This window comes from Salarias fasciatus, chromosome 23, assembly GCF_902148845.1.
Source record: "Salarias fasciatus chromosome 23, fSalaFa1.1, whole genome shotgun sequence".
In the NCBI taxonomy this organism is placed as follows: Eukaryota; Metazoa; Chordata; class Actinopteri; order Blenniiformes; family Blenniidae; genus Salarias; species Salarias fasciatus.
This window is the reverse complement of record NC_043766.1, coordinates 32,387,531-32,519,817: the sequence shown is the minus strand read 5'-3', so window position 1 is coordinate 32,519,817 and position 132,287 is coordinate 32,387,531. Positions and strand designations below refer to the sequence as shown.

General features: G+C 43.3%; 5 protein-coding genes, 1 long non-coding RNA gene and 3 pseudogenes across 9 annotated transcripts in view; 2 read left to right on the top strand and 7 right to left on the bottom strand.

Moving 5' to 3' along the window:
- The window catches only part of sirt5 (sirtuin 5), a 10,344-nt gene extending 612 nt beyond the window's left edge, over positions 1-9,732 (bottom strand). Inside the window, exons 1-10 of one of the 3 annotated variants that reach the window (XM_030082475.1) lie at positions 9,606-9,648; positions 8,393-8,477; positions 8,148-8,252; positions 7,900-8,033; positions 6,535-6,760; positions 5,274-5,361; positions 3,547-3,600; positions 3,328-3,451; positions 1,029-1,144; positions 1-957 (exon numbers count right to left, since the gene is read on the bottom strand). The exon at positions 1-957 is cut by the window's left edge and continues 612 nt beyond it. In XM_030082475.1, coding sequence (XP_029938335.1) covers positions 885-957; positions 1,029-1,144; positions 3,328-3,451; positions 3,547-3,600; positions 5,274-5,361; positions 6,535-6,760; positions 7,900-8,033; positions 8,148-8,238 — 906 coding nt within the window. In that variant the 5' untranslated portion in view covers positions 8,239-8,252; positions 8,393-8,477; positions 9,606-9,648 and the 3' untranslated portion in view covers positions 1-884. Of the gene's footprint in view, positions 958-1,028; positions 1,145-3,327; positions 3,452-3,546; positions 3,601-5,273; positions 5,362-6,534; positions 6,761-7,899; positions 8,034-8,147; positions 8,253-8,392; positions 8,478-9,605 lie in introns of all 3 variants that reach the window. The other 2 variants (XM_030082473.1, XM_030082474.1) reach the window with 2 other exon arrangements.
- Positions 9,733-13,422: 3,690 nt separating this feature from the next.
- On the top strand, positions 13,423-66,172 carry phactr1 (phosphatase and actin regulator 1). Its single transcript, XM_030082466.1, has 13 exons — positions 13,423-13,601; positions 39,698-39,862; positions 43,535-43,615; positions 44,211-44,339; positions 44,409-44,612; positions 44,690-44,951; positions 57,195-57,400; positions 58,027-58,183; positions 58,673-58,728; positions 58,851-58,912; positions 59,111-59,251; positions 60,065-60,141; positions 66,088-66,172. Exons 1-13 carry the CDS (start codon positions 13,490-13,492, stop codon positions 66,101-66,103), a joined length of 1,668 nt encoding a protein of 555 aa, XP_029938326.1. The 5' UTR covers positions 13,423-13,489; the 3' UTR covers positions 66,104-66,172.
- LOC115381217 (uncharacterized) lies at positions 25,060-48,847 on the bottom strand. Its single transcript, XR_003930406.1, has 3 exons — positions 48,722-48,847; positions 28,828-28,833; positions 25,060-25,076 (listed from the first exon to the last, which is right to left on the bottom strand). It is a non-coding gene; the product is annotated as an uncharacterized LOC115381217 (long non-coding RNA).
- On the top strand, positions 36,707-51,095 carry LOC115381212 (creatine kinase, testis isozyme-like; annotated as a pseudogene).
- Positions 66,173-67,021: 849 nt separating the features above from the next.
- Positions 67,022-73,790, bottom strand: tbc1d7 (TBC1 domain family, member 7). Of its 2 annotated transcripts, none has more exons than XM_030082471.1 (8): positions 73,527-73,790; positions 72,530-72,663; positions 71,577-71,657; positions 70,993-71,207; positions 69,241-69,378; positions 67,890-68,035; positions 67,651-67,780; positions 67,022-67,584 (listed from the first exon to the last, which is right to left on the bottom strand). In XM_030082471.1, exons 2-8 carry the CDS (start codon positions 72,639-72,641, stop codon positions 67,498-67,500), a joined length of 909 nt encoding a protein of 302 aa, XP_029938331.1. In that variant the 5' UTR covers positions 72,642-72,663; positions 73,527-73,790; the 3' UTR covers positions 67,022-67,497. The 2 variants fall into 2 exon arrangements, with proteins under 2 accessions (XP_029938331.1, XP_029938332.1); XM_030082472.1 differs by having other exon boundaries at positions 67,023-67,584; positions 70,993-71,183.
- A 4,472-nt stretch (positions 73,791-78,262) lies between these two features.
- On the bottom strand, positions 78,263-83,515 carry LOC115381202 (desmoplakin-like). Its single transcript, XM_030082470.1, has one exon. The coding sequence runs from the start codon at positions 79,792-79,794 to the stop codon at positions 78,877-78,879; it is 918 nt and encodes a 305-aa protein (XP_029938330.1). The 5' UTR covers positions 79,795-83,515; the 3' UTR covers positions 78,263-78,876.
- On the bottom strand, positions 79,817-81,012 carry LOC115381296 (desmoplakin-like; annotated as a pseudogene).
- Positions 83,516-84,545: 1,030 nt separating the features above from the next.
- On the bottom strand, positions 84,546-87,300 carry LOC115381295 (desmoplakin-like). The gene is made up of 2 exons (XM_030082574.1): positions 87,144-87,300; positions 84,546-86,340 (listed from the first exon to the last, which is right to left on the bottom strand). Exons 1-2 carry the CDS (start codon positions 87,298-87,300, stop codon positions 84,875-84,877), a joined length of 1,623 nt encoding a protein of 540 aa, XP_029938434.1. The 3' UTR covers positions 84,546-84,874.
- LOC115381294 (desmoplakin-like) lies at positions 87,087-113,119 on the bottom strand (annotated as a pseudogene).
- Positions 113,120-132,287: the final 19,168 nt, after the last annotated feature.

The window sequence follows — 132,287 nt, the reverse complement described above, 5'->3', positions numbered from 1 at the left end:
AAGACAAAAGCACATCGCAATGTGCAGAAAATGATGCTGACTTCTGTTCACATTTCACCGAATTGTTCAGCAAACGGAGCAGGATCACATCACGCCACTTTCAAATTTTAAGGCCCTTTCAAAGGTTTTTAAAGGTCTCACACATTCTGATCTTACAGATTTATTTTAATCTCATGAACCATGGTAAAGTCTCAGGTCCTCTGGCACCGGCATTTAAATCATTCCTGCTTCCCAGCTGATGGATCAGCCTGCAGAGAATCTTCACGTTTTAGCAGCACACTCAAGACCTTTCTTTTTAATAAGGCTTTTAACTAATTTCCCTTTTTTACCTGTTGTAATATTTTCAAATTTATATTTCTTCATTTTTCACATGTATACAAGAGCAGAAGGGGGGGGGTTTCACTCTTTTTATTTACTTTTTACCCTGTGAAGCACTTTCTTGCTGCATTTTTTTGTATTAAAAGTGCGATATAAATAAAGTTTGATTTGACTGATTGAAAAGGCTGCAGTGTTTCAATAACAGTTTTTAGCTGTAATTCCCAGACAAAATGAAAAAAGCTCAGAGATTTAAGCGTTCACAGTCTCTCTGAAGGCTAAAACACAGACGTAAAGTCAGAAAAGACGACGTGACGAGAATCACTTCTGTGGTATTTGATTCAAATGCAGGAAAAAAAAACCCAACAAAACATAACAAATTGAGAACCAACAACAAATGGATCATCATAATTATTATCGTCATGTTGATAGAGTCACGTTTATTTCTTCATTCAGCAGCAGATAGGCTTGATCTCGGTCTGCAGAGGGACGGCGGACCTGCAGAGTCCCGGTGTTACGGTGTGGCCTGTGTGTGCAGCACCTGCGGTCCTGCTCGCCGCACGCCCCCCTCACTTCCGTTCGGCGTCGTGCGGAGCCAGCGCCGGGGGTAAGGTGGTCCCGCAGGGGCCATGGAAGTGGAACCTGGAACCACAGCGAGTGTTAGGAGGTGCCGGCGGCCAACCCGCCGCTGGAGGAAAGAGAGCGAGACGTACTGGAAGCGCATGGTGGCCGGCGTGTTCTCCATGTTGAACTCGGCCACGGGGACGCCTCTGGCCGCCACCTGGGGCGCAAACATGGCCGCCGGGTACACAACTGAGGAGGTGCCGACCTGCGGACGCAGATTTAAAGGGACAGTTCAGGTTTTTGGTCTGAAACAGGAGAAACTGTCCGGTGAGCGGCGGCTCTCCAGGTCAACATGACGCCAGAGGACGAAGACGACAGGAAGACAACAGGAAGTCAATGACCGCCAGCTACAATCAAGGTGTGAAGAAGAAGATCCAGCAGCTGATGAAGACCACAGCGGGTGTCCCTGGTGTCAGCGGAGAGCAGGAAACTGAGGTCCGGTTTACTCCACAACATTCCAAGTGAAAACACATCGTTTCTGCGTTTTCGTTTTGCAGCGGTTTTCACGTTTACACCGCCACGTTTCCAAAACGCCAGTTTTCCCCAGAAATGGCAGAAACAATGAAAACTGTGATTTTCATGTTGGTCCACAAGCCGCTGCTGTTGACTGAAGTTGAAGATTTCCTGCTTTCATTGTAATATTATCTTTATTGTGTTTGCAGTGTTTGTTTTATCTGGTGTCCTTCGATTGACCAAAAGTCAAATATGGTAATCTATCTTTTTCTAACCTCTAACCTCTACTTTCATTAATTTATGCTACCGTATTCTGTTAAAATGATTTTCTATGTAATTTAAAGTCATTACTGCGTCACGACGTATGAAGGCATTAATAAAAGTGACTAATTTTTACTGCATGCTGCTCCCAAGGAACATATAATTTTTATTAATTTGAAACGTTATCATGGCTTTAGCGTAACATTAGTTGTCACTAAAATGCCCGATAAGAAAGCAGTTGTAGCGGCGAGTGTTTCCACTGTTGACCGTTTATTTTTCAGAGAGGCGGCAGGCTCTGAAGAGATAATGGAACAATGCCTCATCCCTTTGTCATAAAAGCCCATAAAGCAGTGGAAATAATCCCAATATAGCAAACACCTAAATTGATATTGATTTTTTAAGTGGGTCTTCTTTAAGGCGGCCGCATTATGCTATCTGACGTCACGTTTAACAGCGTGTGAGCTGACATCGCCATCGGCCTCTCAAAACTGAATACCCTCTAATGATGAGCGACTCGTATTGATACGAATCCACGCGAAAAAATACATATTACACCGAGTGTGTGAAAAATCTATCATTTCTACACACTTGCAGTCAAACCGAAGTGTCAGATTACTGTCGCTTTATGCTGTTCCTTATATACGAATCAATATAACTGTGTTTATCTATTTACACACTTCATACGGATTCCTCATTTACGGATTCAGCAAACAGGACTTGAGTGAAACAGTTAGGGAGCTTTTGTGCACCGATGTAAAAAGCTTTGGATTATGCCAGTCTATATGGAGAAGAGGGTAAAAAAAATATTTCTACTCCAGTAAACAGGAGAACGGCAAAATAGTAACAGCGCAGCTGCTTATTTACGCTCCATGACACAAGTGAAAGCGGGAAATTTTCATGTGTTTTGGGAGTCTTGGAGCCACTGAAAACACAACTTTTCGACGCGTTTTCTGAAAACACTCCCTGTAGATGTAGACGGACATCGATTTCAAAATGTTGAAAGTTAAAGAAAAAACTTCTCTGAAACGAAAACACAAAGAAATGTTGTCACTCATCTATAATGTGAGCGTGTTTCTGTAATTCTGACTCCTCCGTGACGCTTTTTTTTTTTTTAACATCTGTAACAGGAACACTGCTCCAAAATCCTGAGAAAGCATCGAAACGTGAGGCGTCGAGCACGGTTACACGGCGACGAGCTGCACGGCGGACAGAAGGCGGATGAATTCCTCTGTACAGGTGAGACGCTGTCAGACTGGCCTGAGACACGGAGCCGTCCACATCTATTTAAATCTGCTGCTCTTGGTTTTACTATCGGACACTTTGAGCAGATTTAAAACAGCCGCAAATACATTTAGGGAGGATTTGGTCGCACAAGTGCAGGCACACACACACACACACACACACACACACACACACACACACACACACAAATAAATCAAACACAAGGTCGGGATGGCAGCCATCCATGTTTGTGTTTATATACCACAAACACACACACCCAAAAAATAAAATACACACACATGCCAACAAATACACAAACGTGCCGCACACTAACCAACCAAAAGCACTGCAGTCCAGGTTCCTGGTTTTGTGCCACCCACACACACACACACACACCACACACACACACACACACACACACACACACACACACACACACACACACACACGTACCACGAGACAGAGATCACAGCTGTCTAGCGCTTTCTCTGCAGAGGTGAGGATGTCGGCGTCCAGAGTCTCTCCAAACCAAACCACAGCTGGTCTCAGGAGGCCACGACAGCCCGTCTGTTCACACCTGACACACACACACACACACACACACACACACACCCAGAGTCAAAGCAAATAAGCTCATTTGACAACTAAAGAGTGTGAGCACGGCCTACCTACCTCGGTAGGTCCTGGACGGGGATCCGGGCGTCGTCTGTGTTCGGGTCCGGCGCTCTGAGGAGAAAAATAACATGTTAAGTGTCGCAAAAAAAAAACTGAGAAGAGAGAACATATCTGCTGAAATAATCTAATCACGGGGAGGCAGACATGACTTCTACAGTCTGTTCATGATCATGGTCTGGAAAACTGAAGTTCTCCCAACAAGGATTCACATCAGAAACATGTTTCTAGTTTTATTTTGAACAACTGTCCTTCAACACCTGCCTCCATCTGGAAATCATCTCTCCATGAAGACATTAAAAAGCACTGCAGGCTGGAGGGGATATGAACACTTCAGTGTCTCAAGGTTCAAGTTTACAAATGAAAATGATGAAAAAACCACGTCCACTGACAACGGGATTGCGGTTGTAACAACACATCATCAGTCGGGTAAAACTGGTCTTGTGACGGTCTAAACCCAGCTACTATTAAAAGCTATTCGAAGCTCCTGCTTAAAACCCAGAAAGTCAGAAAGATTGTGAGGCCCCGCTTTCACTGTCTGGATTCTTAGCACCTAGCTGGTGCTGCTGTTAGGTTTTGAAAGGAAACCACACACTCATGAAACCACACACTCAGATAACGCTATAAACATTAACATTAAAAACATTATGTTGTGCATAGTAGTCAGGTTGCTCTATGGACTGGGAGTCGTGACGCTCTGGAGGCCGCCATTGTTGTTATCCTCCTCTACTGAGCATGTCCAGAACAATTATCTCCTGCAGCCACGGTGTGCAAGCTCAGCAGCGGCTCTGCTTCCGTCAACAAGAAGACGGGCCCTGAAAGCCGTCTGAGAGCGTTGTTTCGACGAAGATGAGGCATTTTTTCAAAAACGTTGCACATTTGGAAAAGTTCTCTGTGGCTCTGATCCTTGCTGTCATGTAACAAACATCCAAAACGCAACAAAAGATGTGTGTTTGCACTTGAAACCGGTGCCGTCATGCACTGGTTAGAGGTGTCAGGTAGAAGAGCTGTTTGACCCGTGCCTCACAGCCGGCACACCTAACCCTAATGCTTTCTGTTAAACTTCACATATACTGGAAACGTGTCTGTTGTTGCTTTTCTGGGATCCCATTTCCACTTGTAGTCCTTCTTAGTGAAATGAATTTGCTTGTTTCTGCTAAGAAAAGAGCTGTTTTATTTGGAAGTTAATTCTGCAAATGTAGAAACTGAATGGATAGTTTGTCTTATTTTTAAATTTTATCTTATCCTTTATTTTCAAACATATATTTAAAATGACTGGAGTCGAACTCGTGACAATGGCCATTGGTAGGCTTCCTCCCCATATCCATAGAAAGATGTTTAATAAAATTAATTCAATTAATCAATTTGATTTTTACTCCCAGTCCTGAAGAAACAAAAGCCCATTTTTCATGTGAGCCGATCGGACTTTAGCGATTTCATTTGTGTATTCAGCAGCGAAGCAGGAATGTAACGAGGGCACGTATCTCCGCTTCCCGTTTCAAATGTCAGCGAAGTGACAAAGTGGCGTTTAAAGTGACATTTGATATCAGTCATTGTTTGTCGTCAGGTGTTATTCGGCCGTCTGACATTTGACTGACTAAAAGAGTTTGTTTTCTCTGGCATTTGGAGCTGAAACAATGGAGATCGATATCTTTCCTGAACACGTTTTCCTGCTGTCGAGGGAAAACAATGAAATTTGGTAAAATGGCAACAAATGAGGCTCTCACCCTTTGCCCTCCAGCGCGGCGCAAATGGGGCTCTTGTAATTGGCCGCTTCGTGACTGCAGGTCATGCAGCGCGTTTTAAACAAGTTTCCTGCATTTAGGAGGGAAAAAAGAGAGAAGTTAACAAGAAAACCAAATATTTTTTCAATAAACTTTACATGTCAAAGTTTCATTACGGAATTAAAGCTGAATTTTAACCTTCATATCAAAATCCCTCTCAGGCCAGTACGGAGGTGCCAGTGCATGCTTTAGTCTCCTGTCGTTTAGAGTACCGCAATGTAACCTTACTTTTGCCCGTTTTTAAATGTCTTAACCTTAACGGCCTCGCGCCCTCTTATATATCTGATCTGTTTTTACCACATGGCCCCTCGGGGCCCTGAGGTCCTGCTGGCCTGCTGTGCGTCCCAAAAGCCAGAACCAAGACCCACGGTGAGGCGGCCTTGAGCCGCTACGGCCCCCGCCTGCGGAACAGCCTGCCGGACAACCTCGGGACCACGCAGACTGCTGATGTTTTTAAAAGGAGGTTAAAAACACACCTTTTTAATCATTTTAATCAGGCTTTTAACTGACCTTTCATAATTTTCTTCGTTCTTATCATTATCTATTTCTTTCAATATGTATTTTTGCTTGTGCAACTTTTCATTTTTATTGTAACTTGAAATGTTTTAAAATGGTGTAAAACACTGTGTATTGGTTTTAGTTGTGTGAAAAGTGCTACATTTATTTAAAGAATGAACCCATGACATAAAGCATCATTCATGAGTTCACTCCTCTGAGATCTGTTTGTTGCACTGAAGCTTTTGAAAACTACAGGTTAAAAAAAAACAACCTGCCAAAACTCACCGGTGACTCTCTACTGCCACCTCGTGCACAGAGTTGGTGTTTGTTGAATTTAACATACTGCAGCTTTAAACCAGTTGTTCCCCACCTTTATTCTCTTGAATTCAATTTAATTGAAAGTGTAATCCAAGTATTCATACTACATGTTAAATAGTTGCTATGTATAATTTTCTTCCTGATATTTAATCTAAACAGAAGCTTGAAATAATTTTTTAAAAAATCTGGTCAAACTTACAGCAAAGCTATAAGCCTTGTAGATCACTTTTTTTTTATCAGCTTTCAGAAATATGTCACAGAGATTTAAAAAGCTCTGTTTCCATTTCTGGAAGTTTCTGTTTCTGCTTCTCTCTGAGTAAATGTAGAGTTAAACTGCTGAAACTCATGTTTCTTGAGGTTCACAGTGTTCTCCCTGCTTTCTGCTCACCGTGGATTTCCAGGATGTTCTTGGATCCGGCTCGCCGGTGGAGCTCGTCGATGTTCTGTGTGATGACTGTCACCTCACGACCTTGTTTGCTCAGGCGCTCCTCGCACTCGGCGATGGCCTGGTGGGCGGGGTTGGGGTTTTTGGTGAGCATGACCTCCCGGCGGTAGTGGTAAAACTCCCACACGCGGGATGGATTCCTGGAGAAGGCCTCTGGTGTGGCCAGCTCCTAAAAGACAGAACATATAACAAACCTTATGATGTAGTGAGCTGATGAAAGTAGGGATGCATCGATATCAGCCTCAAGGACGGGGTAACAGGTCCGACACTGCACAGGGTACTCGCGAGTGTTACCTGACATCATGATACTGCAGCGTCAGCAGCTGGTAGATAAGAGAGCACAATGTCTGCAGTTTGGAGATTCTCCAGTATTAATGAGAAGGACGAAAGTGAGACAAACTGCACATTATGTTCTGCTAAAATATCAAGAGGAGGAGAAAGATGGTTGGTCCAACACCAGAAACTTAACCAGCAGAGACATTTGGAGCAGCAGAGTTAGAAAAATGCTGTTCAATAGCTTGACTGCTCCAGGAGGATTTTCACTCTGAGCCATGCTACAAGCTACATGCTAAAGGGTTTTGGGGCTCACTCACCATTAATGCTACACGCTTAACATGATTAAAGTATGACTGATACATTCATTAACAGCAAGCTGGAGCTTGTGTGTGTGTGTGCGTGTGTGTGTGTGTGTGTGTGTGTGTGTGTGTGTGTGTGTGTGTGTGTGTGTGTGTGTGTGTGTGTGTGTGTGGGGCGCACAGTGAGCACGGTCCACAGTCTACAGTCCTCATACTGCAGTGCGTAACTAAACTAATCATACTTTATTAATCCCACTGGGGAAATTCCTTATTTTCCACATTGGCCATTCCTATTTCTGGAGTGCAGAGGTACAGTTACTTACACTGGGGCACTCCAGGGAGCTGGAGGGGGTTAAGGGTCTTGCTCTGTGAGCCACAGTGGTGACATGACAGCTGAAGGATTAAAACACATGAACTCAGGTCCGCTTCTCTAACCTCTGAGCCACCGCTGCCCCTAAGTGCAGACAGACGCTATGCACGGCTCTATTCGTGCTGTAGGCTGTACGGGTGTTAGGGGTGTGTGTAGCAGCGACGCAGAGAGTGGTTCACAGCAATATATAGCATATGGAGTATGACAGTATGGCATTTAAAGCGTACTTGTATGCATACTCTGTATCAGCAAGTAGCTTAAGGTTGGTTCTCGTACTCGTACTCGTACTTGTCATTTAGAAAAGTGGTATCGGTGCACCCCTCGATAAAAGATATTTCATATGCACATCTGCCGACGCCCCACCTGAGCTTGCCACTTCCTCCAGTAGCCTCCTGCTCCTCTGAAGGTGGGCACCCCACTCTCAGCACTCACTCCTGCTCCGGTGAGGATGGCAATGCTTTTGGCCTTGGAGAAAATCTCCCTGAACGCTGCCAAGTCTGAGAAGAAAATGTAGAAAATGAAGACACTGTATGTATATGGTACATACAATTCCCTTATGTAATGCTTTTATGAATCAATGGATGACTCCATGAATGGATTGAAGACATTACCTGAACTGGGTCTGGCCATGTCTGGGACGCCCCGGGGCTTCTTTAGGAGGGCATGTGTATAAAATCTACAGGTGAGCTGTCGCACAATCATCTGGCTTTTGGCAGCTATAAAAACACACAATACAAGCTAAAAGTAAGAGTCAGATCCCATTAATATAACCTGAAATCGAGAAAGAATCCAAGATGAGAGGTACAAGAAACATAAGACAACAAACACATGATTAATTCTAGTACTTATTACTTACTTCAATTCTGCTTTTACTTTAAATCTTTATAATTTCTTCTTTGTATGATTATTTCTTGAAAATGAACCTGTTTCAATCAGATAAACTACGTAAAAACAAACAAAAAAGTGAAAATTTTCAATTACATATTTTTGAATTACATAAAATATATGCAGAGTTATTATATTATATTATGAATAAAACAACACACTTTAGGAAATAACTTTGGCCTTCCAATGACATGACAGTCCCTGGATGCTCTCAGTTCATAATAAAGGATAATTGTGTGTGTGTGTGTGTGTGTGTGTGTGTGTGTGTGTGTGTGTGTAATCCTATATTGCATATTTACATCCTCATATTATGTATATACTGTCTTCTTCAACCTGGAACAGTGGAAATAATGAAAGAATGTCTGAAGTGATCTAATGTGCAACTAATGAGATGACAATGATTCACTGCACTGTAACTTATGCACATCTGAACACATACTATAAAGAAATCTCTGCTTCTGCAAAACAAAGCATAGCATTCTCATTTATAATACACGTTATTACAGCATATGTCAGCTTCCTGCTTGATTTCAGGGCTCAATCAGTTGATTATTCGGATTTACCAACTGGAAAAAAAGACATGCCTCATTGCATGTTGCCTGTTTTCGTGCAGCACTTTGTTTGAGCTGTGGATGTTTTTAAAGTGCTATATAAATAAAGCTGAGCTGAGCTGACAGGTGGAAACAGCTGATCGGGTTTCTCACTGTTATACAAGATATCAAGGCTGACATGCGCTTCAATGCAACATCATTGTGTCCAGGTGGTTTATTTTCAGGATTAAAAGAACTACAATGAGTGGTTACCCACAGCGGCAAACATTTTTAAAAGCCGTGTTTTATTATTTGTCAGATTTTTGTATTTACGTAGCGTTATAAGTCTCATTTAAGGCACACATAAGCGCAAAGCTACCTGCTGTACAATTTCCTGTACTCTGTAACGTTAACACGAGCAAGCGCGTTGACAGAAGACAGTGAAATATTCATTTTATGACGGATTTTGGGCCAGCTACCCATTTTACCAGCTAACAGCCTGGAATCGAGCATGCTAGCTGGCTAACGCTAACAGTCTGGTGGACAAATGGCTAACTTAGCATCCCATTAGCTCGCCAACAGCGGGCAGAGTTGTGTTTTTCCTCTGAAAATCTGTGTGTTTCGTCTGATCTGGGCCGTGTTAGCGCTGACTACCTGTCTCACCGGAGCAGAGAGCATCAGCGGTGACACTCGAGAGCTGAACCGGAGTTTGTTTAGCCGCTGGTCGGGGGGCTCATCGCCCGCGGTGGATTGGCTCGGCAGTGAAGACAAGAGCCAATCGTTGAGGAGAGTGATGTGAAAAACAACCGGAAGTGACCTCATCGAGGCGGACAGCGATGTGAAAAATCACTACCGGTGGGCTCATCGAAGAGAACAGCGATGTGGAAAACAACCCGCAGACGACCAGCAGATGGAGCGCTTGCACCACACTTTGTCTGCTTTCCGCCACAGTTGTTTGACCCCCGAAGGCTGGAGAAATTTACCATTTTAGTCTCACTTCTGCAGTTCTTATGTTTTATGTTCATTGTTGACAGGTTTGCTTATTTCAGTTTTTTTGTTTGTTTTTGCATTATTTGTACACATAGTGGGAGTAGTTGGACACCAATTGCATGAGTTAGAGGGAGGAATACACAGCAGTATCAGTTATTGGTCAGCAGTATCAGTTAAACTAGAGTATTATTGTGAAAGCTCCCCAATATCAGTCGCTGAGCATTACGAGGCGTCATGGATTAGCGGCATCGCCCACGGAGAGGACAAGTTATGTCCGTGGTACTGAGATTCTTTAATATTAATGAGAATGACAAATGCAAAGCCTCTTCCATGCTTTCATAGTCATACAGTATGCAGTGCACAGTGCGTATTTAGATGCAATGCACTGTCCTCTAGAAAGTAAGGTCATTGAAATGCACAGAGCATTGAACAGTTGTGCGGAAGCGGTTTGCAGTGATGCATGGCCGTAAACATATTGTTTGTGTGCAGAGAACAAATTAGGCTTTGTGGCATAAGAACTTGTATTGGTACTCAGTATTGGCAAGTAGTAAAAACGTCTTATTCGTATTAATAGTCCTCCTTTCAAAAATTGCCATCAGTGCTTCTCTAAAATGGTAGCAGAATGAGGAGGATACAGGTATGGGGAAAGCAAAAAGTTCTTACTTAGACCCCATTTACCCAGTAACGAAACAAAAACTTTAGTCACATTTTGCGAGTGCAATTTACATGACAGCAGTCACTTTCAGATCAGTCTTCTTGTTGTTGAGCTGATGGTTTATTTTTCGAAAAAGCAAATGATGAACATGCAGAAAGCTGGTGAGAAGAGTTTGCTCTTCCCCTTCCTGTGACCTATGCCCTTTAACATATTGTAGTGGTAGTTTGGTGTGGCCCTAAAAGTGAAGGAAGATCACGTTAAAGCACTTAATGATACAAATCCTTCTGTAAATCTCTGAGACATAGATTTACATCAATATTTGTTCTTTCTGTAAAAAAATACACAGAACAAAAGAGCTTCAGTTTTTTGACTGTAAAATTGTAAACTGCAGTAGATTAATTCCAATGTACAGAGAAAACTTTTTTCACCTAATCTAATCTTACGGTACCATATACATTTTGTAAATTGTTTTTTTTAAATTTATCTATTTATGTTTTTTTCAATCAAAAATCACAGGAAGACTTCTTGCATCTGTGACTCTATTGAGAAACCTGACCGGACGCCACTGCAGACAGCTGCCCGGATTTGATTGGGAAATTCTAACTATGCCCGTCTGATTGTTCATATCATCACACGTAAACTTTGTGAAGATGAAGTACCTGGAGATTTGGTTAAAACTGAGCAACCTCAGCAAATGAAGTTTTAAAGTTGTTTAATAATGTTAGAGATGGACTAAATGAAGATTCAGAAATTAAGCAGTTACAAACTAAAACACTACTAATACTTCTTAAAATCAGATCGTGACATTGATATGTTTTTAAAACTTAGCAAAGTAAGTAGATTTGACATAAAATAGAAAAATAGATGAAACATTTGTTGAAACAGTGCATGACTTGACTTGACTTGAGTTGCTCAAGAACAAATGACTTTAGACTTACTTGAGAGTTTAACTTTTGTGACTTGTTCCCATGTACTGATTCCATCAGAATCAGATTTACAAATATATTTCCCCGCAGCAGAGAAAGTGATTAATCATTTTGCTGGCAGCAGTTGGGAGTTACTGTGTGTTTCAGATCTCTTAAAACCAAATATATGGAAAACACTTCAATTAATTCTTCCATGTTCTACACCACTTTATCCTGAGCAGCATTAGCCAATCCCAGCTGAGGACAGGGGCCGTCCTGGACAGGTCTCCAGAGACCACATGACTGACAGGGTATTGATCCAATCATAACACCATCTGAAAGCTGCTATCATATCAGTCATATTTGATGTTGATTGTAAATTTATGCTACAACTGAAAAAATGAAATCAGTTACACTCAAGTCATTCAAGTCTTTGTGTCTCAAGCCAAATCAAGTTCCAAGTCGAGTCTCAAGTCATCAAAACAGACTCAAGTCAACTAGAGTACAAGTCACATGACTCGAGTCGCCATCTCTGCCACATAAACCAAACACTGAATGCATTTTCCAGCTAAAGCAGTACCTCAATCTGTCAATCAAGTTTTATTTACAAAGCACTTTTCAAACAAAAAATAATTCAAAGCAATTGCCTGCAGTGTCCACCCACACCCCGCTGACCCCCCCCCCCCCCCCCATTCTATCCAGGCTCATATACACACAACCACATCCACATAAACGAACAATCAAACAGTAAATAATAAACATGAACATGACGAGGAAAACACCATCAGAGAGCAAGAAAACTAAACAAATCAGCTCAAAATAAAGATTAAAAATGTGGGTCTGGAGCCTTGTCTTCAAAAGCCTGAACGTCCTCTTTGGCCCTGAGGTCCCCTGGCAACTGCTTCTATAGGTGAGGGCTGCAATACTGAAAAGACGCCTTGAGAGAGAGAGCCAGAGGACCACTTCTGTTCTTCTGTGTTGCAGAGAGAGAAGATGGAAGTGACACACGGACCCGTTGACAACGCAACAGTGGTCAAAACAATCCATGTGCTGAGTTTAAAAATCTGTGTTGGGTCTGATGGACTCGAATCCAACACAAGAGTTGCAATAAATAACTCCAAATGTATCATAATAGCCCAAATTGGGTTGCTGATTTCATAACCCAGCGATTGGGTTAACAAAATTACCCAACATTTTTTAGTGTGTTTGTTTAGGATGAAAATAGTGAGTTGGTGGACTGGTTGATTTCTCCGTTGGATGCTCACAGCTCCTCCGCTCATGCAGAAATGTGTTATTTCTATGTTGGATGTACAAAGTGAGTTGGTTGTTTGCGATGGTACCTGGAACAGGGTGACATGTGCGGTTCTCTGACAAGAGGACATGATGAAATACCAATAAGGGAAAATCCCATAGGTCCACAATTTTAAATGCATTTTCATTTGCTTCATTTGCTGTAACTGTTTATTGTAGTGTCTCAAATGGCCTTTTGTCTTTTGTTTTCTCATGTCTTCTTCTCACGTTTGATGTGATCTTGTGTGTTTCTTTGTGAAGCAGTTTGAGTTGTCTGGTGTGGGAATGGTGCGATACAAACCTGTCCAGCCTCTCTCTCTCTCTCTCTCCCTCACAGAATCAGTCTCTCTCTCTCTCTCTCTCCCTCACAGAATCAGTCTCTCTCTCTCTCTCTCTCCCTCACAGAATCAGTCTCTCTCTCTCTCTCTCTCCCTCACAGAATCAGTCTCTCTCTCTCTCTCTCTCTCTCTCTCTCTCTCTCTCTCTCTCTCTCTCTCTCTCTCTCTCTCTCTCTCTCTCTCTACCCCCTCCCCCTCCCCCTCCCTCCTCCCTCATTACCATACCCCGCCCCCCTCCTCCGCCGTCTGCCCGGGCGGGTGCTGGACTGGCTGCTGCCGCTGCTGCTGCTGCTGCTGCGGCGCCGTGTCTCTCGCAGTCCCGCCGGTCTGCCAGTGGACGCTGCCCCCGGCCGGCCGATCATGGCGGCGGCCCCGGAGGAGGAGGTGGACCGCAGGCCGATCCGGAGGGTCCGCTCCAAGAGCGACACGCCGTACATCAACGAGGCGAGGATCTCCCTGCACCTGGAGACAGGTAGGCTGGGCTGCGAGCCGGCGGCAGGCGGGGAGGCGGCGGAGGCTCTGCGGTGTGTGTGAGTGTGTGTGTGTGTGAGAGAGAGAGAGAGAGGGGGTGGGGGAGCTGGTTGGGAAGCGGTCGGAAGCTCTTCCATCAGTTCCCACGCACCAGGCATGACTCCGGGCTTCCATTGTGCAGGATGATGAGACGGTGCCCGCGGTGCTCCCGTGCCGCGCTGCAGCCCGGCGCACCGCGGCCACGCTGTGACTCACGCGCCGGGGAGATGAGCGTCTCCCCGCGCGGCGCGCGGACGGACTGGACCATCGATCCGCGCACACTCCGCCTCGGCTGTCGGAGGCTGCGGCGACATGTGGAACTTGGTCCGCTCGGTGTGAAAATGCAGTTGTTATTTAACGCGCGCGGAGAGGCGTGCCAGACGCGCACCATGCGCCCGCGGACGGAGCGTGCGCGGCGCGTCTGAGCATGAACCTGGGGTTGGTGTTGGGGGCGAGGGGCTGGGGGGGCTGATAAGTGATTGTTGATGGCGTGATGGTGTCTTGATACGGACTCGCGGATGGATGCGGGAATCGAGCGCTTCCTCCCCCCCCCCTGCCTGAACAGCGGCCGCCCGGAGCTGTCCACTGCTCCCCGGTGCTGAAAATGCCACCGTGCACGAGGGGCGAGGGCATTTCTCCACACATGAAAGTACCCTTCTACCCCCCCTTTTCTTCATCAAGGAGCTCCTGCTGGAGCCCGACCCTCCCCCAGAATTGGTGACAAATCTCAGTCACATGGTGCGTGTAGCGTACAGCCTGGCAGTGAAGCCCACATCTCTCCTCTCAGACAACTCTATTCTTGGCTATTGTTCCCACTTTTTCTTTTTTTTGAGTTCATTACTAATACAGGTAGCTGAACAATTGTAAGCAATATATTAAAACCCATTTCTTATATTGCAAATTTAATGTTTGCAATGCTTAAAGCCATTATAATACAATAAAAGCAAGGGCAAGACAACAGTCAATACAAGAAAACAATGAAAAAATCAAAAAGGTCTGTCCATCTTCTATACTGCTTCAGCCTGTCAGGGTCACAGGACGCTGGATCTAGTCCCAGTATACTGTGGATGAAGACAGGATGTACCTGGACAGATCTCCAGTCCATCACAGGACAAACGCAGAGAGACAGACACTCACGTTCACACCTAGGACTTCAGTTCAGGGTTCACCGGTTAACCTCACATGCCTGTTCTTAGACTGTGGGAGGAAACCGGAGTGGCGTGGAGGAAATCCACGTGCACACGGAGAGAACATGCAAACTCCACGCAAAAAGACCCCAGCTGTTACAAAAAATTCACAGGGAGCATCATTAAAGAGGACAGTTCAGACTAACTAAATAACAAAAGTAAGATAGAACTGCTGCTTAAAACCAGATGGTTGAATTTAATGAGGCAGAAGTTAGGCACAAAGTTAGAATAAAAATGCATTCTTAAAATGTTAAATAATAGACAAATACCATCGTCCTGCATTCTGCTGGCAAAAATTCATTATTACACCGTGAAGAATACCACATCACTGTCAAAGAATACCGTGTTGCACTGCATTGCACAGAATACCATAGTCAGAAATACCACATTACTATCAACAACGCACACGATGCTGCATTCTTTTGTAAAAACTGTCATCTTATACAGCATCATACCATCAAAAATACCCAAGTCACAGCAAAAATACCACATTCATGTTTAAATCACAATGCCATACTCCAAAGATGCCATGCAAAGCTGCATTGTACTGTGAAAAAATGTGGTCGTGCTCCCAAGAAAACATAGAATATTCATTAAACTGTTGAACAGACCATGCATTATAATGCCAAACACATCACTGTAGTGACCAAAATGAAATGTTGTTTTGCATTATACTGTCAAAAATGCCATAAACATGACAAAAACCATGATGTTGTGAATAAATGTGGTATTATACTCTTCAACCTAATTAAATATACCTTGCTATACTAAAGCATACTGTGATAAATACCACAGTCTCATCAAGACTGCCACAGCAGGCTGATGAAATACTATTTTATGGTATTTAGCTTTGTTATGCTTCCATAGTAATGTTAGTGTAGAGCAAAATAGCTAACTGAAAATTAAGATACAGAACTAATGAAAGGTCTGAATCAGACAATAATAAATAAATGTGTACATCTGTTTTAGTTAGCACTTATCCTGGTGTTAAGTTTTCATTTCTATGCCTAGACACTTCGAGCAGACTGTGTTTAAGATACCAAACAGCAAATCCAAATTGGTTTTTCTGAAGAAAACGTGAGAAATATAGTTGTTTAATAAAAAAAAACAAAAAAAAAAAAACTGCCCTTGTAAATCTTAATGAGATCAGGAATTACTCACACCCTCTCCTTGTGATATGCCCCCTTTTAGCCTGCTCAGACCTTCATGACTCAGTGGTGTTCAGACCCTCCTACTCATAATCTCTCTCAGCCAGCTCTCAGCAGCCCTCCTTTCTCGTTCGCCTACCGTTAAAGACAGCACCTCCTCAGATTACCCCAATATCGCTGTGGTTTTAATCTTTGTGTCATTACTGAAACCGTCTGCCCACCCGGTCCCTTAATTTCGCCTGGTGCTCCATGTTTTTGTGTGTTTGGCTGCTCCTGTTCAGCGTGCGCCCGGCCCACTGGCTCCTCTTTGAAGTGTGTCACACTCATGCCATCTCCAGCATGCATGTGTTGAGCTCCTTGTCTGGGGTGCATATGTGTGTGTGGGAGGTTGAGTGTGTTTATCACTGTGGTTTTTGCCAGAAGGCCTGTTGTTACTCGCTTCACTCCGGCCTTGTACAACCTCGTTTATTGCAGAACCAGGCTCAGATAATCATCACAGTGCCACTCCGGGCCTGTATTGACCTGATTTGTTTGGATCTAAAGGTGACTCGTTGAGAGTAATTGACCACTTTTAAACACTGAACCCATATGCTGGTCATCAAGTCCAGAAAACTGGATCCAATGTCCAATATAATTTAAAGGTTTACACAGTAGTGTGGAAAATAAAATATTTTACTACAGCATTATAATACGAACATACCATAATAGGGTAAAAAATTGCACGTTTTACTGCTGTATAGCTTAAAAATGCCATAGTTGGGTTTAAAGATACCATGTTATATTACAATATAATACAAAAAATAAATGCCATAGTAGGGTTTAAAGATACCATGTTATATTACAATATAATACAAAAAATAAATGCCATAGTAGGGTAAATATTCCATGTTTTACTGAAATGTAATTTAAAAACACAGGTATCGTTTTAAAAATGACATTTCATTTAGCAATATGATATATATTAACGTGCCATCTTTTGCTGCAATGTAGCTTAAAAATGCTATAGTTGTATTAAAAATACCACATTAAAATATGATTTTTAAAAAGGCCATTGTGGTTTAAACATACATTGTTTTACTGCAATGTGCTTAGAAAAGCCATAGTAGGAAAAAAATGTTTTACTGCTGTATATGGTGTCATATGCCATTGTAGTGTGAAAAATACCTCGTCATCTTTCATTATATTAAAAATGAAACACAGGAGAAGAGTCAAAACATCATATTTTACTGCCACTCAAAATACATTAGCATTATTAACAATACCACGTAATATTATATTAAAATAAAAGGTAGTGTTGAGAATGCATTGCATTGTACTATCAAAAATAAAATTGTTTAAGCCATGTTAAGCTGCAGAAGTACCACAGTACTATCAGCATATCCATGCTTTATTTTGTGCATTAAAAAATACCATATTATGCTTTTTTTTAACTAATCAGTTTGTCCTATTTAATAAATTGATATAACTGGATAAAGTGGTGTTAACAGACGTTTCATTAGTCATTATTTGGGTGTTTCAAGACTTTATGTGAGCTCACGGCCATCAAAACAATGACAGGATCCAGGGAAAAGAAAAGCATATATTATGAAAACATGGTCATATTGACTTGTCTAAAGTGAAAAGGTTTATTATTGATTTCTGATTTTACAAGTGATCATTTAAACGTGTCGTCTGTTATTTAATCCGATGTTAAAAAAATGAACCTCAGCAGGTTAAGACAGTGATTTCAGTCAAGATTTCATGAGGCTTGTACAGAAACTGCAGCTGCTGTCGTGCTCCAACAATGAGAAAAGACTTGGAGACAGTGACTAATGATCCGTGGAGGTGTTTATTTATGGAAAGGGTTCGAAGCGGCACCCGTTTGGACTGGAAAGGGCACATAATTTTGAAGCAATTGAGCAGACAAACAGCTCTGATGTGTTGTAGCCTTTGGAAGTTGTTGCAGGTAATGTGCTTGGCAAACATTTGCCGACTCATGCTTCCAGCGACGCAGGCAGCATCAGCATTTATGCAGGTGTTGTTTGTGCTCCCTTGATGAATTCAAATCAAATATCTACTCCCTCCTCTTGGTAAACATTGTGTTGGTTGATCGGTTCACCACGGCCTCTCTTTGCCAGGTGCAGAGTTTGTGTGTGATCGCGCCGCTTGGTGCCGGTTGGGAGGGATTTTCTGCGCTGAGCTTCAGCGTGTTCACCGTGCACGACAGACTGTCTGTGTTCCTATCCCACCATTCAAGTTGATGCAGTTCAGGATGAGCGGAAAACACACAGCGCACAGCGAGGAAAATGTAACCAGAATTTGTATAAAATGTTAAATAGATTGTAAAGATAATGAAGAATAATTGAGGCCGGTTCAAGAGAAAAAACATCGTTTTGAAAACAATATCTGTTTACACGGAAACTGCAGAAACACTGAAAACAATGTAGCCTGGATGTAGGGCCACTAGTTGGTGCTGTTGAGTGTTTTTATAATGAAATCACACATACTCTATGTGCAGAGAACAATACACTGTAAGCATTAAAAATGGGAGAACAATCCAGGAGAATGTGCACTGGGACCGGGACCAGGACCAGCAGAATCTGGACTGGGAGTCGTGACACTCTGGAGGGAAACATTGCTCTTACTCTTCATCCACTGAGCATGTGCAGAGCAGTTGTTTTCTACAGCCGTGATGCTCGGAGTATCAGTAGCGGCACTTTCCCCATCAACCCAGGGTCGGAGCCCAAGCTTTTCCGAAAGGCTGCAATTTACACAACGAATGAGTGGGAGCATTTTCGAAACGTTCCCCCTTGGAATCCATTTTCAAAAAGTTGCATTTTCAGTGAGCCCTGGTGCCATTGTCATGTGAACGGACCCCTGAAACTCAGCGACAGTTTTCTGTTTTTATCCTTCTCTGTGGCAGCAGTTTTTTAAGGGTGAAGTACAAATACGAATACTAACCTTCAGCTACTTGCCGACAACAACTCCCACCAAATTCCATCCATCCACCTCTGCAAAGCCTCAGCGTTGACACTAGGGGGCCCTCCAACAGCCTTACAGTTTACAGTACACATAAACCAGCATAGGCTGCAGAATGAGGGCACAAACTCGATGTTAACGAGTCAGCGATTTAGTCATGTGTAGCATGTAGCGTCACTGGCGTGTGAGCTCTGAAGCTCTTTAGCGTGTAGCATGTAGCACGACTTGGAGTTACACGCTGATCAGTTAAACTAATAATGAGAGACATCGTTCTAACTCTGCTGGTCCAAATGTCTCTGGTGATTGAAGTTTCTGGTGTTGTACCAACCGTCTTTCTCCTCCTCTTGATACTTTGTCAGAACGTCATTTACAGTCTGTCTTGCTTTCGTTATTCTCAGTAATAATGAAGAATCTCCACACCACAGGCTGTTTCGGAAGCTCCTCCATCAGTAACAGTTCCCACGCATCAGCCATGACTCCGGGCTTCCATTGTGTTGAAATATAACAATTTGTGCTCTGATCATAAATTAGATCAAATTAATTAGAAATATAGAGTGTAAATTAAAAGTAAAAAGCTCGTAAAAAATTTATGGCTGAAAGCTACTTCTTAAGTTAAGTTTTATTTAATCTTAATTAAAATGTGCTCATGCATCGGCAGAGCTGCATGTATTTCGGATGAGCTTTCCTCACTCCGATTCATTTACACCTCTGTGTTTTGGAGTTGCGGCGGGTTCGATTCCTCTTGAGTCGTTTGCAGAGAGCACAGCTCCGCCGCTCCAGTGCTCCCGTTAGAAACGCCCAGACACGCACGCAGGCATCGCCGCTCTCTCATTCATACAGAGAGAACACGCATCTGAATGAAGAGCCGGAGAGGAAGGAGGAGTCTTCGGTGAGCAGAGGGCATACATACAACCGCTCACATTAGCACAGGCCTTGAGCGGCAGACAGCGGGACCTACCTGTGCAGAATACACAAGCACCGGGGAGGAAGCGCCAGAGCTTTTTGCATGCAGAGAGGCAGCTCCCACCTCCTCGCCGCCTCCCACCAAACACACAGACTGCTTTGCACTTCCTCTGCTGGCACGTGGGTCGAGCCATTCGGCGCAGACAAGACGGCCATTGTGCTGGGAGAGAGAGAGACGGTGAGCCGGCGAAGGCAGCTCTGCTGCTTGAGGGAGTGTAAAGGCCTCCTAGCTGCTGGGATGTCGGTGCAGGAGCGTTCACAACCCGTTTGCATTTAAAGTGAAAATGCATCACTTTGTTTCTGTAAAGTTTTGTGCTTCTACAGCAACATTTTCAAAATGAGGTTATTTTTTTTGCTGGGCCAGTATCGGGCACTGTTTGTTTTTGTTATTAAAATTAAAATTTAATTTACTTACTATTGGCCACGGTGTTTTCGTGCACTAGCATAAGTTAATTTTTCCCCGTTTTCCTCTGTTTCCATGGAGACAGACACGGGATGCTTTTAAAAAGTTCCACCAGCTCCCAGCGCCATTATCATGTAAACGGACAATCAAAACACAGTAAAGTTTTGTATTTTCATTGAGTATTATCCGACAGAACACAAAGTTTTAATGTATAGCAACATAAAACTTTAAGTTTTTTACAACTTTGTCCAGACAGATTTGAGATGATAGAATCAAGAGTTTGGACTTGGACTGGCCAGTTTGCCATAATGAAAAAATGAATGACACTATTATGACAAAAATCTAAATGATTGGACTTTTTGGAGTGTTACTCAGATGTCCCACTGAAATATTATGTTTTGTAGAAATAGCATAATGTATCATTTTCAGGACATTATGTGGAAGAAAGCCAATATTTTGACATGTTATTTTTTGAATGTGCATGAAATTGGCCGAAGGACAACAGAAGGGTTTAATAATTCAGACGAAAACTGCTCTTAGTCCACTTTTCTGCTGGTTCAAGCCAAGTCCACCAACATTAGGTCGTTCCTAACAATCTGCTGCATTATTGTGATGTTTCTGTGACACATTAGCTGAGTTGTCAGTGAGAGGAAGATGCTCTAAAATCTGGAAAATAACTCTTCTTGAAATATTTCTCAACCAATGACAACAACGAGAAGCCACAACAAAAAAACAACTGAGATAAAGTACCAACACGTAGACAGTAGCAGACAGCTGTCAGGCTGCTAATGCTAATATAGTCCCTGTTCATACAGGCTAGTAATGCTAACACCTAGAGGACTGAGTAGAGCACCGTCCTGTCGACGAATCTCCTCTTCCCTATCTTGCCAATGCTGGGTATCTCACGCTGCGTCCAAAAACAACAACAAGCGCGCTAACATAGCCACGCTATGGCAACGTCATCACGTAAATTATTGCCAACCCGGGTCGAAATGCCGATTAAACCCTGTCTTAACTACCAACGAGCTCAGTTCTTCAAGAAAGAAAGAAAAAAAATCTTAAAGTGAATTTAAAAGTATCGGTTTCTCGCTTTTGTTGTTTACTGAGCTTTTCCTGGAGCGATCTCATTTGAATTTTAATCCATGTTAATTTTTCGTGTGCTGTGGGTTGTCACGACGATAAACAGCAGCTTAATAAATCAGGAGGATTTTCCATGGACTCTGTTGTTATTGGAGCAAATAAATTTCTAATCAGGTCCCTTTGATAAAGAGATGAACAGTTGTTAGGTGACGTGAAATATTAGCAACGTGTTGATGTCTTGATCAATCGCAGGAGGATATTTGATGTATGGAAATTTTCTTCTGTTAATTGAGTCTCCTTCACAGTCATAAAGAATAGTTTTTGACATAATTACCGTGCAATAGAAATACTGTGATTATGTATGGGAGAGGTTGTGTTTGTGGGTTACTGACACCAGATGCTTCAGTTTGGCCTCAGGGTTAAATGTGTGATGTGGTGGTGGCTGAAACAGACACCAGTCAAGTTATTAAGTCCCCGAACAGTCCAGTGGAGCTTTTTAATGAAGTAATTAATCATAAAATGCCACCAGTCAAATGAATAAATCATTAATTATAGTGAAGATTGCTCCATTTCTTTTTCAAAACAGTTATATTGGCCATTTGTCTTATCTGAGCTTTTGCGTGGTTGAAAAATGAAGTTGTTTTTTTTCAGAATCTGACTTTCAAACACAAGGCAGGAATTTCTTGGTTGAAAAAAATGATGCACTGTTCCATAGATACTGAAACACGGGGAGCTTCAAAATCAACTTAAATTCCACATGCTTTAGCATTTGACATCGATTTAACCCACATACCAATAAGCATGTGTATGTATAAGTACACTACATTCTGTGTGTTGTTGATTCTCTGAAGAAAGCCGGTCTCAGTTCTGGCAGAGCGCCATGGGTTCAGGTCCGCCTTCAGTACTGTTCATTTTATCTGTGGTGTTTTTCTCCTTGATTGAGACTTGCTTTTCGTCAGTTGTGCGACCCCTGTCCGCCCTCCCAGCAATGTGCATTGGCTTAAATCATGTCAGCCATTGTGGTCCAGACCTGGAAAACACACGATTCAAAGTAGAAAAGGAAGCCAGAGATCTGAGCCGGAGCGCTTCTCTCCTCCTCTCCTGCTGAAATATGCAGCTGGTATTAGTGAAGGCCACCTATCAAAACACATGAGCTGCATATGGGAGAGGGGAGTGACTCACATCTCTGTGATATGCAAACACACACACACACTCACACACACACACACACACACACACACACACACACACACACACACACACACAAACACCTGCGAGTGCATGCATGCACAAAGACACATACATGCATGCGCACACAATTATCAGCATGCACAAACAATCATGTGGAACTCGCAAACACACAATCGTCTTCACAGACACGCGCACGAACACACAGACAGACACACACACACACACACACACACACACACACACACACACACGCACACCTGCAGGCTCTGCTGCTCTGTCACTATAGATTAATTCAGCACAGAGTGGCATGGAGTTTTGTGTGTGCGTGCGTGCGTGCGTGCGTGTGTGTGTGTGTGTGTATGAGAGAGAGAGAGAGAGAGAGAGAGAGAGTAGACTCTGGAACAGTGAATGGCAGTAAGATGAAGGGAAGAAGATTTAAGAAGACAAATGTGAGAAGAAAAAAATGAACTCTGCGTTGCCTTTGAACTCACACACTTTCTCACACACTTTCTGTGCCAACACATTTGTACGCAGAAGAAAGAAGAAACCAACAGAGAGCAAATCACAGAGTGTAGCTCATTTTTGTCCCAAAAAACTTTTCTCTAATTTGGATGAGTATCAAACATGTCTCAGACTTTTATTCCCGGTCTTTCTGCTCCTTCTCCAGCCAATTCCACATTTTGTTGTTTTCTGCATAAATAAACTATGTAGTTTAATCTGATCTTTTTCAAAGTTTAAACAAACAGTGTGTTTAACTCAGTAACAAACAGCAACTTTTATCATCTTTATTGAACCTAGTTCTTGGGAATGAAGCCTCAACCAAATTACTCCAAAACGATTAGAATCAAGTCAGAAATGAACAAGTCCATCACATTGTCAGAAAAAATGTGACGTAAAGTAAATTGAATTAGTATGAATAATTATAATCTAAACCCCATCTATGAAAATGATAGAGGTGTCCAGGGATTCCTTTGACACCCCCTTTTAAACAAGTGAAAATGCATCGTTCATGTTTTGGTTTCAGAAAAGTTTCGCGTTCACACGACAATGCTTTGAAAGTGTTGGAAAGAGCTTCCTGTGAGCAGGAGATGTCTGTGCACTTGTCATTGTTAATGTTTACAGGTTCTGTGCTCATGTGTGGTTTCATTACAAAAACAGCTAACAGCACCCACTAGTGGCCCACCATGAAAACCGCATCGTTCTCAGAAGGATTTAATTATTTTTCAGTGATACATTGAACTGTTTGGTTCGCCCAGCCTGGTTCCATATGCCGTCATGGATGCCTTTTTGTTCTTTGTTTGGTTTTGCAATTGATTTTGGGTTGACGCTTGACCGAACCTGCTACACAAATCTCTCCCCGTGAGTTAAAGGATAAGTTCGGTTTAAACAGTTTTCCCGTTGTTTATAGAATGAGGTAGAACAATATACTCACCCAGAAGGCTTTTCTGATCCGAACAGTGCTTTGGGAGAAATTTAGATCCAAAATCAAGCGGCGCACATCCGTATGCGTCTAGCAGACGGGGCATCGGTAACGCCGCTCCTAAAACAGCTTTAATCGTCCAAAACCTCATTAGTTTCACCAATATTTCATCATGGTCCGCTCACGCCACTCTTCCACGACAGCCCGGTGTCGAGATTGTCATATATGCAGATATATGTTAGATTTGAATTTACTACTTGAAATTTAAGGAGTACACGCGTATCTAGACACCTACATTTAGATATCTATATCTAGATGTCTAGGCGGTAGTGTGACGTAAGCGGGAGCTACGGAAGCCGCAGTGTTGTTGCGTGTGTGTTTTTTCGACTGCCGATGCCAACGCATGTTTCTGATACCTATTATACCTGATAGCTGATGTCTATTCGCAGACGTGCAGCGGTTTGTTGCTCTCTGGCCAGCCGTTCTTCTCTTTGCCTCTGCGCTCGCCTTTCGATGAGCTCTTCATCTGTATATTCTGGCTCGAAACTGAAAGGACATCCTTTATATTCAAAGTTCTCGTCCACAACATCTCTATCCGACAGATATTCATCCATTTTACACTAAACTGGAAAAAAAAGCACTGTGCTTAGCTTCAAGTTGAACAGGAAACAATGAGCCGTACTGCGCATGCGCGCGGCAGCCGCAAACAAAGCTTTCAGCTCAGAGGTCAACAAAACAACCAAAACATTTTTCTCTGTAATGTGCTTGAAAGAAGTCCAGAGGTCTTTGGCAGCGTAAGGATGTTTATTCCAAGAGCAGGTATCAGAAACATGCGTTAGCATCGGTAGTCGAAAAAACACACACACAAAACAACACTGCGGCTTCCGTAGCTGTCCTCACACTACCGCCTAGACATATAGACATAGATATCTAGATGTAGGTGTCTAGATACGTGTGCACCCCAAGCAGGGCCGGCCTGGGCTTCTCAGGCTGAGAGTTGCCCGGCGGGGCGAGCGGTGCTCACACGGAACACTGAGCATCGGGGCGCCCCTTGTACGGCCACAGCCCCCCCCCCGTGCACTGCGCCCTAGGCGGCCGCCTAGTTCGCCTGTGCCTAGAGCCAGCCCTGACGCCAAGTAGTAAATTCAAATCGAACATATATCTGCGTATATGAAAATCTCGACACCGGGCTGTCGTGGAGGAGTGGCGTGAGCGGACCATGATGAAATATTGGTGAAACTAATCAGTTTTTGGACGATTAAAGCCGTTTTAGGAGCGATGCCCCGTCTGCTAGACGCATACGGATGTGCACCGCTCGATTTTGGTCTAAATTTCTCCCGAAGCACTGTTCGGATCAGAAAAGCCTTCTGGGTGAGTATATTGTTCTACTTCATTCTATAAACAACGTGAAAACTTTTTAAACCGAACTTATCCTTTAAAGTCCAGTAACAGCTGTGACTCCGCCCACATCTGGAGCTGGTTAAAGTGGCCTCCCAGGGGCATTCTCTCTAACATGGAAACACACCACACCTGAAAATCACACGCTTGGCAGTCGTGTCAGTGGCTACTGGCTAATGCGTCACTCACCGAACCAGTATAGTGGCTTGGTCACATACTTTCACTTTTATAACAAACAGTTCAGTGAAAGATTTTTGCAAAACATTGCTGAATCTGTCCTCATTTCGGTTTTACTACAGCTAGTTTAGACCTTTTATGAAAGTTTGGCGATGTGTCGGACGCTGCTGAATGCACCGACAAGGGAGTGAAAACTGTCAACAGAAATTTAACTCGAGACGTATCCCATATGTAAAAGGAAACACGAGCAATGCAACTGTGCATCTTTGGCATAACCATCCTGATGGAACGCTTTTTGACAGTTGAAGACTCGAAAAGGTAGCTCCATCAAAAAAAAAAAGAACACGTCGATTGAGAATGCTTCAACAGGCCAATAGTGCCACTTTGAAAAAAACATGTTCTCTGTGCACACAAAACAGGTACCGAAACATGGCTCAGAAACGACAGGCGCCATTGCATCTCTAGTTTTCAGTGTTTCTGCCACCAGCCTGTAAATGGAAGCTGTTAAAGTGCTACATAAAGTTAATAATCTGCATGGTACAAGGCTGAAATGTCTAAAAAGTCATCTGAAAACCTTCAAGTGTGTCAGAGACATTTGCAAAAGTACTTTTGATCTTAGCATGCCTTCATCGAGTAGTTAATGTTAGTCAGACGGTCCCCTCTCAGGACAACAGTTTAACAATGGAGACAAATAATAGGAATGACCACAGAAGACTCTCGCAGTATGAGGAGGAGCTGAACGCTTGAAGCAATCTCTACAACATGGAGGGCAGGCAAACGTTCCTGGACAGGACAACAGAGGAGGAAGCTGAAGCTTTCTAGAAGTTTTAAGACATTTGCAAAGGAGCATCCTGAAACTGCAGAACTACAGGAAAGATCCTGCGCAGGGTTTGCGTGTTCTCTTTGGTTTTGAGTCCGTTGCTAACTTTAAACTGCACGTAGACAAGTGAGTGAAATTGCCTCTCCTTGACTCCGTTTACAACGACAATGATCTCAAGTGAAAACATAAAGCATTTGTTGGATTTTCATGGTCCGTTTACATGACAATGATGCTGGGAGCCACTGAAAACCAAACGTTTTCCTCCAGAGTGTCATGATTCCCATTCCAGATTCTCCCGGTCCAGGTCCTGGTCCTGGTCCAAGTCCAGATTCTCCTGGACTTGGTAGTTTTAGAGTTGACAGTCACTTTGAAAACAATCCCACTTGATCGTCTGTCCATACAAATCTCCCATTGTTAATGTTTATCCTGTATTGTTCTCTACTGTGTGGTTTTATTATAAAAACAAACAACAGCACCTACTAGTGGCTTGACAGTCTAACTACATCATTGTCGGCCTTTGCTGTGGAAAGTGACGCCACTTTCGAAACATCAACGGTAAACGTGAAACTTTTCTGATATGGAAACGCAGAAAGGCTGAATTTTCATTTGAAATGCTTTCGCGAAAAAAGGGCTCCAAACAAAAGCTCTGAAAGTTAATGGTGGTGTTTTTCCCTTGGTGGCCTAGAGGTTAGAGAAGCGGACTCAGGATCGGGAGTTCATGACCCTTGGCCCCATGAACTCCCTGGAGCGCCCTGTGGTGGCTGCTCACCAAATTCCCAAGGTGATTAATAACGTATGCTTTCTTTCTGTCGCCCCCGTCACTAACCTCAGTGTAATTTTGTGAACTCTGTGTGTGTTTCTGTGTGTGTGCTGTCCTCTGGGATCCAGTGGAGCTGACCTCTCTCCGCTCTTTCCTCCATCGTATCGTCTCTCGCCTGCAGAGCGACGCTGTGAATCTGAGGATAGCAGCGTAGCGGGCCGCGCTCCCGCTGCGCTGCTAATTATCTGCAAAACGCTGCGTTTTAAGCCTCCTCCATCCGCCCTGCTCAGTCCAGCAGAACAGTTAAAGTCTGTCAGCAGTGACAACGCGGCGCTTGCGGAGTGTCTCACTCTCAGAGGTGACGAGGCGACTTCTCAGGTATTCTGCAGCCAACCTTAACCAGAGCTATTTTTGCTGATTGCTGGGAAAGTGAGCGATGGAGATTAAATGACAGAGGAAGCTTGGTTTAGTTTCCCACCAGCAGGTCTCCACCTTACTGCCTCAGCCGCTGAGCAGCACATTAATTTTGCAGACTTAATCTCTGTCGGGATCGTGGTCTCAGATCGAGAGCCCAAATTAGCAGCAGCGCAATCAAAGGCCAGAGGATGATTGATATTTTTTTGCCTGGTGGAGACAGAAGCCCAGATGGGATGAGAGAGGGGAAACGTGGGGTAATGGATAGTCGTCACGAGGAGAAGAGGGACGGTTACTGAGTCGTCGAGTAGGACATGAATCTAAAACGACAGACAGCGCTGACCATGAGCGACTCAATTAAAGGTTCGGTTCAACGGAGGGAGTGTGCTCGGTGCCGATCACACGGCGGCGTCATGGAGGCTTTTAGTCAGTTCAGTTCAACTGTTTTTTTTCAGAGTCAGAGTTATAAAGTACCAACTGCTGTGTGGTGTTTTCATGTTCTCCCTGTGTGACAGCAGTTGGTTTGTCGGTGACCGTATGACTAAATAGTAAAGTATAAACTCAATAGATACTTGGGTAAATTGAATGTCTTTCTGTATGAATGTCTTTCGCTGTCACGTACGTCAGTGGGAGGAAGATGCTCTATAATCTGGATGTGTGATTCTTGGAAGGAATCTTTTATGAACTAATGACAGCAAAAAGAGCTCACAACAATAAATGGCCAGCGTTCATGCAGCTGGTTTAAAGGGAAGCTAAGATATTCATTCTGCTAATATAAAACATAATAGCTACTTTGGGCAGAGGCCAATGCTGATGCTCCTTATCTGAAGGCAGGACTGATTCAGTTCAAGATCAAATATTTACTTCTCCTGCAATAAACATGAGTTTGGTGAGGAGTAACTTGTTTAGAAAAAAAACAGTAATGCTAAAGCTGCCACTTGATGCAGCATTGTTAATTGTTTTCCTGAACTACAGAAGTATAAAATAATGAAATAATTTGAATTTCAGTTACAAAGTTGTTGATTTTAAAAAAGTAGTCAGTCAGTTTTTGAAGTTTAGTGGCAGTGATGTGAAACAGCATGTTTAGAGCCACCAATCGACTCAAAAACAATCCCTGAATGGAGTCACAACAATCCTTGGTTGATGTTCCAAAATGTTTAAAGGTGCATTAAGGAGTTTGCACGTTTTATGCGAAACAGCGCCCCCTGCAGGCCTTGGGCGTAATGCAGCTTAGTGAAATACTTGTGCCTGTGGCTTGAAGAGGGGAACTCCTTCCTCGCTCTTTAAGTAGCGCTCAAGTAAAATGTAAGTTTCTTTTCCCTGGTGGAGTCTGTGCTGGAGCTGTGGCAGTGCTGGAAGCCAGTCTGTTCTTACTTTATGGAAGCTCCTGCTCAGTTGTTGCTCACTAAGCATCTGGTGGAGTAATGGCGGACAAAACGAAACCTAAGGAAATCAGGCCAGCCGGAGCGCGCATTACGTCACATCATCTCAAATTCTCCCAAAAAAAATTCTGGTGCCGGACCGGCACTGCAACTTTCAAGTGACAATTCAGCGCTGTTAGCGGTACTTGTAATGAATATATCAGGGCACATTGTACACATCATTGAATATTTGTAACATATTTCTGGTGGAAAATAAGTATTTTTAAAGTTGAAAAACTCCTTAATGCACCTTTAAATTTAGAAGAGAACTCCTACTTGGGAGAATCACAGGAAGATGCACAGATACTGTAGAGTTTATTGACCTCTATAGAAAAGTTGACAAACCAGCATCTGACTAAGTCTCTGATCGTATGATGCTGAAGCGTTTGTTATAGTTATGTTTTTTGTTTTGTGCGATTTGAGTAAATTCCTCATTTCTCTGAATGTTTCTGGCACTCAGCAGCTCGTAGCCTGAAGGCATTGTTTAAAAGCAAGTTTGACCTGTGAACAGCGGGCATTGGCAACATTGCGGTTATTGATTATGCCATTTTCACTTGGCAGTCGGAGCAGCGCTATACAGAGCCAGACACATGACCTCTGGGCCACAGTCAATACTCCATCTGATCATCTTGTTACGGTTTCCATCAAATCTCCCACAATGCGTGCATTCTGCAATTTTAGAATTGTTGTTGTAACCCCAAACAAACAAAAAGATTAAATTCTGTCAGTAAAGGGAAAATGAAAGATTGAAGGTGTGTTGAGGAAGCTGTTAACACAACAAACAGCCGCAGCAGAAATAAAGAAATCACTCCACGGGTTGGTTCAGTCGGTCCACTCACTGAATAAAGTCAGTCAGTAAATGCTGTGAGTCAGTCCATTCACTCGGCCATCTCACTCTATCAGTCCGTCACTGAGTCAGTCTAGTCACCGCAGACTCGTTTCAGGTGGAAATAAAGAGACACCGTCAAACTCCTTTATTTAAACTTATGTGACGTGACCTGTTGTACCTTATTCATCAAGTAATGTTGGATTTGTATTTTACTAGTTGTGTGTCTTGCTTCTTTTTGCATCTGTTTATCATAGTTTGCTATCTTTTTGCTCCTCTATATTATGATTTTGTATTGATTTGTTTGGTAAAAGTTATTATTATTTCTAATTCCTGCACTTGTGCTTATTTTCCACAGATCTTCATTTTTTTTTCTTTCTGTTTGTCACTTCTGGGAACTTTTTAAGTTATTTTTCTGTGTTCTGTGTGCCGTGTGTGTGTATCTGGTTAGGACTTGTCAGTAAACGCAGCACGTCGTGAATCACGTTGCCGGCAGGTCAAGGTGAGCCCTTCAGTGGGTGGATCTCCATCGCGGTGCACCAGCACGTAGAGGAGATCTGCGGCGATATGGTGAGTGGGACTGACAGCTGCGGAGCTGGCCATCTCACAGATGAGCGCCCGCCGTGTGAATAGGCGTGGAGCAGACACCCTGTGCACCGCCAGGGCAGCATGTGCTGCGTGCGGCGGCGTCCCGGCGTCAGACACACCGAGGCCTGAAGTCCAGGGCTGTTGGGCAGGCTGAATTCTCACACACCGACTCTGGTTATTCTGCACAGTGACTCCTCTCAGCGACCCGGTGACATTCCTGTCTCCACCAGGACAGTTTGCTGAAGTGTGTTTGGATCCGGGCTGAGCTGCCTCTGCTCTCAGGGTGAATCATACCTGCAGCCCGGCCTTAATGCAAACCCAACCTGCTTCCCCACCGGTCACATGCTGGAGGTCTCAGATTTATTAATCCCTCTCACGCCACCTAATCTCCCGCCTCCTCGTCACTGGAGGAGGCAGCAGCCGAAGCGCCGGTAAATCAGGCCGGCCACAGGAAGGAGTGAACCGGTGTGACACTGCAGATGAGGAGCCAGGATTATTTACTAAACTGTGGGTCCTTTCCGTCTTGTGACAGGCGCTCTTTAAATGGAAAGCCTCGTGACTCATCGTTTTGCAGTAAGGAAGATGTTTTTTTTAAATCTCCATTTGTTTGTTTGTTTTTTGATATTGATAAAGAAGTGTCTGCTGGGCTGTTGATGCAGCTTTTTTTCAATATAGTTTTAACAGATTGATAAATGTACAGTTCATATTGTGGCGAGCGGCGGCGAGGCAGCGAAGGAGGATTCAGTCTGCTCTTTAGTTTTCACAAGCATCAGAGTTTATTGTGACAACAACCAACCCTGTGCGCACACGCTAGCGCACACCAGTGGCTCGCCATCAACCTGGCCATCCCATCAGATTGACTGAGCCCACTAGCACACACCAGTGCATACCAGCATACCAGCGCAAGGCCCAGTACACAACAGTGCACTAATGCAATGGCCCAATGCACACTCTTAGCGCACTCGCTAGCACACACCAGTGGCTCGCCATCAACCTGGCTATCCCATCAGATTGACCAAGCCCCCTAGTGCACACCAGCATACACCAGCACACAAGGACTATGCACATTAGTGCAGTGCAGTGCAGTGCAGTGCAGTTATCCTGTGCACATCAGCATGCTGGCACTCTCCCCGGAGGTGCGCAGGCCAGGTCCCTCCCCAAGAGGTCTCCCTGACCCATGGTCCACATAAAAGAACACAAAACAGTGGCAGCAGCACACAAACAATAAGCTAAAACACATGCATAATAAAACGAGACATGAATAAACTAAACAGGACACAAAAACTGGCCCAAAACGGCCCAAACCCCAGTCCCGTTTCCCGTGAGCCCTTGCGGCTCAACACAGTCTGTAGGGCAGCGGCCCTCTGGCGCCCCCTAGTGACCCACATGGTCCCTACAATATATCTGAATGGAATTTGGTTTAACTTTAAGTGAGTCCACATAAAGACAAATGATCTGAGCAAAACATATATTTATTGACTGATTGTTTGCTATTATAGTAATGTTTTCCTAAGTTAGCATTTTCTTACCTATGCACTAAGTCACAAACGTTTTACCTGCTTATTTATTTAATACCTGTTTACTTATATTACTCATTTAGCTGTCAACTTTTTTGGAAAATTGCTTTTTTTTCTACTTTCTGCACTTTTAAATAATTTACTTCCATATTTTAATAAATTTGTGTTTTTGTTTTGCAAAGTTCACTTATTCACTAATTATTTTGATCATTTTAATTTTTCTCTGACTTATTTATGAATTTATTTAGTTTTACAGTCCACTGCTTATTGCCCAAATTTAATTAGGTTTTTACTAATTGAGTTAATTGGGAAAATACTCCTTGATTTACTAATTTACCAACTCATTTACCGTGTGTGTGTGTGTGTGTGTGTGTGTGTGTGTGTGTGTGTGTGTGTGTGTGTGTGTGTGTGTGTGTGTGTGTGTGTGTGTGTGTGTGTGTGTGTGGAGAAGAGCTCACTCCCTTTTGTCGTACACGGCTGTGCTCTCTGAATTGGAAAGCCTCGGTGAGTCACCGTTTCACAGTGGGGAAAATACAGCTTTTGATCTCTGTCTTATATAACATACATGAGCGGAAATGTACACACACACACACACACACACACACGCACACACACACGCACTGGCAGACCTGGTGTTATGTGCTCATGATTGTAAGACATGAAGCAGATGATCACGCACTCCTCACACACTCCTCACCAGTCTGCACCCTGCTGCTCAGTCTGTCACTCTTTACATCGATTCATTTTGTACTATATGTTATTAAAGGGTGCCACCTGCTGGTAGAAACACGGAGGTGCATGTTGTGAACCTTAATTGGCTTCTACAGACAATTCTTCACGCTTGTTTTTTTTTTTTTTTTTTTTTTTTTTTTTTGGTCTCTAATTTTAGCTTGTTTTTGTTCTTTACAGCCTCTCGCAGTCCCAGCTCAGAGAAAACATCTAGTAGATATGAAGAACACAGCGCAGCGGACAGACTGACAGTGGGAGGAATGTAATGTCTTCAGCCCTGGCACCTCTCCACTGTCTTCCAGTAAAGTTCAGGATTTATTTCAGGAACATATTGATCACTCTGAGGGCTCACAGCGGACCTGCACCTGGTCGTGTTACCGAGCTTTTAAGTTCACGTGACGCTTGAGTGCATTTACCATATGTTGCATGGCTTCAATTATTGATGTTCTATGGAAATCAATCTTTAACATAATGCATCTATTTATGCCTCACATGGGATCCTTAGATAAATTATAATAGGAACATTAGGTTAGATATTTCCCCAAATCATTTTTAATTAAATTTAAGTGTATTTTTTTTAATAATTATAAACATAAAATGACACTTAAGTATTACATTCAGCCACTTATTGAAATAGTAAGTGATGATGTACATACGTTTTTGCCTCCTCATTTGTTCAGTTAATTGATAGCTTCGTTACTTTTTCCTTACTTATTTATTTCCATATTCATTCACATATTTATGACTTATTGCACGTTTGACTTTCTTTGTTAACTTAATAGATTTGTGTTGCTTTCTTGCTTGTTCATTGATGTGTTGTGTGTGTGTTTGTGTGTGTGTGCACATAGTGACTTGCTATTTACCTTATCAATTATTTATTGTACTTACTAGAGACAGTCCAGAGGGAAACCTAGAAAAGAACCATTTTTACATTAAATGTAAGTGATTTGTTGACTGTTAAACTTTGAGGTTGGTGTGTCAAACATAAGGCCTGTGGGCTAAAACCGACCTGCAAGAGGCTCCAATCTGGTCTGCCAAACCAGAATTCCAAAGAAAACATTGTTTGTTTGTTTTTTGTTTTTTAAAATACGTTTCCTAAGCATAGTGGGCATAACACAAAGCTGAGACAGATGTGGAGATATTGGTGATGCTGAATGCTATCTACCTGGTTGCAGGCAAACAAGCATTTGCTGCAAAAACCATGTCATCACGCTGAGTTAGTGAAAACATTTCCAATGCAGCGGCTTCAGAGAAGATTTGTGGATGTTTCACTTTATTTTGCACCTGAAGTTGTCATTGAAATGGTTGTATGTTGAGATTGCAGTAGTGTTCCATAATAATCATTTGGTCTTCTTAAAATGTAGACATTTCCCATCACTACGTTGTGCACCACAAGGAGAAAAAACTTCAAAGTTAAAATTTTTACCTTATTTTACCACTGTTGTACTGGAGCATTGGGTGCCTGAACTGTAACGTGTTTGAGGCCCCAGAACTGAGGGATGATCTTTGTTTTTATTTTGTTCCCATTCAGACGTGTTCCTCTGCCTCACCATGATTGGTTGAACCGTCCGTTCTGAGGCGCCTTGCTGCTCTGTGATTGGCCGGATGACGTTTGATCAGAGCTGCGTCAAGTAGTCTTCACGCAGACACAAAACATCCGGAATTACAGGGTTCCTTCAAAATAAAAACCAAACACTTTTTTTTTTTTTTTTTTTTTTTTTTTTTAATAGAATAGAAATACTTTGGAAATCCCAGGGGAAATAATTGGCTGTGTTGCCTCACTAGATTAAATAGAATATAGTTAAAATAGCAGTAACAGAACTAAAATTAAATAAGTGATATTAAATATTCTGGTAAAAACTGGCACTGGTATAATCACAAAGGGAATAGATTAACCAAAAAACAGAACGTATACCTACAGAGGAGTCTGATTTCGTTGTTGAGACATTTTTCAGGATAGGACATTATGTAGCAGAGACATTTTTCAGGATGGGTCTTCCTGTGATGGGCTTCAGTGTTCTTAACCCAGTCCAATTACACCGTCACATATTTATAGTCTCCCACAGTGTCCACACCGTCCTCCTGGATGGAGACAGCGGACACAGACACCCTGTTCCTCCTTACGTCCACCACAAGCTCCTTGGTCTTTATAAAACAATGTAGATTTCATACTCAAATAAGCTGGGGAGCTCTTCTGGCAACATATTCTCTTTGAAGAGTCACGTGAAAGTTTGATTAGTACAAAAACTAACTAAAGAAAATGTACATTTTATTTCTCAAATTTAATTTAAGAATGTAATAAGACAGCATTTGAAAAGGTAGACTCTCACCTCTAAACATTGAATAGAAAGCTTTCAGTTAATAACTAACGAATCAGGAAATTGGTACTTTTTCAGATATGTGAATGCACCCTTGTTCAGATTTTCTTCAGCCATCAATCCATCTGTTTATCCATCCATCCTCTATGCCACTTTATCCTGCTCAGGTTGGTCCACCACAGGACAAACACAAAGACAAACACGCTGACATTCAGGTCACCAATGAACCTCACATGCACGCTTTGGACAGCGGGAGGACAACTGGAGTGCCGTGAACCACATTTACCAGAAAGAAAATCTAAAATATAGGGGGAAAACATGTTATTTAAAGTGAAAAGGTTTTGTCTGACGCAGGTCCAAACAGATAAGAATCAGTTTTAGGTGTCTGAAGGTATTTTGTTGTCTCTGCCAAAGCCTGGCTACGGGAAGCTCTTATTGTGAAAGAGCCTTCCGGTGCTGTGTGTGCATATGGCGGCGGCTTGCCGGTAGTGGACCGAGCTGCGGACCGTTTGAAACCCGGTACACCGGAGCGGGGGGCCACACGGTCGACATGGCGGGCAGTGACTGCGAGCTGATCCGTCAGCTGTCAGGCCCCGCGGCGACCGAGCGGCCGCGGCCGCGGGCGGGGAAGCGGGGGAGGCTCTTCTCCCTGCCCGGGATGAAGCCCCGCGGCAGCCGGGACCGGCGGCCGGAGCGCCGGCCGGAGCACAGCGCATCTCCGTTCATGATCCGCGGACACTTCGGGAAGGAGATCAAGCACATCTGCAGCAACTGCCGGGGAGCGGAGCCGCTGGACGGTGAGAGGAGCTGGGCTTTAACTCTCTGGTCTCCGATGTCCGCTGGAGGTCCACTGTCTCCCCGGTTCTCCCCGGTTCTCCCAGCTTCACCTCCACCTACCGCTGGTTTTCAGTGCTCGTAAAATATCAGAGAAATAAGCATCAAACTAATCTTTTCAGCAGAGTTTTATCAGGGTTCGTATCGAGAACAGGCTCTTCTTGAGTTATAGTGCCGTAAACCTTGAAAACCTTGAATTTTACTTTGTTGTGGTGCAGAGTATAAACTGTATAAAATCACTATAATCTAAACACAAAACCAGTTTTGATTATACTTTCTGGTGTAAAAAAAAAAAAAAGAAAAAAGAAATGCCCCCCTCATAAAACAGCAGCTGTTGCATTATTTGTTTTAACAAACCTGCGTGGGTCTTTAGTGGCTCCAGGAAGTTTCCTTGATATTATCTTTAAATAAACATGTTATCTTTTATTTTAATTAAAAGTCAGGGTCCTTCTCAAGAGGACTTCAGAAATGAAAAAGAAAAATGAACCTTGGAGAAAAGGGGGAGATGCTTTCAAAAAGCTTAAAAAGAAATTAAAATGTCAAAACAAACAAACAAGCAAACGAAAAACCCCAGAGGACATGGTTGTAATGTTTTCTTTGAAAGCTATCCAGTTTAAGTGGTTTAATGGGCTGGACTGGAGCCTCTTGCACACCGGTTTTGGCTCTCAAGCCTTATGTTTGGCACCCCTGGAGCAGGAAGTCATGCTTTAGAACAGAGATGAAAATCCTGCAGAAATCACACTGATAATGTTTAATGGACTCACCACTTTTGTCTTCTCCTCCTTGTTTTTCCAGTGTATTGATTTTATATTGTCACAAAATGTTTTGTTGAATTCTGCTCGAATGAGTCAAGTCTACAAAAAGCCACCTGAGCACGTTGTGAAGCACGGACTCGTCACTTCTTTAAAGAAAAAGGCGGGATGTGGTTTAATATCAAATCTGCTGGAAAAAAAAGGTCAGATTTTTATAGATGCCGCACGGATTAGAAACCTTGAAAGTAAATGACCTCCTGAATTAATGACTTCACTGTGTAAACACTCCATAGATAGGAAACTAATTGCTGTTGTGACTTAATATAGTACTGATACAGGAAACCTCAGTTGCGTTCTAGTAAGAAAAGGTTTTGACTGTTTGAGATTTTGTAATTGTGTTGCAGTATTTGCGTTCACGAACCGGGATCTTGTATTAGTGTTGTCTTTAGTTTGCTGGCTTTTGTTTTTCAGTTGTAATGCAGCGTTTGAATTAATATTTGGACTTTTGCATTCGTATTGAATCTCCTGCGTGATTTTTATCACTTCTTCTTTCCTGTTAAAGCCTTTGGACCATGACTCCTCTGTTGGTGCAGCAGTGTGTTTTCGCTTTTGTGTTTTGCTGACGTGTTTAGACATCCATATAATTATTTACATTTTTTTTTTTGACACTTTTGAATTTTGTGTTCCTGTTGCATCATGCAGTTCTTGTATTCGCATCTCAACCAGTTTGTTTGTGATTTTGACCCATGTCGGCCCGCCATATGAAGGGAGCTCTCAGCGTGCACTTGTTTAGTGTTTCAGTTTATAATGACGTCAAGCACTGACCGTGTCTTTTACATTCACGCTGAGTCTATTGTGTTTTTGTCCGTTTACTCGGTGGTGGTCATTGCCACTGTAAACCTTTTCCTGCATACTACAGAGTTTCAGGGCTCTCACACCAGCGACGATTAAAGTATGACTGATAGACTCATACTGGAACTTCTTTAAAAAAGTAGAACGGGTGCGTCCCTATTAAACATTGAGCTTTTCACTAATCATAAAAGAGTCAGTTAATTTGAGAATCACACAGCCAGAAATGATAAACTCCTACTTTAAGCGGAGTCGAGCGACCAGCCGCTCATGACTGAGAAAGCTCCCGATGACTTACTCACTTACTTTATTAGATTAATTGGAACTCTGTCAAGCTGGCTGCAGTGCTGCTTTTCCTTCACAAATCATTATTGCCGTGCCGATGATTGATGCTTAAAATCCACGGCCCGTCAGCCCAGAGCGCGTTTCTTCTGAGGAGTTGATGAATTGCAGCCTCGCTCTCGGTGATTGAAGAAACAAATCTAAAGTTATGAACGAGACGGCCTCAGCTTGGGTCTTTTCTAGCGAAAGGGGCAGCAGCAGCGTCTGCCGTCTGGCCGAGCCGAGGCTGTTTCGTGGCTCTCGGTGGGGTGAGTCAGTGTTTTTAGGAGAGCCGGGGTCACACTGAAGGAATGTCTCCCCGCGGTGCGAGTCTGAGCCCTCTGACTCACAGCGGCCCCCTCGCCACGCCGCCGCCACTGCTGCTGGGGGTCGTACAGGACCTCGGCACACTTCCCCTCGGAGCTGTGACCGCATTAATGTGAGGGAGTGGAAGTTTCTCTCAGGTTTTATTGTATTCCAGCTGCCCGTGGTTGAAATCCAGATCTGTTCTCAGACTTTCTGCTGTATTTGTGCGAGCAGAGGTTTCCGTGTGCTCACTTGACATTCTCACCAGGGTGTGACACACACCAGCCCCACACCGTCTGCCGCCTGGACGGAGGCTGGAGGTCGGGGGAGGGGGGGTGAGGCTGGACGGCGATGGTCGGTGTGCTGGTGCAGATCTGACCCGACATGCCCGTTGAAACCAGGCCGCCTGCAGGCGGATGTCTCCTCCCGTCTGCCGCTGACTTACAGTCGATTTGTTTGAGTATCTGCTTCTCAAATAAAACTTTTTGGATCATCAGCCAGCAAAGAGTGATCAGAGTGACCACAGCATTAGCTGGGGACCGGGACAGATTCAAATAAAGGATTTCTCAGTTTCACAGCATCAGAAGCAACAGTGTCGGAAGCATTAAGGAAAAAGGAGTTGGTGCAATGTCAGCAGGGAAACTGAGGGGTGTCTTTATGATCGCCATCTGTAGTGGTTTTACCAGTGAATACGTTTGATTTGGTGGAAGTCGAGCGCTAAAGTGGAGGGTTTGTCATTCTGCAGCAGCAGCCTGTCAGAGAATCCGGCGCTGATCAGCGTTATTAATCCATATGATGGCCAGTGGTCTGTGAAAGCTTTGTGAACTCTTGCTTACATTACATTTGTCTGTCTTTCAAAAAGTTTTATTATTGGCGTTGCATTAAAACACACGGAAGATGTTTGTGTGTACGATTTGAAAAGTCAGAATGTTAAGTATATGAGTGCAGTGCAGCTCTCTGTTGATACGACCCTGCGTCTCTGTTAGTGCCTCCAGCTGCTATAAGTCTCAGTCACATCATCTAACTGTTGCAGTTTAGTATTTTTCAGTAAATCGTCTAAGAAGCAGAGTTCTGTCATTCAGCGGAGCTCGGTGGCGTTTGTGGCTGAATCCTCCTGTCTCTTCTTATTGTCTTCATCGTCTTTCTCCTCTTGTCTTTCTGTGCATCTGATATTTTTGGTTTCTTTGTCTTTCCCATATGTCTTCCTTATCTCTTTTTCTTTAGCTTTGTCTTATTTGTTCTTTTTAAACAAATTTTATTTTCCTTGTACTATTTTAGTGTAATTTCTATTCTTTGTTTATTGTCTTTTCGTCTCCTTTGCCTTTTTACACCCTCTGAATTTTTTCCCAACCTTTTTTCACGTTTTAACTTTTTTCTTTATTCCGTATTTGTTGTCTTTTTTTCTTGTTTTGTTTTCTTCCATTTACTTTGTCTTCCTCCCAACATCCTTGGTTGGTGCTTGGTTGGTTGGATGGATGGCTGCGATTTGTGATTTGCGTGTTATTCCCGCGATGCACTGACCACCTGTGCAGGATGCACCTTGACCTTTGACCTCCATCTGCTCCCCTGATCTGGTGAAATGCGCGGATCGCTGGATGTTTTAAAAACACGAAGCAGCATAAATGAAAGAAGCTCCCCGTCTAAAGTGTCGCTGTCGTCGTGCGTTTCTCTTCTGCAGCGGAGGAAGTGGAGAGGTTGGCGGCCATGCGCTCTGACTCGCTGGTGCCCGGCACGCACACGCCTCCCATCCGGCGGCGGAGCAAGTTCGCCACACTGGGACGTCTCTTCAAGCCGTGGAAGTGGAGGAAGAAGAAGAGCGAGAAGTTCAAGCAGACTTCAGCAGGTGAGCGTCGCCGGTTCGCCCCGGGCTCCCGGCAGCAGTGAGATGACGTGACGGACGGCAGCGCCGCCGAGCGGATGTGCTGCTGTGTTTGATGACGGCTGTGTGTGGCTTCGGCGTCCGTGTATATTTTGGTAATTGGATTTTCCGTTCTAAAGCAGATATTGAAAAACAAAAAACGAGCGGTAATTCGATTTTCGTTTTAAAATACAAAAACTGAAGTAGAAATACAAGGTGTTTTTCCTTTTCGTGATTAAAAATGTGTATACAAAATTTGAAAAATGCTTCGATTTTCATTCTATATTTACAATAACAGAAATTAAAATTACTAAGAGACAGAAACGAAAAAAGGTCAGGTGTTTTTTGTTTTCTGAGACCGGAAGCTGAGTTAGCCAGTTAGCTTAGAGCTAGTAGCTGGCTATACCTTGATAAATGTCCCTTTATGTTATTTTTTTTTACCTGAAATATGCGACTGAGTTTATCAGCAGTCATGTCTTCCTGAAGACACACTCGCTCGCTGTTGCGAAACGACGTACTGATCCATCTGTGGTTTGTACAGCCGCCGCAGCACCGGACTCTGTTTGACGCCACACTTGCTGATGACCACTTCCGGTCTTACAAAAATGAGAAAACTGACCTTTTTTTTGTTTCTGTCTCTTAGTAATTTTAATTTCTGTTATTGTAAATATAAAATGAAAATCAAAGCATTTTTCAAATTTTGTATACACATTTTTAATCATGAAAAGGAAAAACGCCTTGTATTTCTATTTTAGTTTTTGTATTTTAAAACGAAAATCTAATTACCACTCGTTTTTTGTTTTTCAATATCTGCTTTAGAACGGAAAATCCATTTACCAAAATATACACGCACCCTTTGGGTCTGATTCTGCTTCTCTCTGTGTGAGCGTCGGCAGCGCCATGCCACACACAGTTGAAAACTAGTTAACTTCTTCCACTGATGGCATCTTCTCATCCTCTCGCATCTTCGTCCAGGTTCTCCGGGCCCTGGTCCCGGTCCAGATTCTCCTGGACTTGGTAGTTTTAGCGTTGACAGTCACTTTAATAACAATCCAACTTCATCTGTCCATCCAAATGTCCATGTTCTGCCATTGTTCTTGTTTATAGTGTGTTGTTCTGTTGTTGGTTTGATTGCTCCTTTTCCAGCAGTTTCGCACATCGTTAGTCCAACTTGTCTTGCGTCTGAACAAACATTGTTGTGAAAGCCCCCTACACACACACACACATACACACACACACACACACACACACACACAGTCTCGTATTTCTATCCTTGTGGGGACCTTCCATTGACTCCCATTCATGTCTAGCCCCTAACCCTGACCCTTACCCTAACCCTAACCCACACCACAACAAAGCCTAACCCTAAAGAAATGTTTTTGCACTTTTACTTTTTTCAGTAACAACAACATGGTCAAGAAAACACTGTTTCTCCTACTTAGGACCAGAAAAAGGTCCCCACAAGGCACGTCGTTCCACGTTTTGCTATCCTTGTGGGGACATTTGGCCCCAACAAGGATAGAAATACGAGAACACACACACACACACACACACACACACACACACACACACACACACACACACACACACGCTATAGCAAGTGTTCATATTGGCTCACTTCTGTGTATCAGAGAGACAATAAAAAAAAAAACACCTCAAGCTAGCCAATATGTTGTGCATCCCCATATTTATTGTTTTTTACTTTAATTGATCTTTATTTTTGTCTTCTTCAGCTGCTTTTATCATCTTTCTCTTCCTCCTCATCTATTTTTAATCTTACTTTTTCAAGTCTTCGTCTACTTGTCTTCTGAAAAATGAACCAGGAAAAAGTACTTAAAAAAACACATGCCAGTGTTTACGACATTCACAGAAAATAACAGAAACATATGAACTAAATGAGGAATCTCCAACAATACAAAATGCTCTTTGGACTTTGTCACGCACGTTTCAAGCCTTCAACTTTAAATCTGAACCCAAGGTGTGTTAAATTCATATTACTGAAGGCAAACTGTGATGATAAACTGGAAAAGAAAAAAAGCATGTCCTTATTCACAGTGTCTATCTTTATGGAACTCGGTTGTGACGGTGCGGCTTAAAGCTTACAGCTGTTAATTACAGGCTTTGATCGGAGACACAAGCCCAACAGCTGTGGAGGAGCCTGTAATTAATGCTGGATGCAACAACAAATTAGCTGTAAATGTAGCTCATCAGCCTCTGTGTTGGCTCTTTAGCACCAAATCACCTCCTCATTCAAACTGCAGCCCCGTCACATATGTCTGGCTCCCAGCGAGCGGCGCTGCTGAGAGCTGTGGCGTGGACGCAGAGAGGACCGCCGTCATTGTCTCTCAGCCGGCCGCGGCGCTCTACATCCTCTTCTCGGCGAGAGCCGCAAACAGGCAGCAGACGGCTGCAGCGAGACTTCCTGCAGACAAGCTGTTTCCCCAGCTGTCGCAGCAGCTCGTGGCTTTATTATTTCATTTTTTTTAATCACTGAAATGTCTCTGCTTCCAAACACTCAGTTTATCGTGCGTGTGTGTGTGTGTGTGTGTGTGTGTGCAGGGAGCTGCATGTTGTTTCTGCTGGAGCTCTGCCACCATTCAGTCGTGGTGCACCACTTGATAATGAGCATGTGGGGCTCATTATGGGAGCATGCTCACAGTCTGGGTGATATAATTCATCAAATGTAGCGGGACTTCTCGTAGTGGCACCATGAGCTGGTCCCATTCGTATGTGTTGTGTTTTATTGTTGAGTTTGTTGCTTTTTCTGAAATGCGGTGAAATTAGTGATGCACTGGCACTGAAAAACCAGTGCAGTCTCATCATCGACACTGAGCGGTTCGTATTCCCCGGATTCCGTCTCAATATCCGGTCTGACCACTCCGTCTCTTGTCCCTCGACATCATCACCACCTCCACCGGCGTCGGAACTTCTCCACCAGCTCTTAAGCTCCGGCCTGCCACGCTCATCCTCACGACAGCTGGACTTGACCCAGACTCCCCCCGTAGCTCCCGGCCCATCTCTAGCTTCCTGTTCACATGTGAGAGTCTGGAACCCCCAGCAGTAAAGAGACGTTTCTCCTTCCCCACTCCGTTTCTGACGCTCAGCATCTTCGTCCTTCTTGACCTTGGACCGACGTCGCCCCCTCACCAGGGTTCAGATCCTGCCGTCTGTCCATACGAGTGTCCGTTCACTCCCGTTGTTAATGCCTACAGCCTGCCGTCCACTGCCGCTGGTTTCTTTATAAAAACAACCTAGAGCAACAGCTGGTGCTGTGTAGGTGGTTATTATTTTCAAAATGTTGTGTAAACGCGAAGCTTTTCTGAAACGAAAATATAGAAATGTTTTTACTTGAGTTACTGCATAAACACATAAGAAAAGAAAAGAAAAGAAAACACAGAAAACTCTGCAGCTTTTTGGATCAAAAGACAAACTGGATAGTTTTTAGAATACCAGCACACACTCAGACCCATCAGATCGCCTCGGACTGGTTTGCTCAAGTCATGTTTTCATTGTTCAGTCTGCAGCTGATTTGTTTGTGTTGTGTTTGAGTAGTGCCACATGATTGAAAACTTACCTTTTTTTTTTTTTTTGCCTTGTGAAGGGCGCCAGGTTTAGTTCCGCTTCCTCTCGTGACGTCTCGTCCTTTTGTTCCCTCAGTGCTGGAACGAAAAATGTCCACTCGGCAGAGCAGAGAGGAGCTCATCAAGAAAGGCCTGCTGAAGGAGGTCTACGAGAAAGGTGAGGGCTGAGCGCACGGTGCGGGCAACAGGAAACGACCGCCTGACCCAGCGTGTCGTTTCTGTGCAGACGAACGATCTGAAGATGCAATCCCACGCATCACAATCGTTCTGATGCACAAGATCCTTCCTTTCCTTTATGAATATTTTACTCAAAATACACAATTAATTAACTGTTGGCAACAATCCACAAGAAAGGAAAGCAAAATGTTTACAAATTGGATATGATTAGTGCATCAAAATTACTGTATTTCATTAAAATTCATTTATTTTAAATTGATGTTGGAAACAATCCGTCCTGAAAAATAGATAAATGAAAATCTAATGGTTTTAAAAAAGAGTTTGTGAAATGATTTTAGTGCATGAAATTAAATTATTATAGAATCAAGAGTAAAAAGTACAAATTATATTCCATGGATCCTCACATTGAGGTACTTTGACATCAGTGATATTTAACACGTTTGCATGAAACTTTTTAAATTACATTTTTTTATATTTGTGTCGACGCCGTCTCCATTTCCTGAGCTGAGAAAACGACTGAATCACTTCCTCCGGCTCATGTTTCTTCTCCTCCTCCTCCTCCTCTTCCTCTACAGACGGTGCGTGTCCTGCAGTCCGTGAGGAGGTGAAGATGGAGAATGGGCGCTCCCCGGTGCTGGGCTCCGGCCTGTCGGAGTCTGAAGGCGCTGTTCTGATGGAGGGAATGGCGGCGGCGGCGGCTGGAGGTGGGCAGCGCAGCCTCAGGTCTACCATCGCCTCCGGGCCGTGCTCACTTTGCTGCTTTCGACCCTCAGGACCGCTGGAATTTCAAATGGCGACAGACGGTGGAGGCCAGCAAGACCACGCACAGAAATGCAGCCAGGCTCCGCCCACAAAGAAATCGGCGGCGTATCCGCCCGAGGGGGCGGACCCGAACCTCTCCAGAGCGCCCGCACTGCACAAACAGCCCCCCGCTCTGCCGCCCAAGCCCTTCAGCAGGCTGACGAATCACATCACAGGTGGGTTCCCGTCGGCGCGCGCCGGTCACGGCGTGGGCGTGTCTCCCTGACGCTCTCTCACCGTCCCTCTGGTGCAGACGGCGCCCCGGTGAAGTTACCCTGCATGGCGGTGAAGCTGTCTCCCCCTCTACCTCCGAAGAAGCTGATGATCTCCGTGCCCGCGGGCGGCGTGGAGCCGTCTCCGATCGCCTTCCAGAAGTGCCCGGCCCCTCCCGGCCTCGCCGCGGCGGGCGGACACTCGCTGCAGTACGGGCCGCTGCCCGTCCCGCTGCACCCGCCCAGCCGCATCATCGAGGAGCTCAACAAGACGCTGGCGCTCACCATGCAGAGGTTCGAGAGGTGAGACGTGCAAACCAGAACCCCGCTGTGAGGAGACGGCTCTAACCACTACTCCACTGCGCCGCCGTCCTTTATCTGATTTATCAGTTCAGGGTGAAACATTCAGTCGCATGCAGAAAGTATGTTCCTGTATCGCTTCCTGTTGTGTTCCTCACTTCTTACAACAAGATGAAGCCGTCCTCTCCTGCCCGCTCCCCTCCAGGATCGTTTTCCTAAATATTTGACTCGTCACAAACTAGGGCTGCACGATATTGGAAAAAACTGACATTGCGATTTTTTGGGGGCTTGCGATATATTGCGATATATATTGCGATATTAAAAATAGAAGAATTTTCATCAGATGACCTGAATAGCTCTATTTGGGGAGATGGCCACTTGAGAGAAATACGTGGTGCTTCATACCGCTTGTCGAGCGTGCGGATCATTTTTTAAAACCCCTCTTTAACGATCCACGGTGTTCAATGGCACCATGTCTTTCGCTAGGTAAAAAGTTATTGCATCCGTGATTTGTCGATGCTGTTTGGAGTTCCTATCATACGGTGTTATGCCGGCAAAGGCTTCTGTAATTGTTTTTTGAGAAGATGAAGTTTCACCTGGGGTCTTTGGTTTTGCACTGGAAATACAGGAGCTTGTGATGGCGTTTCAAATAGTCCAACAGGTTTGACGTATTACCTCGTGTTGAGGCAACCACGACGAGGCACTGTCGGCAGAGGACGTTGTTTTGCTCCGTATCGTCTTTTTTTTATAGCCGAAATATATCCAAATTTCACATGTTGGCCTTCTCTTGGGGACTAAATCCTCTGTCGCTTCCTCCTGCATGTCGCCTGTGTTCAGAGTGTAGCCCGAACCCCCCCTCTCTCTCTGCTGTGGAGGAGGGAGGGAGGCGGTGAGTGCTGAGCAGGAGGGAGGGAGAGAGTGGCTGTGCGGAGCATGGAGCAGCTTGCTGCTTTTACGAAGCAAAACAAAAGTTAAAAATAATAATAATAATAAAAATATTGCACATCCTGCGATGTGACTATTGCACATGCGCACATTGTGATGGCAATGTTCAAACGATATATTGTGCAGGCCTATTATATACGTATGCATAAATCTAACTAAAAGCTGACCTGACAGTGTCCAGATTGATCTCAATGCGATGCAGTCAGCAAATGGCAAGCAACTTTGTATTTTTCACTGAGTTTTTTGCGAACAAGAAAAGATACTCGTGATTAACAATCTAAAAATGAGTGCTCATGTTTACAAGAGACACCATGACAAGTCAGTGAAATATAAAATTCATCAAGACTTACCCTGATGTTTCTGACAGGACATTTCTTACTTACTGCACCTTTAGATAGATAGATAGATAGATAGATAGATAGATAGATAGACTGTATTGTCTGTCTCAAGTGGTGACAGAAATACTTCTTAGACAGGCTCCAACAATAACACATATAAACATACTGAGAAGGAAGCTTCGCAGGTGAAACATCTCAAGAGGTGTTAAAAGAAACAGCAGCTGATAAAAATAAATATGTAGTTCTCAGTGTCTTATTTTATTTTGATCAGGGTGGTCAATGCAAGATCTTTACGGCCAGTGTTGCACGTGCACAAGGATGACACCAGATGTCCACGTGCCAATGGAATTTATTTTTCATACAGGGGCTCTGCAAGTACAATACAAACAATAAATGTTTGGAGAAACATGCTGCTCTCTGCCCCGAGTCCGCTCCTGTACTGGCTTCTTTGAGGGTTTGAGTTTTCTAACACAAATAATGCAAAACTAAACAATAATACTACAAAGCATAACATGTGCGGCCTCTACTATTAACTATTAACATATACTCAATGAACTCACAATACTGTCACATTTCCGTAGTGGCTCACATATACTTAAACATCTTTACAAACACAACACATGAAAATAACATGAAAACACATAACACACGGCCAGATCAGCACTTAAGGCTAGTGATAGCCTCCCTCTACTGATCTCAAACACATTAAATACATGAAACACAACACCATGAAACAAAGGTAGACCGCATGAAAACATATCTGTGGCACTTGTGCACTTTACTCACCTGCAAGTACAATACAAACAATAAATGTTTGGAGAAACTTGCTGCTCTCTGCCCCGAGTCCGCTCCTGTACTGGCTTCTTTGTGGGTTTGAGAAACAGCACCACTTTCCTCTAAGAATACTCATGCTGCCTCCTACTGGCAGATTTGAGTATTGCCCGAGATCCACAGCAAGCAGGTGAGCAGTGACACAAGGCTTACAATGACATCAATCGCAATAAAATAAAAGTGGGGGGGGCAAGACAATCAACAAAACTACAAATCTGGACATCAAAATAACAAACTGAATGTCCAGGGTGCCACACCAGCATAGTTTACTTCAGCAGGAGGCACCGGTCTGCTGTTGCCATGGTAACCGAGCCATGGTAACCGAGCACCTCAGACAAGCCCTGGGTCTGATGACATCATCATACACCAAAGGCCAGCAGATCTCATCAGGAAAGAATTCCACACACTTTGAAAACGGAGAGAAGCGAGCTACATGCCACAGTTAGCAGAAGAAAAACTTGATTACTAATAGAATTAATCCTCGACTAAGACAAAAAAACCCAAAAACATTTATATTTGCCCCCACCTCCAGCATTAACAGCCCTAAAATCCAACAACAGCAGCGAGCAGCCATACCTTTTGGGAACACGCACAACCAGCTGAAGCTGGAATTCACCGCGGAGCAGGAGTATCCGGACCTCAGCAAGCAAACAGTGCACCTACACCTCATTCTGTCTCCTACACACCAGCTCCTAGTTATTAAGTTCAACATAATAATTCACATCAAAACACATAATAGGAGACAAAAACAAACATCTTCAAATCTTCAACGCTACATGTCTAATAAGTCTCTCAAGCCAATGAACAGATTTCCTTCTTCTGATCAAGCATGACCGACTAGTCGATAGTCCAAACAGGAACAGATGTTTTCTCTGTCAAAGTCTGGAAAAACAGCCTTTCTAGAGGTCAGCAACGTCTTTATGCTGCCTCCTCTGCTTCCAGCAACAAACAGACCTCACACATGGGTCTGTCCAAGCAGGTAGTTCTCATCTTGAGCCAAACAAAAAACCTCTTCGGTCTGGAAATGTCTGCACAACACGTCCAGGAATCATGAGGTGCTGTACTGTCCATAAAAAAAACCCACCAGATCTCCTGCGACAAGGTTTCTCTGCAATCCAGTCCAACTCTGCAGTTCAGATCTGCGGCTTGAAACTCTCCAGGTCCCGGGACAAATCCTTCATGTGGGTCTGGAGTTCCTTTAGCTGCTTCTTCATCTCCTCCGGCTGCTGCTCCATGGCATGTCTGGACTTCTCCAGCTCGTGGACGTTCTTGCCCATGTTGTCCTTGGGAGACAGCAGGTCCTTCTTCTTCTCGGCACGCACGTTGTTGTTGCGAACCAGTTTGTCCTTCATGTGGGCCTCGGCCTCCGCCCAGTCGCGCTCCGCTGCTTAGCAGGCTGAGATGTTCTTCTGATCCATCAGCATCTGGTTTAACTTCTTCTGCTTCTTCTCCAGGTTGGAGATGATCTGCAGCAGGTGGTCCTGGTTCACCAGGATGTTGTTCAGCTCCTGCTGCTGCTCGTTGTTCTGGCGCTCCATCTGGACCTGGGAACCCTTCACTCGCTGGGAGCTGCTGCACTTGGCCGCCAGCTCCACGTTCATCCAGCAGGCCCGCAGCATGGACTTCTTGAGCCGGTTGCTGGTCAGCACCACGCTGCACTGCTCCTCCTCCAGCAGGGCGACGCGAGCCTCCAGCCGCCGCCTCTCCTCCACGGCCTGAGCGTTCTTGGCTCCCTGGTCGTTGATCTTGTCCTGCAGCCCATCCTGTTCCTGCAGGGCCTGCCTCCCTCTGCCGCAACCGAGTGCTCTGAGACCGCTCCTGACGCATCTCCTCCTGGAGCAGCTCCTGAGCGTCCTGATAGCGACCCTCAGTGTGCTTGGCTGACTTTGCGACCATGTCCAGGTCTTCTCTGGACAGAATGACTTGTTTCTCCACAGCAGATTCTGGAAAGTCCATCTCTGATCGATGTTGCCACAGCTCGTCCAGGTTCACAACGGACACACAGTTTACAGTTACTGGTTGCTCACAGTGATCAGCCTCTCCACTGTTTCCTGTCAGTGGTCCGTTCACCGTCCAGCCCAGCACCGTCCTTACTGCGTAAGGTCCATTATTTTCACTGTGGATGACTTCCTGTGGTTCCATGGCTCATGGAACATTTGTCCCAATCAGCAGGTCAATTCCAGACTCGATCTGTGGTAAGGAGAGATGTTTCAAATATGGCCACTTCGTCAGATCTTCATTGGTGGGTATGTTCATTCTGTGCGCTGGCATTGACAGCTGTGTGAACGCTTCAGGCAGATCGATGAAGGTGTCATGTCAAAGTCCTACCACCTCCAGTTCTGGCACGATGAAAGTGTTCACCACCCTCTCTTGCCCCATGGTCCTGAGCCTACCGGTTTTGTGTCCTTGTCCACAGACAGGGCTGGCCTCTCCACTTCCTTCACAGTAGCGAAGCTGGCTCCCTTGAAGTTGGAGCCTGGACGAGCTGTGGCAACATCGATCAGAGATGGACTTTCCAGAATCTGCTGTGGAGAAACAAGTCATTCTGTCCAGAGAAGACCTGGACATGGTCACAAAGTCAGCCAAGCACACTGAGGGTCGCTATCAGGACGTTCAGGAGCTGCTCCAGGAGGAGATGCGTCAGGAGCGGTCTCGGAGCACTCGGTTGCGGCAGAGGGAGGCAGGCCCAGCAGGAACAGGATGGGCTGCAGGACAAGATCAACGACCAGGGAGCCAAGAACGCTCAGGCCGTGGAGGAGAGGCGGCGGCTGGAGGCTCGCGTCGCCCTGCTGGAGGAGGAGCAGTGCAGCGTGGTGCTGACCAGCAACCGGCTCAAGAAGTCCATGCTGCGGGCCTGCTGGATGAACGTGGAGCTGGCGGCCAAGTGCAGCAGCTCCCAGCGAGTGAAGGGTTCCCAGGTCCAGATGGAGCGCCAGAACAACGAGCAGCAGCAGGAGCTGAACAACATCCTGGTGAACCAGGACCACCTGCTGCAGATCATCTCCAACCTGGAGAAGAAGCAGAAGAAGTTAAACCAGATGCTGATGGATCAGAAGAACATCTCAGCCTGCTAAGCAGCGGAGCCCGACTGGGCGGAGGCCGAGGCCCACATGAAGGACAAACTGGTTCGCAACAACAGCGTGCGCGCCGAAAAGGAGAAGGACCTGCTGTCTCCCAAGGACAACATGGGCAAGAACGTCCACGAGCTGGAGAAGTCCAGACATGCCATGGAGCAGCAGCCGGAGGAGATGAAGAAGCAGCTGAAGGAACTCCAGACCCACATGAAGGATTTGTCCTGGGACCTGGAGAGTTTCAAGCCGCAGATCTGAACTGCAGAGTTGGACTGGATTGCAGAGAAACCTTGTCGCAGGAGATCTGGTGGGTTTGTTTTATGGACAGTACAGCACCTCATGATTCCTGGACGTGTTGTAGCAGCTGAAGGAACTCCAGACCCACATGAAGGATCTGTACCGGGACCTGGAGAGCTGCTGCTGGCCTCAGGGATGGCCCGCGACTGGCCCGACGCCCGCGGCATCTGGCACAACGACAACAAGACCTTCCTGGTGTGGGTGAACGAGGAAGACCACCTGCGAGTCATCTCCATGCAGGAAGGAGGCAACATGAGGGAAGTGTTCACCCGCTTCTGCACCGGGCTCACCAAGTTCGAGAGCCTGTTCAAGGAGCGAGGCCACGCCTTCATGTGGAACGAGCACCTGGGATTCGTCCTCACCTGCCCGTCCAACCTGGGCACCGGGCTGCGTGCCGGCATCCACGTCAAGCTGCCCAACATGAGCAAACGCGCAGACTTCGAGGACGTGCTGAAGAAGCTGCGCCTGCAGAAGTGAGGAACTGGGGGCGTGGACACGGCCGCCGCGGGCGGAGTCTTCGACATCTCCAACGCTGACCGTCTGGGCTTCTCCGAGGTGGAGCTGGTGCAGATGGTGGTGGACGGCGTCAAGCTGCTGGTGGAGATGGAGAAGAGGCTGGAGAAGGGCCAGTCCATCGGCTACCTGATGCCCGCCCCAAAGTAAATCCTCCAATTGGACAACCACGCCCCCTCCTCACCCCCCACCCCCTCACCACCACCACCAAAAGAGTGACTATGGAAAGGACTGAGTAGAAAGGAATGTCTGGGACAGGACCAGAAACTGAAGAGCTAAAGGACACTGTGGACGGGACCAGAAACTAAAGGACTAAAGCAGGAGTCTCCAGACTGGTCCAGAAAGGGCCGGTGTGGCTGATGGTTGTTGTTCAACCAAGCAGGAGCACATCAGATTCTGCCCATGTCCTCAAGAGTCCACCTGTAGACTTGGTGAAATAGGTGGACTCCACCTATTTCACCAAGATTACAGGTGGACTCAATTCTGCAGGTGACTCAATTCTTTCTGGACCAGTTTGGAGACTCCTGGGCTAAAGGGACACTCTGGACGGGACCAGAAACTAAAGGGCTAAACTAGTCCTTTCGTTTCTGGTGCCGTCCAGAGTGTCCCTTTAGTTTTTGGTCCCGTCCAGAGTGTCTGTTTAGCTGCTAAATGGACACTCTGGACGGGACCAGAAACTAAAGGACTAAAGGGACACTATGGACGGAACCAGACACTAAAGAGCTAAAGGGACACTGTGGACAGAACCAGAAACTAAAGGGCTAAAGGGACACTATGGTGGGGAGCAGAAACTAAAGAACTAAAGGGACACTGTGGACGGGACAACAGGCAGACGGTCAGAGACAGACAGACGGGAATGAAAAAAAAGTGGCGGCTGGTGCAGTTCTCTCCATTGGGGCGGGGGGGTTCCATTTGAATGGATTCAAGAGTTTTTAAAACATTTTCAATAAAATTTAAGATAGATGCGAAGTCAGAAATTGTAGTCATAGAATTTCTTTCAAACAAACCTAATTTACGGCCACAGAACAACCCTAAAACAACCAAGAACAAAAAGCAAGCAAACATGTACTTAAGAATTAAACCATTGTATTTACAAAATTACAGGTGCAAAATGCAACAATACTTTTGTGTAAGAGCCATTGTAATATAGTCAGTTCGGTGCTTGCTGCATCATTTAGGTAATGGATTGATGTTATAGTTTAAATGAACATGTAAGTGTGGAGGCAATATTTTATGTTAAGCTGGTGTCCTGCTTCTAGCAATCAGCTTGATTCTCTACAGGTTGCTGCCGCCTGCCAGGCCTGCAGAGGGCGGGCTGAAAGCTTATTTGTAATGGTGCTGGATGGGGGAAGGGGCTCAGTTGAAAAAAGTTTTTGACCGTGTAACACAAGCTTGGAAGGAGAGCTCACCTTAAGGTGATTGTGGATTCAGGAAAAGGAATATTTTGGTTCTGGTAGTGGACCAGTAACATTTTGATTTTTTGTAAAGCCTTAAGTTGTTCATTTTTTGATCTGAATAAACCTTCTGTCGAGCTCAATCATCTCATCTGGATTTCTGGAAGCACGCGTCTAAAAACATGACCCCCTCCCTCTATGTGGCTGTAAACAAGATTTTGGAAACCCTTAAAGAACGGCCGCAACACTTTTGTATTACTACTTTTTGTACATAAATTTTGCCATTCTGTCCTTGAGAGAAGCAAATTTCTCAATGATGATAAACTATTTATTTTATGATTTAAAGCTAGGGTAGACGATGTTGTCCAAAAGCACTTTTAGTCATACTGAGTGAAATGCTCCTTGCCCCCTGGGAGCAGAGTTTTGCTCTCGGTCTGCTTCTCCCTCTGCCGTCACAACTCTCTGATTGTTGACAAAGCGCTGACATTTCTGGATCTCGTTGCTCTTTTCTTCAGCTTTGTGGCAGAAAAGAGAGCTGTCATGACCAAGAACCTCTCTGGAAGACTCCATCTGAGCATTCTCGTGTCTCGGAGTGGAGACCTTTCTGAGCTCGTCATTTAAACTCTAAAACTCTTGTTGAAGGTCGGCTTTCTGGTGGCAGGTCTTTAGCGGTCTTCTTCAGTGCCTTATTCTCTTGGCTCAGAGTTATATTCTCTGTTGTTGTGAAAGTTAGGATACATAGATATGTTTTGTACCCTAATCTTGATAAATCTAATAAAATTTCAAGAAGGTTGACCCCATATAATGAGAAATAAAATAATAATGTTTGCACCACCTGAGCCAAAAGTAAACACCACCCACAGTAAACTGTCAGAAGTTTAATTCAGTACAGTATAAAGCTGTGATTAAATGGCCCCCCAGTAGTTATCGTCCATTTATCGCCATCGAGGTGAACTGCTTAATATATCGTGATATTGATTTGAGGCCATATCGCCCAGCTCTAGTCCGTATCATTATGTTGAGAAGAAGTGGACGAGTTTTACATCGTTTTTTTCTCACTTTTGGCTGAAATCAAAGAGTTCATGCAGTCCGAAGGCGAAGACGTCTCACTGCTAGAGGACACAGAGTGGACTCTTGAACTTGCATTTTTGACGGACATTACTGGGAAACTAAACCACTTGAACTGCGAGCTGCAAGGCAAATATAAGGCTGTTGGTGATATGATAAGTGCTTTAAATGCATTTAAGATGAACATTTTCTCAGTGGATGTACAGAGACAAAGCGTGCTGCACTTTCCCTCTGTGCAGTCGGTGCTGAAAGACAATCCTGCATCTGAGACATTTGACAAAGTGGCAGAAAAGTACTGTTGAGTCATAAACAGACTTGGGCAAGAGTTTGAGAATAGGTTTTGTGACCTTGAACGGTTGGTGACCATCCTTCACACAGCCACTGGAAACAAATGTAGGCGAGTTCAGTCCGACAGCACGCCACCGGGAGCAGCATTTTACGACGCCATGTGCTAGTCCTCATGGGAACTGTAGTATTCGTTCAGGCAAAACACTACCGCTTTTGTCCACTGGCGCCGCCAAAATCAGCGAAAACTGAAAGTTCCTTAGTGTCGCTTTAACAGTATTAATCCTGGCAGCATCAGACAAATGAAGAAGGGACCACCGATCAAAATCTTGTTTAATTTGTGCAAGAAGAGAGATAACATTTTTCTGATTAAGATTATTTAAAGTATCTGCCTCGTATACACTAGGGATGCAACGGCACGCGGCAAAATATAAACTCCTTAAACTGCCATAGTGAGGAAGGCAAACGCATAACGCTGCTCCAGAAGCGGGAGCAGCAAGTCTTGATGCAGGGGCTCTGGAGGACCGCTGTCAAACATATAATCGCAGCAAAGCTCCATCTGAGGACGCTGCTTGAATGAGGGTCGCTGCTGGTGGTAAGCAAACACAGGGAAGGGCTGGATGACAAAAACAGCCCACACAGCATCAGAACATTAAAAACTGAGAGGAGCAGAACCTCGCACAGGGCTAGTAAAAACCACAGTAAGAATGGCCTTCATTAAGTCAGCAGAGTGCTTTTCCTGATTTCATGAACATCTGTATGGAAGTTTTCACAAATCATGAGTGTCGGTGCTACGAAAGCAGCTCCCTAATTTTTATCTGGAAAGTATTTACATCCAGGTTTTTAATAGTAGCAGGATCTTGTTCTGACTGCTTTATTCGCCAGTTGAGGGATATTTCAATTTCAGCACTCAGAGTTTTACAGCTTGATGAACTTACTGATCAATAACAGATTTGAAAACATCTATTTTTCTCTTGAAGTTACCTTTACAGCCACTTCCTCATGCATCTAAGCGGTCTTTGCTGCTGTGCTGGGACTCCTGTAGTAGCTGATGGGACAGCATATTATTAATGCTCTCAGAGTTTAGGCTTTTCAGATGCATCTCTTCGGCCTTGCACCCCCCCTGCAGGGTCAGGGTTAACATGTGGGCCGCTTATTATATACTAGGGCTGCACGATATTGGAAAAAACTGACATTGCGATTTTTTGGGGGCTTGCGATATATTGCGATATATATTGCGATATTAAAAATAGAAGAATTTTCATCAGATGACCTGAATAGCTCTATTTGGGAAGATGGCCACTTGAGAGAAATACGTGGTGCTTCATACCGCTTGTCGAGCATGCGGATCATTTTTTAAAATCCCTCTTTAACGATCCACGGTGTTCAATGGCACCATGTCTTTTGCTAGGTAAAAAGTTATTGCATCCGTGATTTGTCGATGCTGTTTGGAGTTCCTATCATACGGTGTTATGCCGGCAAAGGCTTCTGTAATTGTTTTTTGAGAAGATGAAGTTTCACCTGGGGTCTTTGGTTTTGCACTGGAAATACAGGAGCTTGTGATGGCGTTTCAAATAGTCCAACAGGTTTGACGTATTACCTCGTGTTGAGGCAACCACGACGAGGCACTGTCGGCAGAGGACGTTGTTTTGCTCCGTATCGTCTTTTTTTTTATAGCCGAAATATATCCAAATTTCACATGTTGGCCTTCTCTTGGGGACTAAATCCTCTGTCGCTTCCTCCTGCATGTCGCCTGTGTTCAGAGTGTAGCCCGAACCCCCCCTCTCTCTCTGCTGTGGAGGAGGGAGGGAGGCGGTGAGTGCTGAGCAGGAGGGAGGGAGAGAGTGGCTGTGCGGAGCATGGAGCAGCTTGCTGCTTTTACGAAGCAAAACAAAAGTTAAAAATAATAATAATAATAAAAATATTGCACATCCTGCGATGTGACTATTGCACATGCGCACATTGCGATGGCAATGTTCAAACGATATGTTGTGCAGGCCTATCACAAACAAGATGTCCTTCAGACTCTGAACTAGGAAACACCTTGGACGTCCCCTGCACCAAAGCAAAACCACAGTGTCCGGAAATATGTAGTGAATTACGTCGACTAAAATAAAAATGTCTAAGCGTTTTTAAATAGTACCAGCTGACAGGACTGCATTTGAAAACAACTTTGTCTACTTTGCTTGGCTGCGTCATGGGAACAAATAGACTGGCGGGTGGAAATATGAGGCTGCTTCTAATCGGACTGGAGAACACACCTGCGCCTCCTGCGAAGATCCTATTGGATAAGTTTATATCGGCTGCCCGCCTTGAAAGCAAAAATTAAATCTACATTGCTTCGGACTTTTGTTCATTTTGAAATTTCTTCTCATTTTTATCTGTTGAAGAAAATGTCAATTATTTATCCATTTTCATGCTGGTGCATTCAAATAGTCTTTATTTCATTTTAGTCTTTCCCAAACACATTCTGAAATGTTTTTTTTTTTTTTGGTCACACTGATCTGTGAGGACCTCAGAATCCTGCTTTTTGGTCTTTATTAGTGTTATAAACCAGGAGTCTGAAACGTTTATGACCAAAAGAATCGTTTTCACCATTACTCACCAAACATTTTCTGAAGCCGTAAAATAAGTTAATTATCTGAAATGAAGAAAAAAACCCATCAAAAATGAAAAATAAAGGAGAAGGACGAATTCTTTGCATTTTAAACTGATGCTCCATTCATGATGTTTCATCATTGCTTATATTTTCCTGCATTTTTGTCTTGGAATTTTCTGTATTTTTCTTGGAGCAACTAGAAAGGAGCTGAAGAGCCACAGGTTGCAGACCCCTGGTTATGAACGGTCAGCCTCCGGGAAGCGCTGACCTGGACTGTCGGGGCCCCGGTTCGAATCCCGCTTATGGCAGAAACACTATCAGACGTGAAAACTTGTAAAAATCCACAGTGCAAGCTGCAAAGACTTACTGTGTGAAAGCAAACAACAGAATGCACACTCTCATTAGATAAACAATAAAGACACAATCAATGACACAATTAGATTCTATTAGCTTTTTATCGAGTGGAACTTTGAAGTTGACGTGCGCCGAAATGCAGCGAAGTTTACTACAACTAGTGGAATAATGATTTTATTTTTTATTTACCAATCTGAGGTTTGTTCAGGCAGCTGATGGAGTTTGTGGAGCGTCTTCCTGTGTCCTAACTGTTCCTTACCCAGTGGATTGCAGCTGTTGGTCATGTTTAGATGAGAGCCGGACGCCAGGTACCGTCCGTCAGACAGGTGGAGGTGCGCCATGCCGGGCCTCCAGCTCACGCTGCCTCCGTGAGCAAAGTGTGTGAAATCCCGCTTCGGACTGGGAAGTGGGAAGTCTCTGAGAGTCAAGGCAGTGTGGCATCTCGCCCGTCGCACGCCCCGGCCGCCCCGCTGTTGTTTTACGCCTTAAACCCGCTTCACGGGACAGTGAGTGCTCGCCTCTGACCTTTGCCCTTTCCCACCGGCCTCCAGCTCCATGATGCACGCCGTTCCCACGGTGATGATCGAGTGTGACGATGACAAGGAGAACCTCCCCAGCCAGGCGGACTACGAGGACCTGCCGGGCATGTACAAGGAAGAGGAGGACGAGGAGGAGGAAGATGACGAAGACGAGGAGGAGGAGGACGATGATGAAGAGGAAGATGAGGAGGAAGATGAAGACGAGTCACTGTTTACTAGTAAGCTGCTTTTCGTTTCCTTGTAGTTTTCTGACTCATTGTGTTGGACCCTTTTGTCCAGTTTGTCTCAATAACACCGTAACAGCAAGGTCGCCTGGAGTGTGAGGGACTCCGGTTCGAGTCCCGATCAAGATTCTACCTGTTTCAAGTGGAGCCAATGGATTTCTGAAGATGGGGGCCTGAAACCCGCCTTCCGGCTCCTCCTTACAGCTTTTCCACCGAGAAGAACCAGATCCGCCTGCGTCCTCTACAGTCCTGAGCTGGTGGAGGCGCCGGTGGCGTCCCGCTGTATTCCCTCCAACACACGCTCGGTCCGAGAGGCTCCCTCCAACCGATTCATGGGCCGTGACTGCAGACCAGGACACTCCGTGGGCCGCAGCTTCAGTCCACCGCTGCTTTCGTTCAGCGTCCATGACAAGCTAGCAAAGTGTCTTGTGAGCGCCTTTAGAAAGCCCGCCGCCGTCCAGCCGTCTGGTGATAAGAATCTGCTGCTTCACCAGCGTGTCGTCACGGCGACGCCCGATCGTCGTGTTCGGTCTGCAGGACGGGCCGCCTCCCCGCCGCCCCGTGTTGTCGTCAGCTGTTCGTCTCGCTGACCCTCGTCCTCTCCCCTCTGTCCGACTCAGGCACGCTCGCCATGAAGGTTTTGCGGAAAGACTCCCTGGCCATCAAGCTGAGCAACCGTCCGTCGAAGAGGGAGCTGGAGGAGAAGAACATCCTGCCGCTGCAGTCCGACCAGGAGAGACTCGAGTCCCGGCAGCAAACGGCCACCAAGCTGACCCGGTGAGTTACCCATCATGCACTGGTGTAAAATTGTTTTTAACCCACGATTAGCCTTTTTTGCTTTCCCCACATTTTCTTTTTTTTCTTCTTTTAAGGTTCTGTAAAACCGTTATGTTGTCACACAGTGACATCCAGTGGTCACAGGTGGTATTACAGCTACATATTATCGATACTTAAGTCACTTCTTGATATAAATGAAACGGGTAGCCAAACGAATAAACTGAATTACTCAGACTGAGTATGATTTTAATTAATTGTCGTTAATAGTCTGGTCATGTGAGGCCACATCGTTGCATTTATTGAAAATAGTCGTGTTTATACAAAGTCACGGTTGCGTTTGCAGCTTTGTTTCTGCCAGTTGTCATCGTTCATGAGAGTAACATGCTGTGCTTCGTATTCAAAACAGACGACCTGAGAGCCTCAACATGTTAAGATTAGGTAAAAATAAGCATCCCTAAAATAGAAACCATTTCTTTCTTCTTCCTCAAGGCGGTTGAGTCAAAGGCCGACAGCAGAAGAGCTGGAACAGAGGAACATCCTCAAACGTACGTCAGCCTGCATGAAACAGTAGAGAAAACTCTGAAATACATCTGAATATTAACTAGAACTGTGTGTGGCGGCATGTTTTTTTTTTTTTTCCTTTTTTTTTTTTTTTTTTTTAATTTAGCTCGTAACGATCTGGAGGAGCAGGAAGAGAAGCGGGAGATCAAGAGACATTTATTGACGAAGGTAGGACGAAACGTAACGAGCGAGCAGCTCCGGAACAGAAACACCACTTATTGACAAATGTTCTTTTTCCTGTTATGCTTTGTTTTGTTTTTCACGACCATCCAGAGAAATGTCTTAATTTTAACAGTGTGCACTGATGCCACTCTTTGTTTTGTTTTTTCGTTTTTTTTTTTTTTTTTTTTTTTTCCCATCATGCAGCTCAGCCAGAGGCCCACTGTGGAGGAGCTGCGAGAGGCGAAGATCCTCATCCGGTTCAGCGACTACGTGGAGGTGGCCGAGGCTCAGGACTACGACAGGAGGGCGGACAAGCCGTGGACTCGGCTCACCGCTGCAGACAAGGTCCGGGGGCTAGCAGAGTCACGTGTCTGTGTGTGTGTGTGTGTGTGTGTGTGTGTGTGTGTGTGTGTGTGTGTGTGTCTGTGTGTCTGTGTGTCTGTGTCTGTGTCTGTGTCTGTGTCTGTGTCTGTGTCTGTGTGTCTGTGTGTCTGTGTGTCTGTGTGTCTGTGTGTCTGTGTGTGTGTGTGTGTGTGTGTGTGTGTGTGTGTGTGTGTGTTCAGATTTGTAGCAACACATCAATACACAGACACTAATTACACGTGTGTCACAACACAAGGAAACACACACCATTACTCAAAAATATAGTATAAACACACAAATATAGTTGTTGACACACAAATATTTATACACACACACACACGCTCAGTCTTGTATTTCTATCCTTGTGGGGACCGTCCATTGACTCCCATTCATGTCTAGCCCCTAACCCTGACCCTTACCCTAACCCTAACCCACACCACAACAAAGCCTAACCCTAAAGAAATGTTTTTGCACTTTTACTTTTTTCAGTAACAACAACATGGTCAAGAAAACACTGTTTCTCCTACTTAGGACCGGAAAAAGGTCCCCACAAGGCACGTCGTTTCACGTTTTGCTATCCTTGTGGGGACATTTGGCCCCAACAAGGATAGAAATACAAGAACGCACACACACACACACACACACACACACACACACACACACACACACACACACGGATCCTCGCGCTCCTTCTCCACCCGTGTAGATCATCTTGTCCTTTCAGAGCGGTCTGTAAAAGTCTGTTTGTGTGTGTGTGTGTGTGTGTGTGTGTGTGTGCGTGTGTGTGTTGTGCAGGCTGCCATCAGAAAGGAGCTGAATGAGTTTAAAAGCACAGAGATGGAGGTGCACGAGTCGAGTCGCCATCTGACCAGGTAAGAGGAAAACGCAGAGTGTGTGTGTGTCGCTGCCCACGCCGCTGTAAACACGTTCAGAGTCCGCTGGCTCCTGCTCTATCAGCGCCGTGCTCCCTCCGGTATTACAAGCAGCCGAGCACAGCGTTATGAGCAGGAAGCTAATTTGAAGAGTTGGATTTGGCCGAGGCCTGCACGTTACCTTTAACTCACGAGCATTTCCCCACAGTTCAGCCTTCAGCATGGTTTTCTCCAACATTATATTCTTCTCATTAAGAAATTGTGTAACGGAGTTCCGGTGGCGCTCTTCCCGATATGTCAGCGTAGTACAGAGCATTAGCCTCAAATTTCCACGAATTCGAGAACTAATAGGACTGAAAAACATACACCAAGATCCAACAATGAACGGGGACAGATTCAAGAAAGGACAAATTGACCGAGAAATGGATAAAGAAGCTTCACCAGGCGAAAATTCAACAGGACAAGATGGCGCCGGCATGGCGAACGACACTCTGGATTCAATCTGCAAAGTTGTGAGTGAAACCGTGACAGCGGGGATGACGGCGCTCCAGGCCGAATTAAAGAGAGACTTTTCAGAATTGAGATCGTGTTTTCGGGAGGACATTAAAAAGCAGATGGACGAATTCACAACGGAAATAAATAAAAAGCTTCAGGATACAGAAAGCCAAATCGACGGAGCAATGAAACGCATTGGAGAGGTGGAGGATAATTTGGCCGAGAGGGAGATGTGGGACATCAGCGTCAAAGATGCCTTGTCACAGTTGCTGATTAAAGGGATACTTCAACATTTTGGCAAATTGGCCCATTTAGCGCAATTCCTCAGTCATTTGGAACAGCATACTTACTTTTGTTGTGAGGGCGAGCTGTTGTTTATCCAGAGGTGAGTCAGGGAAGGTTTTCAGGACGGACACAATGGAAGTGGATGGTATTTTTGTTCCCCCTCGTCAAACTCATCAAATACACAATCCAACAACACCAAAACACTTTGGTGGACACGTTATAATCCGCACATTCACTACGCTGTGAAATATTAATGCAAAATTACCAGATTGAGTTGTTTATGCGAAGATTGCTAAGACGGAACTACTTACTAAACATGGCGTCTGGGCGTAGTGATTTCAAAAGAAAAAGTAGTTCCCAGTATTTGCTTCAGTGTCGTAACGCTACAATATTATTTGTTGGTGTTCCACAGTGTAGTGAATGTGCGGATTATAACGTGTCCACCAAAGTGTTTTGGGGTTGTTGGATTTTGTATTTGAGTTTGACGAGGGGAACAAAAATACCATCCACTTCCATTGTGTCCGTCCTGAAAACCTTCCTCGACTCGCCTCTGAATAAACAACAGCTCGCCCTCACAAAAAAAGTAAGTATGCTGTTTGAAATGACTGAGGAATTGCTAAATGAGCCAATTTGCCAAAATGTTGAAATATCCCTTTAACCAACGGGCACGCCAGGAAAAAGTGTCTGATCTGGAGGAGTGCCCAAGGCGAAACAACATCAGGATCTACGGCGTCCCTGAGGGCACGGAAGGCACGTCAGCGCTGCTGTTTGTGAAAAAACTTCATAAAGTCAGAACTTGGAGATGAACTCGGCCCGGACTGTGACCCTGGGATAGAACGCACTCATCGCGCCCTGGGTCCAAAACCACCCGCTACTGCTCCCCCACGATCTCTTGTAATCCGGTTCCTCAAATTCACAGAAAAAATAAAATAAGCAAATCTATTTTGACCATGACTACGCTACAGAGGTGCAAAATAAGAGAAAGGAATATATTCCAGCCCTGAAGGAGAGAGGAGTTCGCTTTCAGGCTTCGCTCACGAAAATGCGCGTCTTCTTGGAGACGGGCACCGTCACGTACCGCAGCGCAAGCAGCAGAGGATCTCCGGAACAGAGGATTCACCGTCGGAGAGGTTCCGCAAGGCTCCAGGAGCGCGGCCATCACGGAGGAGACGCTGGCTCGACTTCTCCCGTGGGAGACCACCGACACGCGGCGCGGCGGAGTCCAGAACCGGCTCCAGCAGCAGATTCGGGAGAAGCTGAAGGGATATCGCAGGATGGAATCAGGAGCCAAAGGAGATAAGTGAGGGACTGAACACATCAGCATCGGACAGATAAGAAGGAGGGATGTATATCCACTTTTTTTTTCTTTGGCCATTTCAACCTTTAAACATACCTCCGCCGTGCAGAATCAGGTCAGAAAATTGTTTGAAAAGTGTTTTGTTTTTGGTTTTTTTTTCTATGAAAGCCTTATCCACACGTACTCTTTTTCACACTACGGGAGTCTGTGACGTACTGAACATAGACAGCCACAAGACTTTGACTTTTTTTGTTACAGAGGGACCGCACTGGGTGGCACACCCCCTCACCTTGAAAGGCTACATGTTACCTTTACTGATGGAAGTTCAGTTCTCTGCTCTGTATCATGGTTCTATTTGTTCATCATGTTATATCTTGTTCTTGAGGTCTGGGATGTTTCAAGTGCAGTGTTTCAAAACAAAAATGTATGCCTTGCCAACAACGGTATAAAATATTGTCATTGAACGTAAATGGTCTAAATAATCCAATTAAAAGAAGCAAAAATTAAGAAGGAGCAGGTAACTATAGCATTTTGGCGGGAAACACATCTCTCAAATGCAGAGCATGAAAAGTTGAGAAAATTAGGGTTTAGAAATACTTATTTCTCTTCATGTAGAAATGGAAAAAAGAGGGGTTGCCATATTAAATTCAAATCTAACTCGGTTTGAATTTATTTCAGAAATAAGTGACAAATATGGTAGATTTATAATGCTAAAGGGAAAATTAAACCAAAATGAAGTAACTCTCTTCAATGTTTATGCACCCCCTGGGAGTAGTATCTGTTTTGTTAGAAAGGTTTTTGATTTGATTGCACAGGAGACTTATGGAACCCTTATTTGTGCAGGAGATTTTAATTTATTACTTAACCCCTCTCTTGATACGACTAATATTAAAAGGAGAAGGAGCTCGACTGAAAAACGTATAAACAGGTCACTTAAAGACCTGGGATTGTCTGACGTGTGGAGGTTTATTCATGGTACCTCTCCAGGGTATACATTTTACTCTGCCCGACATCCTGTATATTCAAGACTAGACTGTTTTTTCATGTTTAACAAGGATCTTCATCAATTAAGGGAATGCAGAATATGCCAGAGGGATCTCTCAGACCGTTCTGGGGTCTATATAACATTATGTTTGGGAGGCAGAAGGCAGAAAACACTGTGGAGGCTGAATATTGGATTGTTAAATGATACATCTTTTAGAAAAGAGATGGAAAAAGACTTTGCTTTGCACCTAAAGGATAATGATAACGGGGAGGTGAGCCCAAGTATACTGTGGGATGCAGCTAAAGCTGTCCTCAGGGGGAAGATTATAGCTAGGACAGCCTGGTTGAAAAAAGTGAAGACAAAATTTTTTTGAGGCTGCAAGAAGATCTGAGAGATTTTTAACAAATGCACTCAGCTAATAAGAATCCTTCTATTACCCAAAGAATTAGAAACCTCAAGTAGGAGATAGATAACATTTTGAGCGAGGAGGTTGAGAAAAAAATAAGGTTCATGAAGCAAAAATATTACAAAGCATTCCCTAAAGCATCAAGACTGTTGGCTTGGAAACTCAGAAAACAACAGGCCGGAAACACAATTCATAAAGTAAGGGACCCGGCCTCAAAAAAAATAATTAAAAATCCGGATGGTGTACAAAAAGCATTTGAAATATAATATATTATCAGTCTTTATATTCCCAATCAGATCAGGCAAATTCCCCACACCATCAGCGAGTTTTTAAATTCTTTGAGTCTTCCTAAATTAGGCAAAGAAGCTGATGACAAATTAATTCAAACAATAACCAAGGAGGAAATAGAAAAAAATATTTCAAGGCTTGAAACTAATAAGTCCCCTGGCACTGACGGGCTCCCCCCTGAATGGTATAAATCAATGAAAGATCATATACTCCCTCTACTGGAGACCTGTTTTAATACCGTACTAAAAGGTGCCTGCCCCCCCCCCCCCCCCCATCTGGGGGGAAGCCTATGTATCAGTCATTCCCAAAGAGGGGAAGGACAGGGCGGACTGTAAAGGCCATAGGCCCATAAGTGTTTTAAATATTGATTATAAAATATACGCTACCATTCCAACAAAGAGAATGGAATTAGTAATGCCTCTGTTAATTGATGAAGATCAGACTGATTTTTTTTGAAAATAGACAAACACATGATAATATAAAAAGAGCACTGCATGTCATTGAGCAAATAAATTGGAGAAAAATTAGTTCAATTATTCTCAGTTCATTTGTCTTTACCTTGGGCACCTACCTGATGGACTCAGTTAAAGTGACACCTATCTCCTAAAGATTTTGTTAGCATCAAGTAAAAAAGCCATTACACAATGCTGGCTTCAGAAGAAATGTCCCACAGCAGGTATTTTTATTATTATTGTGAAATAATTACATCTTTTGGAACAAATGACCTTTTCTATAAGACTTCAAAAAGAATTTGGAGAAAAACGATGGGAGAAACGGTGTGTTTATTCAGCCAAGAATAAATAAAAATATATTGTTTAGACTATTTTAACAGGCATGAGCATTGGTATCATCTCATTTTAAACATTTGCTTACATGTATAGACCGACCTCTCTTTCTGCTGTTCTTTTGTGTGTGTGTGTGTGTGTGTGTGTGTGTGTGTGTGTGTGTGTGTGCGTGTGTGTGTGTGTGTGTGTGTGTGTGTGTGTGTGTGTGTGTGTGTGTGTGTGTGTGTGTGTGTTCAAAAAAGAAAAAAAGGTACAAAATAAAAAGTAAACAAAGAAAGAAATTGTATAACAAGTATGACTAATTCAGTACCTTCAACATGTTCCCTGAAGGCCATTCATATATTATTAGTTTACATGTTTACGTTCACATTCTTCTTTAAATGGAAACATATTTCAAAAACAAAACCAAGGTCGTTTCTCTCATTAGGTTTGTGAATATTTTAGGTCTCAACACTAAGTCAGTATTTATTCTGGTTCACTTTACTCCAGTCACTTTGGGTATCTATTTTCTTGTACCTTGATTTTTACTCTCTGTAAAACACTTTGTACCTATGTTTTCCAAAAGTGCTACATAAATAAAGTTTATTAGTAGTAGTAGTAGTGGTGGACTTTCCAGAGTTTACCAGGTGAGCCTCCTGCTTTAATTTCTTGTCGCTGGGAAAAGCTTAAATGGAGGTTAGAATAGTTTAAAGAGAATGCTGTTGAAAAGAAAACGGTCTGGAGCTTTGTCTTGAAGGTGGTGAGAACTTTCTCTAAATATAACTCGAGTTCAATGTCCGTATTTTACCTCTGCTCGTCGTTTCTCACACAGTTTATCTCATAACTAGACATGTATGCAAAGCAGGTGATATTAAGACAGAAATATAGATGAGATAATATGTAAATCCACGTTTTATGTATTTCTGTTCTGAGGTTTGTGCCATTTATATAAAATCAGAATCATTAAAAAAAGGTACTTTTTTTCAGGTGCCACTAGAGGGAGCTCTGTCTTTGCACATTCACAATCTTTGAAACATTAACGTCAGTATCATAATATTAGTAAACATATTCATAAAACTGTCCTTATATATTAAATTATCCCATCATGCAATACTAGCCTCTTGAAAGACTTTTAAAATGTTAAATGCTTTCTGCAATAATAGGTCATAAACATGTGATACCTATTTTCACAGCGCTGATGAAAAGAGCGATACATTTTATTAATATTTATTTTAAGGTTAATTTTTGCTCTGAAATAGTCTGTCATTTATAGAGATGTGAGCAAATCTGCAGCAGAGAAACTCTGAGCAGACGCCGTGCATCACCAAGAAACGTCCAACCTTTCTCTTTTTGTCCACTTCCGTCCAGCTGTTTCACTTCCTGGATGTTCTGAGACCCCGTCTCTGTCTGCTCTCCCCTCCGGCAGGTTTCACCGGCCATAGAAACGCTGCGTCGGCCTTGAGCCCCTCCTCCTGCGGACGCCTCCGGCGGCGGTCGGCCCGCGGCCTCGGCCCGCCGCTTCCATCACGACGAAGCGACCTTTCACCCTTCGACTGTCATCTCTGCTCAGTGGAGATTTTCTCAGACTTCTTGATATTCAAAAGCGTCTTACTTGTCATTTTTTTATGATGAAACGTTTATTTCACGACACTGTTGTGTTGGCGAACGAGGCCGCGGCGGGGGGGCGTGGGGACACACAGAGACCTGTGCCAATGTGGAGGACGGGGAGCGAACGGTGGACTGGTTTGTCTGCTCGAGGGTTTTCTTGCCTTCATATCTGAGGAGAGGAGAGGCTGTCCGACCACGTCTGGCCGCTCGTTTCTCATTTTGCCAGAGGAACGACGACACTGAACAGTGTTTGCTGTTGCGGGCAGCTGAATCTCAAAGCCAAATTGTCCCTGAAATGCTCTCTGACACACACACACACACACACACACACACACCAAAACAAAGGAAAAGTTTCCGGTCTGCAAACACATTGACACAAGGAGCAATAACTTCAGACTCGTCCTCTGGTCCGTCTGTCTTCAGGAGCTCCAAACTTCACTTTAAACCAAAGCAGCTGGACTGGCGACCCCGTGAATGCATCTCAGAGTGACCATTGTGTGTGTGTTTGTGTGTGTGTGGGGGGGGGGGGGGGGGGGGGGGGGGCTCAGTCACCGGCTGCGACGACGGTTGTTTACAGGGATTAAAAAAAAAAAAAAAAAGTTGCCAAATCACCACACAAATTACCGTCTGTCTACACTTTTTTTGTTTGTTTTTGTCTGTTTCCATTGTTTACAGTTCACAGCTACTGGGGAGAACCGGTCGCTCTGCTGTGTGTGTGTGTGAGAGAGACAGAGTGTGTGTGTACAGGCGTTGGTAACGCCGCTGTCTCTTCGAAGAGTAAAATAATATTCTCAAATCTAAAAAGATGTACATACAGTGAGAGGCTTTTCAGAGGTTTTTTTTGTAAAGCATGTGGGTATTAATTTATTGTGAGTCTTCTATGATGTATGCAGTTTCTAAAATAAAATCAAAGAATACCTTTGTGCTTGCTTTTTTTAATGAAAGACATTTCTTCTCGCTGCTCGCTGCAGCTGTCCTGTCAAGCTTCCTCCTTGATACAGCTGCTGACACACACACACACACTCATCTTCAGTGTTACAGATCACACACACACACACACACACTCTCTGCACCCATTCAAACAGAAACGCCGTTCTCGTTACACTCTCCAGAGTCTGAGTCAGATGTTTTTATGTCTCCTGCATGGCTCGACTGTTCCGGAAGAGGAGCTCGTTGTCACGCTGCTCATGCCGACGAAAAGCTCGACTGTCGACTCTGGTCCCGGCGGCTACACGGCGTGCATCGGGGTGCCGCAGTACTTGTGCCAGAGGTCGATGGCTTTCGTCACGATGGCGTCCGTGTTCTCTTGCGGGATCTGTTAACGGGAAAATAAATGAGGCGCTGGGTGTCAAACAGGCTTCGTTCGTCCTTGTTTACTTACGTTGCACAGGAACTTGACCACGCCGTCGGACCGGCCGATGCCCATCAGCATGATCTTGTAGCTGAGCAGGATCTCCAAGGCCACGAAGACCAGGATCTTACAGGAGCCGCTGATGACCTTGTCCCACACCCTGGACAGAGCCACAGTCACATTCGTCTCTCATCTGAACAACCCAAGAGAGGAGACACCGTGGAGAGCGGCGGGCGGCGGCGCGCCTCCAGAGCGAGGGCAGGACTGACCGCTGCAGGCTGGACTCGGGCAGGCAGCCGGCAAAGCAGCGTCTGAACCAGAGGTCGTAGGGCAGCTGAGGCAGCGCGCCGCTGCTCCTCAGGTGGCTCAGCAGCCGAGGCTCCTCCTGGCTCAGGTAGTGCTCCAGGCTCTTGGGCTGCGGCGGCGGCGGCAGCGCAGGACGCCACGGAACGACAGGAGACGAGAAGAACAAGGGTTTCATTCACAGGGACACACTCGCACGACGGCTCCAAGCGGAAACGCCAACGCGAAAACGACCCAACGTGGTCGTGTCTCCAGACGAATCCCGCTGTTAATGTTTATAGAGGATTGTTCTGAAGCGCACGCTGACTGATCTGTTAACCATTTTACTTACTCACTCAAAACTGAGCTGATTATTTTGAATATTACTGATTGATTCACTCGTGTCTATATCTCCTTATTTACATAAAATAAATCACTTTGTTTTCTCATTCACTGACATTGTGCATATCAATAATTTCCTCATTTACCCATTTTACTGCTGACTTCCTCATCTATTTAATTAATATTGAAATTATTCCCTGATGTATTAATTCCTCAATTATTGTATTATGTGAAAATGTATTTTTTTTAAGTTTTAATTGACCTAATTAAACATTTACTTATTTAATTATTTACTTCTTTATCAACTCATTTCCTATACACTTTTCAATACAAATACAAACAGCATTTTAATGTCCAACGCACTTAAAAATATCCATGAATGTGAACACAGGCGCACACATTTCCTTTATATAGAAGTTTTTATTTCACTGTTTTCACAGGCCTTTATTTTGGAATTGCTAGAACTGTCTTTTCACTGTGTTTGTTGTGTGTTGTACCAAGTTTCCACAGCAGGGGGCGCATTTAGACAATGATTCATGCATTAAAGTGCAGGTGCTGCTTGACAGGCACACCAGCTGTTTAGTGGCCTTATGTTTCTGGTTTGCATACAGGTTTAGAGTAAATGCGTTCTGAGCTTGACTGGACTCTGGATTCATTGGAAAAGCTGCGGACGACGCGTCAGTGGCGTCCATCTTTAATGTTCAGTCTGAAGGTCAAGCCCCTACATCAATGTTGAGATGTTTCTGCATTTTTAAATCCTTTCATCACATGGTGGTTTAAAAAAAACAGTTACTCGTTTTAGCTGTGGAACACAAATGTTTTCACTCTGCAACAGCAAAGAAAAAGGTTCTTTCAGCTTTTCGTGTGAAATAAAGGTATTTAACAGAAGCTGCAACATGAAATATGTGACGTTTCTTCACTCACTGTAAAGATGACAGAACTGCAGACTGAGAAAAGGTCATATTTTTCCTCCTGAAAGCTGAACGCAGCACTTACAAGGTGAGGGATGGAGTCTCCGAACTTGGTGTGGAACTGATTGACGAAACACTTGATGAGCCAGTAGCAGTCCACGGGGTCGTCCACGATCTCCTCCATGGCTCGACTGATGGACAGAAACTCCTCGTTCTCCTCATCCTGAAAGGACAAACAAATAAGAACAGCCTCAAGTCAGACTCCAGTCAAGAGGATCCATCAATACATTTACAGTGACTTTCTGAAAACGCTCCGTCTCCATGGAAAAGAGCGGAAATGCAACTTTCTGGAAACAATCCGACTTCGTCTCCATGGAAGTGACTAACACCTGACGTTAGCGGACAGACACAAAACAGAGACGGACAAAGACAGCGAGGAGGCGTCGGGCACTATGAGTGATGGGCGCGATCTCCCGACTGTGCTGCACAAATAATGGATCTTTAATTAGATAACCCAAATCACCTAGGAGAGGAATCATCTACCTATCATCTATCATCTCTAGTGAGCAGGAAAACTCAATCTGCAGAAATGCAAAAAAAACAAAAAACAAAAAACATGTTTGGACCAAACATAATTACTTGTGGTCAGCTCTGTCAAACATATGGTCCATGGGCCAAACCCGGGACGCCAGAGGGGCCTGTCCGGCCCGTGAGTTGACTGTGTCGAGTCATTTTGGGATTTTTAGTTTCACTGTATGATGTGGAAATGGTACTTATTTTGAAGATTACATTCTCTTTCAGATACTCTACTTATTTGCACTAAAAGGTTTGGATTTGTGGATCTTATTCTGCTGTCGTTTCACCGGTCTGAGTTTACATCTCCATGCAGCCCAGCCCTATTTGATTATATTTACATTAGTATTACTAAGTCCAAAAGAACTTTTAACTAAGTTACAAGTCAGTGGGTGCGTTTACATGCAGTCAATATTCGGGTTATGGTCAATATTCCGGTTTCTGCATCATTTGGAATAACCCGTTTACATGCTTAAACAGACAGAGTTACTCCTGTTTACATGATCAGGGATATCCCCATTCAAACCGCGGAGCACAGACGATGCCATGACTGCATTTGCACTTTATGCCACTGGGTGTGCTGTTTGCATGTTCAACCTTATTTTACACAGACACCACAGAAGAAGAAGGCCGCTGCAGCCGCTGCAGGCTCTCTCTGCATGTTGTTAGAAAAAAAGTAAGCCAGCGAGTCGTGGTAATAAGTTTAATAATGCAATGCACCGTTTTTTTTCAGTAAAAGAGAAGAACTGAACTATAGTTTTGGCACATTTTATTTACTTAGTAGCAGTTAAACTGTGTCAAAAGTAGTTCCTGGACTCAAATGACCGAGATTCCTTGTGGGTAGACCATGCGCAGAGCAGTATTTGATGTCCCTTTCGACCGGGATATTCCGATGCGCGTTTATATGACCAGAAATTCAGGTTAGAAAAGGAGTAACCCAGGGGTAATATTCAGGTTTTTAAAAACCGGAATATGAGCATATTCAGGTTTTTGCACGTGTTTACATGGCTGTGCGCAACCGGGTTATTGCGAATATTCTGGTTAAGAAAGGGTTATTGACTGCATGTAAACGCACTCACTGACTCCTGGTTATTGTTGTCACAACTGAAATAAGCACAAACTGTGTCGAAATTAAATTCACAGCTTCACTTATTAGAGTTCTATAAGTTGTAGCACTTCAGTTGTAAGCTCTTTCAGGATGTGGAGCTTCTCTCCATCAGCCACGAGGACCTGAACTCTCACGCCTGGCGGTCCCGCATCGTACCGGGGGCGAGGTCTCGGAGCAGCGCGGCAGGACCTGGCTCTCCAGCTGGAACATGCGCAGGTAGACGTGGGTGGAGGGCGTGGAGGAGCTGATGTACCTCATCACCTCCAGGGCCTCCAGGATGTCCTGGTACTGCTCCTTCCTGTAGCCTCCCACCAGAGCGTGAGAGTCGCTGTGCGGCGGGAGGATGCCTGCGGGGGCAGCGTCGATCAAACCTTCAATTAATGTTAACAAAACAACGTTTTGAGTAAAAACACTGTTTTTTACGTCCGTTTACATGGCAACAGCAGAAACTCTGACAAGGGTGTAGTAGGGCTGCAAGTTGGTGCCACTGGTTGCTACAACGTCAACTCAGGACGGAACCCGAGCATTTCCAGAAAGCGTCGCTTTTTGCCAATTTATGCGACAATCGAGCCTGAGCATTTTCCAACAAGGTTCCACCTCGGGAGCTATTTTCGGTTGATCCGAGCGCCGTTGCCGTGTAAACAGGAAGCAGTGAAACGCTCCAATGAATGATTCTCCTGAGATGTGAAAGTTTGAGGCGGATGTGAAACATTTGGCCAAGAAAAGCCTTCATTTCTTACCCAGCAGCACTTTCCACACGTGGATGCGATACATGGACGGGAGGGGAAACCTCTGGCTGAACGTGCTCAGCTTTTCTAAATCTGGAAGTAAACAAAAACAAAACGGGCATTTAGCAAGCAACTCCACTTTAAGGGGAGACGTTTTAAACACACCAGAAACCAATCTGATCATTTAAAAAGGTTTCTGGGAATTATGAGAGCACGCCGGCTGATTCAGGAAGACTCAGATTAAAATGTGTTCGCTCAGACTGCGGCTGTGAAAAAGTCTCCATAACGCCATCGGGCAGGTTTTCGTATCTGGTGGCTGAAACAACAATGTTTGAGCCTTCTTCATGTTGTTGTGGGCTTACACTGCTATTTCACTTTCCAAACACTTATTCACGCCACATTCTTTTCCCTTTACTCTAGTTTAGTTCTTTTTACTTTTTTTTTTTTTAATGAAATTTTGCCAGTTTTTATGCTACAGTTGCAAGAAAAGCATGTGAACCCTTAGAGATTACTGAGATTTCTGCATAAATTGGTCATAAAATCTATTCTGATCTTCATGTAAATCACAGAAATTGACAAACACAGTATGGTTAAACTACTGTACCACGAAAAAGGTGTTCCTTTTATTCTAAAATATTTTATTCCTGTTGATGTTTGTATCCCTTTTGCCTAATTTTAACTATGTGAACTTTGTTTTAGCTCTTTTTACATTATTTTTGACATTTTCTAATAGCTTTAGTGTGGGCCTTTTTTCACACTGTTTTAGCCCTGCCTTTTGTCGCCATATTTTAACCCTTTAAACATGGCCTTGTTTGTGTGTATGTCTCTTACCGCCTGGGCTCTCTCTCTTCTCTTTCTCTGCACCTTGGACCTGAATTGTCCACGTTATTCATAGTTCACGTAAACCAGAAGGCCTCAACCTGAAGAAATGGACTCAGAAGGTGCAAACTGAGCCTGTGACCTACCCAGAGGATTATCCTTGAGCAGTATTTCCAGTGACTTCTTCTCTTCCACTCCCCTGAAGCCCACCTTCTCATAATACGCAGAACGGAAATTTCTCTGCGGGTCGTCAGCCATGTTGGGACCTGGACAGGAACACCTGCATATTTCCAGAAGACACAAAACAAAGGTAATTGTCACTTTAATGTCTCAACCAGTGCCGCCATGGACAGGACAGTGCTGACTCTGTATTTTCCTCACCTTAAATCATGTTGTACATTTTTAGAAAACCATCAGTCTTGTTTGAAGAATACTGTAAAGTCTATATCCTCTTAATCATATGAGTGAAAATGTATCCATCCTTCAATTCATCTCAGAACCCTCTGCACACACAGGGAGATCATGCAAACTAACCACTGCTTCACCATGTGACCTGTGGAAGTGTATGGAATTGTGATTTAGACCTTTAAAGCCTCAAATTAAATAGGAAAACAAGACTTTAAAAGGTGTTCACACTCATACCATGAACCAAAAGAACAAGGAGTAAAGAAAAACATCTATAAAATATTCTAATACTCTGAACTGCAGCAATTTGTATTTCAATAAATGATCCTGAAGTTTCATTGTCTGAATGAAACACAGGTGGAAATGAATTCTTCCATCATCACAGGGAGAAATAGAGTTGCTTCCACAGGATGCTGTCTTCATCTTTACACCGAGTCGCGTTTGCTGATTTATTCACAATGTTTTGTCTGTTAATGTTGCAGGTTTCACACGGTGTCTTAAACATCGGACTGTGTGGAATAACCCAGCCAAACGTCATTATTGACCTATACACATGTTTATTCTAAACACAGTTGTTTACAGCATGGGTGGAGCTGAAAGACGTAAACAAACAACATCAGGTCTGCAGCTGTTTCCGCAGGTTAACTTTAACGGTGATGACTGATGGTGACGCTTTGTGACCTGTGAACTGACAGTGGACTAATGAATGAATGAGTTATTCACTCACTCAGCTCCTACCTTTGCGTTTCAGGCTTCAAGCCGTGCGTTTCCCACCCGCATAACTCCAGACCAGATGCTAACGCTAGCGGAAGCTTAGCTGTTAGCTTCCCCGAGAGAAGCCCATCAAACCCCTTCAGTCCGTGTCTCTGTGACTGCCAAAGTTCCCGAAAATCGCTGGACCGGAGGTCTGGGAGGAATCGATACACGTCTGGTTATTCGGACGCGATTATTTATGTTGCCTAGAGCTACATGCTAAATGCGCAATGTGGCGACCACACTTCCGGTTACCGCTTTCAAAATAAAACCCCCGGTGTAATACGCGGACAGATGCAAAATCACTTTGAAATACATACTGTGTGTCACGTGGCTTATTTTATTGCCAGGCCCAGTTTTAAACTCCCGTTAAATCTTTTGAAAAGTCATAAGAAGAGATTAGAGCCATCTTTAAAAACAAAAGTGTAATAATTGTTTTTGCATTATGCCTTTATTATCAGAATTATGTACAAAAAAAAAGTCTGGATCAGAGAGCTGGACCGCTCACCTGTCCATCACACATCAAATACAGAGAGACAGACAACTACACACACTCTGGCCTCGTTTGTATGTTTTCAAGTGAAAACAAAACTTTTGTTGCAATTTATGTGTTCATTTACTCAACAACGGTGCTCAGGGCCAATAACAACAGAACTTTTTGAAAACAGTCTGACTACATTTCCATTTGCAACGGCTTAAAATGCAACTAAATTCTGTTTACTAAATGCTGTACCACAGAAACTGAGGAAAATGCAACTTTTCTGAAACAGATTCTGTTCATCTGGCCATGACTGTGGTAAATATTTGTTCTGCGCATGCTCAGTAAATAATCTGTTCATACAGGCATAGAACTAAAAATAAAACGAGCTCAGACCTGGGCCTGATTTGTGATTTCCAGTTTCCATCTTGCTGAAGGAATTGGCATTGCTGCTGTTTGTTTGATCATTCTTTTTTTAATAATCTTGACAATGTTTAGCCATTTTTAGTTATTGTTTATCTGTTTCATTCACCCACTACATTTGCTGCTATTGCAGAGATTTTTACTAGTTTTTTAAAGGTTTTATTTTTTGTTCTTATTGTTTTGTTTTAATTATTTCTGGCTGTATTGTTGGTATGTTTCCCTGTTCTTTGACAGTTTATTGTACAGATTGGGAACAACTGTAGTTTTATAGCGCCATTAACAACATCCTCTGATTTTGGTCTTGAGGTTACTTATCAAAATTATCGTTTTAGCAACTTTTAGTAGATTATTATTCTAAAATTGAAGCTAAAGAGAAGCAGGATGTGCAGAGTAGACTGAAAAAGCATAAAAGACTTGAAGAGAGGATCTCATCCTATTAAACACAATCAATCATGTGATTAAAGGAAAAGAGAAGCCTGGATAAATGCTAATTAATGATGAAAATAAATGACAAAAAAGAATGACAGTAAATATAGAAATAAAATAATGAAAATAGTGATAAGTGGCTTTACTTTTGAGTCATTTGTAGCAGTTTAAGCCATTAATGTCATCTGTGAGCCATTTCAACAGTCTGACCTTTATCAGTTTTCATCATCACGTGAAATATTGGCAGACTTTATTATTATTCATTTATTAGATCATCTGTCTTATTCTTATATATATGCCAGATTCCCTTGTTCATGCTCCTTTGTTTACATTGCGCAGGTTACAGTAATTCCTTCACCAAGATGGCGTTTACTCATTTTTGGGTTGGTTTGGTCAATGACCTCGTCCGCTCTGATGTTACTTATAGCGCCATGCCTTATAGCCCTACATCGCATCGCATTTGAAAACCAGAAGAAACCGTCTCAAATCGGGGAAGCAGCGCACTGCCACTTCTGGTTAATGAATTGTGCAATGGCTGATAGATATCGCCGGACAACATCGCTCCATGTCCATCCCTAGTTTGCTTTCACAAAATAAGTTCAGCTAACAGAGAACAGAAGGTATCCCTGCTGTATGATGTGATAACAGCCTCACCCCTTGCTTCAGTGTCAGATTTACAGAGTGAGGCAGTGGTAGTGAGGGAACACTGTGTTCAGTGTGAAAAAATGAGGAGCCAGCACCATAACCTGCAGGCTTCAATGCCAGGAGGCTCCGGCCTGAGTCCGAAGTCATGCTCTAGTCCCGACACGTCGACATGCTGAACTGACTTTCTGGAGTTGGTTCTGCACCAGAAGGACATCATGCATGCATTAATCATTCTGGTCTCTGTTGGATTTTGACTGGTTCACCTTTAGGATCTAGAGCGTAGAACGTGTAGAAAAGAGCATAGTTTCAGACCTGTGCAGGCACAGGTTAAGTTTCTTGTTTTTGCGAATCTGCTCCATGTCTGCCGTTGCAGACTTTCTCATTTCATGTTACATTTCGCTTATCTGTTGTTGCATAACGTTGTTCTCTTAATGTTCAACTGTTTGTGGTGTTATTATTAATATTATTATATCCTTTAATTAACCAGATAAAGCCTCGTTGACCTACTAAATCTGTTTTTCAAGAGGGACCTGATTTAAATCTTTTGTATGATGTTTCACAGTTTCATAAATGTAAACAGTGTAAAGTAGCCTAAATGCTTTTTACTTTGTTTCCTGAACATCCAAACCTCCTCTGACGCACATGTTCTCCACTTCTAGACTGTTCTGCAGGCAGTTGAATGGATGCTCCTGTTGCTGTGCTGCTGGAAAGGCATTTTGTAATCATGTGGTGTCCGTCCTTTTTTCAAACTGCTCACGACAGCAGCGCCATGGGGGTGAAAAGTGTACCAACACCACTGTCCTGCACCAGTGAGCTTCAGGCATGGCAGCAGCTACCAAGGATACAGGTGTCTCTTATCTGGATCCCACAGATGGAGCTTCCTCTGCTCAGTCATGATGTTTGAAATTGTTATATTCAGAATCACCTGACCAGTATATCACATCTATGCTTGTGTGGAGTTTCCCTCTACTTCTCAAAGCAGCAGTTCCCTGAAGAGGATGTGCAGCTACAGTGTGACTTGTAAGCTAATTATTCTGATATTTTATGAAACTCTACAAACCTAAAATGTATCTAGCCTATGCAGGTAAGTAGTATTTATCGTATTGTTCATTTCATTACTTGTTCTGTACTATTTTTTAAAAGAATTGTAATACATCTTGCATGTAACTGTCGTTAAAAGCACAAGTCAGTTTTAAAATGTGCTCTCATGTTGAAGGAATGTCATCAGAACTATGTCATTTTCAAACATCCAATAAAATTTACAAAAAAACAAAAAAAAAAAAGTCAAATTGGATCTCATCTGTTTGGATGGCCATTGTGTTATAGCTAATCCATACGGGAAAGTTTTTTATGACATGATCAGGCTGTAAAGTATAACAATATATGCTTACAGCTGAAATAATCAAATATCATAGCTTGGTGACATTTAATGTGCAACTTATGTTATCAAAAATAAACTTAGAAGTTGCATAAATGATGCTCGTTTTGAAGGTGTTGTGTAATGTTAACACCATAAATATAATGTGATAATCATACAAATGAAACAAAACTCTGCACCTAAACATCTCCTCAGTGTCTGCCAGCAGCATCTTGTGTTGTGTTCAGACAAGAGACGCTTAGTTATTCCCACAGTGGGAATTTGATTCATCACAGCAGCTACATTCTGAACAAATAGTTAAATAGGACAGTGGCACATAGAAAATAGAACATATCTCTGTCCCTCCCTTCATATAGGGGAAAAAAAGAAAGAGAAAAAACCCAAAGTGGAGAAATACACACAGCACAAACAATAACTGTGATACTTACAATATTTGCAGGGCTCTCCAGGAACAGGGTTGGAGACCCCTGCAGTAAGGTAAACTGGCAGGTGCTGGAGCTCCTTGGACGTGTCCGCTCCACAGTGTCCTTAAACCCGGTCAGTGGATCCACGAGGATTTCACTCTGAGCCGTGCTACATGCTGAAGAGTTTCGGGCCTCACAGAGCAATGTTCTTATCTTATTAATATTGTAATGCAATATCAGTGAGTGAAATGGACACAATCAGGCACCAATTTCATAGTTGTAGCTTTTAAATATTTCCTGAAAGTGGTTTCCTTTCTTCTTCTTCTTTAAGTCTTCTCAGGTTGCTTCAAAGAAAGGCCACAGGTCTCATTTCTGATTTTTAATACGGAGTAACAGTTCATCAAAACCATGATTTCTCTTGCCTCCTCAAGTAGGGCCCAGGAATCTGGATTTGAAACCTCTTGGTTTACTTAACACATAATTTAAATATAATTCTCCAGATTGCTTCTATCTAGAGTCAATCAATCAATACATCTATACCAGTGTTTCATTGTCTTTTTTGAGACGTGCATTAAAATCCTCTTTGGCCTTCAACACCATGTGAGCTGTTTACTTTATATTGTGTATTATTTCTATTCATCTTTTTAATGACTTTTATGTTATCTATGTTTTTGTCCCTTTTAGTTTGCTTTACCTGTGCTTGTTTTATTACATCTTTCATCTATGTAGATGTGTGAACTGTCCAGTTTTGCATCGTATTCATTGGTATATACAGTACATTGGTCCACTGTGGTGTCTTGATAATCACATCAGGTTATGAAAATAGCAATTTAATTTCCTTGTTCAACTTGAACACGCCAAATGCTTTAATTCCCCCCTCAAGCTAGGAGCAATAGTAACATCTTGCGTTTGCTACGAACACTAGGCTATCAAATGTTGAGAATGAAACAGTCAGTGAAAACAGTCATGAATGTTCATGAGCAGAAAAACTCAGGTTTTATTTTGAAAGTGTGAAAAACTTACAAAAACCAGAAGCATTAAGACCAAGAAACCAATAGTTAACATGTGATTCCGTAAAAAACTTGCCTTGAAGCTAATGTATGCATCCCTCCCCAAAAAAACAGGCACAAAACAAAATTCAGTAATTTTTTTAGACTGCGGAAATAAATGAAAGCATCATTAATACTACACCATCAAGAAGTGTAAAGAAGTGACATTTTATCCAGTTGTTTTTTTTTTAAAGTACATTTCAAAAACAGGCATGCAAACAAACGCGGCAATTATTTTAAGCCTTCTATGTAGACTCCAACAGTTAAATCAACAATTGTTTTAATTTCCACTCCAACACATTAAGATGGTTTCAGTTTGTTCTTTAGTAGACTTTCACAAACATGTTGTTTCCTATCTTAACCTTTTAAAATCAAGCATTTTGAAGCACAGCAATACCGAAGCATGAATCTAAATCTATGGAAAAGGTTTCGGAAGCTAACCTTAAATGTTTTTTATGCAAATGTAGCGCGCACATCTCCCCATGTTGTTTGTAACAATGAAAATTCCGAATCATTTGTAAGAAAGGAGGATTTATTTGATGGAAGTGACTGTGCTGACGCTGCTCAGACTGTAGCGAGAACTCACTGAGGAAGTGGGGGACCCCAGGTCCAAACTGCTCCTGCGAGAACTTCTTCGGGACCCGCTCCTGGAGCCAGTAGTGGATCCTGGTGCAGAGGCAGCATTGTATGGGCTGCTGATCCCTCTGGAGGACATGGATGATGCCTGGAGCATTTTCACCCCAGTGCTGTCCTCCACCAGGCAGCTGTCCAGAGCATCCTTGTAGGATATCTTCAGTTTACTCTTGGGACATGTCAGGTTCTTTGCATGGCTTTTGATATCCTGGAGTTTCTGTGCTGACCTTACATCCAGCCAACCCTTTTTCAAGGCCTCTTCTATGGTTCTCCTGCATCCTGCTTCTGGGTCATGAATTCCTCCTGTGACAACCTGGTACTCCAGGAATCTCTGTCCTGCTTCATAGGGCAACCACATCTCCTTCATGGCCTCAGCTGCAGACATCTTTCTTCTGGTTTTTACATCCTCAAAGCCAAAATAGGCTTTCTGGGCAGGCTTTAGCTTTGCAGCCATTTTATCATCTATTATGCCCATGCGGGAAGCTTCTTGAATCCCAATTCTCCTTCCATTTGTGGGGTCGACAATTCCTCCAGTGCATGCTTGGGCTTCAAGCAGTCTCTGGGCAGTGATAGAGTCCACCAATCCACGGTCTAGGGCCTCCATGATGGTTATTTTCTCCACCGTGTCTGTGTCAAAAATGGCACCAATAGGTTCCTGTTCGCCACCTGTTTCAGTCGGAGATGCCAGACTGATTGATACACTGGATATGTGCTTAAAACTATCAGGTGCATCTTCCGCAATACTGGTGCTGAATGAGGAAGTTCTTTCTGTAATAGTTGTTTTTGTTGTGGTCATCTTGGTGAAGGTAGGTGACATGGAGCGTGACACAACTGATGACGACGATGAAGTAAATGATGATGGATTCAAAGATGTTTCAATCTTGATGTTCTTGAGGCTGAAGAGGGTTCTGAGGCCTTATCTGACGATGATTTGACGTTGTTGTTTTGTTGTTGTTGATGATATGACAGAAGATGCACCTGAGGCAGGTGATGGTCTTGAAGTTGATGATGATGATGATGATGATGAGAGAGAAGCCGAGCTTGTGAAGGTTTGGTCTTAGTGCCAATGATGTCTGCGAACTGAGTAAGAGTCAGTTGTCGTGATCGGTATTGGTCTAGAATTGACTGATCGATGATTCGCTTTCAAGTAGCTCAGAAATGTCAAAACTGTCTCCCAGTTTTTTTGTCAATGATAACAAACCGCACGGAACCATCAGGGGCAGTTTATTGTAATCTCTTCCCATTCGCCCTCTTGCTCAGACAGCTCTATGATGTTTCGTAGTCAATATAGCCTTTGTCATATGCTTCACGCATGTCATTTCTTTATTGGTGTCTGGGTCCACGATACTACTCTCCTCCTTCTTGTAGTGTTCTTCAGTGTCGACTCAAGCTTTTTCTTGTCCACGATAGGCAGAAGGATGAGGCCAGTTTTCTTGTCTGGGATGCAACGTTTCTTAGCTCTAAGTAGGTGAGATTTTCCTCTGTGTTAGGGTCAAGAAACCTTTGGTGTCCTCATTTGATTAGTCAGATGTCGTTCATTTCCTCATCAAAGTAGCCTTTTTGTAGGCAACATTTACATCAATGCGATGGCTGTGTTTCAGGATCAATTATACCACCGCTGCAATTCTGGCACTCTAGCAGACGAATGCGTGCCCCTTCTCCACAAGACCTTTCTCTATAGCCTGAAACAGTGAGATAACTTGTTTGTACCTGGGAGCTTGTAGCCAGTCACAGCTTTTTCTGCCATTAGTAAGCTATCCTTAAACTCTGGCCCAAACAGCTTTTTGTTGTAGGCTTCACCAACAGTCAGATAGAGGTTGTTTATGGATCAATCACAAATCCCGAGGCAGCCTGAGCCTCAAGCAGCTCCAGGGTAGTTCCAGGTCGCAACAGTCCATTTTCATTGCCTGATAGATTGGTAACACCTTCTCACTGGCCTCATCATAACTCCTGCAATACAGGTGGAACCTCTCGGTAGGGTCGCAGGCGCTCTTCAATGTCTTGACTTGTCAGTTACCTTCAGACAGTTGTCCATGTCAGATCGTTTCAGCAAGTTTGCATCCATGAGATCAATGACAGAAACCTCGCCCCTGAGTCCCTGGACAGTCACTGGCTTTTTAGGTTCAGGGAGAAGCAAGAGGCCTGTACTTGGATCGGACTTGCATTTTTTCTTTAAAGAGGACATATGTAGTTGGTTGTTGGGTGTCTGGGTCCATGTAACATCCAGGACCCTGACTCAAGGTCTCGTATAGGTCCTCATCAATAAGACCTCGATCCAAAGCAATATTTTGGGGAAGGAATACACCAAGGACAGGATCCAAAATACCCCCCACAGACTCCTGAGCCTGAAGTAGACCAAAGCTGCATCCTTGTCAATTATTCCTCTTTTCATGGCCTGGCCAACTGACAGGAGATTGCCAGTATTTGGGTCTCTGTAGCCTATAGCTGCAGCTTCAGCCGCAAACAGCTGTGACTCGTCCTCTTTATCCACAATTCCCTTGGCACATGCTTCTTTACACTTAATTTTTCATTTGTCAAGGGGTTGTACCTTCCCTGTTGCTGCCTGAGCGATCCAGTAGCCATTCAGCACTCTCAGGCTGGCATTATGTTTTGTCTCTTTGCTTCTGTAAAGGACATTTTCTTCAAAGGCCCAGCTGCCACACCAGCAATTGCACCAGTACCCTTCAGAAACACTTTTTATTCCACAGCCACATCTTGTACAGTTTTTTGTCGTTTATTAATTGTTTGAATGTTTGATTTGTCCAGGACCCCACAGTCAAGCAATTGTTGTGCTGTGACAGTTTTACGAACACCTTCAAATATTAGTTTAGAGGGTCAAACTTCTCTGTGATTGGCAAGATTTGTAGGTCTGTCTGGGGGTCTGTCTTGCATCTGTCCTTCAGACTCCCGTAGCTAACATCACGTTCTACTTCTGGGTCAAAGTAACAAGCAGGATTCCGGCTTAGAACCCGACGGAGGTTTTCGTTCCAAAAGGTTGCGCTTTATCGCCATGTCTTTTGGCAGGAAGACACTGAGATTTGGATCAATGATGCCCCGGCAGACTCTGAGCCTGTAGCAGACGTAGTGCAGTTTTGTCATTCACGATTCCCTTCTTCATGGCTTCAAAAACTGAAAGTAGCTTGGGTGAATTGGGGTCCCTAAAACCCACAGCAGCAGCCTCTGCTGTCAACAGTTTTTGTCGATCTCTAATATCAACCACACCTTTGGCACATGCCTCCTCTACTGTCAGCTTTTGATCAGTTTTTATGTCTATGATATAACCTGTGGCAGCCTGTGCTTCTAGCATCAGATCAGCACTATCCTCTGGTAGAATCCTTTGTTTTTTTGCTTCTGACAGAGACAAATTACCATGAGTGCCAGCTGCTATCCCAGCAATTGGTCCAGTACCTTTTAGGAAGACCTTCTTCTCCTCAGACACCTGTGAAACTGTTTTCTCCCCCTTCACTAACTGATCAAATGTTGGTTGTTCAGGACACCACAGTCAAACAACTGCTGTGCAGAGACCGGTTTGCGAACACCGTCAACATCAATTTGGAGGGGTCTTTCCTTTCAACAATTGGCAAAAAGCTGAGGCCTGTTTGAGGGTCTGTTTTGCATCTTTTCTTCAGAGCTCCATAACTGATGTCCTGTTCAGTGTCTGGATCACGGTAACAGGGAGGATTCTGCTTTAATGCACGATTTAGATCATCATCCAAAGGTTACGCTTCAGAGCTGTCTCTTTTGGAAGAAACACGCTGGACATTGGGATCAAGAATGCACCATGCTGACTCCTGTGCCTGTAACAGGCGCAGTGCAGTCTTCTTATCAACTATTCCTTTCTTCATTGCCTCAGACACAGAGAGAGGGTTACCTGTGTTTGGATCCCGGAAGCCCACAGCAGCAGATTCGGCTTTTAAAAGCCTTTCTCGATCTGTGGAATCAACCAATCCCCTTGCAAATGCTTCCTCTACTGTCAGCTTTTGGTTGTATGTGGGATCAATAATATGGCCTATGGCAACCTGGCCTTCCAGCAGAAGAATTGCACTCTCGGGGGACATTAGCATCTGCTTCTTTGCCTCTGATAAAGGCATTTTCCCTGAAAGTCCAGCTGCCACTCCAGCGATTGATCCTGCCCCCTTCAGGGAAATCTTCTTTTCCTCAGACACCTGCTGAATGGTTTTTTCCCCTTTCACTAGTTGATCAAATGTCAGCTTGTCAAGCACACCACAGTCAAACAACTGCTGTGCAGAGACTGGTTTGCGAACACCATCAAAACATCAGTTTGGAGGGGGTCCTTCTTTTCAACAATTGGCAAAAGATTCAGGCAGTGTGAGCCTCGGTTTTGCATCTTTTCTTCAAGCTCCATAACTGATGTCACGCTCAGTGTCTGGATCAAGGTAACACTGAGGACTCTGGTTCAATGCCGATAGAGGTCTTCATCCAAAAGGTTACGCTTCAGAGCCGTCTCTTTCGGAAGGAACACACTGACATTGGGATCAAGAATGCCACCTGCGACTCCTGGGCCTGCAACAGGCGTAGTGCTGTCTTCTATCACTATTCCTTCTTCATTGCCTCAGCCACAGAGAGAGGGTTACCTGTGTTTGGATCGGAAGCCCACAGCAGCAGATTCTGCTTTCAAAGTTTATCACGATCCCTGTGTCCACCACTCGCTTGCACATTGCTTCTTCTACCGTAAGCTTCTCATTGGTTGTAGGATCAATAATGTAACCTATGGCAAACTTGGCCTTCCAAAAGAAAATCTGCACTTGCTGGAGGTATAATCTTTTTGTTTCTTGGCCTCAGAAAAGACACTTTCCCATTGGTCCAGCTATCACACCAGCAATGGATCCTGTCCCCTTTAACTGGGTCTTCTTTTCTTCAGACACTTGTGGGACGTTTTCTCTCCTTTGATTAGTTTTGTAAATGTTGGTTTGTCCAGGACTCCACAATCAAGCATTTGTTTTGCTGTTACTGGCTTACGTACACATCAAGATCAGCTTAGAAGGATCCAGTTTCTCTGTGATGGGCAAAAGAAGCAGACCTGTATGGGGTTCTATTTTGCATCTTTTCTTCAAAGTCTCGTAGCTGACGCTACGCTCTGTTTCTGGGGTCAAGGTAGCACTCAGGGTTCTGGTTTAGAGCTTGACGAATGTTGTCATCAATAAGTTATACTTTTACAGCTGTGTCTTTAGGAAGGAACACACTGATGTTGGGATCTAGATGCCTCCAGCTGACTCCTGGGGCCTGCAGTAAACGCAGAGCGGTTTTTTTGTCAACCATTCCCTTCTTCATGGCGTCAAAAACAGACAGTGGCTTGGCTGCACTAGGGTGTTTAAGCCAACTGCAGCAGCCTCTGCAGCCAAGAGTTTGTCTCGATCTTAACATCAACCACTCCTTTGGCACATGCTTCTCTACAATACAGCTTTTTGATTGTTTTTTATGTCAATGATGTGACCTGTGGCAGCCTGGGCGGTCAGTAGCAAATCGGCAATCTCCTCAGGCAGTAACATTGTTTCTGGCATCTGACAAAGACATTTTGCCTTGACTCCCAGCTACCACTCCAGCAATAGGCCAGTGCCCTTCAAGGGATGTTCTCATCTCAGAAACCTCTGGAACAGATTGTTTCCTCTTTCCAGATCAGTGAATGTTGGCTTGTCAAGCACACCACAGTCAAAACAACTGCTGTGCAGAGACTGGTTTGCGAACACCATCAAACATCAGTTTGGAGGGGTCTTTCCTTTCAACAATTGGCAAAAGATCAGGCCAGTGTGAGACTCGGTTTTGCATCTTTTTCTTCAAAGCTCATAACTGATGTCATGTCCAGTGTCTGGATCAAGGTAACACTGAGGACTCTGGTTCAATGCCCGATAGAGGTCTTTCATCCAAAAGGTTACGCTTCAGAGCTGTCTCTTTCGGAAGGAACACACTGACATGGGATCAAGAATGCCACCTGCTGACTCCTGGGCCTGCAACAGGCGTAGTGCTGTCTTCTTATCAACTATTCCTTTCTTCATTGCCTCAGCCACAGAGAGAGGGTTACCTGTGTTTGGATCCCGGAAGCCCACAGCAGCAGATTCTGCTTTCAAAAGTTTATCACGATCCCTGTTGTCCACCACTCCTCTTGCACATGCTTCTTCTACCGTAAGCTTCTCATTGGTTGTAGGATCAATAATGTAACCTATGGCAACTTGGCCTTCCAAAAGAAAATCTGCACTTGCTGGAGGTATAATCTTTTGTTTCTTGGCCTCAGAAAAAGACACTTTTCCCATTGGTCCAGCTATCACACCAGCAATGGATCCTGTCCCCTTTAACTGGGTCTTCTTTTCTTCAGACACTTGTGGGACAGTTTTCTCTCCTTTGATTAGTTTTGTAAATGTTGGTTTGTCCAGGACTCCACAATCAAGCAGTTGTTTTGCTGTTACTGGCTTACGTACACCATCAAAGATCAGCTTAGAAGGATCCAGTTTCTCTGTGATGGGCAAAAGAAGCAGACCTGTATGGGGTTCTATTTTGCATCTTTTCTTCAAAGTCTCGTAGCTGACGCTACGCTCTGTTTCTGGGTCAAGGTAGCACTCAGGGTTCTGGTTTAGAGCTTGACGAATGTTGTCATCAATAAGTTTATACTTTACAGCTGTGTCTTTAGGAAGGAACACACTGATGTTGGGATCTAGAACGCCTCCAGCTGACTCCTGGGCCTGCAGTAAACGCAGAGCGGTTTTTTTGTCAACCATTCCCTTCTTCATGGCGTCAAAAACAGACAGTGGCTTGGCTGCACTAGGGTGTTTATAGCCAACTGCAGCAGCCTCTGCAGCCAAGAGTTTGTCTCGATCTTTAACATCAACCACTCCTTTGGCACATGCTTCCTCTACAATCAGCTTTTGATTGTTTTTTATGTCAATGATGTGACCTGTGGCAGCCTGGGCTGCCAGTAGCAAATCGGCAATCTCCTCAGGCAGTAACATTAGTTTCTTGGCATCTGACAAAGACATTTTGCCTTGACTCCCAGCTACAACTCCAGCAATAGGCCCAGTGCCCTTCAAAGGGATCTTCTTATCCTCAGAAACCTCTGGAACAGATTTGTTTCCTCTTTCCAAATCAGTGAATGTTGGCTTGTCAAGCACACCACAATCGAGCAGCTGTGTGGCTGTAACAGGTTTGCGAACACCATCAAAGATAAGTTTGGAGGAATCTACTTTCTCAACCGGAAGTAGCAGAAGACCTGTGTGTGGCTCAACCTTACATCGCCTCTTCAGCGAAGTATAAGTTGTACCATCTGCACTTTCTGGATCAAGGTACAGTTCAGGTTTCTGATTCAAAGCATGAAATATGCTGTCATCAATAAGGTTTCTTTCAATGGCGTGTCCTTAGGAAGAAACACATGAGTATGGGATCTAGAATGCCTCCCACAGATTCCTGAGCCTGCAAAAGTCCGCAGTGTGTTTTTTTGTCAATCAGTCCTTTCTTCATGGCCTGGAATACTGAGAGAGGTTTACTGCACCAGGTCCACTGTATCCTACAGCTGCAGCTTCTGCTGCAAGCAGCCTGTCCGATCCTTATAATCAACCACTCCTTGATTACACTGCCTCATCCACTGTCAATTTCTGATCGGTTTCTGGGACGATGATGTGACCGGTAGCAGCTTGAGCATCCAACAGTAAGTCAACACAATCCGGTGGAAGAAGATTCTCTTTCTTGGCTTCAGTGAGAGTTAGTTGCGATAAGGTGTAGTAAAAGGCCCTGTGCTCTTGGGACCTTCAATGAAAACCCCTGCTATGGGCCCTGTACCCTTTGAGAGGGACTTTTTTGTCAGTAGACAATCCAGGGACAGTTTTCTGCCCCTTCACAAGCTGATTAAAGGTTGGTTCGTCCAAAACTCCACAATCCAGTAACTGATTTGCTGTGACTGGCTTACGACCCCATCAAAAATGATGGTGGATGTGTCCACGACTGGGGCCTCTCTTGCTTTGTTTAGCTCAGTTGCCATGGTTTCCCTCACAATGGTCACTTCTTCCATTTCTCGTTGGATGGATTTCAGCTTAGTTTTGTATGAATCCTCAAGATCCCTGAGTTCCCTCATCAGCTTCTCAATTTCAAATTTCAAAGAATCTCTTTCTCTAATCAGGTTGTCCTTGTCACTGTCACGTTGCTTAATGAGGTCCTGTTTACTATCACACTGGTTCTTCCAGTAAGTTACATCCTTCTTCAATCTGTCATTCTCATCCTCTAGTCGTTGTTTATTGCGAAGCTCAGAATCTGACGACAACTTGATGCGGGTGAGTTCCTCTTCCAGTCTTAAACTGTTCTCTCTGTCTTTTTCTGACATTTGCAATTTCAACAAAATAGAATCTCTCTCACCTAACCTGTCATTGTACTGTGACTGAAGGGACTGCATCGTGGCTTTCATCTGCAGGAGAATGGAAAATAGACAGGGAAACATAAGATTAGTCATCTTAATAAAACACTGACAAATTATTGCATATAAAAAAACATTTGCGCTGTACAACTAAATAAGCAATCAACAAGACTAACACATCCTGGAAGAATGCACACATGCTTGCTTTTTTTGTTGTTGTCAAGAATCAATGTAGGGAGCACAGGAAGAGCTTTGTCGATCAAATGTTTTGGTTTTTGATTTATCTGCTGTCATTCTGTGCAAAAATTTGTGACTACGCAATGTAATGGGATAATTCACATAGTAAAATTACAAATAAAAGCTTGACATGGATGATAAATGAAGCCAAAAAGAACTAAAGGCAAGTTTGCATGTATTCTCCTAAAATTCCATTTTATAAACTCACCAACAAATGCAATGAACTGCTATGCAGCCAAGTACAATGAGAGCAGGGAAAAACTGTCTTGCCAGACTGGGAAATACCTCTATTGATTTTCTAATGGCTCCCACCATAGAATTGCTAGAATAAATAATGGTCATCCCTCATTGTGAAATTTCCCTTCCAATCTGGAAGACAGTTAGCGCTGCATTGTTTACAGGCACTACAAGAACAAACAAACACAGCATGGTACTTAGGAAAATTATTTTCTGTTGAATAGATCAGACACAGTTTACATCCTGCAAACTGGTCAAACAGCACCAATGCCATAAGCCTAAACGAACTTCACTTATATAGCACGTGTTTTACACTGTCAATATATGTTTGCTCATTCATTCACACCAGTGGAGGTAACGCCCATCGCAAGACACTCGAATCCATCCACTAGGAGCAGTTTGGGGTTCAGTGTCTTGTTGAGGACACTTCAACAAGTGGAAAGCGGGGGCGTGGAATCGAACCAACCACATTCTGATTGTGAGATGACCACTATACCAGCAGTCGCCCCATTATGTTTTTTTCATTTGCAAGATATTCACAAGTACTTAATGAATTGTGTGCCTGCATCAGTGCTGTTTTCATGCTTATAAATATCCATTAGCGACTACTAATATAAAATGACACATAAAGGACAGTAACGGAAACAGGAAACCAGGGCAGAGGTTTCATTGATGGTGTAGATGATTGGTGGTAAAAAGGAGTAAAGAAAAAGTAGCCGTGGGCCCCATCTTTGCACAAAGCAGACAGACAGAAGGGAGCGCATTTGCATGCAAGTGATGCAAGTTTATTTAAACACATACAGATGTATGTATTCAAATCAGAGTTATTGAGTGGGTTGGATCTACAGGGGGCTCTATGGGTGTTCCAGCATGCAAGGCAAAGGTATGGCTAAGACAGTGGTTGCTACATGAATGATCAAATTTTTTGACTCTGATTGGAAAGATGAGAGCAATCCAGCACTAAGAGCTAAACCACCATGTACCTCTGTGGCTTGCTTTTTGTATTTTCTCAGTCTCTTGCTTGAGTTTCTCCCTCTCAGAGGAGAGCTCTGACACTAGGTTGCGGTAGTCTGTGTTACTTCGCTCACTGGCCTGCAGCTGCAGCTCCAGAGCAGTAATCTGTGAGGACAGCTCATCATCACTCCCCTGCTTGGCTCTCAGGAGTTCCTCTTTATCACGCCGCGCTGCCCTCAGCTCTTCTTCCAGGCGGAGCCTCTCTTTGCTCTGGGTCTCTGTCATCTCCTTCAGCCTTTGAAGCTCAACAGAATTCTCATTCAGTACCTTATTCTTCTCGTCTATAGTTTTGTAGAGACTGTCATTCCTTAGGTTTGCCTCTTTGGCCCGGAGCTGCTCCTGGAGTAGTTGTTGCTGCAGAGCTTTGAGCTCGCTGCCCAGCTGTGCAACGCGCTCTTCTGAGGTCTTGCCCTGTCTGATGCTTCTCTCTAACTCCTCCTGCAGCCTGAGACGCTCTTCTCCGCCTTTCTTCTCTGACATGCTGGCATGTTCGTTGCTCTGACGTAGTGCAGTGATGGTTCTGGTGTGCTCTGACAGGGTCATGGTTGTGCTTTCCATCTCAGTCTCCAGTTGTCGCCTTCTGGAGATTTCTTCTTGATTGGCTTTCCGCAGATTCTTCCACCTGGCTCTCAAGACTGTCTCTCACTGCCTGAAGGTCCTTGACGCGTCCCTGCAGTCTGCTTAAGTTTTGCTCTACTCTGTTTCTCTCCTTGCGCTCTCTCTCCAGCTCCAAAGTACTGTCTTAAGTTCCTCTTCGCCACTCCCTCAGCTGGGTTGCAGTCATGGACGAATTGGTGAGCTTGGCTTGCAGCTGGGCCACAGTTTGCTCAAGTACCCCACTGACCTTCTTCTGTGATCTGCCGTTACGGATCTCCTCTTCTAGACTGTGCTTGAGATAAGCTACCTGGTCGGTACTCTCCTCCAGAGCCTTCATCACCTCAGCCAGATCCTCTCTATGCTGGCTGCTTTCTCATTCCTCGGCTCATTAGCGACTCAACCTGACTTTCAAGCTCTCTCCTCCTGCGCCCTCCTCTAAGATCAAAGCCCGGTGACTTTGAGCTTCTTCCTCTGCCCTCTTCTATGCTCCTCATCCTGGATCAGGGATATCCTCAGCCTTCTGAGCTCTTCCTCCAGACTCCTCCTCTCTGCCTCCATCCTGTCATACTGCTTGTGGAGCTCAGCTGTATCCTCATCCCTCTGGGCCACCAGTCTTTGGATGTCTGTGCGACTGATGTTGATCTGGGTTTCGTATAGCTGACTTTTAAGTTATTGATTCCGTACTGCATGGCTCCTTACCTTTGCTATCTCCTTCTGTAGCTCCTTCACCGTTGCTGCCTCCGCATCCAGCTGCCGCTGCAACTGTTCGATCTAACGGTCCTTACTTGCCACAGACTTCCTCCACCTCCATCTTGGACCAGCTGACTGTTTCCAGCTCGCTCTGCCTTTTATCAGCACTGATTCATACTCCTCCTTCTGCTGCATGTAGCGCTCCTCTGCAGCTTCCTCTTGCGCTTTTCTTCATCCAATAAGTAGGTGAGGCGGGTCACTTGATCGCTCAGGTCTGCAGCTGGCCCTGGGTGTTGTCTAGGGTGTCCTGGCGGCACCGTACTGCAGCGCGTGCTTGCTTCACCTCCTCCATTGACAGCAGTCGTCCTTCGACTTGCTTCAGCTCCAGCTCGTAGCGCACGATGGTTTCTTTATAGCGATTTATTCTTGGCGTCACGCTCATTCATATTGTCCTCAACTGGCGAAGTTGTTCTTCCAGCAGGTCAATTCTGGTGTTACGAATCTGTAAAGGAGATAGATGAACTATGAATGTAAACAAATAATTTTTTTTTTTTTTTTTTTAGGTTACTTTTGGATTCCAACAGCTCATTTGTCAACAAACATTCACTTATCCATATAAGAGCACCAATGGCATTCTGTTATCTACCAATCAAACCCAACTATTGGACCAAACTGACTTATTTAGTGCCATAGAGCAATCCGTACATGGTCAGCACTTTGAGGAGCTTACCGGTAATTCACTGACACATCAATAGAAATCGCTGCCATGCAAGGTACACCCTGACACATGGGCAGGGCAGGATGGGGAATTAAACCACCAACCCCGGTTTTGGAAGATAAACAGCTTTTAACTCTGTATTAATCTTATTGGGGTCTGAGGAAATTTTAAGCTTCTTGCTCTTAAGAAAAACAAACAACATCAGAGGCAACCCAAACAATAAGACATAACACATAACATCAGCAGCATCAGTGTACCTTGAGCTCCTCCATGTTCTTCAGTAACTCTCCCAGGAATCTGTAGTAGTCACCGGACTGGGTGAGCAGCTCCAAGTAACGAGTCTGCAGCTGAATAGCCTGAAACAAGGAACATTTCATTATGTAAAAACAAAATCATGCCAATCAGTGGATTCAGGTCAGTTCAGTAGAACTATTTCACAGGTATTCTACTTTAAAGTTACAGCATGCATTACGAGCACTAACCCTTAGCTACTTGCCTTTACCGAGTACTGATACGGGCAGTCATTAATTCTACATACATACCCCATATGCAAGCGACATGCAAAGGCTATGCGTTGCCACCAACCAGCTCCGCAGAGCCTCTGTGTCGATGCGCTCTAGTTTACCTGCACCATAGCGTCACATAATACTCCCGGGTTGAAAAGCGGAGCTTTCACTTATTTCAAGAGTAGAAAGTAGCGGACCCAATACTCGATACTGGTATCGGTGACAGTGCAGTGATACTTGTAATATCAATTTGACCAACAGGATAGTGCTAACAAATCTATTTTGGTCTCTGTTTGAATAGAGAGAAAGACGCAACAAGTGCTCGCCATTGGTTATAATTAATGTTGCAGTTTGCATAAAATTATTGACATGATGTGAAGATGTCAGAAAGTGACCATTATTACCACCTGTACCTGTACATCACACGATTGCACTTAAACTGAGCTAATGTCAAATTCAGACTTCACCTCCTAACCTTTAACCTTTCTCGTCTGATCTCATCGTTCTGGGTAAAGTCATAGCAAACAGCACAATTTTTTTAGTTGGCCATGAAAACAAACTTTGCAATCATCTGTAAAACTCCCTGTCAAAACTCTGAGAGTAGACGCTGGCAACTAAACATCCCAACAGGCAAAAATATATAGTCTCGGGGCATGGAGGACAATTTACATGATTGTACACTGAAACCACAAACATTAAAGAGCGAATGTTTCTTGGTATTTTAATTAGGTGGATTAAAAATTGTTTCTAACCTCTTGATTGAGATCCATTGATGGAGATCTCAGCATGGTCCTCTTAATGGGAATGTTGAGCAAAGTCTCCAATCCAGAGGCGTAAGAGGAGAGGTCTGATTCATAGTCCTGAGAAAAATGAATCACGATGTAAGACAGACGTTGAAATAAGTTGATGATTTGAATCTGCGGCTTGTTTACCTTGACAGCAAGCACACAGGCCTCATTGTCCTTCAGCACGCTGTCCACCGTCTCTCTCTTTGCCTTGATTTCTCCATTCAGAGTCTGAAGAAGCCAAACAAAGGGAGACGTCAGACGTCTTACAACATCCAGGACACAGATGCTCACAATGAGTTAATGAGTCGCATCACGAGGCTGAAACCTTCTGGTTTTCAATGAGGTCTGTGAGCACTGGGACGCTGTCGATCTTCGTGGCCTGGAGAGTGTCCTGCTTCTTCCGCGTGGCGTCGATCCAGTCTCCGAGGCTGGTGCTGGTCTGCTGGTAAGCTTCAGCTGGGGGAGATACAGCTGCAATCCTGGACTCTGATCAACAACAAAGAATTCCAGAGATCAAACACAAGCCAGAGTTATTCCTCTTTCTACAAAGCTACAATCTGATCAAGGTGGTGCGAGAGAGCTGCCACATGGGGAAGCCTGTAAAAGATCCTTATCTTTATTATTAATGTATCGTATCTTTTATCCAGTCATTTATGCTCACTGATTTTTAAGTTCTCAAAACACAGTGTTCAAGTTTCTTTGCTAGTTATTGAAAATGAAAAGCAGTGTGGAGTAATTCTTAAAGCGATACTTCAACATTTTGGCAAATTTGCCCATTTAGCGGAATTCCTTAGTCATTTCGAAAAGCATACTTACTTTTTTTTGTGAGGGCGAGCTGTTGTTTATTCAGAGGTGAGTCGGGGAAGGTTTTCGGGACGGACACAATGGAGGTGACGGTATTTTTGTTCCCCCTCGTCAAACTCATCAAATACACAATCCAACAACCCCAAAACACTTTGGTGGACACGTTATAATCCGCACATTCATACGCTGTGAAATATTAATGCAAAATTACGAGATTGAGTTGTTTGTGCGAAGATTGCTAAGACGGAACTACTTACTAAACATGGCGTCTGGGCGTAGTGATTCAAAGAAAAAGTAGTTCCCAGTATTTGCTTCAGTGTCGCAATGCTACAATATTATTTGTTGGTGTTCCACAGCGTAGTGAATGTGCGGATTATAACGTGTCCACCAAAGTGTTTTGTGGTTGTTGGATTGTGTATTTGATGAGTTTGACGAGGGGGAACAAAAATACCGTTCACCTCCATTGTGTCCGTCCCGAAAACCTTCCCCGACTCATCTCTGAATAAACAACAGCTCGCTCGGTGTAAAATGTGCTGTGCAGGAGACAGACGGGAACCAACCTGGTGTCGACCTGTCCCTGAAGACGTCTCCAGCGGTCCGACAGCATGCCCACGTCCTCGGTGTACTTGGAGAGCAGCAGGTCACACCTGTGGAAAGGTCCCTCCACCTGGCTGTTCCAGTGGCCGGCTTTGGCCAGCTCCGTCTCCAGGGAGGCCAGAACGTCTTTCTTCTGGTCCAACTCCACCTTGACATTCTGCACATCAACAACAGCACGGTCAGAACTGCAGGACCAATGCACACACACACACACAGCATGCGTGCATACGCTATGAACATTAACAGTGAGAGAACACAGAGGTATGAACAGACCACCGAAGTCCTCATTAACGTTTGAAACTGTACCTGCTTTTGTGGATTTAACGCTGTAAAAGTTGAGTTACTCTACAAGTAACTAAGGATCTGTACTCGATTGCAGTCATAGCTACTTGTCAGTGTTTTCAACACTTGCTGAAGATTGGTTTGAAGTGAATGATGACCCGTCCTGTGAAATACCTGGAGGGCCAGCATGTACTCCTCCACCTCGCCAGGGGACAGCGACGTGGTCTCCTTCTCCGTCAACCTCGCTTCGTGAACTTTAATGATGTCCTCCACCTGCGCCAGGCTCTCCAGCATGTCCCTGAGAGCCTGCAGCCTGATCAAGAGTTAAGAAAAAAAAAATGTGATGAAAACATATTTTACAACAACCAGGAGGGATATTTGTGAAGTGAAGTTATGAATCTGAAAAGCAAGTACGGAAGCTAAGTTTGGCTTTTCGCTTCTTTGTTGTTTTCTTAAGATAAAATAAAGGTGTGAATTTCATTTGGCATTTAATTGGATTTTTATGTTTGAGGGCAACTCTGCATGGAAAATCCAAACAGTAAATCTATCCAGAGTTCATTAAGAAGGGGGGAAAAAAAGAAACTGCTGGTTTCTGTGGTCTTTTATCATAATAAACAGATTTACTATTCACATCTTTTTCAGAAAATAGATAGCTGTTTTTTTCTGTTCATTGACACAGATGTCTAGTTTTCTTTAGAAATTATTAAGAGAGGACATCAATGCATTTAAAAGTGGGTAACAACGGTTAGATCCATAATTACGCCAGTGTAAGTTTGCATGATGAGGATTTGATTTTACTTATATTTGCCGATTTGGCGTTTTGTACCGTTGTATGTAGGCAGCCGAGTTGCTGTCCAGACTTCCCAGTCGTTGGAAGATCACTTCCAGCTCGGTGCGGAGGAACTGGGCCTTATCCGAATCGTTCATGCCCTCCAGCTCTCTCAGAATCTGCTCCCTCAGCCGTGTGTACTCGTCACGCATGGAGTCGATGTCCCGCTGCATCGTCTGCACGGACAGCAGTAAAGTTTTTACACTGGGGATAGGTTGTGTCTGCATTTGCTTTATTTGCCGGTCTGAGTTTCTGCCTCTACCTCCAGCTGGGTGATCCTGACGCCGCAGTCGCGCACCGAGTCGTCTCCCATGCGGATGGAGACGTGCTGGCTCAGCATGCCCTCGGCGGCCTCCAGCCTCAGCCTGAGCGAGTGCAGCTCCGACAGGCTGTGCGAGGACACGGCGGGGGCCGCCTGGGTGGTGACCACCACCTTCCTCTTCACGGGCTCCGTCTTTTGCACTTTCACCACTTCCTTCTTTATCACCTCCTTCTTCTTCTCTGACACTTTCTTAACCTCTGCTCTTCGCCTCTCCTCCTCCAGCCTCAGCCTCTCGGTCTCCAGTCTCAGCCTCTCGGCCTCCGCCAGCCTGATCATCTCCTCCTCCTCCTGCTGCTGCTGTATCAGCAGCAGCTGCTGCTGGCGCTGCTGCTCGGCTACGTGCTGCACCTCAATTTCCTGATGTGCAACTGTGGAGAAAAAAATGTATGCATTAATCTTAACAGAGAACAAGAAGTTTCTGTTCGCCTAAAACAAGTGTTCTCAGATTCAGTAGTGTAACAGTTTTCCTCTCAAATCAGCACATTTCTATGGCAAAAGCACAAGCTGCAACATGAATGCAAAAGAAGCAACACTTATACAAGAGAGACAACACAAATACAAAGGCCAAAACAGAAAACGATAGACACAAATACAAAAGAAAAGTGGCTAAACAAAAATTGCAAAAATTAACAGACCAATACAAACCACAACACAAACATAAAAGCCACAGCATAAATGGAAAAGCCACAACAAAAGTACAAAAGGAAGTTATTTTTTGCATCACGTTGTTTAATTTGCACTATGTTGACCCTTGAGGGCCAACAAAAATGATAGATATTCATATGTGCGATATTTACAACACAAACCAACTTTCGATTGGTGGGCTGTGGTTTGGTGGGATTGTGCAGAGATGAATTCCAAATTCCACTATAGACCTGATATATTTTGCTTTAATACTTTAGAATGCTGAAATTTTCAGATCTTGAAGGCCCAGTTTCTGGTTTAAAGCCAGAGACATAAAACCTTAAAGGGATACTTCAACATTTTGGCAAATTGGCCCATTTAGCGCAATTCCTTAGTCATTTGAACAGCATACTTACTGTTTTTTGTGAGGGTGAGCTGTTGTTTATTCGGTGAGACAAGGAGGGCTTCGCAGCGGACACAATGGAAGTGAATGATATTTTTGCTTCCCCTCGTCAAACTCATCAAATACACAACAACAACCCCAAAACACTTTGGTGGACATGTTATAACCACCAAGAAATAATATGTAGCGTTATGACACTGAAGCAAATACTGGGAACTACTTTTTCTTTTGAAATCACTACGCCCAGACGCCATGTTTAGTAAGTAGTTCCGTCTTAGCAATCTTTGCAAAACAACTCAATCTGGTAATTTGCATTAATATTTCACAGCGTAGTGAATGTGCGGATTATAACGTGTCCACCAAAGTGTTTTGGGGTTGTTGGATTTGTTTGATGAGTTTGATGAGGGGAACCAAAAATACCATCCACTCCATTGTGTCCGTCCTGAAAACCTTCCCCGACTCACCTCTGAATAAACAACAGCTCGCCCTCACAAAAAACGTTAGAAATCTGTTCGAAATGACTAAGGAATTGTGCTAAATGGACAATTTGCCAAAATGTTGAAGTATCCCTTTAAAGATCTGGTGTGATTCACAGTGACGTTCTTTCAAAGGAAGTCACACCAGAGTAAATTATTAGACTTTAAAGACAAATACGATGCAAAGACAATTTGTATGAAATACGAATGCACAAATTCACGACAGTCAATCTGGAAAAATCGAATAATTTCACGTTAACAATATTTCAATTGAAACTACTGAGCAAATGTCTGCATGTGTTGTCAGTATATGAACAAGTGTAAGGCACAGACAGTGGTAATGGAAGGCAGGAATTGAATAAGATATGACAGTGAAGAAATATACTGACTGTAAGTTGGGAGCTGCACCACCAGCTGGTCGTAGTGCGCCTGAGCCCCATTGAACTGGTTCTCTATGCTCCTCTTGTCTTCCTCGGCAAACATCTGGGAGCCGTGGCTGCTGCGTATGAACTCCTCATAGCGAGTCTCCATGTTCTTCACGATCTGCCGGTACTCTTCGGGACGCATCTTAGCCAGCTGAGCACACACACATCATGTAGGGTTAGAAGTGCATCAAATGAACTGGAACCAATAACATCAATAATATGACTTTCATTTTCATACATTAATATTATTTGGTAATGTTTAAACTCTCTCAGTCCCTCAGAACTTCACTGGTTTATGGGGTTTTGGTTGTGAGAGCTCAGGCTTTTGTTAAAAACTACCAGGTTGGTTTAACAAATCTCAAATAATTTTAGAGAGTGTAAATTTTAAGCAGTGTAAAGCAGAGAAGTTCGACGCTGGATGTTAAAGAGTTGAAAGTGCATTTAATTCAAAGGCAGACGGATGTGCTCTGTTTATTCCTACCATGGAGATGGTGAGGGAGTTGATGTATTTGATGTCCCGGATGCAGTACTGCCAGGCGATCAGACTCTTGACGTTGATGAACAGCTGGTTCCAGATAGACAGGATGGCCTCGTAGTACTGCTCATTCCTTCCAACAGCAGAGAGAATGAATTCAATCCTTCACTCAAATCCTTCTGGAGCGGAGGGACCCCAAACCGTCTGCTTGAGCGTCTTACTTGTTGGCGAGGCTGACGCTGAGCGGGTTGGGCGGCGGTACGATCAGGCACACGGAGGGCACCAGCATGTCCAGGCCGCCGGGGCCGGTCACCTGCCACTTGCTGCGCTGGCTGTTGTCCTTCAGGATGGCCTCGTTGTCTTTACAGATCACCTTCTGCAGAACAAAAACGTCTTCTCAGCTCAGGCGCTACACCCTTTACTAGTGGGGCTTATTCTGAACAGGTGGAGGAGCTCTTGAGTGCAGATAGAAATGGAAAATCAATGCAGAGGCAGTAAAAAAAAAAAAAAAAAACACCCTTAAAATGTAATAAATATCTGACAGCAACATTATAGCTTTGTGATTCTGTAAGATGCATGTAGACGCATATGAACAAAGGGTAAGGAAATACTGATGACAAACAAAAATATCTCTCATGTAACTTACTTTCTAACTTGCTGACTGACTTAAACAATAATCTCTAAAATTTACTCAGTGACTCACTCAGTTACTAGTCATTTACTCACTGAGAGCTTTACTGACTCATTTATTTAGTTTGCTAATAATATAGTTGTTTAATGTGTAATTTAATAAGTTACTCATTTACTCACCGCCTCGCTTATTTACTAGTTACTCTTAGACTGACTTACTTATTAACTCAGTGATCCATTTTTACAATTATTAATTAGTTTCTGATTTATTCAGTTGCTCACTTGTTTATTCAGTTACTAAATTACTCACTGAGTAATTTATACATTTACTTTAAAATTTACTGTTATTTATTTCTTCAGTTACTAATTTACAGTTATGATTTACCTACACGTTAACTCGGTCATTTGCTTATTTATATGATTCTTACAGATGGCGTTGTGGATTTACATAATTACACATCTAATTAATGGATGACTCAAGGATTTAATGACTGACTTTCTTTTTGGTTACGAATCTATTCACTGATGCAGCCTTCACATGTCATTAACATGTAGTAGAAAACAGGCTTAATAGCAAGTGAAAGTGTTTTATAAAGTTTAGTCGCTCCTTTAAATCCAGACCGACTGAACACACTCAGCGGTGTGGACATAGTGCGCTGACCTGGTCCTGTTTGAAGTCGCACAGCGCCTTGACGATGATGCCGCTGCTGTTCTTCTCCTCCGGGTTCCGGGGCTTCAGCCTCACGATGCTCTTGGACTTGGCGACCAGGTGCTGCACCTGCCGCTTGTGCTCCATGATCCTCTCCTTTTCCCTCTGAAAGGTCAAGAGATCACAGTCATGGTTACAAAAGCAGCTCTTACTGTGCTGTTAGAATAAACAGGAAAATGACTGTGTGTGAAATCACCGAGTGGACAAATTGGTAAGCAAACAAGTGAGTCAGTCGGTTAGTTAGTTACTCACTGGCTACGTAGCTTAAGAATGTAAGTCACTAAATAAAGGATTCCTAAGTTAGTGAGTGAGTTAAACGGGTAAGCAAGTCAGTAAGTGATGTAGAAAGTTGGTAGTTTAACATAATCAACTGGATGCTGAAGGAAGTGAATAAGACTGTCGTTAATTTTGTCAGCAAATTGTAAATAATTAAATAAATTGAAAACCAGAAATTAGTAAGAATGTAAGAAAGTGAACAAGGAGGTTAAGTATTCCACTCAATGAGGTAATAAGTAAATAAATATCAAGTAAATCAGTTATTCAGCTGTGTTTGCAGACAAACAAGTAACTAAAGCAGCTGATCGATCAGAATGTCACTCAGTCAGTAAACTTAATGAGTAAACAACTAATTTAGTAAAACTATAACTAAGTTAGCAAGTATGTGACTCAGTAAAACAAGAGGGATGGTTTGTTCATGAAAGACAGAAAAGCTGCGAGAAAATCAAACACAGTAAATGAGACCTGCTGAGATGCGACTTCGCAACTAGTGACTTTGTTAGCTGATAGAAAACTTTATATCAAAAATACAACCAAAAGAAGCAGCTCCGAAGCAAAAATGTCAATGAAAGTGAGTCATGCTGGAGTGATGCATCAATGTTAGCAAATAACCTAAACAGGTCGATTATTAATGACATGTCGCCGCGTCAATTCATGCAAGTATTTGTTTTTTTTTTTGAGAAAACCAGTTATTTCCATAGAGTATTAAGAATTTTAATAGACGAATAGAATTTTGAAGTAGAAATTAGTGATAGATTAATCAATTCATCAAAAAACTGAATGAATGCGGTGCTGTGACTCGGCGCTGCACCTCCAGGTCCCTGAGCAGGTCCAGCAGGGTCTCCAGAGAGGTGTTCTTGTCACACGTGAACTTCTTGCGGACTGTCTCGTGCTCCTTCTGCAGAGCGGAGTACGTCTCGTTGGCCTCCTTGAAAAACTGGTAAAAACACACCGTGTTTGATAAGCTCAGCAAGACAAAGTGAATTCAGACACACACACAACACACACCACACACACACCACACACACACACACACACACAGTTCACACGGTTCCACACGTTTTCACGGGGAGCCACTGTAAAAATACCAACACAAGTCAAGTGTTTGCCAGTGACAACCATGTTTTTTTGCAGCTACAGAGCTGCATTTTTTCTCCAAGGAAGCAAACACATCAGGCTGGATGTACAAACTGACTGACCATCCACCCATCCATCCATCCATCCAACCATCCATCCACGTAGTAAAGCCTGGGTCTGGGACACAGTCTTTCCACTGGGTGTGCTGCTACCTGGCTGTAAGCTCCATTCTCCTTCAGATGGGTATCAATGCATTTGGTGATTTGGAGAAGCCAACTCCACTGAGTCTGCAGAGTGTCCCGGTAAGCCTGGAGAGAAAGTGTACAAAGAAGAAGAAGAGAGAAAAGAAACTTAGATCCGAATAGGGCTTTCACATATGAAGTGGTGCCATCTGTACGATTCTCCGTTCACACCTCAATCTTGTCTGCAGGGTGGTTGTTGTCAGGAGGTTATCCACCTTGACTTTCAGTTTATTCAGGTCTTTCTCTTTGTCTTCCAAGGCGCTCATCAGTTTCTGTTAAAAACACTGAAATAAGCTTTGGCAACACAGAGAGACACAATTGAATCTACCACAGACACTCCTTCACGGAACACGGAAATTTGACTTTGCAAATTGTATATTATGAGACGCAGCAGTATTTAATAACATTAACCTGAAAAGAAACACCATACACTCATACTCGTCCTTTAAAAATATCACATCATCCTAGCTTAATAATATTCTGTTATATCTCATTTATGGTTCTTGTTTATTGAGCGAATGCAATGAATAACAGCTTTACTCTTGGACTTGTCCCTGATATATTAGAAAAATAATAGAATAAAGAATAAAGTGAAGACATTAATCTCTTGACAGTGAGTGGAAAACGGCTGGTTTCTAACCGAGTAGGCCTCCTGCTTCCTGGGGATGTACTGTTCGATGTTCTTGTCGCCCCAGTCGAACACCAGCTCCTCCTCCTCCCTGTCGTTCACCCACATGATCTCCCTGGAAATCTCCTGGATGATGTGCTGGAGGTCTCGCAGCTGCTGGGTGCGGCCGTGCGACATTTGCTGGCACCAGAGGGAGAGCAAGTTTAAATGCGAGGAGCGGAAAGCGTACAACACCCAGCCGACGGTCGTGTCTGTCACCTGCAGAGTGTCCCACTCCTGCTCCAGAGCGTGAAAATTGCCTTTGTCTCCTTTTTTATTCTGGATAAAGAGAAAAAACGACTTTACACAGAAACACCTGAAGCTATAACTGCTGTAACTTACTGTTTTAATCTTAAAAAAAAAAAAATCACAATGTGGTTACTAATCAAAGCTCAAGCTTTACTAAGTAACTCGACAGTCGTACATGCTGAGAGTCACTATTTGCAACGTTGAAAGGGAAGATGTTACATTACAACATGACTCAGGTGACGTTCACAAGATTTTCGAGTGAAACCATAAAAACTCTGGCTGAGCTTTAGGTCTTCCACCACAACAGTGCTCAGAGTCACCGGAAACACAACTTTATGAAAATGTCTCGCCATTGCCGACGTGTGTGTGTTTCATAATTATTATTTTTTAAAAAGTTTATTTATTCATTTTCCCAAAAAGATACAAAGTGTACCGATATGATAATACAATATATTTTCTTGAATTTCAAAGAAAGAAAGGAAAAAAAAAGAGAAGAAAAAAAACACCAAGAACCCCTTTAACATGCATACACACACACACTTACACACAGATATGCAAAAGTTACATTTCAGGTTTCATTATAAAAAAAAACAGAAAACAGCTCCCACTAGTGGCCGGACATGCGAACTACACTCAGTACTTAATCTGAGTTGGGGCTACAAATATTTATTGGATGGAAATCCTGCACACATTTTAATTGTGTTCATCAAATGAATCCTTTTATTGAGTGTACATCATTTTCAGCGTTTCAGCTCTTTCCATCTAAAACGGACATCATTTTCTAAATGTTGTCGTGTATACACGAAACTTTTCTAAGATGAAAAAAGAAGCTTAAAACGACGTGCTCTCACTTGAACAGTGGGAAGCTTCAGGATTAAATGAGCCACTATTCCAAATGCTGTGTGTGATTTCTTTTTAAAAATTGGATTCATTTTTGATGATACGGGCTTCTTTATAATGCAGAAAAATGCAATTTTCAAGAGTTTCTGTTTCTCTAAGAGAGAAATACCAGAAAAATATGATCACTGATAATGTTCACTTTATGCCACTCAGAAATTCCAGGTTCAGAAATAAAGACGAATTTTAATAATTTGATGCAAAGACACGAAAAGCCAAACTGAGTGAGCTCATTTTAATGTGTGCTATTTCATAATACCCACCAGTTCGTCTCTGGCCCGGTCGACCTCGGGGCTCCTCTGGATGGAGCTGTGGAACTTCTGGTGACTGACGAGCTGCTGCTCGATGGCGGCCGAATCGTCGCCCCAGGGCGCCGTTTCAATCAGACGCTGGAACACATCGGCACAGAAGAAAAGTCAGCGGAAACGCACGAGGAGCCGCCCCGCGGAGTCTGCCCGGCGGAGAGACTCTTTGTGGATCAATGAGCAATTTATGATCAAACATGTCACAAATATACCCAGAATTCTTTTAAAAATTAAGAATTCAAAGCAAAACCATCATGAGATCAGTGTTGAAATGTCCTTTCAGTCTGCGTTTTCACAATAGGTCTCACATTTTTGTTTCCAAAGGAGAAAACAGACAAAAAACCCTTAAAAACCAAACATTTCTGTAGATCTTCGGCTGAAGGAGGACACTCCCTGAAGGCCCACAAACAAAGAGTTTTCTTTGTTGGTGGATCACATTCAGACTTGCACTATTCTTTATAGTAACTATTCAGTGATGTGCTGGGAAAAAAAAAAATCAAAAACACACTGAGAACTTCCTTTTTAGGACAATCTTCGTTATTTTCTTGGAACATTGTGGTAAAAGGAGAATTCACCATCAAAACTGAGGTGGACTGAATTACATGATGCATTTTTTACACGAAGGTGTCAAAGTGTGCAAACGTGATTGTCACGCCGTGCACATTCATCTTATCAGGACGAGCGATTGCACTGAGGCCCGATAATGCTGAAGAAGGTATGTGAGCCAAATGAAGAAGAGAAGGGATCATTTGAACAAAGACAAATAGTGATATGATGGACGAGGGATAGAGGAGGGAGCATGATGCAGAAATAAAGGTGGATGGAACGGAGGCGGCGATGTGACTGAGGTCAACTACTGACACATTGCCCACAACTTCACACTGGATTTTAAAGTGTACACAATCTGTGCAGCCAAATGCTTCTACGCAATATTGACATAACAACACAAGGTTATAGGCACCAACATAACAACATCATATCAGGCAATAATCAGCTGTCTTTCATTTACATTTATATTCATATAAAGGGCGGTCAATCCCATGTCACCATTAATGTTGTTCATTCTGTAACCTCTGAGTCACAGGGATTCAACATTAAATGGAACTCATTATTAGCATATGCTGATCTCATTTACGAGATTAATGGATAAAATCAAAGTGAAAGATTAGATCAAAAATGCATGGCCATTTGTTTCGCCTGTATTTGATTAAAACAGATGTAGGAAGCAGCCATACAGGGCCACTGCCTAGCATGCATAAGGACTTTTTTTTTTTTGTTTTTAACCAGATGCCAATTTTCTTATTACATTTTTCAAACCTTGCAGACAATGAATTAACATGAACGTAACAGAAGGTCAGTTTTGCACATCTCTGAATCGGTTGTCAGTTTTTGCAACCGTGTCAATCAAGCGTTGCTTCAGTCACTGGCCCAAGATAAATGGTGATTTTGGGGAAAATGAAGTCATTTTTAAAAACCATGAAAGGTTATGCTGAATGACCTGTTGTGTTCAGTGTTGAGGTAAAAGATGTCTTTGTATTGCAATTTCGCAGGATTATTTCCCCAAACACCCAATACATTTTTTAGACATGATACTTCAACATTTTAACTCAAATCAAATAAGAAGACAGTATGTCCATCATACATTGTTGTTACACTTATTGCTTTACAAACTTTGTCTCAAAACAATAGCATGCGCTGAACAGACTGGGCTGGTTAATTCTAATCTGCAGATTGTACATCCAACATTTTCTTGTGCTATATATTATATATTATATACATTCACTTGTATGATAAATGAATGTTAATTTGTTAATGTGGACACAGCAGGAGGTCCTCTGGTGGGGGTGTGGCCTCCACAGCGGGCATGACAGTGTTTTATACGTGGGTTCCTCACTGAGTTTCGTTTGCACATTTACACGGTGCACGCTCAGGGCGGGGATGAAAATTTTCACTCTTGATGAAAGCATTATTTTCTTGTGCGGTGCACGCTCCGTACAGCGAACGCAGTTTTTTTCTCCCCACCTTTTATGATGTCAAAAGCAAATAATGTCGCTCCTATTCCGCACATCAAAATAGCCCTTAATGGCTGAATTGTGAAAAAGCTCACAACAGCAGCCTGGTGCTAATGCGGCTGTTATCCACCAACTTGTTACACAAACTGTTTTTTAAGACACAACTATGTGAAATGCAGAGTAATTATAAATAAATAAATCTCTCAGTGATTCTTGTGAGTCTCATTTATGATTCCTCTTTGAAGTGGCCACTTTTTCATTCTTTTCATACAAAATATTATAGGAATTATGTATGAAATACGTAAAAACCATGCCACATGCAGCACTATTTATAGGTTTTCTGCTTTTTAAAGTTGTAAATAATCTGCTGACAGATTGTTATTTTTTTTTTTTCCATTCTTTATAATGTCATTATATGCCATGTGATTAAACGACCTAAAACAATATATGGGTCATTATACGATTACGTGCAGTTTTTTGTTATGGTGTTGGTTTATGTCAGTTTATGAAATTTACATAGCAGCGTAAAAACCACATACTTTGTGTATGAATTCAAAGAACTTGTTCAAACCACTGATTTCTCTTGATTTTTTGGCATGTCGTAGGTGGCGCTATCAAGCCATTTTGATCTGCCCACGTCCAGAGCCAATGAATTATGGTATTTTGAGTCCAGGCCTGATTTTTCCTCCAAATTTGGTGAGTTTTCATCCCAGAAGAATGCCCTCAAAAATGCAGACTTCATTCACAGAAATAATAACAGCCCTTACAGATACAACCGTATCCTGCGCCCAATATGACAAACACCGCCGCAACGGAATCACGTTGATACGTCAAGCTCATCAAATCAGAACTGAACTCACGCAGATCTTTTCACCTGATATCTGTCGAGAACGCGTGGTAAGAAAATCCGTAGGCATTTATGCTCGCCAGGTATTTATTACTATTATTGAAAACACCACTTTGCCTTCAGTGCCACTTTATCCTGTGCTGTGATGCGAGTTATTGAAGCCAGTTAACTGTGGACAAGGCCAGGGTACACACTCCCTCACAGGACAAACACACACTCACATTCACACTCAGGGCCAATTTAGGGCAAAAACCTCACATGCATGGTTTGGGACTGTGGGAGGAAACCAGAGTACCCAGACGAAAACGCACATGAGGGGAGAACATGCAAACCCCCCCACAGAAAAACCCAGCCAGTATTTGAACCCAAGACATTCTCACAGTGAGGCAGGAGCACTAACCGCTGGACCTACATGTAAAAAGGAATAAAAAAAAAAAAAAACGATATAAGTGATGCAAAATTGTTCCTTCAGCTCCAGTTTTTCACTTTCAAACTGACACATCATGAGCAAACAGAAATAAAATCCTGTGTCAACAGGACATATGTTGACATATGTCAACATTACAAATATGTCACCCGTACCCCTGCTACCGCAGGTCCTTCATCCCCCACAACAGATCTGGCAGACTGTACAACTCTACTGTGTAGATATGAGCACTAACGCTGCACATAATATCCTGTCGATCACGGTCACTGTATAACCCCCATAATCAATCGTGGTCACTTTCTCATACACCTCATTCTGTTGCACGGAAAACCATTACGTGTACAATATTTGTATATATATTAAAGCTCCTTTTATATTTTAGATTATGGTGTAAGTCAGGTCTTTTCTTCTGTTAGATTATCTATTAGTATTCTATGATCCTATTATTCTTATTAAGATTTGCACTATTACCTATTCTCATTCTTTATAGCAGATTTCCTCACTGTTTGCCCCCCACTGTTTAGGCCGGTCTATCCGGCTGCTCTGTTCTCCAGCGGTTTGTCACAGAACGTCTCTGACCTGAGACATGGTTTAGTTTTTAGGGATAGACCGATATGACTTTTCAGAGCCGATACCGATGAGTAGAAATCCGAGATACAGACAGCCATATTCACAACCGATATTTGGCTGCAGTAGAAAATCACAGTTGACGCAGAATTTGAATAAGTAAATAACATTGTCAAAGCACGACATCCAAATGGCAATAAAAGCACAAAAAATTCATTGAAAACAGAAACAGTTGCGCTGCATGTTCTCCGTTCATGGCGGTTCCTGTTTTAATCATCCCTCACTGATTTCGGTGATCGATAAAGCCTTTGCTCAAGTCGACAGATAACAGTATAAGCCCAGCGACAGAAGGTTGAGAGCACCATCACCAAGTCAGAAGCAGCAGAACGCCGCCGTTCAGCAGGTGCAAGATTTAGACATATTTGAATGTACCAATGACTGTGGATTTGAATAAACTTTCCTTAGATTAAAAAAAAAAAATCAAAGAGAAGTTTTTTATAACTCGTTTCCCCAAGTAATTCCTAAAAAAAAAAACTAAACTGTAACTGAAAAATGTGACGCACTGGTACAATTCATTCGGGCAGAGTAAATCGCTGGTTTGTGGATAGCAGATGTTTTAAAATGTTTTAAAAATGCTTGAATCTTGAGATGACACAGCAGCATGAGCATCGGCCGCTCTCGCTTCGTGTTTCTTTTAAATTGCTGCATTTAGTGGCTTCACTGTACATTTCCTGCTATGACTCACGCTTTCACCTGCCCCACCTGACCTTCAGGCCAGGTGAAAGGAAAAGGAGGAAGTTACAGTTTGCTTGTTAATAGGTCAGGTTAAAAGCAGCAGCTTGCAGTGTTTTCGGTGTTAGAGCAGAACCAGGCTTTCTTTATATTTAACGGAAAACAGCTGTTATTCTTTATGACCTTTGCTTTACCAGTGACAAAGACAATAAATATGTCCTGGTGAGATGTAATAAAAGTCAACATTTCTCCACTCAAACACTCATTAATGAACAATACCAAACAGAAGAATGAAATAAGATATATAACATAAATATACACACAGCCATTATTGCAGCAGGTATTCAATAGGGACTGAAATATGTGTGTAGAGCGTGTTACTACATTTTGAGAAATTAACCTCTTTACATTCTTCTACAACAATTCAAAGACCAAAATAAATCTTTTCAAACCCTTCAGAAAGGGTGCGTCCCATCAGAGACCACATTTGGTACAAAAACAAGCGTGTGCGTGTGCGTGTGCGTGCACGGTGTGCGTGTGCTTGTGTGTGTGTGTGTGTGTGTTTCCTACCTTCTGCTGTGCGATCCAGGCCATAGCGTCATGGAAGCTCCGTCCAGGGTCCTCCCAGCCGCCGCTGGAAGCTGCCCCTGTCCTCCTCCTGGTCCCCTGCAGGGTGCCCCGGTCATGGCCAGTGTGGACTCCCTTCAGCTGGTCGCTGTACATCTCCAGACTGAGGATTAGAAAAGAGACAGATGAAGCTCGACCGGAGTCGTCCTTATTGCTGGTGTTGTAAAAAAAAATCCAACGCTTAACATGAAACTTGAAGTACCCGACAGGAGGAGGAGTGAACCTTACAAATACCGCACATTATAAATACTCATCACTGTAATCATGTGCTATATTTGAGGTACCTGATGTGCATTTTTTTTAAAATTTTGCTGATATAATGATTATAATTGAGTACAATACAATATGAATACTTTTTTCAAATAGTAATCCTGTTTTATCACTTCTTAGCCAGTGAATTAGTACTGTAAAAGTAAATTAACTATACTGTTCCATTGCTTACATTGTCTTCAGTAATAAGCAAAAGGAATGCCGTTAAAAAGCAAAGTGAATAAAAAGTATTTCTCTCAAACAGCACTTTATTAGAATTTTTTTTATCCATTGAATAATGAGTCAGTCAGAAAACACTCAAGTAAGAGAGAAATTAGTCTGAAAACTACTCAGTGAAGTGTTTTTAACTCTATACGCATCGATACCACTGCTTAAAGGATGAGTACTAACTTTTCGTGTGAAGTGGAGGAAAGCACTTCATCAAAGTAGTGTGAATGAGAGAGTCAGTCATATTTTGTTCATGTTTAGCGTAGAATGGCTGGGGTGTGAGTCCCGAAATGCCCGTTTTAATGCTCTTGATTCCTTTCATCTGTGTGGAAATATCTGTTTTAGTATCGAGTACAACTGTGTGCACTCAGGAGAGATTTATCATTGTAAAATGAAACGAGTAAATTCCACTTTCTACATTTCACTTAAATAAGAATAAAACTAAAAAGTTGAAAAAAAGTAGTGAGAACAGAAAAGGAAACCTAAAATGTGAACCCACAGTTTATGCTGCCACCACTACTTTAAGTAATTTTAGTGTATTTTGAGTATTTTTAGTGTAGTTGTGGTTAACAAAAGTGTTAGTACTTGGACTGAAACACAAAAGTGTTTTTTTTTTCCCCGCCTCTGCCAAGTTCCTGTAAATCCGCTGAATCTGAACGACCCCCTTGTGCGTCGCACAACGTCGTTTTGTTCAGACGTTACACCAACGGGACATCAAAGGAGCGGCGAGGGGCGAAGGGGAACTGAGGTGAAGCCTGTCCTACCTCCGGACGACGTTGTCGGTGGGCTGTCCCATCTGTCTCATGTCCCTTGCACAGCTCTTCAGCTTCTCTATGGAGTCCTTGGCCATTCCCATGTAGTACTCGGCATCACTGGGGGAACTGCCCTGGTCCGGACACAAACAAACACAGGCGCTTCCAGAGGTGTGCAATCACTGGGCACAACACTAAATGCACAATACACACTGTGGGGCTGTTGTTTTTTGTGTGTACCTGAAAAGACCAAAATCAGGAGATCTGGGTGATTGCATTAGTATTTTCTGCTTTTCTGAATAATAGTTTTTGTCTTCTAAATGCTTCACAAGAACATTACTGACTTTTGGTGAGAGTGAAATGCATCCAAGCTTCACAGGAATGTTATCTAACCAGAGCTGCGCTGCCGTGCGGAGAGGTCGGCGCAGTTGAAACAAGCCTAATAAATCTAGCAGCCTCAAGCCGAGGTAAAATCCCGGGAATAAGCAGATAATGCACCGCAGCTGCTCTCTGAGCGCCCAACGGCTGAACTCAGGGGGCTTCAGCGGAGCAGACGGACCCACCGGGAGGAGGCTGAACAGAATAACCCTTTCATTATCTGCCTGGTTTCTGTTACACGCGTACAACGCGCTCTTCCAGGGACTCGGATTACAGGCGCACAGCGCCGCTCTCATTCTTTCTGCAGGCCTGTGCCAGCGAGCAGCAGCACATGTTTGGTGTCCCGAACGGCGGGTGCGTGAAGCCGGTGGGCTGGCGCGAGGTGGAGAGAGGCCGAACTGGACTCACAGACTGGATGGAGTACTCGGCCGTCTTCAGGTACTCGTTGCACTGGCTCTGCAGGACGGGCGCTCTCTGGTTGATGGAGGGGCCGCTGCGGGGGTGGGGGCAGAGCAAACTCGTCACACACACCCATCATTTAAATCCACAAATTCACAGATCACATCACACCTGTTTTTCTACCAAACAAATTCAAATGAGTGAGCCTGAAAGTGAGGAAGGGCGGAGCTGGCCTCCTTCTTGAGGGCGGCCGCGGAGCTGCGACCACAGGAAAGTTCCCACGTTTAACCAACAATTAACTGGTGAACATAATTGTAACGTAATAAACACATCACGGAGTCAAACAGAATCGCATAATGAAAGGACACACGAATGATTGATCAGAGGAATAAAAACAAGCTTGTTTCAAAGCATTAACTGGAAAATAATTAAAGGAACATTTTACAATATTCACATGAAAAAGGCTTCGTTCTTGTGGTTTTTCACTTTAGAAAAGTTCGGCATTCCACAACAGACGATCACGATGGGTTGTCTTATGCTGACCTTCAACTCTAAAACCACCAAGTCCAGGAGAATCTGGACCAGGACCAGGGGGAATCTGGACTGGGGAGTCATGTTGGAATTATTTGCTACGGCCATTCTCATGCAGTTTCTCTGCCGTCTACGCGGGACAGAGCCCGAGCGTTTCCACAAAGCGTGACTTTAGCTCGTTTAACATGGCGATAGCGCTTCAGCATTTTTGAGAAGTTCCACCTTGGACGTATTTTCAGAGATACAAAAGACAGCACAAGTTCCTCACTGTTGTGTGTAAACGTTCGCTATGACACTAAATAAAATTTCAGTTTTGTTACACAAATAAAAAACTCTTCTAAATGTCTTCTTTAGTGTGTGACGCCTCTTAACGTCACTCAGTGTAACCAAAGCAATTCAAATTCCCCTCAACAGCAACTCCTCAACATTCATACATTAATTTTACATGTTTCACATATTTAGCCCCATATAAGTAACGAACAGTGCAGGATGCAGAATAAAACTAGAAAGAGGGGGATTTAGTGAAAGTTAAAATGAAAGGACCAAAGATAAAAGAGCAAAAGGAAGAGTGCCGAAATATTATTACAGGACAAATACTTACAGCTGCCTGTCTGAACTACAGAAAGTCACCGACTAGCCCCTACTGACAATATCACTTATTTTTCTTGTGTTATGAGTTGAAAATGATTGCCTTCTAATCATAAAAGAGCTGAATCGACCTCACCGCTTGATGCCATTTTGGGATTTTACTCCCAGCATGTGAAAGTTTGGCAGATCTGCCTTCATTTATGGTTTTTCAAACACATTTATATCATTTTAACGACCGTGAGATCGGGAGCACATTTCATTCCTCACTGTGTTTTTAAGCAGACCAGATGGAGGATCCGGCCTCCTGAATCTAAACCCAGCAAACCGGCGAGGACGCACAAACCTAAGCTGGGCGTCTCCACCAGATGCACAGTACAGGTTCACTTGGGAAGAAAGTAGAGCGGGGCGGCCTCTCCTCCTCACCTGGCTCAAACTGACTGCGTTTCTGACTTAACTCTCCGCCAGCTGAACCTATGCGGCACATCAGTGGACCCGCCGACTCTCCGGTGCAGCGCAAGCGAGGACGTCCCGTCTGCATACCGGGAGCACTGTGTCAAACGTCTACGGCGGCGTTCAGGAGTAATTAAGACACGCTGAACTGCTGGCTCAGCAGAAACGCTCTTTTCTGGCCCGACGCCAGCGTTTCAGTCGACACACAGGAACAAGTCGGCACTGAACAATCTTGGAGGAGAGTTTTAGGAATGAGTCGCTTCATTTCTTAAAATGCTGTGACTGTCACTGAAAAGACAACATCGGGTAAAGATTAAGGGTCATTTCTGTGCTCGAGTGAGAGCAAACAGACTCAACTGAACTTAGCTTACTGTGTGATTTCAGGCATTTCCCACCTCATTCCTCATTGATCAATAACACATCAGTTCAGACATTTCATCTTGAAAGCATTTTTCTTTTCTTTTTCTGCCTTAACAGTTAACATCAGCAAAACCCAGGCTGAAAGTTTTCCTCACTCTCTTGCTCGATCCCACAGGAATAAAGTATTTCGGTGTGATTACATGTGCCTCCACGGTGGATTTTCGCTGCACCACAGTGACACATTTGCTCAGTGGGTGCTAGACTGGAGGCACTGACACTGACACGCATGTGTGTGAAACCAAGACTGTGTGTTAAGCCGCTACAGCAGAAAGAGCTCAGGAGTTAAATATCTGCTCTGCACAAAAAAAAAAAAAAAAAAAAAAAAAAAAAAAAAAACAGAAGGCGGCTTATATTGGAGAAAGCTGCGGTCACAGTGCCTCAAATTCATCATTCAGGTATCAGAATGCTTCGTGGCTGTGCAGCGTTATTGGACATCTGTTGATTCTGTGCTCCAAAAGAGAACTTTGGACAAAGAAACACTCTTTTAAAGACTAATAGAATTATTATTAGTCATTTTTTTCTGCATTTAACCAATTTTAATCAAATTAAAGATGCAACTTCACAGAATTCTTTAATTTTCACTGTTTTCAATTTAAAAAAAATTAAGATCTTTTGTTCCATCAGCTATAAACTAAAATGCAAATGAGATTGATTAAGGAGTGGCAGATGTAGGAACTGCAGTGACAGTGGATGAAACTAATTTAAATTAGAGCTGCACTGTGCAGTAGTGGTTAGCACTCTCATTCTCACAGTATGTCGACCCCGGGATCGAGTCTCAAGCTTGAGCCCATACCTTTACTGCATTTGCATGCTTTTTTTACTTCCCCTCAGTTTTTCATGACATGGTCTCAAAACATGCATTGTTCCTATCTGCTGACTCTACAGTTGAGCTGACCATCTGTCTGCCAAAAAGTCAGCTGATACTGGCTCAGTTGGAGCCAAAGCATGCAAAACATTTTGATTTTTTTTTTTTTTTTTCAATATTCCAGTGACCTGGGAGGGTATTCACTGCGTGTGATCATTTATGTAACATATAGGTCAGGTAACGAGGCAACACCCTCAGCAAACAGGCTGAATGCAGGCAGGTTCATTACAATCTGCCTGCAGCTTCACTGCTTCTGTCACTTCGAGTTAAGTCAATAACCACTGTTGCAAAACGCAACAAACACCTGAAATATTTACTCTTAAAGATTAGCAACCCTGCTGTGCATGCTTACAACAGATTTTCTTTTTTTTTTTTTTACTTTTTAGGGGGGGCTTGAGGACTTTTTTTGCCTACTCTGGTCTTGCATGACTGAACTGGAAACTGAGATGAATATTTGATGGGGATGTGCAGTGAGCCTGCAGCGCGTGCAACATGGAGACCAACAGGTGGAAAATGCAAAACTTTAAAAGTGCACATACCCCATGCTGCCTCCAATCGTGGTGCTCATCGTGCCGCCCCCCATTCCGCCTCCCATCATGCCGCTCATGACGCGCCCCCCATCATGCCGCTCATCGACGCGCCCCCCATCATGCCGCTCATGGACGCGCCCCCCATGCCGCTCATGGACGCGCCCCCCATGCCGCCCCCCATCACGCCGCTCAGCGTTGCGCCCCCCAATCCGCCTCCCATGGTCCCGCCGCCCATGGTGCCGACTTGGTGTAGCTGTAGGTGGTTTTGTATCCGTCCATGTAAGGATCGTATCCATTACCGCCTCCCTGCACCACCTCGCTCCGTGCGTAATAGGTGCCTCCGGCGCCCAGGTCGCCCTTGGAGCTGACCCTCCGGCCCATGTTCAGGCCCTGCTGGGACCCGAACATGCTCATGGTGGCAAGCAGGCGGCAGCTTCAACTATTCAAAAAAAAAAAAAAGAAAAGAAAAGAAAAGGGAAAGCGAGCCGAGCTGGCGGGACAGAGCCGCTGCGCGCAGGTTGCGTCTCTGCCCTCTCCCCGCACCCTCCGGCGCGGACTGCGAGCGCTGTGAAGGGAGGAGCGCGTTTTGGAGGCTGTGACCACACCTCTGTGCACCACCCCACCTCCTCCACCCAACAAGATCTCTGTCGCCCTGCCACGCCCCTACAAACTCAGCTGGAGGCAGAATTGTGTGTGTGTGTGTGTGTGTGTGTGTGGTGTGTGTGTGTGTGTGTGTGTGTGTGTGTGTGTGTGTGTGTGTGTGTGTGTGTGTGTGTGTCCATACTTGTACCTTTGCGCATTTTGGTTAGATTAGATGAAGGGTGTTCAACCTGTGGCTCTGGAGCCACACGTGGCTCTTCAGCCCCTCTGTGGCGCCTCTGATGGTTTCAAAAACATATTTGTGAATAAACATTTTTGCTTGCATCTTTATTTTATTTACCAACCAATATTCAAAAAGGCCTAACCGAAGATAAGATAAAAATAAAGTAAATCAGCTTTAAAACAAACAGCATTGCAAGACTTGCTGGAATAGCAAAAAAAAAAAACTACTCAAAAAATAATAGCAAAACATACAGCAAAAAAAAATTGCTGAGCTAAAATTATTAAATAGCCAACACATATGTTTTTGTTCCAGGAAAAAATAAGTTGAACAAATGGAAAAGAAAGGAATAGGAAAAAGGAAAGAAAAATTAAAAGGAAGAAGAGATGAGAGAAAACAAAGAAACTGCTATAACACTACAGCTAAATCCATGGTGTAAAAACCAGAAGAAAAATCTCTAAAAATGGTCACAAGAGCTAAAAAGAATGTACGAATTTATATATAAATTCTACGTATTACATTTTAATAAACTAAATTGCTTGAGTAGAAATTATTCAAATAGGTTTCCTCTTCATTTCAGAGAATTTTCGCTGTTCCAGATAAATTTTATATGTGACAAATTGCTAAAACAGCTCATAAAATGTGCACACTATTGGTTTTATTCATTTTTCACAGATGAAAACACAGAATTGATCCCATTGAATAAAATGGAAATATGATATACAGTAAATGAATTACAGCATGCACAATTATGAGATCAGTTCCAATATTTATCAAATAGGTTTCTGTTCTTCTCTTAATGATTTCTCTTCAATTTTCAGATCATTTAAATGACAAAATCTGTGAAAATATTCAAATTGAGACCTTTATCCATCCTGATCCTTCATTCACATTTCTCTTGATAGTATCATCACCTCTGTAGAAATATTAATCTGGCTTTGCTTTACATTTGCATCAGTGTGAGCTTTTTCTACTTTTAAAGTTTGTAGTACGAATAAGTAATTTTAATATAGTTATATTGAAGGTGATTTTTACCCCCAGTTTTGTGGAGGAGAAGTATAAGAGAAATGGTTGTAATAAAATTCTGCATTTTAGTGCAGAAAAAAAAGAAAAGTGAAATACAAACCTTTAGTTGTCAGATTATAGAATCTTTTGTTAGTTTTTCAATTCCAATATATCGCTGCTTGTATGATTAGCATCTGATGTTGATTCAGTGCCCAAAAGGGAAAATGAACAATTTTGAAAAATGGTGCATTTATTTTACCAGTAAGGTGGAGAGCACTTCTTGGAAAGTTCTTACATCTCTGAAGAGCCATAAATAGTTTAGAAACTGAAAGCATTTCCAGCATATTTGGAAAGTTACAAATTCTTTTTGTAGACGTTTCAGCCTAACATTAACAGCAACAAAATACTATGAACTAATCAAACTGATGCCTAAAACACCTTAAAGTGTCAAAAAAAAAAAAACAATAACTGAGAGGATATTTGTCATTATAAGCGCTTCGCACATAAAGAAGTTCATTCACAGATGAATGTTTACATACATTTATATAATTAGCCCAATTTGGGTCAAAATGTGTCCTTCTTGCAAATTCTGTTGCAGAAGAGTTTGATTCAGTGGATCACTGTTGTAAAAGCATCATGGAACCTTTCAAAGTGATACATTCAACTGAAGCCCAGATATGTTAGTGACATAAAGAAGGTTTTTGACATTTTCAAATAAAAACAAAGGTAAACATGCCTGAAAAGTTTCCTCTTTTGCACTCTGTGACTAAAACTTGTAATTCAAGAATTTTTCTATGGGCATTCTGGAGACTGGGGACATTTTTGAACACTGACTCAAACGTGTTCATGATGCCTTTGGTTTTCACACTGGAGGCCCTTCCTGATGCATTCTGGGCAATCAGAGGTCAAAGGTCAACCTCTGGGAACCCCAACAGTTGATAAGATAACTGATAATCAATTGATAATACAGAAAAATAACAACAAAGAAAACAAAAACAACTTCTCCCCGCAAATCGAAGTTGATGTTCATCAATGCCAAACTGTCCGTAAGGATGGCAAAGTGCCAGAAACAAAGCTTCAGGTGAACTGTGACGCATCCACAGGACCAGATAATTCACCTTTCTTATTGTGAAAGGAGGCTGGACGTGAAGACGTGAAGACACTTCATCCAGGAGGTTTTTAAGCACATCCAACAAGCTTCTTTTCAGAGCAAAAAAAACCTTTGACAGGATGACTGAGAGTCTTCACAGACATGAGCGAGTGATTCACGCCTGGAAATTGCAAAATAAGAAAATGAAAAAAAAAAAAACCTTTACCAAAGTGCATCTCACTCCTCAGCTCTTTTTTGAAAGCTCCCACCCCTCCACGCCCTTGTCTTCCTGTCTTTTTCTTTTGCCCATATGCGCATACACACACACACACACACACACACACACACACACACACACACACACACACACACACCGCTGGAACACTTGCCTGCAGCCAATGGGTGGGACTCACAGGTAAAACAAGTCAGACAGGAATTCACGTAAGACACCAACATCAAATTTTATTACGCTGTCAGATTCTCCAAGTCACACAGTGTGACTGAGAGATCGCCCCATTCAGGCTCTATTTAAACTCCTCTCCTTTGCTTTTGTTGGTGCACTGTCAGCACAGGCAGGCAAGTGTTGTTGAAACGCAAGAGAAAGAAAAGTGGAAAAGTGCAGACCAAGGCTGATCAGTGTAAATTCATCCAGGGATTCAAAGGTTCTGACCTCAGAAATCCAGCTCTGTCTGTTTCTCAGATTGAGTCGTCGCTCTCTGAACTCTTCAGATCTCACGGCTCGCCGCCCCGGCGTCTGGATGTGTGGTCTGCAGGCGGTCTGACCTTTCTGCAGAGGGTGAAATGTTCCGGCATCATGTAAAGTTTCAGGAACTCGGTGCTGATGGTCCGATGAGTTGCATTGAGTAGAAAACATGCATAGTGATTTGTTACTGACGAAGCTCCTGAACACAGCCTGCTGAACTGCTGCTCAAGGACAGAGAAAACACTTCCAGTCAGTGAGAGTTCTGCAGCCGTTCTACTGAGGCCTTGTTTACACAACAACGCTTTCAAGACAACAGGGAAAACTTTCATCGTGTTTTGGGTGTTTATTGACATGAAAACAGTTGTTGGAGCCACTCAAAATGCGACGGCTCTCAAAGTGGAAATTTTGGAAAATGCTGTGACTCCATTTCTGTGGAAAAAAGGGAAAACAACGTTTCTGAAAATGCCCGAACTCCAGCTCCGTACAGATGGCAGACGCACTGCTGCTGCTCATGAGCACCACGGCAGCAGTGAATAGTTCCTCTACACATGCTCAGCAGATGAACTGGCTTTCAAACTACATCTTTTTAAAAATGTTCCCATTTAGAACATTTCTGACATGAAAACACAAAAACAATGGGGGTTTTTTCCACTTGGGAGCCGACAACAAAATGAGTAATGTCGCACTCAAAATAAAAGTATTTAAACACTCATGTTTGCATAATTTAGACCCATTTATCTGAGAAAAGTCAGCCAGGAACTGTGATGTTTCTAAGTTTGTTTACAAGCACAAAAACATGCAGTAAGACAAATTTATTAAAGGTACCAAATACACCAAAACTTTGCAGCATAAATAATTTTGAATATGAAAACAAAAACAACAATGCCACATGGAGTGAGCTGTCACAAAATCAAGATTTGGTCTACATAAAGTTTACACTCAGAAGTCGTGGGGGGCCAGCTGAGGGATTCACTCTCACTGATTAACAGCTGCTCACTGTGTTTTCTGCACAACATAAACTCCTTCCAATGTTTTTAATGATCTGAAACACACAACTGATATTCCATGCACAGGATGGCAAATGCAATATAAAAACAGTGTGTTATTTTGCTGCCAGTACATCACTGCTCATATATTGGCCTCTGCACTTATGCATCTTTACTCATCCTTTCTAAATGACCTATATTTATAGGTTAGGGACTTTTTTTTCAAAACTGATGGTATTAGTGCGCATTAGAAGATATTTAATACCAACATATGATTATATCTTAAGCAGTTTTCTCAGTTCGATAACAGAAAATTAGGTTTAGATTTAATTTTTAAAAGATAACTGTCTAAAAGAGGTTTGCTGTAAAGTCAAAGCCCTGCAGGAATAAATTAGAAAACCTGATATGGGTCAACACTGTTTTGGAAACACCATTTCAAGCTTGGTTGTTCATTACAAACTCAGCATTTTATAATTTTATTTGTTTTTCATTACCTTCACGTCACATTCAGTTCTTAAAGCATAGCCGGAATAGTGGGTCATCCACCAGTCTCAGTCCTCCAGATGAGGGATCGAACATTTCTTGTGCTCCATAAATCAGGCAAGTGGTAACAAGTAGCTGACTGAGACTACCCCAGGCGGCTGCGCTGCATGTTTCAAACACTTACATGCAGGCTTCATACCTTTAAATACAGTAAATGTGATTAGAAATGCTTATGGCTCCTAATTACATAACTGATCCTACTTTTGTAAAGGACAATGCAAAAACGAGTAGTAACCTTTAGCGACTTGCCGATACCAAGTACTTATGAAATGCCATAAAGTCTAATAATTTATGCTCCAAACATAAATGCATGGCGTCACATATCTCTCCAGGTTGTATTGGGGAACCTTTTTACGAGTACAAGTTTTTCATGTCCACTCTGTCCAAATGCTTCATGTTGTCAGCGGCCACCTTCATCTGCCTGATACTGGGGAGTTTTCCTTTCTATTGTCACTACAGGTTTCTTGGCATGAAGAAAACAGACTTTTGCCCTCATAATTGCAGCACCTAGCATGTATTATGATAAGCGAGCGTCCCGTCATCACAGATTAGAACTGCCCTTTTTCTATTTAAAAAAAATAATGCACTTGTGAATTTCCTCTAATGAAAACAATTGATTCAGAGAGTGTAGCATGCCTGCACACTGGCATCCTGCAGGAGTTTGAGTGGAGTAGCTCACTGTCTGATACGATTTGCATGCAGGGAGGTATGATATATCTGCAGTATCGGAACATGTCAGTCAGTTTTCAACAAACTGGTATCAGTTCAATAAGTAAAACTGGTCCAATGTCAAAAAACTGATGTTTATTTCCGTCTGCTTTCCGTACGTGTGGATTATTGTTGCTTTAAGTTGAAGAATGTGCAAAAACAAGTTATAGGTCAGACTGGTATTTTTAAATGAGCAATTATGAAGATGTGAGATGTGACTTTGCAAAAAAAATTAAATAAATAAAGAAAGAAAACAAACTACTACATGATTTTTACTTATTGCCTCCTCCAAACAGTTTCAGTGTTTGGACATTTATGTTAACTTTACAGTTTTAGTTGGAAAATTTACCCTGGCTACAGTGTTAATTATAAATGAATTTCATAAGTGAGAATGTAGTCAGGACATGTTTTAACACTTCTGATTCATTCAGCTTGATTAGAAATGGACTGAAATTGTAAACACCATCATTGTATTTTGTTTTTTTCATTTGAGATTAAAAACTTTTAGTTGCATTATTTGAAAAAAAAAAAAAAAAAGTTTCTTTTTCAGTCGTGCTCAGTGTTTGCATGATTTACAATGAACAAATTCATCACAGAAAGGGTTTTTTTTTAATGCCAATATCAGCAAATATTGGCTATCAGCCAGTAACATAATGTCAATAACGGACGTTATTGGTCAAAATGTTGGTATTGTTGCATCGCTAATCTCCTGTCTGTTTTTCTCTTTACCCCCAGAACAGCAGAAAGTCTCATAAGTCATAAGCTATTCATGCCTAAATAGTATAGAACAGTTTGTGCATTCATTTCATTTCATAACATGCAAACGAAGAGTTCTGTAAGTCTTGCGCTTCATCTTTGGTTTCTTTGTCCTGAAGGAGGTAATTAAAACATTTTCTCTGGTTCGTTGTGTGAATAGAATCCTACCAAATAACTTCACTGATGATGTGTTGTTGGTACATATCCTGTTGTTGTGCGTTTTCAGGTGATTAAGCATTATTTCAGCCGCTCTGTTCTTTTCAGAACTTTCGCTTTCCCACGCTGTCAAGATCACGATTGTCCTTTTTGTTGTCGTCCCTTCTTATCAGTGATCCTTGTGACTGAGTTCTTCAGTCTTCTTCTTCCTCATTGCTCGGGTCAATCAAACACTTTATTCATCTTTCCTTTCAGACATTTGCTGCTCCTGCTCCACCTTCACAAGAGTCCAGACTGCAGAAGCACACAAGGTGCAATTTATTAGCCCTTCACAGACTGTACTGCCAGGGCAGCAGCATGGAGGATGCTCTACTGTGAGCAATATTAGCATTAGCTTGTATCAACCAGCTGTAACTAGCATCAGCCAGCTGAAAAACTTTGCTGATCTTTGTACCACAGTTTTGTTGCTGTTTCTTCTCATTGTCAGCAATCCATAAATCTACTTAAGTTAAAGAAAAACCTTGAAAGATCCAGATTATAGAGCATCTTCCACCACTAACATCTAGATTATAGAGCATCTTCCTCCCACTGATGTAACTGCAGCTGAACTGAGTGAATCAGTCATGAGGCTGACCCACAGTTCAGCTTGTCTGACAGCAGCTCGACAGTAAAACAGCTGGGTGCACATTATTAAGACATCTATATTTACAGTACCTACAAAAGTGACTCCTCCACTTTTTGACAAAGCAACTAATAACTAACAACGGATTAGATCAAATAAGTTTTTGTTTAACTTTCTTGACTTTGTTTGAAATTCTTTTTTTTCCTTCACAAACCGCGACGGTTTTAAGGATCATCCTGAGGAGTGAGCATTTGAAGCGCTGGTTTGTCTGACTGGCTTTTTGTTCAGGGGAGAGAGTCTCCTGAGCTCAACTCACCGGTTCAACCCTGCAGCAAACTGACTCTGCCCAGTTTCGGACCTGAATAGCTTAATCATGCTGTGAGCGTGTCTGTGCACATCAGATCACAGCAGCTTACCACAGGTAGCCCAGGCCACCAGAACAGAGAGAGCGAGCAGATCGGCAACGGAAGAAGGGAAGGGGAGAAAAGAGTTTGTGAAGGGAATACCGACACTAATGGTATCCACAAGACCGATCATGTCTCACATTTTATGAGCATGTTTTGGTGCAGGAGAAGCTCGTCAATCTACTCGCTCCTTCTAAAAACTTGGAATTTACATAGTCTCCATGCTCAATGCTATGAACACAAAATTATGTTTCTTTTTATAAATGATTTTCAAGGACTGAACTTCACTGAACCAGCCTACTAATGAAAATATAAGAACATGATAGGTTAAACGCAACAGGAGCAAAGACTAGGAAAAAGGACTCCTAGGCTCGTCAGCTTGTAGATAGCAAATGGTAGACCAGCAGAGAGCGTAAAAATATTGACTAGCAGACCTGCACTGTAGTAAACCTATAGCTCTAGTAGGTTTATAGAGTCATGGGCTCAGTAGTAGACTAGTAGTGGCAGTAAACTAGTAGACTCTGCAGTAGAGTAGTAGCCTCATCTCATTTATTAAAAAAACAGTAGAGAATCAAACCTGTAGAATGTCAGAGTTATAAACCAGTAGATTTGAAGGCTACACTATTTGTAGACAAGACAGCATGTATTGTTGCATAGTTGCATGCTAGCAGACATGCACACCAACAGACATGTAGACATTGATGAGCTGAAAAAAAGAGAGAAACAGCTGAGAGTTTTTTTTTCTTCTTCTTCTTCTTTTAATGCATTTGCTAAGAAACACTGAAATACCCTGCAAGTAATATCAGCTGGTGGAGGACAGACCAAGGTGGGTGGGTTAAGGCCTGGTCCTCCCAGCAGCACCTGATCCAGTCAGAAGCAAGTGTGTTCATATGGCACCACCATTCAAAAACAGGAATTCGCAGTGCTTTACAAATACAGTTAAAGTAACAATATCAGTGGCACCAGCGTTGGTTCTACCTTCACTGAAATGAAAATAACACCATGAGGAGGCAGCCACACATAAAACGCACGCTGCGTTTGTCAGTCAGCCCTCGTCTGTGGTGTTATAGCAAAAGAGGGTAAGGCAAGAACGACTGAGTGACTACAAAACCTAAACCAGTCATGTTGGATGATAATAAACCATGACGGCCTTCCCTTCATGCTTCATAAACACCTCATCTTGGAGTCTATCCATATCTTTACAACTGAACAACTTTATTCACTCCTCTTGCTCTTACACAGATTTTTAGTGCCAGATCGAGATCCTCCTCACGGTTATTAATGCTGAAGCTTCGTTATATTACGGCGGAGCGTCAAAGCGTGCAAGCCTCTTCTTGTCTGCCGCTATTAGGAATGAAAGGTAGATAGGACAAGGCGGGAATACCGAGACGACGCCCTGATGTGCACGCCCTAAAATAATTTGGCTCAGAAGAAACAAAAGACTCCCAAACACAGTAAATGTCAAGAATTCTTTCACTTGCAGTTTTCCTCTATGCCTGTCCTACTTTGAGTGAATTCAGAGTTTGTCGGTTTTCTCTAAATCATGCTTGTACAGACTTAAAATTCAAGCTAAATCCTTTTGTATTTTTTTTTGTCATTGCAAATGACAGCAGAGCTCCTAAATCTACAAATTAGGCTCTGCAGAGTGCAGCTTAAAAAAAAAAAAGAAAGAAAAAGAAAAGGAGGGTCAACACTGGAATGCTGTTTTGGCAAACGGTATGCATCCGTGTGACTTTATGTGCAGGCAAAGGCGTGTCTCAAATGTCATTTGCCAAAGGGTATAGCATGATAACAAGGTGGGACTTTTTTTTTTTTTTTGCTCTCTTTCTCTGAGAAAAAGAAGGTGGTGCAGTTTCTAACTTTACTGACTCACAACACAGGAGGCTTTCCTGCACTCAGTCATCCACAACAACTCTGCAATTACTCTGTACTTAATGGAAAACAGCTGTTTGTAATAAATCTAAAGTGTGAACAAACTCCAAAATCTTTTACTAGCACTTTCCACCTTCGTGCATGCTCGTACACATAGCTTGTATTTGCGCACGCTCCCAAACACACACATGCTAAATTCCTCAATAGCTGCAGAGTTTATTGGGTGACAGGGAGGTTCAGGGAGACTGTCCTCAAACACAAAGGTGCAGAGGTCAGACCTGAATCTGTTAATCTGTTTTTTTCCCCCCTTTTTTGAACCAGGAAATCCTTTTGAGAGGTGCAACAGAAACCTCACTGACAACATATGAACTGATAACATGACATACAGGAACACCAGCAACATGAGATGTGAGATAATCTATTAATATGCCTTTAGCTTCATCATCACTGTGCAACTCTATATGGCGAGCTTTAACAAGAAAAAAATAAAAGCATGTGGTAAGTTGTCTGTGGGGCCAAGTGTCAACCTGCTCCTGTTTAAAACAGGAACACAGTTTAGAACAGCTGTACATCGTGGCAAGGACACAAATTAAGACTATTTGAGACTATTTAAGACTGTTTGAGACTACCTACCAGACATTACTTGTCTTAGGTAGGTAGGTAGGTGGATAGGTAGATAGGCAGACAGACGGCTAGGAAGGTAGGTAGGTAGGTAGGTAGGTAGATAGGCTGGGTTGGTAGGTAGGTCAGTAGGTAGTTTTGGCAGGTGGGTAGATAGACGGGTGGGTGGGAAAATTTGTTTGCGATTGGGTGGGTACGTAGGTACATTGGTAGATAGGTTATATGGGTGGAAAGATACGTAAGTAAGTAGGCTGAGTGGGTGGTTGGGTGGGTAGGTAGGTAGGTAAGTAGGTAGGTAGGTAGGTAGGTAGGTAGGTAGGTAGGTTGGTAGGTAGGTAGGTAGGTAGGTAGATAGGTTGTGTGGGTGGACAGGTAGATAGGTCAGTTGGGTGGGTGGTTGGTAGGTAGGTAGGTGGGTGCGTGGATAGGTAAGAAGGTGGGTGGGCTGATAGGTAGGGAGGTTGGGTGGGTGGTTGGTGGGTTAGTAGGTAGGTAGGTAAGTAGATAAGTCAGGTAGGTGCGTGGGTAGGTAGGAAGGTGAACGGGTAGGTTTGGTAGGTAGGTAGATAGGCAGGTAACTAGGTAGCTAGTTAGCTAGGTAGCTTGTAGGTAAGGAGATAAGTTGAGTGGATGTATGGGGAGGTAGGAATTTTGGTAGGTTGGTGGGTAGGTACGTAGGTAGGTTGAGTGGATGGTAGGTAGGAAGTTGGTGGGTTCATGCTTACCAAGACAAACTGGTTATCAAAACCCAAATTCAACAATATCTAAATAATTTGAGTCCAGATCCCCATGTCCCAGCAGCAGCAAACAGTGTTTGATAATTAAATATATGAAAGCTTCCCTCAGTACAGCGTAGTGTGGGACTGTGAAGTTTCTGGAGAGTCCTGAATTTTATGGAACAGAACAACAGACTTATTAAATTGACTGTGTTTCAGTATCCACCTGTATTTTAGGGTGTGGCTGGGCCTGTCAGCAGGCAAGAAGAAAACAGAACAAACAAACAAACATCCAACTAAGCACTCCTCCGTCCAAAAAAGAAGATAAAGGCGAATGGTGTTGACACACCTTTATAATTACCACTTGGGATGTCATATCACATCAGTGGCTGAGGCAGAGTGTCAATGCTATTCAATAGAACCCGAACACAAGTACAATGCAAACAAATATGAAATGATTGACAGTTACAATGTCTTGAGAAAGTAATGATTTCTTCTTAACTCTGACCAATTTTGTGACATTGCAACCACAAAGTAGATGATTTGTACTGTGATTTGTTCGTGACAGAAAAACACAACATGCTGCAGAATTGTGACGTGGAAGGAAAATGATATGTGGTTTACAAAACAAAGCAAACCTCGAAAATGTGACATGCAAAAATATTTAGTACCCCTGAATAAATACGTTGTGGGGAAAACTTGAGCTGCAGTCAAAGGTGCAGGTCTTTTGGATACTGTCTATCGTCTTTGTGAAATAGCTCAAGTTCAGTCTGATGAGGTGGAGAGCGTCTGTGAACACTAATTTTACAGTCCTGCTGGAGATTTTCAGTTAGATGAAGGTCTGGCCTTGGGCTTGCCCATTCTGACACATGACTGTATTTTGATGTAAACCTTTCCGGTCTAGCTCCAGCTGGATGTTCAGGGCTGTTCTCCTGCCAGAAGATGAACCTCCGCTCTAGCCTCAAGTCTTTTGTAGACCAAGATGAAAGAGAGCATCCCCACAGCATGATGCTGCCTCCACCATGTTTCACAGTGGGGCTGGTGTGTTCAGGGTGATGTGCAGTGCTAGTTTTCTGCCACACAGTGTTTTTCATTCAGTCCAAACAGTCCAGTTTTGGTCTCATCTCACCAGACCTCCATCCTCCAGACGGCAAACTGGCTTTATCCTTGCCTGGCTTGTGGAGTGCAGACTGGTGGTTGTCCTGTGGACAGGTCGTCCCACCTGAGCTGTGGATCTCTGCAGCATCTCCAGAGTTATCATGATCCTCTGAGCTGCTTCTCTGGTCAGGGCTCTCCTTGCCCCGGCCTGTCGGTTGAGGTGAATGGCCATGTCTTGGTAGGTTTGCAGATGTGTGTAAAAAGAAATCTCAGCTCAGCTCTGGCTCAGCTTGGCTTTCTCCCACAGTGAAGCTGCAGGGAAACTCCTCTGTGAAAACATGCTCCACAGCCAAGCACACACCCAATGAGACACCTACAGATGGATTTCACACCCAAATGACCAACTTCAACATACAGCAGTGGGAGCTCATTTGATCAATTGTGGACAAACAACACATGTATTAATCAGTCTGTAGCCACAATCACGTTGTGCAAAGAAACAAGCGATTAATATCAAGTCGTTGCACATTTTATCGGTCATAAATAGCAAAAATCCGGAAAAATGAAGAATAACAGTTGTTTGTCCTTCATGTGCACACGCATGCAGCAGACTGACAAAGCCATAAGTATTTAGATCTTTCAAAATAAAATCTCATGCTACACATAATCCAGAGTCACTTTTTGGAAACAGGTGTGCACATAACAGGAGTGTATGAACCACATATCTTTTAATTTACCGCTTTGATAATATTTGATTGTTTTATACTTTACAGAAAACCTCATGTAATTAAAACATTGGCATTCCTCCATATACCACTAGAGGGGACTGTCATGGTGCTGGTGGTTCATGTGCCACAGTTTGAGAATCATCTGACTCTTATCTTGAAGTTAACCTCACTGTGGCTTTAACAGCACAATCAGTTTTCATAACCAGATACACGATGCAATCAGGTGCAGGTGGAATTTAGGGAGGTTTAAAAAAGAAGCTGAAACAGTAGTTTGTCAATGGTTGATGGACACATCAGAACAAAATATCCAATTAAACATGCAGTAACACTTTTATATAACACATTATAAGTATTAATGTAAGTATTTATAAACACTCATAAATAATCATGATGCTTTATAACCCACTATCCAGCATAGGATTAGGGTTAGGGTTAGGTCCTGATGTTATAAAGCATTGTGATCATTTATGAGTGTTTATAACTATATTTATACAGTGCTATAATGTACTTATAATGTATTATACAGGGGTGCTTCAAGTAAAGTGTTACCAAACATGCAAAATAATTTTCATCAAACACAAAGATTTACAAGTTAATATAGAAATAAAAATGAAGATAAATAATGTAGAAGTGAACCAGTAGGATGGAAAACTCAGGGTTTTTCAGTGAAGTTACCAAGATCAGAGAAAATGCAGGCCTTTCGTGTATCCAACAGTGTTTGGCTTCACTGTTTTGGTGTGTCAGAGTTCAGAGATTGAGTCCACAGCCAATCTGAGAACTCTGTGTTGGCTGTGAGGAAAAATATTGGGAACCACTAAACTCGGGTCTTAACCGATCAATCCCCTGAAGACAGTGATCCCAGTCAGTGCAGCTTTTGCATCTGTACCTGAGGGCTACATGTTCCCATGATGTAAGAGCAACACACACACACACACACACACACACACACACACACACACACACACACACACACACACACTCTCTCTCTCTCTCTCACACACGTGTTTGCACGGCGAGGCAGACTCAGGCCTCGTCTTGGCGTGTCCAGGCATCTCATTTCTTCTCACCCTGACACTCAGTTGGAGGCGGAGCGTTTTAATCATTTTGTTTTGTTTTTTCGCTGTCTGACGAGCTGTCTCATCTTGTCAGGTCTTTGGCATCTTGATCCCTGTCCTCAACACTGTGTGTCTGCATATGCGTGTGCGTGCACACCTCTGTGTGTGTGTATGTGTGTGTATGCCAAGGGAAAGTTTTGAGTGATTAAGCAAAAAGCTTTAAAGTGACGATGAGTAATGATGGTGATTATGGGTATTTGGGGTGTGCCATTGTTCTCAGCAGTCATTACTGGAAATGTGAAACATGGAGAAGGCTGTCTGTGTGACTCCACTGCATTGTTTACTTTGGACCTGCTTTGCTTTGAAGTACAGTGTAGTTAAGGTTAAGAGCAACACAGAAATTTGAGACCTTACTAACTGAACTTATCTTGCTCTGCGTTGTGTTCGGTCGGTGCTTCTTGGTGTCCTTGTGAATGTTAAAACAATGATTTCTGCTGTTTAGAAAAACACGCAAACCTGGTTGCAAGTACGCCCAGAGCTCAGCATTTTAAAATATCTGCCAAGCTCCGGTGCTTATGTATGAGTTCACACAATGCGCCCAGGCAGCAGAGCGGAGCCGGTTGTTCACTGACTCATGGGCGCGGCTCGCCGGTGTCTTCTCTGCTCGACACCCTGGAGGCTAACGGCATGCCAAGGTAACATCCATCCACACCTGCACCTGTACGAGCAGGCGCTGCAGGGAGCAGACGCCAGTGTGAGCAATGACTCCACAAATAACCGACATTACAGCGGAGCGGAGCTTCATTCTTCACAGGAGACGATCTGATATCTCTGGCTGCTAGAATCTTTAATTCAGACATTACTAAAACAGGTCCAGACAGCAGCGGAGGGGTCCGTCCCGCCATGGCTCCACCTGTCTTGGTGAACTCAGGCACTCACAGCTTAATAACCCGACAGGCTTGTGTTTGGAAACATGGAGGAAGCTGCAGTATCTGGTGCAAGCTCCGGAAGAAGCCCCACAAAGGAAGGCCTCCACCTACTTTTACTGCTGTGACCTTCCACAATGCAAACCACTGCACCACCGTTCCACTGTCGCGAGGCGCTGTCACTGAACTGGAACTTGAGATTGCACTGAAAATAAGCACACGGCCAAGAGAAAGGCACTTATTCCAGTCCGAGATGTTGTCAAAATGTTCTTCAAAAAGTCCTTTTTATTCATTTATTTATTTAAGGAACATTATTTTAAAATGCTATTGAGTATTCGTGAACATTGTCAATGAAAACCAGAATGAGACCGTTTCTAGAGTGCAGCACCCGAGGAACTGCCCGGTGCTTTCCTGTCGAACGCTCCTGCTTTGTTGTGTTTTTCAGAGTGGGTGTGTGTCCGCCAGTCATTTGGTTTCACCGTGGTGTTTTGGCACCTGGAAGTCCAAGCAATGCAGAGAAGAAGAGGTTGAGTGAGAGTGAATGAGTGTTTGGCAAAATAAAGACCGGAGAGAGGTCAGCAGCCTTGGGCAATCTGGATATGAATCACCTTCAAAAGTTCACTCCCTCCCTTGTTGATAAATGATCTGGCCTTCTCAAATCAGCCCAATTCAAGCTTTCTTCCAACAAAACTCTTTCATAACCTTTTTGTTGTTGTTGTTGTTGTTGTTGTTGTTGTTGTTGTTTTTATATATATATATATATATATATATATATATATATATATATATATATATATATATATATATATATATATATATATATATAAAATGCCTTTAATCCTTTGCTCTGCTTTCATTTTCATAATCAGTATCTGTACACGTTTGTCTTTGAACACTGTGGTGAGTTTGGGTGGAGTTTGGTGTGGAGGAACCAGGAGCCAAAAGAAGCAAGCACGAGCACGATGAATGAAAGCAAAAATCAAGAATTTCATTGTGTGGCTAATAATGCTTTGATAAAGACGCTGAACTGAGGTTTAAAAGGAGAGTTAATTTGAGAAAAGGGACAGACTGAACTCTCATTCTCGACTGCAGGTGTGTGATTGTAGCTTGCTTTCTTATGAGCTCTCTCACTCACACAAAGATTCAGACTCGTGCAGCGACACTTTACATGCGCGGGAGCTTTCTCTGCAGCCGTACGCTCACAATGCCTGTCCTGTTGTCTGGTTTTCGCTGCTGCAGAGCAGCGGAGTTTGCAGGCGGTGGCTGCAGCCGGCTGCTCCTGTGACAGTGGCGTACCTGTGCAGCAGGGTGACACGGATACGCCTCCTGGGGCTGGAGACCGCACCGGGCGGCGGGGGAGAGGGAGAGGCCGCCACATGACACCTGAGCCAATGTGGGTCACTGTTGACATGGAGACAAATGATGCTGCTCCACGTACTGCGACACAGCGCACTTATTTAACTTCAGGTCTGTCTGGAGGATACATGCAGTCCAGAAATGGAGAAAGTTATTGCTGAAAATCTCATAAACTGATGTTTTGACCAACAAGATCCCTACAGCGAGCTTCATTAAGTACTCGTAGTGGTGAAATGAGCGGCGTGTGTGTTTCTCTCATAGTAAGTCAGGCTGTAAATTATGTTCTGAAAAGAGATCAAGAGAAGAAGAAAGATAGATCATACAACACCAGCGGCTTGATGACTGAATTAGACTTTATAACATTTAATATTGACTTGCATCAGTACTTGGTTTCTGCAGTAGCTCAAGGTTAGCACTCGTATTTCTACACCCCCTGAACAGAAGTGATATCAGTGGTATCACTCCGCAGCATGTCGGAATGAGTGTACGGTATGTCCTGTATGTCCATATGAGGACCCTGGAAACCTCACTTTGAGAGAAAAGCAGAAAGACGTTTGGAGGCCACAGCTAGAGGGGGAACTGCAGCATCTGGAAACATCTGGAGAGGTCACAGGGATGCCTTTTCCCAGAACTTGTATTTTTAGGTGAAACACACTTCAGCAAACAGTAAAGAAATATCACTTCAGCCACTCATGATCCTCTACTGACTACTCATCTGATCTTCTTTGAATCATTCTTAACATTCATGTTGCATTTATTCGTTTGTTTGAGTTTACCTCATTAAGGTGAGACAGGAGCCACAGTCCAGGATTACAGAGGCAGCAGCTAATCTGTGTTCTCTTTTAACTTCAACCCCTTCTGTGAATGTTATTAATACTGAATATATTTCGTCACAAATTTGACAGACTTAATAAACACAAACACACACACACACACACACACGCGCACACACACACACACACACACACACACACACACACACACACACACACTGACAGGAGGACGTCCAAATTTACTTTAATGATTCAGGTATCAGATATCCCTCCGTTTAAAAAGTCTATATTTGTTTTTATGAAGACTTTGATTTATTTTCTAAATCGCGGATGAGATAAACACATTTGAACAACTGTTGTTAACTTTTACATCATTTAAATATTTCTAAAAATGAGCATGTGCATACACAAAACAGTGGGATTTTAACCGCAACTATCCCCACTGTGTTCATGCTATTGCCTGCACAGATTTCCTGCCTCACTGGTTTTACTCCGGTTTTGTTAATGAGCATCCAGAACCCGAGGCTGAGGCTTCCCACCCCCCAGAATGACCTCCCGGTCACCACTCAAGGCATGAACCGGGAAAGTACTTCCACGACGAGGCGTGTTTTGTGTGACTTCAGGTGACTTTCTGCATGCACAGGACGCTTCAGGACAAAGCACTGTTCACGCTGCAGTCTGATAATGAATGCTTTTGATCTATACTGCAAACAATACTGCATGATGATCGAATCTCAGCAAAATATCTGAGACCTCCAATGTGAATGTAGTTTTATTTATCACTTTATTATAACAGAAAAGACTGAAATACAACAGATTAGAAAGGAATGTTGTTGTCATCAGATAAAATACTATGTAATTTCTTTTCATTGCTCTTTCACTATAAAATCCCTATTATTCATTTTCAAAGCATTTTTTAAAGCTTCTCCGGTGATGTAGCAACTGACAAATTGCCGTTCCAATATGTTATTTCACGATTGGAGAGTTAGTAAATGGATTTAGTACATTTAGTACATTTGAAACGATCTTTAATATTAAATGGCGGGTATTACATTATTGACCATTTTTTCATTATTAGTAGCAGCAGCAGGTTTGAACCCATGATCTTGTCGCTATGAGGGGAGAGAGCAGAAACCGCCACACCCCCCATTTAGCAAACCTATCATTAAAAGCTTCTTGTTGCAACATTGGCCAATAAAGTCGTCCTCCAGGTGACAATAAACACAACTGGGCTGGATAATTGAACCACATAAAAGCCTGTCACTCCCACATGCAGCCTGGGAACGGGTCAGCTCTAGAAATGCTGCGAAGCAAATACTGTTTTTCTTGAAAACTAAATATCAACAAATGAACTAGAGTATTATGGTTTTTCTGTCATTTTACAATCACAGCATGTGAATGAATTGTCTCTGTGATGCAGCTATGTCTTCACAAGCCAAAAACAGAGGAATCATGACACCATGTAGTTAGATATTTAAGCTAAAGTGACTATAAATAACCTAACTATACTATTCAATTTAAGTTAATTAAGCCTTAACTTTTTCAATTACTGCTTTTGAGAGAGCGGGTGGAGCACATTCTGTGCAGGGTCCCGAAAATGCCTCAGCCAGTTCTGGTATGTGCTATAATTTGGGTGTGGCTGGCTCACAGTAACAGATGACACACAGAAAAACATGCAGCCGCTTCACTTTATCCTCAGAAGCCTCCTCCTTCTCCGCCTCCCTCAGTGTAATGGTAGAGGAGGAGAAGGGAGGTGAGAGATGAGTAGGAGGTGAGCACAAGTTGTCACCTCTCCTCTAAACTGTCAACCACCAGAGGTGGAAAAACACTCGTGTCTTATTTAAGTAAAATTATATATATGTACTTGTGTAAAAAAGATAAAGAAAATTATCTTTATCCAACTTCTTTATGGCAATAAATTAAAAAAATATATATTTAAAATGTATTTTTTTTAAGTATGTTTTCTGAAATGTTTGTTTATCAGTCACAATCACAACATTCTTCAGAAGTCGGAACGACCGGAAGTCGTGTCTGGTCTGGTAATCATCACTGTACTCTCCGAAACGTCACTGAAAGGAGTTGAAAGTTTAAGGTGGATCATTTCCATACTTACAACCATTTATGATTTTATTCATGCAAATTTGAAGCACATGCAATGCATGTTTTGTACTGCAGGTGGCAGTAGCTCCTTCCAGTAGAATTGCACTTATACAGGCAGGTTAATGAGGCCAGGTGTGAGCGACAGAAGAAAAACAGTTTATTGACAGCACTGCTGTGGAGAGATGGTTGTTAGTGAATAAAATTTAACACTGAAAGATAAGTGAAGAGCAGTCTGGCACTA

Coding starts and splice junctions, on each gene's coding strand:
- phactr1 (XM_030082466.1), top strand. CDS start 13,490: ATGGCGGCGGCCCCGGAGGAGGAGGTGGACCGCAGGCCGATCCGGAGG. Junction 44,613..44,689: donor GCTGACGAATCACATCACAG/GTGGGTTCCCGT, acceptor CCTCTGGTGCAG/ACGGCGCCCCGGTGAAGTTA. Junction 58,184..58,672: donor ACGGCCACCAAGCTGACCCG/GTGAGTTACCCA, acceptor TTCTTCCTCAAG/GCGGTTGAGTCAAAGGCCGA.
- tbc1d7 (XM_030082471.1), bottom strand. CDS start 72,641: ATGGCTGACGACCCGCAGAGAAATTTCCGTTCTGCGTATTATGAGAAG. Junction 71,658..72,529: donor GCTCAAGGATAATCCTCTGG/GTAGGTCACAGG, acceptor GTTTACTTCCAG/ATTTAGAAAAGCTGAGCACG. Junction 67,585..67,650: donor TGGTCAAGTTCCTGTGCAAC/GTAAGTAAACAA, acceptor TCCCGTTAACAG/ATCCCGCAAGAGAACACGGA.
- LOC115381202 (XM_030082470.1), bottom strand. CDS start 79,794: ATGTCACCTACCTTCACCAAGATGACCACAACAAAAACAACTATTACA.
- LOC115381295 (XM_030082574.1), bottom strand. CDS start 87,300: ATGTCAGAAAAAGACAGAGAGAACAGTTTAAGACTGGAAGAGGAACTC. Junction 86,341..87,143: donor CTGGAAGAACCAGTGTGATA/GTAAACAGGACC, acceptor TTTCTTCCTAAG/GACACGCCATTGAAAGAAAC.